General features: G+C 39.5%; 1 pseudogene; it reads right to left on the bottom strand.

Moving 5' to 3' along the window:
* Positions 1-19,653: 19,653 nt before the first annotated feature.
* Positions 19,654-67,294, bottom strand: LOC149251311 (cyclin-U4-1 pseudogene; annotated as a pseudogene).
* Between the last annotated feature and the right edge of the window lie 76,885 nt (positions 67,295-144,179).

The following is a 144,179-nucleotide window of genomic DNA, read 5'->3' on the forward strand; positions in this document are numbered from 1 at the left end:
CTATGGTTTCGCTGCTCCAAAACAGGTCAGCGTGGAATTTTTGCTATAGCTTATTTTCTGTGAGGTTTCAGAATCTAAAAACAAAACCCATTTGAGAAGAAATTGTGTTGAATCTCACTTCCAAATTTCAGATCTTGCCTCGCTATATTTTCAGATATATGATCTGTGGAAGTTAGGGTTTTATCAAGCTCCAAAATTTCATCTAAAACAGGTTATCATGGACGTTTCACCATACCTTGTTCTCTACGAAGTTTCAGAAGCTAAATAAAAAACCCATTTGAGGCGAATGCGATCTAAAACTCGGATCTGAATTTCAGAGCTTGGCTCGCTATATTTTGGATATATGATCTGAGGAAGTTAGGGTTTTTGTAGACTCCCTAATTACATATTAAACATGTGACCTTGGGAAAATCGTCATAACTTTCTCTCTGAGCATTAGATTGAAATTTCATAAGAAGTTTCAGAAAGAGGACAAACTATGGTTTTCTTTGCATTAGTTTCAGGTCCTGAGGTTGAAACTGTGACATGTGGCACTTTGTACAAGTTCAATCTACTGAACCAGTCTATAATCAGGTCATGGTGGGAGATTTGACATAACTCTTCCTTGCAGAATCCAATATTGATAAGACTTGTGGGGTTAGAAATATCATTCAAAGGGCTATTGCAGCACACAATTCCAGAACTTGAAGATATGAAATTATAGATTTACAGTCGTTTCAAGATCGAGCTCCAAAAATCAAGAAAAAGCAAGACGAGGAAGTTTGATGGCAGGGATCTGGTAAATTGGATACTACATATGGAGAAATATTTTGATCTACATGGTGTACCACTATTACAAAAGGTACGTATTGCATCTAATTATTTAGAACTAAATCAATTTTTATGGTATAAAGGGCTTTGTTCTCATAAACCACTTGTCACATGGTCAATTTTCATAGAGGAAATGATAGCGCATTATGAGGATACAAAGAGAAACACCTTCTTTAGCCAATTGATAAATCTCTAACAAAAGGGTTCAATGGCAGAGCACATTGAGGACCTCCAAAAATTGAATATAAGGGAAAATGATATTCCAGAGAAGTAGAGGATTGATGTCTCCATAGGGAATTTAAAGTATAACATTCAACATGAGGTTCGTCTTTGGGAACCTGATTCATTGGCGAAGGCATTCAGGCTGGAAAGAAACGTGGAGAGAAAAATTATGGCAACAAGGAAGTCTACCCCTCAAAACTATAAATATGGAAGTGTTGTTTCTCCTAGCCTTCCACAACCTACAAGGTTTACATGACAACAATTGGAAGAAAAAAGAGAAAAAGGGCTTTGTTACATCTGTGATAGCAAATACACTAAAGGTCATAAGTGTGCTGAGAAGAAATTATTTTACATAGATTGTGAAGAGGAGGTGGAAAAGGATCAAGAAACATCAAAATAAGAGGATATACACTAGGAACCCGCCCTAGAGAAAGAAGAAATGAATCTGACCATATATTGTAAAGCAATGGAAATAATTACCACTCCTCAAACCCTCAAGATAGGACATATCAAGAAGAAAAATGTTCAAGAAGTGGAAGATCACATCGAGCATCAAGAAATGAATCCGACCATATCTTGTAATGAATTGGAAGAAATTACCACTCCTCAAACTATCAAGATAGAAGGACATATCAAGAAGAAAAAGGTTCAAGAAGTGAAAGATCACATCGAGAAAGAAGAAATGAATCCAACCATATCTTGTAATGCATTGGCCAGAATTACCACTCCTCAAACTATCAAGATAGAAGGACATATCAAGAAGAAAAATGTTCAAGAAGTGAAAGATCACATCGAGCATCAAGAAATGAATCCGACCATATCTTGTAAAGCATTGGAAGAAATTACCATTCCTCAAACTCTCAAGATAGAAGGACATATCAAGAAGAAAAAGGTTCAAGCAGTGGTAGATCAGATCGAGCATCAACAACATGTTCTCCAACTTTTAAAGGATAACACCACTTTGGTGCAGAATCAAATGAAACAATAGGTAGATCAACATTGCAGTGAAAAATGTTTTGATGTAGGTGATTGGGTACTTTTATGGCTACATCTCAAGCAAGCTATTTATGAGAAGGAAATGTTTGCAATACTACATGCAATTAAGAAATGGCAACCTTACCCAATGGGAAGACAATTCAAGGTAAAAATGGATCATGATAGTCTTAAATAATTTTTAGAACAAATATTATCTTTAGAAGAACAAAGAAAATGGGTCACAAATATGTTTGGTTATGACTTTGACATCATCTACAGAAGAGGGAAGCAAAATTTTGTTGCAGATGCACTCTTAAGAGTGGATGAGGATGTGGAAGCATTGTTTTGTGCTATTTCTATTATCCAACTAGATTGGATAAATGAAGCAAGGTATGAATGGAAGAAGGACGAAGAATTTTGGCCACTCATTCAAAAGTTGCAGAAGATCCCAATTCAAACAATATTTCCAGCACTTGAAGATGAAGGAAAAATCATATTGGAACCTGGAGCAGTCATAGAAACAAGAACTCGACAGCTACGAAATCAATCAATTTCAGAGTATCTCATAAAGTGGAAGAACTTACCCGCTGAAGATTCCACATGGGAGGGGAAGAATTTTATATAGAAGCATCCAGAACTACTCAAGTGTTGAGGACAACACTTTTTGAAGGAGAGGGGCATGTTAGGCCCCTATACTACTAGTGTAACCCCTTATTGTTATTAGTACAACCCCCTTATTATATTGTTGTACCCATGTAGTCCCCATATTGTTATTATTGTGCCCCATATAAGCCCACTATTGTTATTATTGTGCCCTTACATTATTATTGTTATGTCGGCTCTGATTATATTATGAACCCTTAGACTTCTATATATAGAAAGGAGGTCTTGTCATTTGTATCATCAAATAATTGTTCATTTCTGTAATGTAAAGGAGGTTGCCCCCTCGAAGAGCCTTATTTCTATGGTGATGATCTATCTTTTCTATCTTTTTGTGAGCTAGTTTCATAACACTGGGACCGCGCCAGGAATACTGTGCGTAGTCTGGAAGATTGGAAGGCATGCGACAAGGACGAGAAGAGAAATGAGGTTGACCACGCAGATTGGAGAATATGAGATGGACCAAGTAATTCTGGATTTAGGATCAGATGTGAACGTTCTACCGAAGTAGACATGGGAGCGCATGGGAAGGCCTACACTACAATGGTCTCCTATCCAGCTGCGAATGGCGAACCAGTAAAAGATAATACCTATGGGGAGATTGCAGAGAATCCCCATGGATATTGAAAGGGCAAGCGTGCTAGAAGACTTTGAGGTGACAGAGATTGTTGATGACAACAATCCTTACCCCGTGCTCTTAGGAATCGATTGGGCCACTGACATGAATGGGATGATTAATTTGAAGAAGCGCAGGATGATTTTTGAGAAAATATATTTGCGCGTAGTCATACCTTTGGACCCTTTAGAAGGATCGTGCTACACAGAGCTAGTGCGCGACTATGAAAGCGACGACGATTTGGACTGCATCTACAAGATAACTGCGTGAGATCAAGAATGGGTAAATCCCACCATGGATTAACGGATCTCATGGGAGCGCGAAAGCTCCTGTACGTTAGATTCAGATGAAGAAATAGAGCTATGGCAGAACCGGTTACACGGGGTAACCATGTTGAACTGTAACATGATGACAAGATCACTGTGTTGCTTATCGATAGAAGTGAGGGATTTGCCTACTTATGATGGATTAGGTGAGATAGATCCTTTCTTGGACAAATTTGAAAGGGAGGTTCCAGAAAAACAATGTTTCGAAGCTTTGAAGTGGGTACTACGCGCTACACCCACGAGGTGGTGCGGTACGCACCAAGGAAGCATTGAGGACTAGTGCAAATGCAGGAGAATGATGCGCATGCATTTTGGGAAAACTAAGATGTGACTAACAGATAAATACAATCTATGGGATTATCCATACATGCATCTATCCAAGTGGGTACAAGCATATGGTAAATAACCTGTGCGGATGCACATGGACTTCGTGTTGGGGTACATGATCAATAAGCATGTGTTGGGGAGGCCATGCATGAACGACCCCTCCAGTTGGAATGATAGATTGTGGAAATAATGCGTGTGCAAAAGGTTACCCATGCAGAAGACTTTAACGAAGTGTGTGAAACACTGAACAAGGTATATAATGCGTAGCGATGTGATTGGGACCTGCCGTACTAGCAATTTTGTGAGCTTATAGGACAACGTGCAAGAAACTGATGGGACAAATGCCTTCTAGGCTAGCTTATGAAGAAAAAACTGTAATACTGATGGAGAATATTATGCCTAGTTTGTACATAGCAGCACCCATGGATATGACGGTTCGCAGAGCCTTTGAAGAATGGATTGCGCAGCTGAACGAAGAAGAAAGGTTGGGACCTGATGAAGAGATCCAACAGGGTAATCTTAGGCTCCAAGAACTCATGAATGAAAGAGCTAGGTTAAGGGAGAAAAGCTCTCTAGTGGAAGCGGAAGTCAAGAAGCTTAAGGAAGAAATAAAGAAGGATTTTATCACTAAGAAAACTATGGTGATAAAACTGGGTGCACACGATTATGTTGAAAAATTGAGGATTATCGCCAAGAGTTGATCAACTTGATGCCTTGGATTGGACTGCATATTGTTAGAGGAATCATTGATGATGGCGCGATGCAGATGGTGAAGTGCATGATGCACTTGGTAAATCTAAATGGAGAACCTTTCCCAGGCAATTAAGTGAATGGCAGTCATTTGAAGCCATACACGGGTGGCCCGGCTATCTGCCTAGCTGATAGAAGCATAATATTAGCGCTCTAGGTAGCTGAAAGGAGGCACGAGACTATAAACAGATGCAGGCAATGCAGGAGAAGATACAGGGAAGCAGTTCAGATATCGTGGTTTTCGAACAGTGCATCCAAGAGATACAACATGTCGTCGCTCAGTGCAATGCCGACCTTGCAGTAGTTCGAGCAGAGTTGGGAGGTCTCCACGTGAAGATCTCTGCACCAACAGAGTGACTTGAGGGCGAGTCACGATGTCTGAGTTGGGGGCCTATTGGGTGTGGGATCCCCCCAAGGCACATTTTTGGGCTTAAAGCCCAAGTTTTGACTAATTCCAATGTAAAGACACTGCATATTGTGGGCGCAGAGCGTGAAGTTGTAATTAAGTCATAGGGTTGTCTACCCTTACTTTTGTAATGTAGTGTCAGCTTGAGAGTTCTACCCATGGTCTGCGGACCATGGATTGTATAAATAGAGTGAGGCTCTATGTTGTAAGAAAAGGAGAAGAAACCAGAAGATATAACGATGAAGCATTGAGTCTAAGTGTAAAATCGAGTCTTTGGGTAGTAGAGTAGGATAAGGCTATGTAGCTGAGTGCACAGAGGCCTAGTAGTCCGTAACTGAGTGCGCGGACCCCTGCAGCTGAGTGCGCAAGGAAGGCTGAGTCTGTAGCCCATTGAAGCATTAATAAAGAGAAGTTTTACATTATTTCTATCTATCTTTTTCTGTTTTATGCATTGAAGTATATTGTGTATGAATTGCAAGTTACTGTTTATTTGCTACGTGAACTCATATGAATGTGTTGAATAATTGAATATAAGATAAAATATCTGTTTACATGAAGATAACTAACTGTTATAAGAAGATAAGTAAGATCTGCGGTGTAACTTGAGGAGATAGCATATCACTGCTTTAGCAGTGCGAAAGTTCCTCAGCCCCAGGTTAGGAGCATGAAGGTCAGTATAACAGAGCACGAAGGCCTCACAAGTAAGGAAAGTGTGCGAAGTGACCTGTGTGAAGGTATTCACAGTTGGACCAAATCGACCCATTAGACATCTCAAGGGTGTGGAAACTTGGTTCCAACAGCCCCCCATACTGCTTTGGGTGAGACCTCAGTTCGCACTTCACGGGATGTTGCTGAAAGGGCTAGTAGTATAGGGATTTGTTTGGCTAAATAACTCTGAACCTAGGTCAGGCCCCCTCAAGCCAACAACTAGTTAATTGCACAATTTTTTGGTTCTGTATAGAATCACCAACTATTAATACTGCAAGTGAAAAATTATCTCTTACTATTGAAAATGTGAAATTTGTTATATAGGACATTTCTCAATAAATAACAATTGAAGATACAAAATCCAATGTTTACAGAAACTAGGGAAACAAATCTTGAAATTCCAAAATAATCTCGTCAACATATTACATATATTTCTTCTACATTAGTATGAATTATTTATGATAATGAAAATTATCTTATAGGATATTGATAATAACTCTCACTGCAAAATACATGCTCAGTTATCCCTATTACGAAGTGATTTTATTGCATGGTTGGCACCCACTACTCTGTCATTGTCAAATTTGATGTAAAAATAACCCGGCACACAGATTTGAAAAAGTTTAGAGACATATGGAAGTTTGGCCAATCATTGAAAATTGATTTTCTTTCTTGTCTGTTAACCATATCTCATTTTTTCTCACAAACATGTAATATGTTCCCTAAATTAATTTTAGTTCAAAAATTAATCACATTTAAAAGGAGTTCATGAACATACAGAAAAAGTGTCACTTGAGATGGAAATATGTGAATAAAATGTGTGAAGCGGCAAGTATGTATGTGGAAAGGAACATGCAAAAAAGACAACCCTTCCGCACATTGACACATTCAACACAACACTTGTGCAACCAAAAATTAGCTTAAGTTATGATAGTACAATTAACAAATCTGAGTTATCAAACATTGAAAAAAGTAAAGGGAAAAAAAGACAAATACTTGAAGATTTAAGGATACTCATACCTCGAAAGTATATATGGCTCTTGCAATCTACAATTCTTATCGCCTTGTAATAGTTAAATTAATTTCTTATCCATTTTGAACTCTGCATGAGAACGAAGAAAAACTTGTACTTTTTCAACTTATACAAAATAACTAACATTTGCAAAAATATATTGTATTGTGTTTATAATTGCTAGTGAACTTTACTTCTTCAAAACAAAATGCATATCTTATGCAAGCTTAGAATCACACAAAGTGTATCGAAGCATGAACTACATCATGATTACTCTAGTATGAATGTGAAATATGAACACATTGTTGAAGAGGAAAATTTTTCCAAATGTGATAAATAATTGTCTTATTCTTGGAAATAAAATTTCTCAATACTTCTTGTAATTATTTGCAGCACATGCACTCTAATAATTGTTTACTTTAGTTTCTATTTTAATTGATTTCAATATTGAAATCTCCAATAAGTATAAAAATGTAATCACCAAGCATGAATTGTTACCTTTCTATTGTTATTGCTTTAATGATTGTTGAACTAGATACAAGTGGTGCAACATATACATTTAATATGCATATTCAACATTGGAAATATACTTCTAACAAAACAAGTTTGATTATGTTATTATAAGTGTTTTTTGTTGATACAATTTCTATGTTTTTTTGTATGCAAGTACTCCATGAAGACAATTTGATATGTAGAATTGAATTTGCAAAATTCAGTATTTGATGGCAGAAATTTTATGTGTTTTTGGATACGAAGAATCATACAGTTCATCAGGCCTTCATCATGCACAATGTCATTCACATGAGCATGTAGACTTTGTGTATTCAAATTTGCAATCATTAAAATACTTGCACTTGCTATTGAATTCTCTATGTATCCTAATTTCCATGATGCTTCAATCCTTAAGAATTTTGTTTCTTCTAATATTTTGTAATTCACACAAAATTTCTTTTATGTTATTTTCTAAATAAGATGCAATGATTCCGTGGTACTAACACATGAAAATTTTGTGTAAACTATTCCATGTGTTGATATACTACTCAGACAAAATGTAAGTCCATTTAACATTAAACCTTGTGATCAATGAATCGTTCTAGCATAAGCTAGTTGTTTCAGTCATTGTTTCTGCGCTATAGTTCTAAAGATCTTGCTATGACATGTTAATGGTTTTGGAACATGTAATATTAGAGTCCAATTCTGTGAAATGTTTTCATCATATAGTTCATGATGCTTGTTTACTTGTAGTTTATCAATTTCTAGATTTACAAAATCTATCCATAACACATCAACATTTTTTCTATTTTTCATATATTTTTTGCATATTCCATTTGTGCCATTAACAATGCCATCCTATGTATTATAGTTCCCTACATATTGTTAAACGATAACATTGCATTTAGTAAGGATTCTTGATGGTAATATCATTGTTTTCTCATATGATACATAGCCTATTTTCTTACTGTGAGATTCGTCAATAACATCAAGATCTTTTAGCTCTTTATTTACATATGATAGCATTTTCTCTTTATGCTTATGTACATCATAGTTCCTATAAAATAGATATGGAAACAATGGATCTAGTGGAGCAATTCTATAACATTTATCATTTATATATTTTATTTCTTCATCAGATTGTTGATTCACTCATATTCTGTTAAGGATTTCAATGAATTTTCTATCTTTTTTACGCATTGTGGTACACAATTCATAACATTTCACTTTTTCCTTCTAGAAATCATATATTGTTTTCCCCCTACTAAAATTGGTTTCTTAAAAATTAGAGGAGCTTTGGTCGATTGTGCTTGGAACAAGTCACCTCAAAATATTAGACCAATATTTCCAAAATAATCCAACAGAGTATGCTTTATTTCCCATAAACATTTTTCAACTTGGTATAATAATGTTGAAACTATCAAAGAAACCTCATCAATGAGAATAACATGAAGTTGTTCACAATGTTTTGTCAATGTCTCTAATTTTTCACCTTCAAGTGAAAGATATTTTGATTTGTTAAATGGTAAATGGAATGTCGAATGCAATATTATATCACCCACGTTGAATGTTTCCTTCCCTATATATGTTGTTAGGATTCCTTCTAGTTAAGTTGGGTCATATTTGAATACATTGTTGTACAAGTGAATTATATATTGGAATATGTTTATAACAGTAAATGTTTTCCCAACGCTTGCACCACCTGTTACAAGTACCTACAATGGTTGTTCTGGATTTTTTTTTCTTTGTCACTATTTTTTTCCTGTTTTGGTTTGAGAATCCTCATGATTTTATAGAATTATGTTTATTCTAATATTTGTGGTTATTTTACAAGTTGGTAAGGTATCTCCACTATTGATTTTTCATTTCTACCCTTTTGAAAATATTGAAAATCAGATTCGATATCGTATTCTTGATAATGTTTCTCGTTATCCATTTCTTCATATGCAGGTACATATCTTTGAAACATTTCACTCTCTTTGTTTTCAGGCCCAACCACTATGTTATCAATATCAATCCACATTATCATTGTTCATTCATGATATTTTATTCATTGAATTTTATGATTTCTTGAAATATTAAATATGCCTTTTCCCAAGTCAAATATTGTTCCTTAAAATTGTTCTCATCAATATGATATGGGACATACAACATTAATCATTCAATGTGACATTTATATGGATCAATATGTTTATTATACTTTATGTATATTATAATGTATGGTCTCTGAGTGTCTCCTCTTTGTTATAGCAAATGACAAATAAAGGTTGTCTTGTGCTAATCCTCTGGACGGATAGTAATTTGATTGTAACCAGAGAATCTGTCCATGAAAGAAAAAATTAATTACCTGCACATTCATCAACAATTTGATTCATAAAAGGTGCGGGGTAATTGTCTTTTGGACAAGATTTATTTAAATCCATAAAGTTGATACATACTCGGATCATTCCTTGCTTCTTATCTATCGCGACTGGATTGGAAACCCACTCAGTTAGAGGAACGAGGTATATGAAACCTGCCTTAAGAAGCTTTTCAACTTCAGCTTTAATAGTTGCCGCTTTCCGAGGATTGACCGGTAGAAGTTTCTGATGAATAGGTTTGGCATTTTTGTACATCTTGATCTCATGTTGGACTATATATGGATCAATTCTAGGCATTTCCTCATAAGACCAAGCGAACACATCTCAAAATTCTTTAAAGAAGTCGGTGTAGATTTTAATTTCTTCAGGGGAACAATCAGCTCCGATGAAGACATTTTCTATTATGTTAGGATTCATAGAGATGTTTAAAGGTACAAGTCATGAGATAACTGACATGTTACCTTCGGCAGAAAGTTGTGCTGGAGCCAAAGGGTTTGAAACTGTACAAACATCACCAGTAAATAGATTGGAGAACCTAGATTCAACTTCATGCAATGGAGGAAGAAAATATGAACAATGATGTAAATCTTCCCATGGTTGATCCACACCCATCATTGCCTCTAAAATTGCTTCTTCAGATGGTAAGACTGTATCCAAGCAATCTAGAGCTGAAGTAGAATCGAGGGTCCATGCCGGATCGACATCGCCATCTAACTCCTCTTGTGAAAAAGGAATGGGATGGTTGTCTGTAGAGTTAACGATATATTGATAGCTAAGTTCCACTCCAGACATGGGAAATGCCATTCCACCAACTTTGCCTCCATCTAATGTGGTGGTAGATGAAGGTAAGGTCCAAGGGTCTGAAAAATAATGAGTTCGAAAGAACTCTTTCCGTGAAGGTCCCCTAGAGGATGAAATTGCATTAATTCTAGTTGTAGGAGCAGGAAGGTCAAATATACCCATTAACGAAGAGTACATACCAACTCCTAAATTCTCAATAGGTTGATGAGGATTATCCACCAATGGAACGGTAGAATCTGAAGTTGCGTGGGAGTCACCTGGAGAATAATCCAAGTGATCAATTTTAACAATCCTCCTGTCATGAGGAAAACAGAGGATGTGGAATAAATATGAAACTATGGCATCCATCTCATAAATCCAATTCCTATCTAAGAGGAGGTTATAATCCAGGTCGGCATTGATGATTTCTACCTCAATATTTACGACCTTTCCCCCAACACATATAGGAAAGATCAGGATAATCCCGTGTGGCCTATGAGAATTTCCATCAAATGTCATCAAGAGAGTCGGTGAAGGAATAGTTGAAGGTGATCCAATGGACTTCCAACATGACATAGACATTACGCATCTGGAAGCTCCCTCATCTATAACTGTTGGAAAAATATTGGTATTTTGGTAAGTGGACTTTATCTGGAAAGCCATATGGTGAGGAAGTAACTTTTCGACATTCAACATATCAAAATTGAGCACTAAATAATTACTTGTATCTACCGCACTGAGGGCACGACTGGAGTACCTCCAATGTAGACATAACACAAAGGACTTTGAGCCAGATCTTCTACAATTGAGTAGTTCTAGGCTGCCCTAGTGTAAGAGCCCAATCCTAGGGTTTTCTAACAGATCTATTTCTCTAGAATTTAAATGCAAGAGGCAATAATTTACTTTCTTAAAAGACTTTTAAACAATGAAAATTTTACCATTTACATCCTAATACTTATAACTTATAGTGAACATTCCATTTTAATAAATTTACATGAACAATCTATAGAGGAATACCTGTATCGGTGGCTGGTGGAGATGCCTGTGAGCTACTACTCCTACTGAACGCTCCTCTTGACTAACCCAACTAGGAAATAATTCCTAGCCTAGGAAACCTCCACAGGTTCCCTAGCGCTTCGAGCCCAAGTCCAACCAGATGTAGTGTGTGTGTCCAAGATGAATGATCCAGACCAAGATGAACAATATTTCCCTCCTCTCAACAACCCAAGAAACCTCCGCAGGTTCCTAAGGTCTCCAAAATCACAACAAATCCTAAAATCACAACCAACCCCCAAAATCATAAGCAAGGCCTAACCTCCCCTTTTCTCCCTTCCCCCTTTCCTTTTTATACCCTCTCTTTCTTATCCATCTCAACCACCTCTCATTAATGTCATTAACTTCTCATCCATCCTTATAGTTGACTTCTCTTCTCCAAGTAAAGCTGGGAGTACATTTGGAAATGTGACATGAATATAAAATTGGAAAATTAATGGGGGAGGACCATGTCTTCTCCCAAGTAAATCTGAAAGTACATTTGGGAATGTGAGATGAATATATATATATATATTGATAATTAAATGGAGAGGACTAGTCTTCTCCCAAGTAAGTGTGAGGGTACATTGGGGAATGTGAGATGTAATTAAATGGAGAGGACGATGTCTTCTCCCTAGTAAATGTGAGGGTACATAGGGGAATGTGAGATGAATATATATATATAATAGTTGGATATACCATTTCTTCTCCCTAGTAAATGTGAGGGCACATTGGGAATGTGAGATGGATATATATATATATATATATATATATATATATATATATATATTATTTTAAATAATGGGAGGAGACTATATTCTTCCTAAAATTAAATTTGAGAAGGTAAGTTGGGAATTTGAATAATAGAAATCATGAATTTTATATTAGAACAATATTTCTCAATATTTTCAGATAATGTAAACATTAATCAAATTTGCAGGTTAAGATTTAAGTGGGGCATTAGATACACCCCTCCTTCAGAAAAATTCGTCCCAAAGTTAGAATGAAAAGATACAAGGAGTTTGAAAGCATAGCAAATCAGAGAGAGTTATAGCAATAAAATTTGATAAGTCAGACAATGACATTACTTCCCATTAAGAGTCTCCAACTGATCTATATCCTCCTATCCATCCTGACCTACTTCCATTCCCACCCTATCCATCCTCTGCTGCTTTATCAGTGGCAATGGTCGTACTAACCACTGATAAAACCGACATGGTGGAAGCATTGAGTACATCGACCTAACTTCCCCAGCAGGCAACTGGTAATCGTCATCACACGTCTAGGGGAGCGTGTCCACCACTACCCTTCCATGATTCCAAGTTTCGGAGGATGCACGGTGGGAAATGCCTCCACCCCTCCTTTAGAACTAGGGTCAACGCCCTAACACAAACCACACTATAGAGCTGGTTGGACTTGTCATCGAATAATCTAGTGAGGTCATCTTACCACCTGTCATTTGCATTTTACTTGTGTCATAAGAGTGCATACCAAATAGATACCAAATGTAATAGAATAATGTACATCATACCTTTCCTCATTGGTCATATCGACCTTCCCCAATGGAATAGTAGATCTTGGTTATCATACGGTTCTTTCCAATCTGTAGTTTAGTTCTCATCCATGCATATATATAACCACAAAATAGATATAGATACATGATCTTAAACATCATGTTTATTAAGCCCAATGTCCACGTGTCAATTTTTGTTGTTCATACTAGAAATAAATTTTACATTAGATAAATCATAATTTCACTAAGTCATTGATTAGATAAATCATATCTATATAAGCCTATACGATGCAACAATAACTTTGACAAGTCATGCACTAGATAAATTCTAACCAAGTAAGTCATACATTTGGTCATACATCCAACATTTCCATCATCAATACCAAATCCATCAATTGATTTTCACGTGTCCAACCAAATGTATATAATGTTCATAAATAACAACATGGAACTGCAGAATAGAACCTTAACATAGGTGGCCATATATGTTAAAATGGGCATCATAAATGCTTATGTGACATCCTTATGGAACTCCTTGAATCAATTAGAGTTGATACAGATTCAACTGTCTGTCATGGAAAATAGCATTTGAACCTAGATATGCTATAAGGTGGTACCAAAACCAAAATAATGGCAAGCAATGGATTAGTGCACTATCAATTCCACTGGAAGGTGCTAGTATAAGTTTCATGCATATAGTTTCTTTGAAACCTTAGTGAATATAAAAGTCCCACCCTTCCAATTTGATGGTTTTTCATCTTCCAAACCAGTTAGTTAATCTTGAAAATGAAAGACTCAAAACTTCAAAACTATTTCCAGCATGATTTTCAAAATTTCTTTTTTCGTAATTTGAGAGAAATGTCCTATAAATGTCAAAGGTTCAAATTTATACTAGTACTAAAATAATTTCATGATATATAATGTAGCTCACAATATGACCAGACAAATGAGAAATAATTAAACAAATGGAAAAATTGCCTTCACCCTGCTGCTATTGGTATTTCCCTTCTAAATGGAACCACATTTTTAAAGATGCCTACTCCTTTCACAAGTGGCTAGTGACCACAAAAGTTGTGAAGAAAGCTGAGGGTCCTTTTATCCAAAACTAGAGACACATTACTTTTCACGGCATTTGATTCAACGCTAGAATAAGGGTAAAAGTATATTCTAATATTTTCATTGGTATTTCATTAAGTAAATAATCTTCCATTTTAAAATCCCAAATTCTCTACGAATTGATCTTCTCATTTAATTTAAGATCATTAAAAACAACTATCACGAGAAGCCTTACACAATTCCATGGTATTCAATCTATGTTTTTACTAGAAAATTCCACCACCCGTAGAATAATCATTAATGTGACATATAGGATATTCCAACACATCCTAATATGAATTCCCATGCTTCATAGTCATTTAATTCTCAGACTCAAGATTTTTTATTATGACTTCCTCCATGAAGAAAGACAAATATAATATCTGAAAGATAATCCTATTGTTCGAATGGAAAATCTACTATATCTTAAATAAGAATAATGATAATCTACTATCAATAGAATTGAAAGCCACCCTCATATGTAAAATAGAACTGACTACATTTATTTTATTTTTTTTAGATTGGGACACATTTGCAACGAGGAGGAATGGTATGGGACTAGTATATCTAAGCTTCATATAAACTTCTATGCTAAAATTTTTGTCTTATCCTACGCCCATAGATGAAGGGAACTTGGAAGAACAATTCAAGTAGGTATACCAGAACACAGAGAAGGCACACTTATTTTTCAAGGAGGATCTGATTTGTGAAGATTGATGCAAACTAGCACAAGGATGCTGCCACATGTGCTCTCTAGAATGGTCTTCATCATCATGGCAACAGGAAGAGGGTGCGCTTTTCATCAGTGCCTTCAATCCGAATGTAAAAATCCTTGTTTATTGAAGGAACTTACTTTAGGCACTCTCTAGTAGCTTACACCCAGCAGAAAGGCACATTTTAGGGGCTACTCCTGTAGATATTTTCAAGATATATATTTAACAGCATATGAGGATAGATATTCTGAGAATGTTTCAAATCAGACTTAATTTCAATCTGTCTATTTCAGCAGTTTCAAACCCATGCAGCTCATGGTCAATGGTAGTGTTATTCAAGGCAAATGTGGTTGCTCCATCTGGAATGATGCTAAGTTGCTTATCCATATGCATGATGAGTATCTGGAGGAGGATTAGAAAGCAGCTAGTAAGGAGAAATGTTACTATTTCTGGACAGCATGTCAAGTATTTCATGGAGTCATAACTGAGCCTTATCTCTTCCTATTTCCAGTTGACTAGCATATATACGGGGCACATGAGTTTGAAGTAAAGGCAGGCTTCCTAAATTGGATTTGTCTTTATCCATCATTATCTAGATAACTTACTTACACAGGGAAAATAGACTACATTGGTGTCAGATTTGCAAGGAGTTGATCTTTGTCTTTGATATTCAATTTCTGTTTTACTTGTAATCATCAAAGGGCATCGACAATGAATGAATTTTGGGCACCTGGTCTATAGATTTCCTCTCTGTTTTGTGTATCGATCTCTATTATTGATGTTTGCAGCCTTCTCATTCAAATCTGATTAAGTCAATTTTATAAGATTGTGTGGGTCCCTCTCCCTGGTTTTAATGGAATTGTTATGAATCTGAGCAGTTTTCCTTCACCACAAGGGTTTGTAGCTTAGGAAATTTGCCCCTGATATGAGTTTGAGTGACCAGGATAGGACATGTTTTCCAAAATCCAATGACATTACAGTGGTATGATGCTCATAATCGAGACCCAACAATGGGGCATTAGATTACCTACAGATAAGGGATGAATATGACAGAAGAAAGGATTGAAAAGGGGCCTAACGAGAGTATGACACCAAAGGATATTTCATCTAAAAGATACACTGCTGCTCTTGAATCATTGAAGGAAAATGATGGCCTGGTCCTGTGTTTACAATTGCATAACTGCCAAATTGATGATGAGAGAGCTTCCAAGTTGTTCTTGGCTATGGAGCATAGTGACACAATCACGTCAGTGGACTTGTCATATAATTTGATCACAGATGATGGATTCTGTTCTCTGACACAACTTTTGAGAGGAGGGTCAATCCCAAGTTTGATTTTTTTTAGATGTGCGTGGGAATCCAATCAGTAGCAAAACACATGACCTACTAGATGGGATTCAACATGTTCGAAAGATATTGAAGATTTATCATGATTCAGATTCCTCCAAAGATGGAGAACACCTTTCCAAATTAGATGAGGAGGTTGGTACGAAGAGAGCAGTAAAACTTTATCGTAGTAAATGGTCATCTGCATGCACTGATAATGGTGACAACTGGTTCTTATTGAAAGCCAATACCTGTGGTCAGAGTGCTTTTACACTCAAAGATAGGGTACAGTCTGCTATTGAAGTTGTGAAAGTTGAAGGAACACTCAATACATCAAGATTGGCTGTACTGTTAAAGGAAATTTCACACTTAGCATCCCAAGAGCTTTCTTTGCAATTGCCAAATGAAATTTCAAGGCAAAATCATATTGAGTATCCCGAGGGTGTGAAATATTTGGTCAACAATTTCCCAACACTCATTTCTATTCTAGACATGGAGCCTTCTCAAGGGGTTGCTGTTGATTGTGGAGCTGGATTGCATCGAGTTTCCATAGTTGAAGTTATATGTATCATTCTTTTGCCTTGCTTATCCTTCGTGGAGGAACATATTATTTCAAGTGGTGTCTTGGCAAAACTGTTGAAGCTTTTCAGCGACTTCCCACAAAACAGTATATTGCATTGTGTTGTTGTTCGTTGTTTGCAGGTATATCAAACTTTCTTATTAGACTTATGGTCTGTTTCTTTGAGTTGTATGGCTCAATTAATGCTTTAAAAATAGGTTGTATTCTTTCTTGCAGTGGTTTACTTCTCTTTATAGCTGTAGCTTTTGTTGTTTCTATACACTACTCTGTACAAAACAAGATAAAAAAAAATCCTGGATCAAAAAACATTTTTACTGGGAATTTCAATATCTACTACATGTTGTATTGATAACGTGTAACAAATGTCAATATGTGTTTCCACAGTTGAATTTTTCCTTACTCTATATCATCTATATATGTAACATTTTCAAGGTTAAATTCGAGAATAATCTCACTTTGAATTGCTTTTCATTCTATATGTGATGGATGAATGTGACAAGCTACAAACCATAGGATGGAGGAGAAAGGACTTATGCCTAAAAATGAGTTAGTGAGGCTTTATCTATGGCTATTTTATCGCAGTCCAGCACAATAATTTTCTGGTCTCTGGTAAAAGATTCATGTTTGCCTTCTTTTCTAGCAAGGGAAGGAACCAAATTCGTTGGTCTTCATCAGAGTAGACGACCTAGGTAATCTGTGTTATTGCACAATATCTTGCAATATTTTTAACAAATGAGAAGTTTCCATTTCTTTTCTTGGAAGAGAGTAAACTTTAAATGAAACTTATAACTATTTCTATAAGAGAACAGATAGATATGTAAGACTGGGTATGTCATGTTGAGACAAAGGCCCAAAAGCCACTTTGCAATATCAGATAAATAGAGATAAACATATGTATAATTTTTCTTAGCTTGATAAACAAATCAATTAGCTATTTTAATTGCTATAAGGAAGAGGATATGAACCTTATTGTATATGCTCACTTTCTTTTTTGGCCGATAGAAATATTTATTTTTTTTGCATACATCAGAATTATTTCTACAATGCTAACAATTCTTTGAAGAACAACATCTATTAATATTTGCCTAGATTCTGTGGGTATTCTGGAAGCTATAGAGTACATCACCATGTTCCCATGCTTCAGGGACTTACGTTCCTCAGCCCTAATGGTTTGTTGTTAGTATGATATGTTTGGCCAAGCCAGATTGCTCATAGTTTGGCTAAATTTGAACTAAGCTGGAGGCTGGCTTGATATCTGCACCTTGCATTGAATGCTGATATATTGTTATAATTGTCTACAATGAACAAAATCTTTTTGGATAATGAAAAGCCCTTGGTCAATGTTAAGAGTTCAACTCATCATATGCCAAGATGAAATATTTATAAAATATGTTGTATCAAACCATGTTCAATATCAACTATCCAAAATATTGGTAGTGATCCACATACCCAATGATATGTGCAGCCTCATGCCTAACATATGGGTGAAGGAGGTGCAAACAAAAGAATACTTTCATCCTTAGGCTGAGTGGTAGGAACAATAGCAAATTCTCTAGGTAATCAATTACTATAACATCATCTTTTTTTTTCTCCTCAGCCATAATCAATCAACAATTGTGACCCATGGAGAGAACATGATTATAGGGAATAAAGTCACCACTGCCAATCTGAACAGATATAAGAATGCATGTAAATATGAATATGAAAGGGAGAGGAAGATTGTGAGGAGATGGTTTATAACATTTGCAAACAAAACTGACTACCATAAAAAGGATACAAATGCATCAAATCCTGAGCAAATTAGTTATTTAACAGTGTTTTTGTATTGTGCATCAAAAAATTAAGCTCAATAAGTATGACATGGTCTTTGCATCTCAACCACACAATTCAAACAGAGTCAAAATCTCCAAAAGTAGTCTCCAATGCATGAACATATCCTGAAATTAACAAGTCACTTGAATCATTAAAGGTCTTACTTTGAATAAGATATAGACAATGTTGTTGCATGTGGAAGTCATGCACAACATGCCTTCCTTGAAACAAACGAGATGGTGAAATGGATTTCTTCCATATATGGTTTTATTTTCAAATAGTGAGGAAATGAAGTTATATGATAACCTGTATCATTTTAGTGCCCAAAATCCTATGTTACCAGAAACAAAACAGACATTGGCATTCTTGCAGTTATAAGGTGTAGAAACAGAATAGGACAAACAACTTTGTTTTCTAAGGTGGTTTCCATTTCAAAGGCCATGAAACCATTTCTCGAGGAATGGACCTTTTTAGTATGACACATGACTTCAATTTTGGTAAATGGTGACATCATACAACAATTAAGAATATGTATAAATTAGAAGCATGAACGAAGCCAAATCAAGTTGTTTGATAATGAATTAGATGTTGGGTAAATGAACAATGTTTGACTAGGATTATCTGGGATTTTGGATATTTTTGCTGCATAAAAGCAATGTTGGTTGGTTGAGATGGGCTTATATAGCTGAGGAGCTGCGCCGATGTCTAGACCTCCTTGTAGCCTGTATGCTTCTTCCATCCAAACTCTGACCAGAAACAACTGTCTTTCCTTGAGAGTCACACACTCCTAGAAGAAGAGCCTATAACAACAAGCAAACAAGATTACAAGGAAAACTAGGAGGAAAGTCAACAAGGTGTTGACCCTTGAACACATGCTATTTGCTACCTATAGCAACAGGAAAATCAGATTACAAGGAAAACTAGGGGATAAGTCACCAAGGTGTTGACCCTTGGACACACACAGGCTATTTGCAACCTCTAGCCAAAGCAGATTACAAAGGAAATATAGTTGTCAACTCAACAAGTCATTGAGTTCCTTGGAGCACAAAGGCAATCTAGGGGTAAATTAACCAACGATCCTTATTCTCTGATAATAAGCATCCATCTATTGGATTTCTCCTATAACTCTAGCCTTTCACACATAATATCTCCATAGATTGAACTTGTGACTGATCTTGGTAAATTCCAAGTGCCTTGACATTCACGTTATATGCCAGCTTACAAGACATTCTCTAGTCATGTTTTATGATATCCAAAGCCCTGGTGCAGATTACTATCAAATTTCTTGAAAACACATAATTTTTTGGGCACCAACATTTGCTATGATGGCAAGAAGAGTTCACATTGAGCCCATTTGCTGATACTTGAATTCATACTTCTGCATAACTACACCAAACTGCCATCTGCTGTTGTGTTTTCTGACTCTTATCCTGCACGGAATTCTCTCCCAGACCACACCAATATTGCAATATTGGCTTCTATATCTATAACCCACCACAGAGCATCATCTCCCTTTGGAGGAGAGAGCAGTGGTCCTTAAATGTGCCTACTGTGATGTGTAGGTGAAACTTCAAGGCAAACAAAAACTCCAGTTCTAGCCTGTTCATTTCCAGAGGCGTAACACCACCCACTTTGGCATAGTAGGCATTATTGTAGTATGAATCGTCCATAAATTTGGTAGCAACCATGGCACTGGTGATGAGCAAACGATGTACAATGAGCGATGTGATAGGAAGACTGAGGCACTGTTGATGAATAAATCTATCGATATAAGCATACGCAACGACAAAGAAGGAAGGGATACAATTGGCGCACTTGAAGAACCTTTCTAGGTACTTCTCTACTCCTATTGAGGGAGCGCTGAGTCCATGAAAAACTGTGAATTTCTTAGGAATTACAATGCTCTGTAATGAAGTTGATGCCTGTTCATTCCTTGCTATCACTCTTTCTAGAAGAGATGATTGATCTGAATTTGAGACTACTTGAAATGCTTAGCAAGGTATTTAATTCAGTAAATATACATGTTAACATGATGTACTTGTCTTGCAGATAAAAACAAATGAAAATTTCAGTTGTTCATGACCCATTTAAGTATAGTAGAATTATTTCATTTTTCTGTTTAACACACTAAAACAGATTTGTTCTACAAAATAAATCAACTGCAAATGCAAAAGAAGTTTATGAAGCATTTCACCCCTCCTGGGCTACATCTTTTGGTTCCAAGACTCCCAAATGGGCATGTCCTTGATTTGATTAAAAGCTCAAAATGATTGTACAGATGAATACAAGCCTTAATAGGTGAAATGTACTATAAAAATGGATTCAGAATGCTCAAATCAGTCAATAATTACTACTGGTTCTCATCCAATGGGTACCTGCAACCCTATACAACTCCCACAATACTGGGCCCTAGTGGCTCCTAGAACTTCCACAGAGAAACAACACCTGCAAACGACCTCTGATTTCTCTCTAACCTATGCCAATGGCTTCAGAATAATCTGATTAGTCAAAATCAAGAAAAAAATCATCCAAAAAGGACTTCCCTAGCTGAAGTTATGGCTCATTGAAGTTTTTCCCTAGTTAGGCCTAGAATCACTCCAGCTAACTCTAGTGGAAGTTTAGTTAGCATCGCCAATTATGGCGGGACCGCCCAAATTTAGAAGTACACCAAAGCCTCCGCCAATCTGACCTGCAACAGTTTGGTTGAACTGCATTTATAATAAATAACATGTGAACGCAATTCATGAACTAGCAGTCCTTTTCGGAGTTTCAGCCCGAACCTTTGGTAAATGGTTAGCGTAACAGTTTATTGGCCTGTGGTATATGGTAATGTGACCACATAATATGGGATAGCAGTGACCATTAAGCACTAGTGGATAAGGGTAGGGCCAAGGTTTTGGGCGGTGGTCGCATGATATGGCGGCTGGCCCCCTTTGGGCCTCGCACCATTAAATTTTAAACCTTAAATAAAGTTACCTCCACACCGTATACAAGAACTGCTACACACCATTGGTTAAGGTGTACAATTGGCTCCGTGCAGGTCGCGGGTTCAAATCGCCGGATTTCCAACCAAAATTTTAACATAAGCCCATACCATCTGCTGATGTCATCCAGGCCACGTGGCGACCTCCAAGCCTACCACGTGGCAGCGTCTAATTGGCCTGCCTAAGAGGAATATTCCAGGGAATATTTTGTGGAATATTTTTTTTTTATTTTTTTGAAAAAAATTCAAAATTCAATGTTATTGGTCATTTCTTCTTTTTGGCATAACTTCCTCATAAAGAGATAGTTTTTCAAACTGTTCACAGTGCCAGAATCAGGAGGACGAAATCTATCCAGTCATTCAGGTTTGAACTAGTTCTGATCACTTTAAAAATTGAGCATTTTCAACACTTTGTCTTGAGCTCCTGATCAATGATAGAATTGAAATGATGGGAGGGGCTTGGCCCGATCCACTAGGCTCAATAATCCAATAATTATTTTGCAGAGACAGATCTAAGAAAGAAAAATAGAACTGAGAAAAGATGAAGCCTTGTCTCCTAGAAACTAGCCATCAATGAATCCTGGGCACCAATGTGGAGGTGCCCATCTGAAAATTGAGCTGCAACTTGGGAAGTTTCAATTGGATTTGAGCTTGCTAAATCCAAATTTCTTTGAGATCCAAAGATCTTTGGACCCAAATAGTACGCGAGTGAACTACAATGCCCAAAAATTCCCATCACAGTCACATTTTCACCCTAAACTTCAACTCAAAATCAAAATCTTTGAGATCCAGACCAACAGATCCAAATTCACAAAAGCTAAAACACCAAAATGTTGAAAGGAACACAGAAGCCCAAATATGGCAACTTGGGCAGAAGGGATCCTCAATGCAGATGAGAGGCAAAGAATGGGTGATTTGCAGGTGGGGAGGCATGGATTGGCTGGAGGTTGGCGAGCTGAAACAAGAGCAGGAGAAGAACGTGAGAAAAAAAACAAGTGTGGCCTCTATGGTAGTTAATCCACCAAATTCACCCAGAACTTACACCTGGCCTGGGCTAGTCCATTAAGATATGCCACCGAATTAAAACAGACTTGAAATCTGTTGGTAGAGTAGACTCAACACACATCATAAGGAACCTGATGATCTAGATTGATGTCTCAAGGCCGCTGCTATTCAAATGAAATCTCAGGCTCCGGGCAGCTACAAAATTGGTTTCTATTGCTTTTCATGGCAATAAGGAGGGTATTATTTTTTTTTCAATTTAAAAAAACAATTTGTTATATGAATATATTTTAGGATTATAAGTCCTTACAAGCTACCTATAATGGAATTTGGGGTTTATTGGGCTTTGGGTCCAAATTTTGAACCAAAGCATTGATACCATGTGTAAGAGCCCAATCCTAGGGTCTTCTAACAAATCTATTTCTCTCGAATTTTAATGCAACCAGAGGCAATAATTTACTTTCTTACAAGACTTTTAAACAATGAAATTTTACCATTTACATCCTAATCCTTATAACTTATAGTGAACATTCCATTTTAATAAATTTACATGAACAATCTATAGAGGAATACCTGTACCGGTGGTTGGTGAAGATGCCCGTGAGCTGTTGTTCCTACTGAATGCTCCTCTTGACTTACCCAACTGGATTTACCTCCTAGCCAACTCAGAAATAATCTATAGCCCAGAAAACCTCCGCAGGTTCCCTGGCCCTCCAAGCCCAAGTCCAACCAGATGTAGTGTGTGTGTCCAAGATGAACAATATTTCCCTCCTCTCAACAACCCAAGAAACCTCCATAGGTTCCTAAGGTTTCCAAAATCACAACAAATCCTAAAATCACAACCAACCCCCAAAATCATAAGCAAGGCCCAACCTCCCCTTTTCTCCCTTCCCCCTTTCCTTTTTATACCCTCCCTTTCTTCTCCATGTCAACCACCTCTCATTGATGTCATTAACTTCTCATCCATCCTTACAATTGACTTCTCTTCTCCCAAGTAAAGCTAGGAGTACATTTGGAAATGTGACATGAATATAATATTTGGAAATTAATGGGAGAGGACCATGTCTTCTCCCAAGTAAATCTGAAAGTACATTTGGGAATGTGAGATGAATATATATATATATATATATATATATATATATATATATATATATATAATATGGAGAGGGATATGTCTTCTCCCAAGTAAGTGTGAGGGTACATTGGAGAATGTGAGATGAATATATATATTAATAATGAGTTGGAGAGGACCATGTCTTCTCCCTAGTAAATGTGAGGGTACATTGGGGAATGTGAGATAAATATATATATTATTTTAAATAATGGAAGGAGACCATATCCTTCCTAAGATTCAATTTGATAAGGTAAGTTGGGAATTTGAATAATAGAAATCATGAATTTGATATTAGACCAATATTTCCCAATATTTTCAGATAATGTAAACATTAATAAAATTTGCAGGTTAAGATTTAAGTGGGGCATTACACCTAGCATTAGGGTTAATAGTCAAGCGCTTTCCGGAACCTTTCAATATCTAAGGTATAGACTCAACAGAAGGTCACTCAATATGAAGTGGGTTTGTGGCTTCGGGAATAGATTTAGCCTTAGATGTTTCCGTTTCACCATAATCATGTGCTCGGGTAGCAACGTCAATATGAGAGCTCATCATATAAACATTTGAGAATTTCCCCCTTCTTGGTTGCTCCCTACAAAGGTACCAACGTTTTAATTCACGCCAACAAGTAATTGTTGCCCTTCGAGAAAAGGATTAGTCAGAACAACTTGGGAGCTAGAGGACCCTTACTGCACTAATAAGCACTGAGCATCTTTTATCTTAGGGCAGAGGTGAGTCAGATGATCTCCATTGCATAACTTGCATGGAAACTTTACCTTTTTGTTGGACTCTTTTCTACCCTCACCGGCACTATTGTCGGGTTTGTTTTCATTGCCTTTCCCTTCTTGGTTCTTCTTCTTACCTTGTCCCTTCATCTTCCTATCATATTGTTGATTTCGTTTGGGGTTAGAGGCCTGGACGACATTTATAGAGGTAGGTTGGGAAGGTGTAGGTGTAGGTGGTGCTGCCTGGTTAGAAGAAGCAGTTTGTAGAGACAAGTGTTGCAATTGATTCAAAAGGTTCACTGTGTTAACATCAATTGATCTGACTATACCATCGGCGTTGGGGCCTGGCTTCAGTTTGGCTAAATCTACCTTATATCTAGGAGCATCAGGTAGAATTTTGTGAAGAGTCCTAGACTAATAATATATCAATTCTAATTGCTGGGCTTGAAAAATAGTCTGCTCTTCCGAATAAACACTGGAAAGAGACATGTCTCTTGAGATCACAGGTTTTAATGATTTGAGAAACCATTAGAGAAGGAATTCTGGTGGGATTTCAGCTTTGATAAGCCTTTTCTCCTTCTCCATTCCTGGATGTGATCCGAAATGTGAGTTGCAGTGTCTTGTTGAAAGTTAGCCAGAAGTTCAGTTCCAGCTTCATATCGGATAGACAACTAAAAATGTTTCAAAAAGATATTAGAAAAATCACAGAAAGAAGTATAGGTGCCCCCTGGAAACTTTATATACCATTTGGCCGCATTTCCGGTTAGGGTGCGTTGAAATAACCTCAACCTGATCGAATCATCTATCAGGGAGTTGGATGAGCACCATAAGTGAAATGTGGTCGCATGGTCTCCCGGATCTTCACCACTTTTCCCCTCGAATTTTGGGATATTTGAGGGAAGCTTAGTTGGGACCGGAGGCCAAGCCGGATTGTACCGAATCGAATCGTTCATCAATTTATTTAAGTCTAGCAAGTTAAGTGTGGCCAGAAAAGGAAGTCGTGGGGGACCTTGGGAATTCCATCCAGAGTGGGTGGGGTTCCCAAAGGTCTGAAAAGAATGACCTGGATTTTGAAAAACACCATGTTGCCAAAATAATTCGTAGAGCCTACTAAACCGAAAGGCAGTCCTTGTGGTCCAGCAAAATTCATAGTTTGACCGACTCCTACCGAAAATCCTTCGTAACTAGTGAAGTTACCCCCTAACGAAGTATTGAAAGGAGCTGACAGGCCCTGATAAGGATTCCATGTGTTAGAAAACGGTGGAAAATTCTGAAACAAATTAACCGAAGAATACAACACATTCCCTTGTTGGATGAAAAATTGATTCCCAACTCCTATCCCACTAACTGCAAGGTTTTCCCAACTCTGGAAGGGGTTACTACCTTGACTTTTAAAAGGAAAAGGCATTGACCCTACTATTTGATTGGAATGTGGTATATGACCACTTCCAAATGGGAACCCTGAAAAGAAGTTGATTCACTCATCATGGATGTAGAGGCGGTCGATGGTATGTTCAAAGGAATTGAAGGAATCCCGTGAGATGGCATTCCATAAGGGAAAAATCCAAAATTGGATGCAGTAGCCTGAGAGCTTCCACTCATTGACGGAATGGAAGCAGACCCAAATATAGCCATGCTGGGAGTAACAGAAGGGATGGAAATAGTTTCTCCCCCTTGTACAAATATGGGAGTCTGCATGCTCGCAACACTCGTCATAGATGCCATGCTTCCAGCAGTGGTCATCGAAGAAATAGATGTCTGTAAACTTGGACTCGAAGGGCTATGAGTCGGAGTTCCAACGTACAATAGAACCTCTGGATGGTCAGTAGGAAGAGGAGAATTCAGAGCGCAACTGACTCTGAAAGCTCTTCAACTTCGATATTATCTTCCGACTGAAAGAGTACTCAAGAAAGAACTGGTGTGTTCCTCTCTAACTCTCTAATAATGCCAGGTCTATCTGAATCAATTACCCCAAGCGGAGGATCAATCTCCGATTCGCCTGCTACCGCTGGTTGAAAACCACTAGCAGAATCGCTCCTACACCTTCTAGGAGAAGGCTCAAGACTCGTAGGTGATAGCCCATGAAGTCTCCTAGACCATCGAGATGGTCGGTCAGCCACTTTGAATTATTTAAAATATTTACTTAAAGACTCAAAAAATTATAGAGCTAGGCCGACTAGGATCAAAGAACACTCACTACAAGTCCCTAAAGATATTAGCAATCAAACAACTCTAGAGTATTTCTGGTCCGAGTGATTAGGACCAAACACCAAAATACAAGAAAGTTAATAACAAGGGCCTTCCGAAGATAGACTGGGGTAATTACGCCCCATGCCTACTATCGAAGGTATCAGAGGTAGTTATGCTGACCTCCAGACAACAACCTTTGCCGGTGCAAGTCCCGAAACTTCGAAAGGGTTCCCTCTAGGAGTACTACTGAACATGATACAACATCAACCTCACGTGCCACAGTATTCCCGTCCATAGCCACCTGCGTGGTCCCTAGGATAGGAAGCTATGGTCACCAACTCATATTAGAAGCCAGGTGGAACAGTTTTCAGGTAGGATCTCACAAGTAAGAGAGGGGGTATCTCTCATCCTTATCTTCACTCACCCTCGTGCTTTACTCCCAGTTATGGAGCTTTCACGGTCTCCCTAACATTATTGGATTTCTCTCATTAATCAAACTTCTATGTTTTGTAATTTGGAGCGACCTTGGAGAGTTAACTCTCCTCTCGCCTAATCCAAGGCCATAATAAACCTAAACTTGTTGGTGTATTCTGATGAAAATGCAAAAGTTCTAGTTTATTTTAATTAAGCGCTTGATTTTAATGGTTGTTATTTAAGTTAAGGGTATAGATGGAAGTGAAACCAATGGTGTTTGTATGACACAAAAGAAATCAATGAGAAACTAAATACATGAATGCAATCATTTTTTCTTCTATGAAAAGAGTTCTCTACGTGGGTTCTACAAAACTTCTATAAAGAAAAATACTTTTTTTTCTTGAAACACACTTCACACACCCAAAAACTAAAAGGTTACGAATGCTTTAACAATGCAAACTACCCTAATGCAAGATATAATGGAGATGCAAGATCCTAAATCACTCTAACAAGCGAAAGCAATTGTTTATAACTATCAATGAGCCAACTTAAGTATTGAAGAGGATACAAATTTTGAACACAAAATTCTCTCCAAACAAGAAGGACAACTTGTAAAAGATCGAAATTCTCTTTCAAAAACCAAAAGAAACCAAAATAAAACTTAGCAAAAGAAAACAAAAACAATGTTTTTTGAGATCTTTTTCTTTTTCAAGAAACAACCAAAACAACTTTTTGAAATCACCCAAAATGCTACTAAAACTCAAAGATCAAAAAGAGAGCACAAGGAGTCTTTGCAAGTTACAAACTCGGAAATGAATGAAAACTTGAGCAAAAAGGCTTCAACTTGTATTAAACGACCCAAACAACAGCAAAGAACTTGACAAACTGACCAAGAAGCTAGGAAATAATTACTTTCAAATTCGTCAAAAAGACTTTCAAAAAGCAAGAAAAAGCTATAAGGCCACAAAACGAAGGAAAGCAAAGCATGTAGATCCAAAAACCGAGCTTGACATTGAAACTAAAAACAATCTCATATTCTGGAGGACCAAAACAATCAAGCACTTATGAACAAAGTCTTGTGTACCAAAACACCAATTACAAACTCGCTCAAAAATCAAACCTAGGCCAAATCTTTTCAATGAGGAAGAGACTTCAAAATAGTAAGCTTGCAAAATAATTAAATTCTTCAGATAGAAATTAACCACACAAAGACTAAAAAGATTAGTTAACAAATCTATCTGGGAAGAAAGATTTGAAAGAACAATGAAAAAATTGGTATATGCGACTATGTTTAAACACAAAGGCTTGTACACACGCTTCTGATATAGGAAACTCGCATATACGCGAGTTCACTTCACAGAAACAAGCATGTGTATGCTACTGTAAACATAATAAAAGGAATATACAAAGCTTTGCAAGAAAAATAAAAAACAAAGCCAGATAAAAATGATCAGACTTAAGGTCTGGGACTCTAGTAGACCAAATAAGACTGTAATAGTAGGTAAACCAAAGACTGTGCCCTGATTGACACTGAATAATCCAAACTACGAAAAATGAGATTGTTATCCCCAGTGGAGTCACCAATTCTGTTTCAGGAATAAGTACCCTAGGGCTTTGGTTTAGAACCCCAATAGAGCAGAAGAAAACTACAACAAGAAACACTCATACAACTCAGGGAAAATGCATATATAATCAAACTACGTAAGAGCAACCTTACCCGGATTTCCTTCGTTTGAGTATGTCCCGTAGGGTTCAGACCCTTTGCAACTCCCAATGTTCTTCAAACCTGAAAATCATTCAATTTGAATATACATAGCAGTATGGAATAAAAGCATATTCATGAAATTTGACTTTATATCATATAAACAAATGATTGATCATACATCAAAACAACATTCGTATATGAATTACAACACAATATGATGCATACACAAAGTTAATTTCGGAAATAAGACAGCATTTCTTTTATTGCAGTAAGCTATAAATAACATGGAGATAATTTATTCGAGTCTTCTTCTTCCAGCTCCAAGTGGAACTGTCCTCTGGATTCATCCTATCCCAGCCTTCAACAATCTTCTTCCATAACCAACACCATGATATCTCAAGCAAGAGGGAGAATATCTATAATCAAGGAAACAAGGGTTTCCTAAAGCTTGGGGAAGTGCATGAGGCACAGGCATTCATTAGAATCAGTCAGGAATAATCTCAGTATAATAACTCTATCCCCTCTCTTCCCTTAGGCCTTCCCATAGAAGTCTATTTATACTTCTCCCAATTAGTTTTTTAGTTGGGAAACAATTGGGAAATAGTTTGGCCACAGGAAATAGGAGGTAATGAACAGGTAAAACCCGTGAACTCTGCCCATAATTAAGGAAATTTAATTTTTTAAGTGGTTTAACACATATACACAGGTTGGGTATTGACTGACCCGCATGTACATGATTTTATCTCAGGGAAAAGTAGTGTACAGGGAATAAAACATTGTTTTTTATATATTTGGACCAAGTCTAGAAGGAGGGGTTGCCCTTGGCCATAAACCAAGCATCACAAATACCAAGGGTGGTAAATGGTGCTATAACACTCTTTTCCCTCCTTGTAGTGTATATCACGATGCAAATTCTGCTAAGAATACATGTTCAATGTTTTCTAGTCATTGCACATAGCGATCGATAATTGATAAACATGCCATGTTTTATGAATCATCAGATTCACGCTCCAAATATTTTGGTTTCTTTAGTAAAAACATTCAATCATCTATTGATTAAGTATTAATAAATATACATTTTCTTGAACTAATATTCAATGATAGTGACAACACTATATATATAACTTGTTGTGCAGACATTTGTTGTAAGTTTAATAAATCTTTTCCAATTCTTGCAATCGTTTCTCTTATATCACCATCATTGTTTTGACATTCCCTTCGTACACGTTTAAACATTCATGTCATGTTTTTATCTATCTTTTTCATATATGAACTACAATAAAATGTTGTAGCATATGAGTAAACTACAAATTGAGCATCATTGTTTTCACCCTAGATTAATGGAATATGTCTAGCAAAGATATTAGTCCATATATTGGTTGGTTCTCTCTTCAATAGAATTGTTCTTCATTTTAGAGTACATTGAATTGCATGGACATAATCCAATTCATGCATACCTAAATTTTCAAGAAAACTATCAGATGTATATGTCTCATCATGTTCCATATTCTCTAGTGCATCAAATATTGTTATTGCATTCACTTTTGTTTTTGCATTATCAAATTCCATATGCTCAAGTATTTTCATCTTTTGCATTAGTGGAATTGGAAAATTGAACATGTAATGCATATGTTTTCCTTTCCTGCAAGTGTTTGTATGATGATGACATTGAATAGTTTTCATATTTTCCAACAGTTTAGTTGAATCACAACACAAGTAATTCTTAACGAAACTTCAAATTTTCAATCTTTGTACTTGTTCCATAGATAGGATCATTTTTTATCCATAGAAATCCATTTTCATGTTTTATTCCTTGATTTTGGAATTTTCTTACGAAGAAGTAGTCAACAATGTCACCAAAGTACTTGGACTCATGTAAAATTAACTAGCATAGAGAATTTATTCTAATTCTTTAATATCATACACAAGTAACGGGGTCATTTTTAATCATGGTATCAATATCATCTTCCTCTAGTTTGTTTTCAGTTGACGATTTTTTTCTCAGTGTATTTGTTGCAAAGCCTTTACTAAATTCTCCCAAATATGTTCAACACTACTAAATGAAACAAAGAAAGTTGGCAGACCCAAATTTCGAATCATTCAATATAATTTCTTGTGTAAATGTGAAAAATAATCTAGCGGAGTTCGTATTCATCTAAGTTCCATATGGAAAATGTTTGATGCCAGAATGTGTTTCAAATTTTCCTTTGTTTTAACATCTCTAGCTATTAGTTTTTTTCCTTTTAACTATCCTTCTCTTATACAAATCCAAATACAAATAAATACTTGATTGAGGATAATTCACATCATCTTGTAAAAAAAATCATTATATGATACATAAAATCATGATCTTGATGCAAAACTTCCCGTCGAGAAATATCGTGATATGTCAAGTTTCTCGAAACACTATCTGATCATTTCTTTCTTCGTAAATCAGTGTGGGAAAGCTAATCTCTTATGAATACCTATCTCTAAATATTCCCAAAGGGCTATATCCTTCACATGGATGATGGGTTGAAAGAACAACATGAAAAAGAAGCCCAAAATGCATGCACTGTTGATTTTCCTAGTATGGATATTGATCTAACAACCTCAGATTCCACACCATTCATAGGATTACATTTTCTGATTGCATAGATCAAATCATTGTAGGTGATGATAATCAGGTTATGAACTTGGCTAGTTTCTGCTTTGAATTATAGTGTCCAATACTTTAGATAATTTATTTTCCATAGCCCTAGCTGTGATATCCTTTTCCTCAACAATAGAAATACATATTGAGCATTTAATGGAAAGGGTAAAAGAACAAGATAAGATCTCGTAGAAAGAAACTCAAGAAATCAAAAGGTCCTGGAAGGAAAATTTAGGCATTATTTCCTTCAAGCTCTTTCGATCAAGATAATCAAAGTGCACCATTGGTGGTTAAAAACAAGAACCCCTATTTTGTACTTAGTCCATAATAAAATGGGGACACTTTAATTTTCCTAATATTTGGATTTTTATTCTCAAAAGATATAGGATTAAAATTTAATCCTTATCCTGATTTTATATAGTGTAACCCCCTTTAAAATACCTTTTAAAGATTTTAAAAAATAAATAGTTTTAAAATTTCCAAAAAATATGCTAAGTAATTACCGCACTGTCAATTGTCGACCTTCTTTTTCATGTCTTGGGACATTGAATTCTTGGGGGTTATATTATAGCGTTAATACCTCCAGAAACCTAGAGTTGAGATGGAGATCTTTTATGGTAGTTGACATTTGAAAATTTTCATCAAAGATTTCCCATTTCGGGACATATATCTTAGTGAATTCATGAGTGCATCCATTTTAAAATGCCAAGATGGAGATATTTTATGGTAGTTGATGTCTAAAATCTTTCACTAAAATTTGTCCATCTCAAGATATAAACCTCAGTAATTTATTAACAAGTCCATTCAGTTTTTCCCGATATTTTTTTCCCAAGATGACATACACCACTTTGTCAGATGGTCAAGACATGATTGCACACATGTATACCTACCTAATCTATACATTTGGCATTAGTGCCACATCATCACACCCACTCAAAAGAGTTTTATTATCTCATCAATAGGATTAAATGCTTGTCATTTCATTATATCTACCTTCAATGCCAAATCACCCTGCATGCATATTATTTCTTTTCAAAAGTTAAATTCCTATGAATTATTTATTATGGTACTCTATAACTCTTAATGCACCTTGAATTGTTGATACCATTTTTTCAGTATTGCAGTCACCTAATTCCACTAGCTCTACAAGAATTCCAATGATGGGGAGATAGCAGCAAAAGAAGAAATAGCCAATGCAAAAGACTCTGAAACCAATTCTCGAGGAATTTGACAGCAAGAACTCAAATATATTTCTATTCTAAGATGAATTGACTAGCATTGGTGCTAGTATATCTTCATGGAATAGAATGTGTAGACATTTTGAATAATAATTGCAGGGTAATGTGAATGCAATTCCATCGGATGAAATAGGAGCTAAAGGAAATACTGATAGATCACTCCAAGATGCTAAAAAATATTTCCTGCATAAAATAGCTGCTCGTCTCATGATAATTTCTTACGCTGATATGATACATTGGGTCATTGAAATCATCAATATCGCTAGGCGTTTAAGGTGTACTCCTAGAGGAATAGTTGTTAGTTCTTTTTGGCTTGATGATCTACAAACTTTATGTATAAATTTCCTCCAAATTAAAATACATACAAGAAAAAATTTGTAGAATATTTTTTCAAAGAGGAAAGTACTTAGTATATTTCCTAGCTTAATTAAGGATTGGAGAAGAGACCCAAGTAAACATAAGGAAGAGTCTTCTAAAAAATATACCATTGCTTCTTTAAATTTTTTTTTCCTATCTCTCTTATGTGCTTTATAGAATCTTTGGTAAAAAGGATGTCTTAATTTTCCATTATATTGGGTTCCTTTTGTTCAAAGGGATTTAAAGTGATATGGATTAAATTTGGCCAATATAATGTCAAATAACCTTGTTATTCATATTACCACTTTTAGATGTGATAGATTTTCACAGATAACCCCCCTTTTTACATGTTGACTTGTATCATGGATTCCATTTGTTTCTCCACTTTCATTCCATAAATGGTTGGAAATGGACATCTGTCGAACCATTACCATTCATGTATATCATAGAAAGATTTAGGAATAAAACTATTCTAATCATTTTTATAAGAAAATTCATTACATTAGTATACCTATCTTTGAAGCCTTATTTAATACAAAACCTCCTAAAATGCAAGAACAAACCATGGATTGGCTTTCAATAACTGGTGACTGGTTTTCAGAGGAAAATTTCGCTTACATAAGGATGTATAGTTTTTAATTTCCTTCACATTCTTTACCCCTGTATATTCCTAATAGATTTCTATGTAGGGAAGTATCTTATCAAACAATAGAAACAGGAATAATGAAAAAATTGAATAATTGTACAAAGAACCTTTGCCCTGAATTCCTAGTTGAAATTGGCATTTCCACCCCTCAAAACTTCCAACGTGCCAGAAATGAACTAAGAGGAACAACAAAGATAATTGGAAGATGAGGAAAGTAGAAAAAAGTGGGATGAAGAATTTATACAAGAAATTGAGGAGTAGATACAGGCCCAAGGCATGGACGTTGAGCAGGAAGAGGAGAATCAAGAGCTCGACATTGTTCCCATTGTAGAACAAGTTAGCAGTCATCCTTCACCACCTCTTATAGGTGGCAACATTCCATTCATAAAAATTGGAATATCTCCTCCCGATGATGATATGGTCATGGATATTTCCAACCTGACCTTTGATAAGATAAAGATCAAAATAATATAGGAAAGGTGGAAGTATTTTCCTAATGACCTGGTTCATCCTGCTTCCATTCATACAGAAAGGGTGATTGTGACCGATGCCAAGAGGAATCCAAGGATAAATACAACAACAAACTTAGCCTTTGGAGGCACTATAAAAGTAAATACATATTTCTTGATGGAGGAGAATAATCAATTGGAAATGGATTGAGCTATTGGAAGACAACAAATTGGTCATCTCCAAGACGAGAGCCAAACATTGTCTTCCATTGATTCTCACTTGGAGGAGCTACGAGCAGTGATACATGATGAAAACCAATTATTTGGAGACACCATGAGACAAGATGATCACTCAGCATAAGACGATGGTCCCCTTACATGACATGTAAAATAGATAGCGGGAGAATGTGAAAATTGTGAAGGTGATTCATCAAACCATTAGCAGGATCTAGGAATGGGACACTAAGTACAATAATGAACCACCAATGTTGACCAGAAAGACAAGACAAGAAGCAGAATTGGAAATGGATGAGGTTAGAATGCTTTTACAGAGTAACATCTAGCTTGGTACATATGTGGCCAGCGTTATGACTACCTATGTAAAGATGTATCATAGTTTAGACTCCTTGGTTATAACATACAAGATTCCTTCTATCAGATCATTTGAAGAGACAAAGGGTAGAAATGTTATCAAGAAAGGAAACTAGGAATACTTGAGTAATTTTAGGTAGGTTATGTAAAAATTCCTTGTAGATTCAATTTGAAAATTGTATTATGCTAATACAATGACTTGAATCTACTCTACTCATTAGCAGAAACAATAATTGATCAATGAAAACACGAATTAGAAAAAGTAAGAATTTAATCACACATAACACAATAATTTTTTGGGGAAATCCATGGCTAAAAGCCCCCGCTATCTGTAAATTGCATTAATCAGGAAATTTGAGATGATTACAATTCTTTTCTCAAGCCCGAGCAAACTCTGCACTATCACAATATATCTCACTACTTCACAAACCAGCGCCTGCCAATACTTATCCAGTTATGTTGCATGCCAAGCTCCTATTTCCTTGCGCAGTTTCCTATGGAATTATCCCATATTTTATTGGGAAATTCCTCATCCATAACTGTGCAATCCATCAATATGCATTCCTCTGATTGCATACACCATTGGTTTAATTTAGATGATTTTAAAACTGATAGTAAATTTTCCCTAAACTCTAATCTCAACTGGTTATTTGTCTAATTTGACATGCATGAGTTAATTGAACGAGTGAATATTCAGTTTACTGGTTTAGCAGTGTTTGTTACACCCCACTACTGGATCTCCCAATAATTCCTCCATTAGTTGAAACTAGTTTAACTCAATTTAACTTAGTTAAATTGAATTAAATAATTACAACTCAAAAGAGCTCAACCTGGGCCGCTAAAATTTAGGAACTACTCTACATGAATATAGATAGACTCCCAACTCGAATTAACTGAGTTAACTAAGTCAAATTAACATAGTTAACTACTACAAGTTTCTATGAGAATTAGAATTACAATTTAATTCCTAATTTAATTCAAGGAAAAAATTAAATTAGGATTTTCTTGTTTCTATTTTCAACGGGTTATGACTAAAGAGGATTTGGAGATCATAAGGTTGAATATGCAGCTTTATGTATATGGACCTACCAAGGTAAACATGAAGTTTCTCTTATTATGGAATGAAGCTCAATCTAGTTCCAAAACTATATATCTGGATGTCAAGAAAGGAAGAGTCCGATATGAGCCAAATCTTCCATCCAATTTTGAGGACATAGGAGACAATATAAATCTTCGTAGAAATATGTTACAATAGAGCTGCAAGTGGAAGTTTCCAAGCTAGATTTTCCACAAACTCAAGAATAATGTATAAATTTTTGTCTTACTAGGCTTTGGCCACATTTTTGTCGCATGTAGAGAGTTTTGTCTTATTGTATTAAGAAAATAATAAAATTTTAATGTAAGTGGAAGTCCAAGAGTCAAATGTGAAATATGAAGAGTCATTAGTTAGAATAAAGACAAAATAAGTCTAATATCCATGATAGAAAATCAACGGTCATAAGGGAAGATGAAAGTTCATCGCATTTGTTATAAATAAGCCCTCATAACTCAAACGAAGGGCTTGGAACTTGAGATTGACATCCTTGGCTCCTCTAGTCTAGCATAGGATTGAGTATCATTCTTTGGAGAAAAAATTAGTAACTTTGTTGGGTAGCAGATCCCCCACGTAATTGTTTTAGGGCTTAAAGCCAAGTTTTGGGTTAATGTAATGTAAATACCCCAAAAAATGCGGGCGTACAACACAAGAGTTTAGGGTAGTTTGCCCTAAAATATTGTAATTTAATATAGAAGGTGTCAACCTACCCAAGGTCCGTAGTGTTGGCATTATGACACAGGTGTTGTCCTTGATGGCAATTCACTCAGATGATAGATCATAGTTCAGTAGGTTAATAGCACAAAGTTCAGATCAGAATGAAGAAAGAGAGGTATATGGAGGTTCACCGTTGGCCAAGCCACGTATACACGCAGGTTCACTATATACAAGTTGCGTATACATACACATGCACTTTCACAGAATTCAAGGCACGTATATCTTGGCAACTAAGTTTTGGTCCAAGGTATTCGGTCCATGGTATTTTGATCCATGGTATTGGTCCAAGGTATCTGGTCCGAGGTATTGACCCTAGGTATTGGGTCCAAGGTATTGGTCCTAAGTGGTTTTGGTCCATGGTATTGAGTAAGGTCTAAGACTATAAAAGGAGGGGAAGATCATTAGGCCAAGGCACTGAAGTATTGAATATCTGATGAAGAGCAAGATCTAGTGTACAAGTTATTAGGTTATTGTGCACAGCTGGATCTGAACCAAGGATGAACCTTAGCGCTTTATGAAGGATAAGATCTAATGATGGGTCAAGATCTTAAGGCTTGAAGTGAAGTATCTTTACGTGGTTTGATCATTTATCTAAATAACTAGCGCATGTTGTAGTCTGTAAATATGATGATCTGGGAATAATTGAAGTCTAGAATTGTTGTAATGTTTAAATCATCATTTACAGATCTATATACAGGTTCACTTTAGAAAAGGTGCGTATACACACTTGTTCTGCATATCAAAATAGCATATACATATTAAATTTTATTTTCAGATCTGTACGCAGGTTTTCCTTGAGAAAAGGGCATATGCATGCAGGTTAGACACATGGAAGTAGCGTATACCTTATAAAATATGTTTTAGCTTCTTCTGTTTGTTGTTGCAGTGTTCTAGGTTCTGGCTTGGGTTCTGGTTACTATATCCTGGTTACAACATTCTGAAAGATCAGATTGAAGGGTTGTCAAAGTGATTGATTGATTCAGTTGTGGTTGGTGCAAAGGAGATTGGTTGAAGCAGATATATTTGATGATTGAATGATGTTATTGATGGATCTAGTCTAAAAATTTATGAAATGTGATCCCTGGAAGAAAAGAGAAGGTTGTAGCAATCTGTAGGCTGGCACCTACGTACTAGTAAACATACCAGCTAGTACAAGAGCTATGGGGTAGTAGCTCCCTTCCAGAAGAAGCTAGAGAACGAGAGAAGGTTGTAGCCTTCTACAGGTAAAAGCCTACGTACTGGTATAAGTCTGCACCAGTACAAAAATTGTAAAATGAAGTTTCTTATTATTAAAAGAAGATAGAGACGATTGCAGCAGGTGGTTTTAACCCACATTGGGTTTCCACCTCATATCTTATGTTCATGTGTGTGATTGTCTATTTTGTTTTTAATGCACCTGGTTATTGTTTATGTGGTTCTGATGAACTGATTAAAGGTCAACATATGATGAATTAACTGAATCATAAGTTTGAAGGATATACTCTAGTTGCCTTAAACACAGTTGCGTATACACGTGAGTGCCATTACTTGAAGTAGCATATATGGATATGATTATGGAAATGAAAAATTGTTTGACTTGCTAATATTGATTCACCGCCCCCCTCTCAGTATTATTTCCAACACGCGGACCATAAGAATGTATAAATAGAGCGAGGCTCTAAGGATAGAAGCAAGTTTTTTATCTGATCTGAAGTGATATGGGTTTTTGAATGCGGTATTCACTCTGAGTCTGTAAGTCCGAGTCTTGGGTCATAGTAGTAAATAGAGGCTCCGCAGCTGTGTGCGTGGAGGCCTGGTAGAGTCCACAACTGTGTGCGCAGACCCCTGCAGTTGTGTTCGCAGGGTAGGAAGTGTATTGTAACTGGAAAAAGCATTAATAAGGATAAGTTGGTTTTGGAATATCGTGTATCTAGTTCTACGTTTCTAGTTATGCATCTGTTTACGGTTTATGATTGCATGCCTGTCCGTTTATGTTGAGTGATAAATGAAAGTGTTGGGCCCACTTAATTTAATTCAAGATATATAATAATGATAAGCACAGTAAATGGTAAAGAACATTCATTCTCAGGTAATTGCACTAAGTAGAAAGTAGTGCAGACGTAGCACAGTGCGTAGACTGGTTTGTGAACTAATCCCGATCTCATCAAGACATCCCTAGGGTGCGGAAACCTAGTTATAGCACCCTCCCATACTACCTCGTGTAGGACCTCATTTTGTGCTCCGCGGACTATTGCCGAAAGGGCTGGTAGTTTTAGGATTTGTTTGGCTAAAACACTTCTGAACCTGGCTCAAGCCCCCATAACCCAACAAATGGTTCCATTGCCGGGACTGGGATCTACTTAAGGGATGTCTGCTATTGGAACACTGGAACCCTACGAAGAAGAAATTTAAGATTGGTTGGATCAAAAGCTTCACGAGTTTGTGATACAAGAAAACAAAACTCTGTAAAGTTCTGAGATGAGGTGGTTGGATCAATACGTATATGAGATCTTCTTCACGTCCTTCTCTTCAGAGCTATATGATTGGATCGCAATGTTAGCTGACAGCCAAGGAAGGTATAAGCTCGATAAACTAATAGTGTGGACTCCAGAGTTTGTGCGCAGGCTAGAGGCATCAGAAGATAAGATCACGTAGGCCATAGACCATTAACTCGACCGGATAATAGAAGGGTTTATCACTGAATTTGCGATAGACACAACTGTAAGCTACAACGAGGTAGAAAGATGTTTTCTCAAGGGACAGCGAGGTAAGTACATAAAATCTTTAAATATCTGGATTAAGATGCTATTGTGTGAAAAACGGGTGATGCGAATACATTAATGACTAGAATGACACTGAACGGAAGGGTCTACAAAGGTATTGAAGGGTTAGTAAACAGTCCTTTAATTTCACCTCTGTGAGCGAGCGAGGAAGAGTGTGCTCGGGTGTCTCCGAGGAGTGTGGTTAGTTTGATCAGGCAGCACATTCTACAGTTACCATCTCCACTTATGCCACCGCTCACTTCACCACCTTCACCTCCATCTTCGCCCACACCACCTCCACCGAACCATCAGTTCAGTATGGCAAGCGCGATCAAGCTACCCATATTCAGAGGAGTAGGAAGTGAGGACCTGGACTAGTTTTGGTTCGTGGTAAGAGCAGTGTGGGAAGCACAAGGGGTTATGGATGATAACATTAAAAAGGCTAAATTGGTAAGTGCACTACAAGATCGCGTGTTGATGTGGCATATCAAGCACTCGAATGATCACCCAAATGCAGGAATAGTAGAGATCCATATTGCGTTGAACAAAGAATTAAGCCAGCTGAAATCAGGGATGCAGTTAATCATTGGATTTAAGGAGACTGTGATGCTTCCAAGTGAAATCCCCTGGGATCTAGATCAGAGGCTAAATAGTATGATCCGCGAGGCTAATAGGACGCTAACAGATGCACATCACCATGTGTGGTTTGTGGCCTCTTTGACACCACACCTGAGGACGTCACTGTCACAACAAAAGCTTTCAACCCAGGCAAAAGCATTGGAAATGGCGATGAGGTTGCATGAAACGTCGATACAGGATCTAGGATTGGGAGTCCAACAGAACCATGCGCAACTGCAGAACCTATGCTTGGAAATGCAGAGTTTGAATAAGGATAGGACTCCATGGCGAGAGGTGCATGAAGAAGTGTGGTGTATAAAATGCAAGGGCTAGGGCCATGATAAGGATCATGGTTTTGTATTCGCAAACTACTTGGCAGGAGGGGGGCCAATGCTGCTGAGACCAAAGGTGCATGCCAGGCCAAGTGCGACACCCCCGCTTTGGTGCGTGATCTGTCAAGTGGGAGGAAAACACACCATGGGCAATTGTCATTTGTTGCAGAAATATACACAGTCTCCACAGCAGTTGTTTTGTAATTTCTATAGATTAGTGGGCCACGATGAATGAAATTGTCAAAGTTATGAATTGTTGATGGATCGAACACCTGCCTACATGATGTAGACCAAGGCGCGAGGTTAGGATCCAGATGCAGCAATAGTGCATGGTGGATTTCAAGGGCGAGGTCGAGGATGAGGAGGAATGGGGCCTAGAAGGGGCCGCGAATAGCTAATCTGTTACAATTGCGGAGGACCAGGGCACTACGCTCACGATTGTACCAACCCAATGAGAATATCTTGTTTGTACTGTGAGTAGATTGATCATGAAATGGTAGATGTTCTGACACTGATCGTGCAAATGTGCGAGAAAAGGATACTATAGCCTACTCCGACTCAAAATATCCAAATGATGAGGTCTGAACCACGTGAAGAAGACCCCAATGTGAACATGATGCTCAGAAGTGGTGCAACCACAGGGGAAGATAAGGGGAAACAGCTCGAGGAAGATACATGGGTTTGCAAGGCTCCTACAAAGGAACCTGAGTTTGACTTGGAACGCACAAAGGAGACATTTATGGAAGCTAAGAAGAGCTGCGCAGAGGCCTCTAGTTCAGGTAGTAAGGATCAAACAGAGACAGGAATGGATCCTTATATGCTAACTACCTTTTTAGAGACATGCATAAAACTGTTGCATGACAATAAGGCAGTTAAAGGACTACAAGAGCTGATCGCTAGGTGCGCAGGGTTGAGTGAACCGCATGTAGTCGAAAAGCTAGGAAAGCATACATTGCGCACCGGGAAGGAGATGAGATTAACGACACATATTAGCGAATATGAAATGGATCAAGTAATTCTAGACCTAAGTTCAGACACAAATGTGTTACCAAAGCAGACATGGGAGCACATGGGTAGGGCCGCATTATAGTGGTCCCCTATTCAATTACAGATGGCAAACCAACAAAATATCTTACCCATGGGGAGGTTGCAAGGGGTAACAATTGATATGGAAGGCGCGAGCATGCAGATGGAGTTTGAGGCAATAGAGATTGTTGATGACAACAACCCTTACCCCACATTGCTAGGAATAGACTGGGCCATTGACATGAATGGAGTCATCAACTTGAAAAAATGAAAGATGATATTCGAGAAAAAGTCCCTTCGCATAGTAGTTCTGCTAGATCCAGCCGAAGGTGTACGCTACACCGAACCTATGCATGACAATGATAGTTACGATGAGATGGATTGTATCTACAAGATAACTACACAGGATTAGGATTGGGTAAATCCAACTGCAGATGGAAGAATATCATGGGAGCACACAGGTTCCTGCACCTCAGATTCAGATGAAGAAGACGAATGCTAGCACAATCGATTGAACGAAGTGACAACGTTAAATTGCAACATGATGGCTAGATCACTACATTGCGTAACAGCCCAGGCTCAAGATCCATCGACATATGATGGATTGATAGTGGTGGATGAATTCTTGAGCAAGTTTGAGAGCGTAGTACCGGAGCAATAGTGGTTCGATGCATTGAAGTGGGTGCTACGTGTGACACCTGCGCATTGGTGGGGAACACATCAAGGAAGTTTTGGAAGTTGAAATGACTGCAGGAGGATGATGCGGCTAAGATTTGGGAAACCAAAGCTATGGCTAACAGATAAATACGATGGGCGTGATGACCCATGCATGCACCTCGCAAAATGGACGAAGGCCTATGGAGGAGAGCCTCATCCTGAATGGGTACACCTATTCTATCATACCCTAGATATCATACCCATGAATTGGTATACTGAGACAGAACTTCGACATGGTATGGCCGAATGGGATGTTTTCCACGAGGGATTTTTGTTAACATTCACATTTGAAGACCAATGGGTGGATGCTATTGACAACGTGCTACAAGCTGTGAAGGCCACCATCTTCAAAATACCATAGGAACCACAGGAAGAAGTTCAAGCAGCATGGGAAACCTAGTTAAGCCATGCTCTAGAATGTTATAACGTACAACCAAAAGAGGATGATGACGAACCCCGAAACATTAATATTCCAAAAACTAAAGGGTGTCGTGAAGTACGAGGACCATCAATTGAGGACCCCGACATCACTGCGCCACTAAAAACAAAGCAGGTAAACATAGGTACAAACATGGAGCCGAAGTATGCGATGCTTGGGGACTACTGGGACAATGCTACGGTAGATAAGGTCATTGAGTTACTCCTTGAATACCAAGATTTGATACCAACCAAAATCATGGACTTAAAGGGGATCATTGGCGAGTTAGAGATGATGAATTTCACTCTGAAACCAGATGCAAAGCCACTTAAACAACGACCTTACTGGTTGAACACGAAGTATAAAGAAAAGGTCCACGAGGAATTAGACAAAATGGTAGCAGCCGGAATTATTGAACTAGTGGAAGAATTAGACTGGGTAAGTCCTATGGTAGTACAAGAGAAAAAACAGAAGGGAAAAATTAGAATCTACGTGGACCTCAGGAAGCTTAACGATGCCTGTGTTCACGATCCATTCCCAACATCGTTTACAGATGACGTATTGGAGAATGTTAGTGGACAAGAAGCATACTCATTTACGGATGGTTTCTTAGGGTACCATCAGATTAAGATCCCGCTGGAAGATAGGAGAAAGACAACCTTTGCAACCAAATGGGGCTGTTTTCAATACACTATTATGCCCTTTGGACTGGAGAACGTGCCAGCTATATTTTCGCACGTAGTGGTGGCCACATTCAAGGAATACATCCACAAGTTCTTGGAGGTTTACTTGGAGGACTGCACTGTGTTCGGGTTAGTTAAACACCATATAGCAAGCTTATGTTTGATGTTGGATACTTGCCGATGACACCAGATTGCGCTGAATCGAAAAAAGTGCACCTTCCTCGTACCCTTTGGAAAGCTGCTCGGCCATGTGTTCTGCAGACAAGGTATGATGGTGGATCCTGCAAAGATCGTTGATATTCTCAATTTGGAAGCACCGCGAAGTGTCAAACAACTACGTGCTACGTTGGGGCACACTAGTTACTATAGGAAGTTTACAAGAGCTATGCACAAATAACAATGCCAATGGAGAAGCTATTGAGAAAGGATGCTACATATTGTTGGAATGATGAGTGTGATAAAATATTGGATGTTCCCAAGGAGAAAATGGCATTCACTCCCATTTTGGTCTTCCCAAAATGGGACATTGAATTTCATGTACATGTTGATGCATCGTGTATCGCGCTAGGCACTATACTTACACAGGAAGGCATGGAAGGTGTGGATCACCTGATCGTGTTCGCGAGTCGGTGGTTGTCCAAAGCAGAAAAGAACTATTCTACCACTGAGCGCAACGGCTTGGCCATGGTATACGCACTCTATAAATACTGCCACTATCTACTTGGGGGCACTTCAAGATATATACCAATCATTCCGCGTTGAAGTACCTAGTGAATACACCTATGTTGGGGGGGCGCATATGCATATGGCTGCTACTATTTCATGAATATGACTTTGAGGTCATCGTCAAGTCAGGACGCCTAAATGCAGGACTAGATCATTTATCACGAATTGAGACGGGAGAGGAGCCAACAAATTTGGAAGAAGGACTACCTGATGCACAACTCTATGCAGTGCGCACCGCGAATGGCCACTTCAAAGATATAATCCTTTTCTTAACCACAGGGACCGCACTACAGGGATATTCAGTCGAGAAAAAGAAAGAATTAGTGGTACATGTGGTGGATTTTTCTGTTATCGCGGGGCACCTCTACAAGATGGGAAATGACGAGATATTACGAAGAGATGTACCTGAATTTGAACGAGGACAGATCCTCGCAGAAGCACATGGGGTGCTGCAGGAGGACACTATGTGGGATGGGTGACAACATAGAAGATTCTTCGCGGCGGACTATGGTGGCCAACTATACATCAAGATTCGAAAGCATACTATTGGGCCTGCATCGTATGTCAATGGACTGGGAAACCATTGCAAAGGGATGAGATGCTACTCAATCCACAGATGACATTGTAGCCATTTGAAAAATGGGCAATCGACTTTGTGGGACCGATCAAACCTCAGGGGAAGATGGGTGTGCGCTACATCATCACCACGATAGATTACCTATCTCGATGGGTGGAAGCATGGCCGGTTAAGGACTGCACAATTTCCATGGCTGCAAAATTTTTGTTCGACAACGTATTGACACGGATTGGATGCCCGAAATTTTTGATGAGTGATCGCGGAACACACTTCCTAAATGAAACTATCAGTGCACTCACTAAGGCGTTCCAGGTGTATCATCAACAAAGTGCATCGTACCACCCGCAAGCTAATGGGATAGTAGAAGCATTCAACAAGATTCTAGAGACTACATTGACCAAAGTATCTAATGCATAGAGAAATGATTGGGACTTGTGCATACCTACCATATTATGGGCATACAGAACCACATGTAAGAAATTGACGGGTCAGACACCTTTTAGGTTAGTGTACGGCACAAAAGTCGTCATGCCAATGGAGTACATCGTACCCAGTTTGCGAATAGTAGCGATGAAAAGCATGTCAGACCGTGAAGCATTGGAAGAGAGGCTCGCGCAATTGGAAGAACTTCAGGAAGAATGATTTCTGGCAGGATTCCATCAGTAGGTACAGAAACAACACGAGAAAGCCTAGCATGATTGCCATATCGAGATGTGCATATTCAAGGTAAACGATTTAGTGTTGTTGTATGACAACAAGTTTGAAAAATTTCCAGGGAAACTCAGAATGCATTGGTTAGGACCATATGTGGTCAAAGAAGTTATAGACAAGGATGCAGTCTAGCTAGTCAAACTTAATGGAGAACCCTTCCTTGGCAGAGTAAATTGCAGTCACCTAAAGCTCTACATGGGTGGGCCGACTGTCTGACTATCGATAGGAAGCATAGTCTCAGTGCTCCAAGTAGTTCAAAGAAGGTGCAGGACTATAAATGAGTCTGCAGGAGAGCTGTGCGGAAAGAGGGTTCCACGTAGGGTGAGTCTATCGCAGGAATTGTGGTCGCGCATAAGGGGCTGCGCTGCTACGCGGACAAGTTGGAAAGTGACCATTGAGGTCACTGTTCATGACAAGATGGTCAATTTAAGACAATGAGGAGTGGACGACGGGAAATTAAGACATGGAGTCAGAACTAGATTTGAAACGATCTACCACCCATATCACATTAATGAGCCATAAAAGGGGGGAAGAGTCGAATTTGAATTTCAACAGGCCTATAAATCACAGCTGGACATCCACCGAACAAACCATGGCATCTTGAGAATTAATTTATTGTGTTATCCAATAGGTATGGACTCGTCGAACTTTGAAACTTTGAGAGTAAGCCCAGTGGTTGCGACAATGCCAAAAGAGACGCAGGACCTTCAGGACAACATAATTTCAACAGCTAAGGCTGCCACGCCGAGCCCAACGTCAATGGTGGGAGATGTACCGAAAATTCCCTGACAGATAGTAGGACCAGTCGGAATGTTGCCACAAAACCCATAGTCTGGTAAGCGATATATGAAAGATAAGGGCAAGACAATGAATCTTGGGATAAAAGACAGAATTCTGTAGAAAAGTATGTCCCTGGGCCACGTGCCCACGACGAAACTTGAAGATTGGGACCTCGTAGATAGTAACAACTCTCTTGCAAAAATGTAACACAAGCTACAACAGACATTGAGTATACTGGACCAGAGATCGCAAGCTTGTTGCTCTTGCACAAAAAGTTCATGCAGTTGACATCTTAGCTAGAGCTAAAATCCTATGAGGGGTCGCTTTTTGTTAACCTAGTAGAGCAGAATGAGCATCATCAATTAAGCGAATTAGTAGAGGCAATGGAGCAAGAGCTTGAGGATGTGTTGCAGGAGGCAAGGATGAAGCAACAGATTGTAGAATGTCACTCACAGGGATGGTGGACCACAAAGCCTCGACAACGTGCCTCACCACACCGATGAGTGACTCAGGACGAGTCACGATGATTGTGTCGAGGGCCTGTTGGGTAGCGTATCCCCCACGTAACAGTTTTGGGGCTTAAAGCTGAGTTTTGGGTAAATGTAATGTAAAGATCCCGCAAAATGCGGGCGCGCAGCGCGAGAGTCTAGGGTAGTCCACCCTAAAATATTGTAATTTAATACAGAAGGTGTCATCTTACCCATGGTCCATGGACCATAGGAATGTATAAATAGAGCGAGGCTCTAAGGATAAAAGCAAGTTTTTTATCTGATCTGAAGTGATATGGGTTTTTGAATGCGATATTCACTTTGACTTTGTAAGTCCGAGTCTTGGGTCATAGTAGTAGATAGAGGCTCCACAGCTGTGTGCGCGGAGGCCTGGTAGATTCTGCAGCTGTGTGTGCGGACCCCTGTAGCTATGTGTGCACGGTAGGAAGTGGATTGTAACTAGAAAAATCATTAGTAAGGATAAGTTGGTTTTGGAATATCGCATATCTGGTTCTATAATTATGGTTATACATCTGTTTACGGTTTATGATTGTGCACCTGTCTATTTATGTTGAGTGATAAATGAAAGTATTGGGCCCACTTAATTTAATTCAAGATCTATAATAATAATAAGCACAGTAAAGGGTAAAGAACATTCGCTCTCAGTTAGTTGCACTGAGCAAACAGGAACGCGGACGTAGCACAACGCATAGACCAGTTCGTGAACTAATCTCGATCTCATCAAGACATCCCTAAGGTGAGGAAACCTGGTTCCAGCACCCTCCCATACTACCTCGGGTGAGACCTCAGTCCATGCTCCACAGACTGTTCCTAAAATGGCCGGTAGTTTCGGGATTTTTTTGGCTAAAACACTTCTGAACCTAGGTCAGGCCCCCATAAGCCAACAAAATTTATGTTCCACTATTGGGTCTACTGCCATACCATTGTATTTTATACTTGGAACTTTCACTTAACGATCAAAAGCTCTCAGAGCCAACACACCTTCATGCATGTATCATGGATTTTGTAACACTATTCTTTAAATGTTTATGGTATATGTTATTTCATCCAACCTATGTCAATTAACTATTTTGTTAACTTAGTATGTTTCTTGTTGGACATGTGCTTTATTTTCTTTCATGATCATTGTTATCTTGTGAACTATTTTATAGTCTAACTAGTGATTGTTTATATGTTTGTGTGTCTCTTTTAGGTTATTTCTCTTACTTTTCTTCTAGAGGCTCACTCTTTCCTCTTTGTGTGAAATAACCTCTTATGCATTACAACTGATATTACACAAATTTTTCTTACTTGTTGTCACCAAAGATATGTGTATTTATTCTTATGTGTTAATTGTAGCCAAGGCACATCTTTAATATTACATTTATGGTGATTGGTCGTATTTCCAATTGGGGCTCCTATCCAAAATAGTGCGAGGTCTAATTAGCACTTCATATTAGGATATCCCCTTGTTTGATCGATTTCAAATACCGTCAACAATTGGCGCTAGAAGGAGGGTCAGATGACAAGTTGAGCCTGTGAAGAATAGTTTCAATTTTTTCATCTTGAATGGATTCCTCCCAAATCATAACCTAGGGATGTTTTTCTAGAGTTGAAAAATTGAAAATTCTGATGTGGATAATTCACAACTTGTCAAATCTCAAGTTTAATGGCGAGGGTGAAACAACCATTATTGAGAAGACCCTCCACTTTCTTGAATTTTGTGATTCTTTTGAGATTAATTGTGAGGATGTTCCTTGCAAGTTGTTCATTCTCACTCTTGAAGGTTGTGTTAAAAAATGGTTTGATACTTTTCCGACTGCTTCTATTCACTCTTTCAAACAACTTGTAATGGAGCTTCACCAAGCCTTTGAAGACTTTCTTGATCTCTTTCTTCACTTTTGTTATGAATGTTTTTGAGGAAGACATAGATTATGATTTTATGAAAGAGAAGTTTCAATATCTCTTACAAATTTCTTTGAATCCTCTTAAATCTGAATCTCTTACAAGTCTCCCAACTTTTATTGATCATGGAGCACTTAAAGTTTCAAAGGAAGAATATGATATTTCTTGTGACTCTTCATCTTCTCTCATGTCTTTATCAAATGAGGAAACCCCATGTACCAATGTTGAGGTTGGAAAACGTGAAGAAAATATTATTGATATAATCCCATGTCCACCTTGCCCCCATAATCCAAGTTTGAATCTATGTTTGCATCTTAAAACTAATTTGATTAATAATATTGTTTCTTCAATATATATCTCTTACTCTTCATCACTTACTCCTTCTGACCCTCTTTACCTTGATTCACCCGATCAACTTGTTTTATCGGCCCCTTTTGAATCCCATGAAGATCAAGTTCAAAATCATGTTGTTATGAGAACAAGAGATTCAAGATACCTTTTATGATGATTATGTGTGGCCCTCAGATTGTGAACATGAATCATTCATAGTAGATGATTTCCCACACGATCATCCATTTTCTTCTTCATCATTGACTCCCTTTCCTAACATGTTTAATGAATTTGTTACATCAGTTCTTTCCCCTAATAATTCCAATATGATTATTTCTAGTATTTATTATAGTTAGGAATGGTGGTATGTTGATTTTCAATTGAAAGAATAAATGATTGAATCCACTACTCAATATTTGTCTTATTCCTCACCTTTAGTGTGTGAAGAAGCGAAGCTTGCAACTCCTTGTACTTATGCAAATCCTTTATTTGATCCATCCTATCATGAAGAGTACCTCAAATTGAATGTTAAATCTCATCTAGTTAGTGGATTTTTTAATGTGTTCATTGATTCATCTAGTGATGATTTTGTATCTATATTTCTTGATCTTTCCAAGCCACCGATTTTTGATGATTCACCATTTTATAGTTTGGAAACTTGTCAAGAAGTCAAGGAACTTCAACCTTTGCTGATGGTTTTTTCAAGATCTCACAATATTTGTAAGCATTTCGAACATGATCATATCAATTCTTTACCATAGGAAAATCTTCACGAACTAACTGAACATTTTGAAAATGAATTCTTCTTTTCATATTAATATTTTCTTCACCTTATTACCATGATCTGATGGTTGAATGGTTAGAATAATCTTATCTGGCAAGCCCATCCATTAGTAACAAGCTTTGATATTTCATGATGTTTTCGAGGATTGAAAACTTGAATGAATGTTCTTCTATAATAAGTTGGCAAAGTGTGTGTAACCATCAAGATATGCCTGTAGATTGTTTAGCAAAGGCTTTCTTATTATACTTTTCTATCAATGTTTCTAGCCTTCGAGGCTTTGAGCATGATATATCAATTTATCTTTCTCTTTTTTTGTTTCTTTCTCATTTTTTCACCTGTATAGGTCAAGAATTGCTTTGTTGGTTGCCTTGGAAATTTCATTTCACGTAAGCTTGACCTCTTTGTTATTTTAGGAATAATTTGCGTTGAGTTTTTTTCTTGTTTGTTTTGATTGTCATTCTTTTGATTGTATTTTCGTTTTGCACTTGTCTTTTGCAAAGCTATCCGATCTGGTTCTGAACAAGTATAGCAAAGTTCAAGAGAACAGTGGGTAACTATTAACGCTTGGTTAATTATCATGCCCCTTATTTGCATGGGCCTTGCATCTTTTAGTCCATGATGCTTAGATGGAAAATACATTTCGTTCTTAGATAAAACCTCAATAGATCTACAATGCTTGTATTTTTACAAGGATATTCTCCCTTAAGTCGAACTTTTATATATTCAGTTGGTTTTAACATGTCAATGCAGTCGAGTAGAGAAGGGAAAGGAGGAAATTTAATAGAGATAACTTACTTCAGAGGTATATGTTTAAGAGTCTCTATAAAACAAGGAACAACCTATCTTTCTCTAAATAAGTCGGGATCCATCTTCCACCCTTGGTGATATAAAATTCGATAAAATGAAAACAAGCATAAAGTTATAAATAAATAGTGGGTGAAAGAAGAGAAAGGCTTCCTACATAGAGAGGTTAAGAAAGCAACTTTGTTAGGGTACTGAATAGGCTCACTGGCAATGAAGCAATGCATGTGATTCCTTAAGGTTAATCTACCAAGTTATTGAACAAGCCTTCTAGTAGACAAGAAACACCAGAGATGATATTAATACTCTAACATATTACAATCGAATTCTTATATACTCCTAACACCTAATCGAAACAACTGAGGTTTGACTTAATTATGAAAGTGTTCAACTGGGAAAAGGAATAGAAGAAACTTTATCTTTAATTAATGAAAGTAAGGAAACTATGGGGATTGATGGGATGAAACAATACCTCATGAAAGGATAGACTCGGTATGTAAATATTACATGCATACAGAGAAGTTGGAGTCCTTCCAGTGTGTCGTCGAGTGTTGTAGTTTCTACAACCCCCCTCCAAATGTTTTCCCGCGCTTTGATTTTTGTGCCTACCTTTGATCGTAAGAACTGACATTTTAACTAGTGTCAATTTTTCTTCTTGTTTATTAATTTTCGCAATGAATTTTCCTTTCATGTTAAGCTTGTGATGTGTTAATTATGTTTTCATGACGAAAATTAGGCCTTGTCGACAATAGCTACTCTAATTTTTTAGACAAGCAAGACACTTCTTGAGCACAAGCCAACCCTTGCCTGATCAACATTGATTACATGCCTTGCCTTGAGAAATTGTGTAATTATCTATCACAAGAAACTGCGCAACTCCCTTTGAGACTAAACTACACATCCTGTTGAAGCATGCAATTGTTGTGAAAGCAAACTGGCAATCATCTTGTGAGAGAAAATTGTGCAATCCACTGAGAAAATAAATTGCGCAGTCCCTTGTCAATGTGAAGTGCATATTTACTTCAGCCAGTGAACTGCACAATCCCTGGAATTATTAAAATGAAAACTCCTAGAAAATAGGAGGTGTTCATTCCTCTCTAGCAATGTGGAACAAGTTTTTATTTTTGATCTTCCGACATGTGTCACTTAACTAAAGGCGGCTTCTTGATTTTAGGCATGCGAACCCAAAACCCTAACCCTAACCTTGTGAGTGATAATATATATAAGAAAGGCTTATAGATCTCATTATCACACTTTCAATTGGAGCTCTAGCAATTCCCATGAGCACAAGGAGCTTTGGATTCCATTTTCACTTTTTTTTCGAGTAAGTTTCTGAAGTCTCACTTTTTTTCACTTTTTCTTTCGCCTTTGTCACTTTTGTTTTGAAGTGTCATTTTGCCTCGTTATTTTTGTAACAAGTGGAATTTTTATTATTATTAAATTATTAATTTTTTTTTAGTCTTTTGAGATTCTTTTCAAGTTTCGCAACGCATTCCGTGTATTTTCGCCTACCAATAGTTATTTTTGTTGGGTGTATTTATGCATGCATGTCCTTATCTTTTCACTATATCATTTTCTCTATGTCATTTTCTAATTTGAATAATCCTCACATTGATCCACACCCTTCCCATATTTAGTCACAAATATGGATTCTAACCTTCCACTAGCAAAACCTGCGTACTCCTTGATCCTTTCTGCCCTCCTGAACTGTGCATTGTGAAATCTCTTCCAGCAAAGGCCCCTTCCTACCAATTGAAACTACAGAGTGCATAGTCATTCGCCTCTCCAACTACACATTTCTCAATCACAAGCAATAGTGAGGCCTCCCTACGAGCTACAAGTGTGAACTACATAGCCTAACCTCCCTCTCTCCCTATAGAAACTGCACATTCTGCAGATCCAATCCACAGTCAACTCCCCTTAAAACCAGAACTACATAATACTCCCTCATAAACTATGCAATGTGCATTTCTACTGCTCAATATCCCACTTTGGTGCATAGCATTGCACATTCTCTTTCCCTAATGACTATTTTCTACTTGAAAGTTGATTTTTTAGCTAATCTTTTGCAAAGCTAACTTGATATCGACATGAGTGCATCTTTTTCACCAAGTGCTGTAGGTTAAAGGCACATTAGTCTTCCATCATCCAACAACGACATGGCTCCAATGAATGGATCATGCAAGGAGGTTGGAGAGAGTAGTACTGAAGATGCCAGTGAAAACACTTTGACAAGAGTTCCTATCTGATTGGATACCCACTGCTTCATTGAAAAGGATTCTAATATCACATGGATCACTATCAAAGATGTATTCACATCAACAAAGTTCGAAAAATACATGGAGGATAGGGAAATCTATGATAACATCAAGCGATCATGGTTCTACAAATTCGCCTCTAGGTATCGTGTGCTACCATGTGCCAATTTTATCAAGTGGATATTGCAGGGCATAGACACCAAGAACAAGGTGTTGAATAGCGTCGGCGGGAAACATATTATCTCTTATAAGCCACATGACATTAACTTATATTTTAACTTTCCTAACCTTGAGAGGCACTTAGATTCTGAATTCTATGCATCTTGGAGTTATCTCAATATGAAAGAAGTAATCAAGTCATGGTGGTGAGAACAACCAAAGTTTCACGAGACACCTAATAGTACTTACAAGACCGATTTTCTCAGAATAGCTTACTGGTACTTTATGGCTATGTGCTTCCAGGTATATGGACTAAGGAATATTAATCCTTCCTTGAAGGATGTATCTATATGTTGTATTTGATCGCCACAGAATGGAATATTTCCAATTGGTCACATATGTTATCCCAACATACACATCTTAATTTGAAAAAGGAGAAAAATCCACCTAAATGTAAGCAACCAAAGTTTTACATGTTTGCCTACTTACTGGATATAATATGTGCTCATCATGAATTCCCAGGTCAAGGTTAGAGGTTGACTCAAAGAGATCTCCTTGTGTGTGTGTATTTTAAAATTATTGTCAACGCATAGTTACAAGGTAATGTATGAGAAAATTGTTGAGTAGTTCTACAAGCTTTTTTATCAAATGATATTTGGGGAAAAATATTCTTGCATGTCCCATAAGTAAATGAAGATAGTGGTAGAAGTAGAAGATTGGTTTGACACACTTGATGACACATGCCTCAGAGTATTCGATTCACAGAAACCTCAACATCTTTTGCTGAGGTATGCAATAGGTAAGCTGGTCATGCAAGAGGTTCCCTATCACCTTAGCACAATTATTTCTTAGTCACTATAAAAAATAAGGCACCTTAGCCTTCCTCCCCTCTCTAAGTGGGATCCTATGAGCTCAAGAGATTAAAGGTCACAGAAGCAGAAGTTGAAGAACTTATAAACCTTAAGTTTGGTGACATGAGCTTTCACATGTATGATCCCAGAGGAGCATGAAAAATATATTGTTTTAAGTTGAATTTTTTATGGGCTTATGGGTCTCATTCCAGGACAAAGAAAGATAATATGAAGAATTGTTATAATGTGTCCCAACCACATGCACCATGTAAACAGGCAGACCCTTCCAATACAATATATGTGTAGGATGTTGTTTAGGGTGGTAAGTAGCAGGAAGTGCCCACTCAAGTTAGCATTAAGTATAGGAGGAAAATTTTTCATAATCCAAGAGTAGAGAAACATTGAAAGTTTAGAGAAGATTCCATTATTTTGGGAGTTTCCATTGTAGCATAGAAGAAGAGAAAACAATCAGAAGAATTAAATAGGAAGCACTAGGAAGAGGAGAATAGGTTTGAGGAAGAATGAAAGCAAGAAGAGGAATGAATATAGATAAAGGAGAAATAAATGAAAGAAAGATAAGATATGCAGGCACAAGAATAATTGAGAAAGAAGGAAGAAGAAGAAGAAGAGAGATAGAAATAGCTTAAGGAGGAAAAAAAAAGACAATTGGAAGATGAAGAAAGTAGGAAAAAGAAGAATAAATAGTTTGCACGAGAAATTAAGGAGTGCATACAGGCCCAAGGCATGGAGGTTGAACGGGAGGAGGAGAATCAAGAGGCTGACATTGTGCTCGTTACAGGATAAGACAATATCTAGCCTTCACCTCCTCTTACAAGTGGTCATATCCCATTCATCAAAATGGGAATATCTCCTCTTGATGATGATATGTTCATGGATATTTCCAACTTGGCCTTTGATCAACTAAAGACCAAAATAATATAGGAAACTTGGAAGAATTTTCCTAATTACCTAGTTCATCCTGCATTCATTTATATAGAAAGGGTGATTATGACCAATACTAGGGGGAATCTAAGGACAGTTGCAACAACAAACTTAGCCTTTGCAGGACCTACAAAAGTGCATACAAATTTCTTGATGGATGAGAATAAGCAATTGGAACGAGATCTAGTTTATGCAAGGCAATAGATTAATCTTCTCCAAGTTGAGAACCAGAAATTGTCTTCCATTGATTCTCACTTGGAGGAGCTACGAGTAGAGATACATGATGAAATCCAATCATTGGGAGGCAACATGAGACAAATTTATGAATATATGATCACTCTGCATAAGGTGGTGGTACCCTTGCATGACATACCAAAGAGATCATGGGAGAATGTGAAAATTCTAAAGGTGATTCATGTAGCCATGAATGTGATCTGGGAATGGGGCACTGAGTACAAGAATTCACTACCAATGCTGGCTAGAAAAATAAGACATGAAGTGAAATTGGAAAAGGTTGATATTAGAATGATTTTACAGAGTAACGACCAACTTGGTACATATGTGGCCATCATTATAACCTCCTATGCAAGGTTGTATCATAGTTTGGACTTCTTGGTCAAAATGCAAAATATTCCTTATGTTGGGGAACTTGCAGAGATAAAGGGTAGAAATTTTATCAGGAAAGAAATCCAAGAATACTTGAACAATTTGAGGAAAGTTATTACCATGGGGGATTCACTGGGGGAGAAATACCATACCACGTGCATTCATACTGGGGTATATATATTGAGGAAAAAATGACATAATATATTGAGAATATAATGGGGGTATAAGGTTTTTATATTGGCACGTATAAAAAATGGAGCTCAAAGTTAATGAAAAAATATAAAGGGGTATCCTTGGATTCTCTAGTCTAGCATAGGAGTGAGTATCATTCTTTGGGGAAGAAAGTAGTAACTTCATGTTCCACTATTGGGGCTAGTGTCATATCATTGTATTGTATACTTGGAACTTTCACTTAATGATCAAAAGCTCTCAGAGCCAAAAAACCTTCATGCATTTATCATGAATGTTGTAAGACTATTCTTTAAATATTTATGGTATATTTTATTTCATTCATGCTATGTCAATGAAATATTTTGTTTACCTAGTATGTTTCTTGTTGGATATGTGCTGTATTTTCTTTCATGATCTTTGTTATCTCGTGACTCTATTTTTCAAGCTAACTAACGATTCTTTATATGTTCATGTGTCTTTGTCAAGATAGTACTATTGCTTTTCTTCTAGAGGCTCACTCTTTCCTCTTTGTGTGAAAGAACCTTGTATGCATTACAATTGATATTACACAATTTTTTCTTACTTTTTGTCACTAAATATATGTGTATGTCTTCTTATGTGTTAATTGCAACATTGGAACATCTTTAAGATCATAGTTATGGAAATCGATCATATTTCTAGTTATAGCTACTATTCCAAATGATGTGAGGTATAATTGGGACTTCATGTTGAGGAGACCCCCTTGGTTGAATAATTTCTAGCACTATCAAAATAATAATAAAGAATCTTATTAGAAGGTCAAACAACAGGTTTTCTTCGTTTATTGAGATTTGACCAAGGACACAATCAACAAATGAAAGAATTAAAAACTTGACGTAGAATATTTTCTATTGTGGAATAAGAATGAACATATTTAATTATCCCATTTATATTTATGATTTTTACTTTTTTTACTCTTACAAATCCTTTATAAAAAATCTTTATATTTTCCAGGAGTTTTTGGATGAGTTCGATACTCAGTGTATTCCTACGGAGGCCAGTATTGGTCAGAGCACCCTATATGCATGCATCTATAGCCGATATTTCCTTGTTCCAGCCCTGTGACTACAGATCAATATCCATTCTTCACATGTGTGAGCTCAGACACTGCAATTTCTAACCTATACAAACCAATTTCATGAATCAACCTCAGATTTGTGTGAGCCAAATTAAAGAAGAGAGAAAAGAAGATGCTTATTGATGATTTCCAAACTAGATTCACTTTACCTGTATTTATATACTTCTGAGGGTGTCCAATTTCTCTTTAAATCCGACATTTGGGTTTCCTCCTTAAAAATTCATTTTTCCTTAATCAAAAAAATTTGTTGCAAGAGCTAGGAGGGGTCTTTCTTGATGAGGAATATTGTCCAAAGGAGGGAATTTTTCCTAAGCTTCCAAATTAATAGGTACCAATATCATTGATGCATTGACGCAGCATCATATTGGTACTCATTTTCAATTTTTTTCTATGAGTGACATGTCAATCACATAGACCAGTACACCCCCAGGGTCGATGTCAATACTACAACCCCTAAGTAACACAAGCCAGAATGTGCACAGGATGCTTGTTAGTGTCCAATAGTCACAATGATCAAATTTACTCTTTTCATATTGTGGATAGGGTCTTAGGGTCAAATTATTATATTTTCAAATAAAATTTAACATCTCTCCTAGTTGTCAAAAGGTCCCAAAGTCATTTGTCTAGGTATCATTGCTACTCCCTCCACTTGTTCAAGGTCACCATCACCCATCATGGTCATGTCATCATTCCCTATCCTAGGTCATCAAAAGAGTTAGTGGGTCACCATATAGGTCATGGTCTAGGATATACATTGGATTGTCATCATTATATCAGTCATCAATATCAAACAAGGGAGTCATGTCATCCATTTTGGTCATCATCATGGGATTTAGCAATTAGGGAATAAAGTAAATCAAAGAAACATTTCTTGTTGAAGAAATAATGTTGGAGTCAAATCAATCATGATGTCATTCAAAAAGTAAACATGATGTCATTCAATCATCAAGCCAAAAATTGAGTTCTTGAGTTATAGAGGAACATCATAACATTTTAAAACTTCATTCTATCCTTCAAAAGGCTCCAAGATCTCCTCTTTTCCATTGTGAGACTTTCCACAACCGTCAGAACTCTAAAATTCATCATCAATTGCTTGTTTCATGAATCTGTTGAGTTTTTGTTGTGTTTCTAGCAGAGTTGCTATGCTTTTGATTTGGAAGAAAAAAGGAGGAAAAAATAGGTTCAATATTCATCTCATGTTTTCAAATAATATCTAAAAAATTAAGTGGAGCCTTCAAAAACCCTTGATGCAATCAATTTCCTCATAAATCTTTTTAAAATCCTTGCCTAGGGTTTAGTTGCGCTTCTGCTGCGCTTTTCATTTTTATGGGATTTTTCTTCACTTGACAGAGAAATCCTTTTATTTCTAATCATTCACATCCCTAATTACCTTCATCAAGTACTTCCCACCATTCCCCACACTCAAACTCACTCATTTTATCATTTTCCCTCACAACCCTAGCTAGTTGCTGCGCTTCTGGCCTAGGACTGTGTTTTCCATTTTTCACCCCTCTTTCCTCACTCAATTTGAGAAATTCCACTTCCATTTCCTTCCTCACACATATCCCTACCCCCCATAATTTCCTCAGAAATTATCCTATCCCCCTTCCCCTTCATTCCCTCTCCTCAAGTTGCTACGATTTCAGCCCTGTTTTGCAGCTTAGTCCCCTTGCCCATTCTTGTTTGAAACTATTTTTTTTGTAAAAAGTGAAGTCAAATCATGGAAAAGACCAATGAGAAAATGAATTTTAAGGGAGGATAGATCTCAAGATATGATCCAACTCATATGAAAGTGGTCAATTCATCATATTTCATAAGAATATCATTTGAGCAGGTAGGTTGTCTAGGGTTTTGTCAGAAAGTGCGTAGGGTGAGATATCATCATGATATAACAAGCCTCTTTGCCATTAGTTTGAAGAGGAATAATGCAACTATAGTAGGGGTGAACTTTCCAGTCTCAGTAGAGGTCATATCTTCAACAACTACTATCCCTAATCAATGTGAGATTTGGTTCAAGGGAATGGATTTGGACCTAGAGCACTATAATATGTTTTTTAAACCACAATACAAGGAGTCCCCTTCTCATATTTTTCCTAGAAAATAGTTTTTGGACGAGTGTATCCCCCTGATGAAGACTATCATGAATTACTTCACTTGTGAGGGCAAGTTTAGCAGGCTATATCAATATCACATCAAGTTATGGATGCATTTCACTTTTCACAAGTCCCTTGACCTACCTTACTACATGTTTAGAATTTTAGTAAAGATGACATAGAAGGTGCAGTCAAAGGGAAGAAACCATCAAGCTAGTATTTTTCATCATGCCTTAGTAAAGCTAATATTCCTTCACCAGCTAGCACAAATCAACACGTCATGGGAAAGCTTCTTAGAGGCAGCTAACCTTTTACCTGCCTCAAGTCAGACAACGAGTCAAAGCACTCCCTTATCATCATCCAAACCATAAGCAGTTGGATCATCAAGCAATCCATCAGTGACAAAAACTCAGCCTAGATAAGAGATTTCAAAGACATTTAGAAGAGGTAAAAGGTTATTTTTTTCTCCTGAAATTGAAAAACAAATACCTAGGCCTAAGCCTAGAACTAGGTATCAAGCAAAAAGACTACCTATGGAGGATATTAGTGAAAATGAAATTCAAGTTGGAGAATCATCAAGAGGCAGACACAATGCACCATTGCATAATGAAGGCTAAGCACCTGTTTATTTTGAGATAGCAGACATAGCAGAAAGGCATGGAGATAAGGGGGAAGCAAATGACATAATAAGGAAGAAATATGCTCATATTAAATAGTTGCAGGATGACCTAGCTAAAGCTAACTACATGGTGGATTTCTTATAGCAAGAGAACAGAGAATTGAAGCAACCCCTAGTGCAGCAAAGAAAATAACAAGAAGGCTTTCCATAAACAAGAAAAGAAGCAAAGGATAAAGGTAAGCCCATCATTGATGCAGAGTATCTAGAGGATAAGAACATTCATGAACACCCTAGGAGGCCCACAACCAGAAAAATAGCCAAAAAGGGATAGCAAGCAAAAAATATCTCTTCTCCTCAGAATCCTTGGATGCTAAAAATGAAGAGGACAAGGAGTATTATTTTGAGAAAGTGATGTGCACCTAGAGAATCTTTTGAAGAAGGAAAATAGGGATACTTCCATGCAGAGGAATATGGCAAGACACTACTACACTAGAAACATGGTTTGCAAAGTTAGGGTTAAGAACATGAAGAAGAAGCTCAAGAGAACCCTAAGGAAGCTTAAGGATAGGGATAACCTTAAAATCTTAGTTGATGCATCACTAGTTTTCTGAAGGCATGAAAAAAATCAAGGAAAGGAAACATTTTTTGAAAGATTTGAAGTTTTTTGTGCACATAGGGAAATTAGTCTATAAAAACACAACGAGTAGTTGCTATGCTTTTTCTCAGGAGGTCAAAATGCATAATTTCAAGCATGTTCGGATATCTTAAGGCATAAGGATATCAGAAAAATACATGGGGACACTTGAGGAGTCACAAATTTTCAGAAATTGATCAAAGAGTGTCTATTTTTCACCTTTCTGCCACCTTTTCAAGGCACTCGCTGCGCTTGTGGAAATTCTGTATTCAAATCAATTTTTAAGGAGTTTGAAGGAGGTTTTTGTAGGGATTAGTGACTCCATTATGTATAGGACATATTCATCTTTCCATCCATATATTTTTCATCAAAAACCTCATCTAGGAAGGCCTCCAAATCATCCTCCAAAGTTTTGTTGCGCTTTTGCTAGTTTGTTGCACTTTTGTGAATTTGATTGTTTTACTACTTGTAATGGTGAAAGGTCAAGATAGACTGATGTAAATGGTTACCTTATGATTTCATCTTATGTAAATGAGTTTTTTAGGGGTTAAATAGTAAATAATCTTGTAATTAAAGGCTTTGAGAGACAAACTCAATCAGTTAGTTTAAAAGGGGAAGTGGTTTCTAACTCCCCTAGGTTTTGGCATTGGTTAGAGAGAATCATGTAATCAGTTCCTAGGAAGAAGGATTCGACCCCTTGGAGGGGAAAACTTGTTTTTCATCTATATGTAGATAGAATGAAGTCAAAGGAAGGGTTGGATATTGGAAGCTCATACTTTTGAACTAGTGTACTTGATATTGGCAGAAATAATATACAGTTGCAACTATTTTTATGGGATTCATGTGTTGTGGTTAGTGACACTGTTTTTCTCTAGTTTTTATTATTCATATAATTTTTAGATACTTTCACTAGCTACTCATATTTCTTCTTATGCTTTATCTCTAGAGTGTTAAACATAAATCATTATCTCAATGTTATGTCTTGTTTGAGATTAACATTTAAATGTTTTCCTTCCAGATAAGTGAATCTGCTCGCTAATTCTCTTTCATATTATTTCCTCATTACCATACTATAATGACAAACCATGTGTGTCACTGATTACACCTACCTTGCCTCATTCTATACCTACAACTGATCTTTTGACCTACTTGGCGTAGTTCCTAGACCCTGTGCTTCTTATCCAACAAACCCTAATTAAAACCCTACTAAGCTGATAACTAGCCTAAAACCCTAGTATTCTCTAGTCACTTCCATTGTCTATGAGGATTGATTTAGAGAGAGCCCTCTCTGATTTGGAAGGGCTATCTACCAATTCCAAAGTTGGTTTGAGGTTCACTCTTTGGTTTCCTTTCTTAGCCTTGGGAAAACTGAGTGCTAACAATGCTAACAGAGACATTTCACATCTTGAAGCATGCTTTCCTAGATATACCTATGTCACTAACACAGGATCACTATCGATTAATTTTTTGGTAGACGATGAGCACATACTTGTGAAAATAGAAAAGTTTCCATATATTTAAGAAGTGTTTTAATTATTATGTACAATATAATTGAAATTTACATATAATGTGTGGTTATTTTAAACTAATGATAACATCATTTTTCAATAACTGATACATTTTATGAACACTTGAATGACCTAAATCTAGATATCTTTGGTCCTGCCATATGCTTATGGTGGAATGCCCAAAATTCCAAGTTAAAAGATGAGCTCATTATCAAGTTGGTTGGCCTTTTCGGTGATGGTTCCTTTAGCAAATAAGAGGTCACCTCAAAAGAAATAAAATATTTAAAATATGTGTGCGACCAATATAGGGTTCATATTGAAAATAACCCTAAGTATGAGCATCCTCCAATGATACCATAGAGGGAGTGGAAGGCCCTCATGAATGCTACAAAGGAGAAGTAGCTCTAAAAACAACGAAAGACACCACCTGACTTAGGAAGGTATGTGACACTTCTAATAATGGAATTATGATTATTTATCATCATTAAAATGTCTAATTACGTACTTTAAACTTTTCAATATAGGCTCCTAGATACATCCAAAATCACATAACCCAAAATAGAATAACATGGGCAACACAAACTTGGACCAAGTCGTTACTCCAAAATGACCACACAAATTGTGAGTATAAGAAGTTCAATTACATCCAAATAATAAATTGTTAACAATTTTAATTTAATTTCATGGAAGAACAAAAATTCATATTTTTATAGTCCCATGGGGGAAACTCAATTGGTGATCGAAGTAATGTGAGTCTTGAGAAAAATGAAAGATCCAAGGTTCAAATCCCTTTGAATGTGACAGTTTATGGAGAGGAGGATGGGCCATAAATCCCCATATGTTTACTAGTAGCTATGTTTCAAGCGGATTGATAGGTTCCTATATCGATATATATATATATATATCCAACAAAGAAGACCTTGAGCTTGCAAGCACAACTATCAAGTACTGGTTGAACATAGAAGCGGCTTGAGGCAAACACAATCTTCTAACACTCTCATCGACACACAAGTAAAAAATCAATGAAGAATACTTATAATTTATGACTTGTGCAATCTATTGATTATTATTTTTTGGCACAAAGTAATGTGTTTATTTGTTTTAAGAAGGCAAGCAACAAAGAATACAATATAGTGTTAGTGGAGTGGCACCCAATGAAGGTGGTCCGGAGCTGGGTAATGAAGGTATTTCATGTGATATAAAAAATGTAGTATGTATTACTATTAAAAATATTTAATTTAAAATGGTGTATTAATTATAACCTTTCTTGTTTCAACTCCAGAGCATGTAGAGAATGAGGCTACACAAGAAGAGGAACATATGGCTACATCTAAAACTAATCCAATTGCCTATGCTACTGAAGTAGGTAAATAACACTCTAATAATCTCTTTATTAATGAAATACTTGTAATAATAATAACAATAAATATCAATTTAAAATTAATTTCTTGTTGTAGTTGATGATCTGCTCCTCTTGCGGCAACTTCAACAACGTTGTAAGTACACGACCAAATCATCAATGAGAGCTACAAAGTCCAGAAGAACCAAAGGGGAAGGACCAATTGATGGAGTCATTTTTGAATTCTTTTCAAAAATGAAGAAAAAGAAAAGAAAATTTTGTGCTAGTTATATCATTAAAAACATCACGTACCATATTACCAAAACATATTTTTTATCATAAAATTTATTGACATGGAGTATTTTTTGTTTATGATTAATGAATGTATCAATGAATGTTATATGCTAATGAATGATTGCTATATGTTTCTTTATGTACATAAACACATATGTTTCTTTATGAATTTTTTGTTTTTCTTATGAATCCTAATGTGCTGGTTTCAACTATTTTCTAGTAGATAGATTGGATACTGGGTAATTGAGAGTGATGTGGTGGGAGGAGGGTCCATAAGAGATTCCACCTTCATGTGGTTTTCCCTGTTCATTAGAGAATAAATTAGGAATTAGATAATCTTGGAGCAAACCTCCCTCGATCCAATAGAGAAACAACAAATTCAACGTTGACTTTGTTGTTTCTCTGTAAAATCGAGGGATACTTGCTCCAAGATTAAAATACTCTAATAAATTATTGTTGAAACCAAGAGGATCTCACTTAGGTATATATGCACTCGAATATTTTTTAATTAATATTTATTTATAAAAATTCTTGTTAATTTATTTTATTATTTTGATGATTCTTTATCCACCTTAAACTTAAATTATGTGAATTGTGGGTATTTTTATTCTTAGTTTGTTTGTTGTCATCCCATGTTTGACATCAAATCAATTGATATGGAGCTTTACTAGTGCATATCAAGTATGTCATAGAAATGAAGTTAGAAGATTATTGTTTTTCATCTAACTTGTCTAGAATTACTTTGCATATATCAATTATCATCTTCAAATCAACTTAATTAGTATATTGTTTTTGAATTGATACTTATTCTTTTTTTAGACAGGTAATATTGTCTCTGTTAAATCTTCATCTCTACTAACCACTATTATGATCATTAAACGTTCTTCGTCCACACAAAATAATTTTTTGTCAATAAAATCTCTTTTTCTGTTAAATATTTATTCAAGCTAGCAAATATAAATGTTTCTTTTGGAATTCATTTTCCCTAGTTTTGGTGACAATGATAGCGATGTAGTCCCTTCATATGTCATGGATTCGGACAAGTAGATTTCGTATTCTTGGAGAAAAGAGATGAAAATTGAGAATGTGGATTCCACTAATGGGTCAGGTATTCAAGCCTTCCTACAGCGCTTGGCCTCGTTTAGGATTGTGGAAGTCTATGAGAAGGATGAGATTTGGAGGCTAATTTTTATTATTTTGGGCCACAAGAAAGCTCTAAAGTTGTGTTGGTCTCTTGGATTGTATTTTGACGTTTCAGGTTAGTGCCTTTTATTTCTATCTTGTTTCCTTAAAGATTTATAAACATAAAGAGTGCAAGTGAGTTAATAATCCCACATTAATAAAAATTGTGAGACAAATTTGGTTTATGAATTATTAAATGTGCTAAAATAAGCTTCCCCTATTTTGAATTTGGAGGGGGTTGAAATTCCTCATAGTTTGTGATAGTTTCCTTCAATATTGACTCACTTGAGCTGGACTAACACTTCTTAGAAGAGCTTTCATGCATTATGGGTTCTTTTCATTTTATTTTCTATAATTTTTCCTTATTTGCAAGCATCCTAATAATCATATTGCATTTTTTTCCCGAACATTCCATGTTAATATACAATGTTTTGACTTCTAAGATGTTATGTAATAAGTGTGATTTTTAAACAAGCCCCTATATTTTCAAAGGGTATAGTTTATTAGTGATGCCAATCGAGTTTTAAGCCATCCACTAGAGTTCCATTCTCATTGATATGTCTCATTCAAATGGCATGTCTATACAAGGGATGGGACCAGGTGAAAATCCATTGCAATTTTTTTAGAATAGCCACCCTTATGTTTGGCACAATGGAAGGAATTCTTGTTATGCAATGCAACAATTTTTGACTTCAAAATATGCTTTTTTATTTTGTAATTTTGATAATACCTCCTATAAACTTCAGGAAAAGTATCACATTTTATTTGAAGAGGATGGAAACTATAATTGGCATGTTTACATGGGTGAAATGGTCCTTGGGAAGTAAACCAATAAATAGAAGAACATTTTTTGGGTAAGTTTTCATGGAAAGGGTTCTTTTCACTCATGTTTGTGCAAGGAAAGTCCCTTGCATCAACTTCTTATTCATGCCTTCTGAGGATTTAACTTTGGTGTGTCCCAACTTTCCACAATATTTATTGTTGAACCACGACTCCATCTGCAAAAAATCTTGTTTTTCAAAAGTTGTTGTCTTTTTACAAGATGCTTCCTATTATCATTCTATGACAAACATGTTATTCCCAGTTTCGTGAGTATTACAATTGAATTTATTCAAATTACAACACTCTAGCACTTTAAGAATATCATTTTCACTCAGAAGCCATTGTGTGGTTGATCTATTTGTCCAATTTCAACTAGGATATGTGCATGTCCCTAAACACATAAAATAAGTTGCTTACAAGGGTTAAATGACCGATTAGGCAAAAACATGTTCGAACCTAATCATTGTTGAACCCAAACCATGTGACTTAGAAGTCACCCTTATCCTAGACATGGACTTGTCCTGACTTGATTAGTTGTGTTTTTATATTAGGTAGTAGGTGATTGCTTAAGATTGATTTTGTTTAATGCAACTTTTAATTTGTGTATTACTGTGGACTTATGACAAGATGGTCACAATTTTATAATCAACATGAACAATGTGATGGGCATAGTACTCTTGATAGCCATGATGTTGGATATGTGTCATTTTAGTATATTAATTTGAATTCTCTATTTAAAGAGTTTGAGTGTTAGTCTTCTAGCATGCATTGAATGGATAGTTAATGAGAGAAATAAAAAATTTGTATGTTACAGAGTGGATTTTATTCCCCATATGGTTATCCAAATATACTCGGTGTCTTGATCTATTATTGTTTATGAGTTAATTTCTCCTTATATTTTGACCCTTTGATTATTACTCAACCAATTTTTAACATTCCATTCATCGAGGGGAATTGAACCTTGGTGGGTGCCACGAAATACCACCATCATCATTTTTGTGAACCATAGGCCCATAAATTCCCATTTAGCAGCTTGAATAATAAAAGTTAGATATTGGTGCAAATTCATTGTTGGTATTTTTTCCAACCCGATTTTGTCTTGCTTGTAGTTAATGAAATATGGAGTAGATTTGTTTTATTATTGCATGGATTGTTTTAAATTTTCTATTATAAGCCCTTCACATGTTCAATACAAGGTATGGTGTTTAATAAATATGTGGTTAGATTTACCTATTTGCATTTCTTAGTTACTTTGTACCTTCTTCATTAATATTCGAAAGTCATCTATGTTGGTTTTTTGAACTAGCCTCTTCTTATCACAATGAGGCTAATATATGTGCCGAGATTTAGTTGCATGGGAGAACCATTAGAATTATTTAATTTAGTTTGCTTTAGCTATGCAACTAGGAGTGGGGGTTTTTATATTACACCAAACTCACCCAAGACTGGAACCTGGCCCCATTGGTTGTTGCACATGATTTTGCACTTCTCCAAGTGGAAACACAAGTACTAGCAAGTCATTTGGAAGCATGAACATTGGTGGGGGTTATTTTTTCTACCTGATTTCATTGACTACGTAAGTCATTGTTAATAAATTTGTATTTTTGTTTTCCAAAATTCATATATAAGTGTTTACATTGACTTTGAAAGTATTTTCATACTCCTTATGCATAAGATGTTAGTATTTTCAATGCCCTGTGTCAACCTTTAGTAGAATATCATTTTCTCCATTACCGTAGGCATTCTCTACTTTTGATGAGGTTGTAGTGTTTTCATTTTTTTTGCAATTTTGATTATGTTGATAAGGATTTTTTCTATTGTGCAATAGATTTGAATTGAGCTCATTTGGAATTTTTGATTTGATGTTTTTTTTCAGTCTTATAAGATGATACTCCATTCATAATCCTATTATTTTTGGATAATTTTGAATTTGGCATTTCATAGACAGGTGTTTTTCTTTGTGGTCCATCTCTTGCAACTCATTCTTCTAATCAACTATGATAGCATAAGTTTTGGTTATGGCTTCGTTATTTTATTTTTCTTCTTATTCTATAAAACATTTTAGATGAGTATTTTTATGTTGGATGTGATAAAATCCCATGCATAAAATTTTTCATTTTGGATAATTTTGAATTTTGAATCTACCAAAACTATGTTTTTTTGTGTATCTGACTTATTATAAGTGATAGTTGTAAAAAAATGGCTTATATGAAATGACAATGACCTTAATATCTCATAACAAAAAGCATGGAGTGAATTTTTCTTATTTCCTTCCCTTTTTCTTCTAGAGGAGCCTTCATTGAAATGAGAAGATTGTGGTTGATGAGCATAGACTTGTTGTCCTCGGGCATAGGAATTAATGTTTAACCTTATTTGAATCCATGCATGGTGACCAATATCATGGAGTAAATATATCATATCAAAAATTTGAGGTTCAAAATTCCAAACAGATGACTCTCCATTTTGATTCAAAATAAGATCCACATAATGTCCAACAAAAGTTTCCAAGTGATCATCAATCTCACTTGCACGCACGTCCAAATCAATAGTGACATTGTTGGAAATATTTCCATCATCTTTCTTTATCACTACCTTTGAATCCTCAATAAGTGCAACTTTCCATAGAATCTCTCGATGTATCACCCTAATGTCAAGAAGCACATACTTGCTATCATTTCCAAACTCTACCATAAATGTTCCCAACCATCTATTCTCTCTAGCGACATCAGCTAGAAAGACAAAAAATTGTACCACAAACAAGCACCAAACTAATTTCTGGTTCAGTCCATTTACTACAACTAATAAATTAGTCCCCATAACATGATCCAACACATTTAATGTGGTATTTATATGCTCTCTCAGATAAGAACAAAATATTGATACAAGGTAAATGAATGTTGTTGTGTGAATGCCTTGAAAACTATAGCAATGTGCACAACTACAAATATACACTCTGAAGAAAGTGGAATATTTGGAAGGGTCAAGAACCTCATAAGGGCTTCTATGCCCTTTTTGTCAACAAATATTCTACAAGTTTTTGGATTTCTCATTGCTTGATGCACAAACACCATGGCATGTGAAATGTATAATTGTAGAAATCGTTCAATAATAATATTTTCAACAGCTAATCCACTCGCTACAACCCCTTCATTATGTTTATTTTCAGAATCCATATCCATAGGAACATGACTAGCCAACCTGTCTTTAGCTTATGACTGATCTAGGTGGATATTGGTGGCCACCCACCTATTCCAATTGGACCCCCACAATTGTTTCTTTTAGTCTTTCAGTTTCCTTATTTGTAGCACGATTTACTATTTTTGGTAGTTTTTTGGGTCCTGAACTTCCGAAGTAGTTTTGAGGCCCTAAATGATGTTTTTTGGCAAAAAGAAATTAGCATGGGTTCAAAAGTTTTATTCCTCAGATAGATCTTTCTAACGAGGTATTGTGCGCATCAAAAAAAGATCGTATGCCAAAGTTACAACCCTGGGAAGTTGATGTACTAATTTATCGAAATGGGGCCCATAGTTTGGCGCTTCATCTCCTAGCATTATGTTTTTTTATTTTTAGGGTTTTCCATTGTTTCTAAACATAAATAGGCCTTTGAGCCTCATTGTAACACAGTTCAGAGGCATTTAGCCACCACATCTCTTCTTAGAGATAAGTTACCATCACCCGAGCTAGTCTTATTTCCATTCTCTTTGTAAGCATATTTCAGTATTTGATATTTAATGAAATGAAGTGTTATTTCTACTGCATCTTTGTATTTATGGTTATATGTAAATTGTTGCATTCTTGTTTAAATCCAGACAAGTGGTATCAATGCGGTCTTCTCTTTCTTTATTTTTATTTGCATGTCCCCAACAAGGTCGGGATATAAGGAGTTAGGAATCGATTTGGTTTAACTTTTGCAAGATCAGCCTCACAAACCCCAACGGTCACCCATGGGGGAAGAATAGAAAGACTAGGGGGTAGGTGATCCTATCAAAATATTGCTCGAGGAGGCCCTCTAGAAACAAAGGTATGTGATGATGGGTAACTTTGCCCAAATCCTTCAACGGTTTCCCACCAGTGGTGCATCCACATCCAGCAGCCACTATGGAGGCTCCACCCCTTTTAAGGTACAAGTAAACTTTGACATTCCCATATTTGAGGGCCAAATAGATGCAGAAATCGTAGATAAATGGTTAAATTTGCTAGAAGGATTTTTTCTGTTCATGATTTTTCTAGCCGAGAAAAATTTACTTTTTCTCTTCTCAAAGCCACCCCACATGTCAAGGAGTGGTGGGAAACCTACTGTGAGAAGAAGGATGAAAGTACGACCTCACTATTTTAGCCATACCCACTTGGAACTCATTCTGGAATGCCATCAAGGAGTAGCACAACCCTATTGGGAGTTATGAGGATAAATACATAAAGTGGAAAACCCTGTGGCAGGGAAGGGACCAAGATGTGCCAGAGTTTACCTATTTTTTTCATACCCTTTGCACGAAGTTGAGTATTAAGGATTCTAAGAAACATTTGGTACTCAAGTACCATGGATTCCTACACAGTTACATCGAGGCCGAGATGGAGTTCCTGGACATCTCCTCATTCAGCACGACGTACCGATACGCCGTTAAAGATCGAGAAAAAGTTTAAACAGAATAAGGGAGACTTTGGATCTGTGAATCCGAAGCAAGGAAAATGTGCCCCAAAACCACATAACAAAGGACAAAGCCAAGGCGGGGTAGCCTAGGACGACCTTCCAAAGCTACAAGCAAAGAACAAAACTGCGATGCCAAAGAAGGACATAGGAAACTGGTGTGAGTTCCATAAGAGCTCCACTCATAACAAAAGTGAGTGTCAGACCAAGCAGTCACTGGTGGTTGAGCTGAAGGCTTCGAAATTAGATGCATTTTCTGAATCTGAGTGAGAACCCAACAAGGGGAATGAAAAATGGAAGAAAATTATCGATGCGAATCCCAATGCCACCATTGCTACCACAAAGATCCAGAAAGAGAAACCCATAGATCCAGAGAAGTAGGAGTGCGTCTTCCACTCCCAGATGTGGGGAAAGGGTTCCCCTTGATAGTTCATTATCGACAATAGGAGCCAAAAGAACCTCATTTTAGTAGAGTTCGTGAAGTGGCTAGGCTTACCAATCACAACACACCCACAATCGTGCACCATTGGGTGGCTTCACCAAGGACAAGATCTTCGCATGAGCCAGGAGTTTCACCTTCCATATAGAATCAAGCCCTTCACGGATGAGGTATTATGTGACATTTCTACCCTTGATGTTCGTGATGTATTATTATTCCAACTATACTTATGGAAGCAACATGTTGTGTATGAGTCAAGGCTTTGTGTTGTTATTGTTACTTTGGGGAATAAGTTGTACAGGATACCGTAGGTAGCACCACCTACCTCCATCTCTTTGGTTACTACAAAACAATGCAGGAAGCTCATTTCAAAAATCAGGAAATTTGTTTTTCTAATGACACACCCTTGGGGAAAGAAGAAGACGGTGGCCATGATCTCCAGATAGGGCACCTTCGCATCAAAAAATAGATGGACAAGGTCATGGAGGAGTATGAGGACATCTTCACCTCCCCCACAGGGGTGTCTCTACATTGTCAGGTCAAGAACTCCATTGATCTGACCCCAGGTTTGTCGTTGCCAAATGGACCAATCTATTGGCACTCTTTTCCAGAAAATGACAAAATCAAGAGGTATATTCAGGAGCTGCTACAGAAAGGTCACATCCGATCAAGTTCATTGCCCTATGGGAGCCCGATCGTGTTGCTACAAAAGAAGGATGGGACTTGGAGACTCTGTATTGACTATCAGGCACTCAACAATATCACTATTTGGAATAGGTACCTGATCCTACAGATTGATGACCTTCTGGACCAACTCAAGGGGACAAAATATTTTAGCAAGATCTACTTGAAGTCGGATATCACGAAGTATCAATTGAACCCTCTAATGTGTGGAAGGCTTCCTTCAAAACCAAGGAGGGCCTTTTCAAATGGTTGGTTATGCTTTGTGGGTTGATGAATGCTCCTACAACCTTCATGAGGATGATGGATGAAATATTACAGACATTCACCAACTCATTTGTAGTGGTATACTTGGATGACATCCTGATCTTCAGCCAGAGTTGGGAAGAACACCTCCACCACATCCGACGGGTTCTCCAAACACTGCGGCAACGCAAGCTATGTGCCAATTTAGAGAAATGCCCTTTTGGCATGACCTAGGTTCATTTTCTGAGATACATTATGGATGAATGGGGGGTGCATGTGGATCCATCCAAGATCCAAGTCATTCGGGATTGGCCAACCCCAACCACTCTGACAGAGCTCCGCAACTTTATGGGTCTTTCCAATTTCTACCGTAGATTCGTGTTGGGATTCTCTCATATCACTTGGCCCTTGAGTCAAGTCACCAAGGGAGGAGAGAAAGAAAAATTCTTTTGTTCTGAATCTCAAGAGAAGGCATTTGTAGAGTTGAAACATTTCCTCTGCTCTACACCAGTGCTCACATCACCAGACTTGTAACATCCATTTGAGATCAAGGCAGATGCCTCTGACTATGTTATTGGGGCAGTACTTTCTTAACAGGGGCATCCAGTGGCATATCACAGTGAGACACTTTCAGACACAGTCCTAAAGTATCCCACTTATGAAAAATAGATGTATTCCTTTCTGCATGCCTACCGAAAATGGAAGCATCACATTTTGGGGAAGGAAACAATCATCCACACAGACCACGAACCCTTGCAGTTCATATAGACACAAGGTAAGTTGCAAAATTATCTCCATCATAAGTGGTCCACATACTTGCAACAATTCCATTTGAATATCAAGTATAAGAAGGGTAGCACCAATAATGTTGTAGACTTCCTCAGCTAACCACTGATCATAGCATTAACCACCGTGCTCAACTCTTGTGGGCACAGGACTTATGATCGACATCTTCTCTATAAAAGCAACTCATAATTTGGCCACACATACCAGATGCTCTTGGTGGGTCAGCAAGTTCCAAATTTTCACCTTGAGGATGACCTGTTATGCCGCCTAGGACACCTTTGTGTTCCTTCAAGTGAGCGTGCCAAGATGATTTTGGAAGTGCACTATAGTCAGGTCACTGGAAATTTTGAGGTGGAGAAAATGGTGTAAGTACTGCAAAAGTATTTCTATTTGCTGAATCTTCGACAGGATGTCGAGAAGTACATCAAATCCTTCACTACCTATGCCATTGCCAAACCAGTGATCAAGAAGCAAGGCCTCTATGCTTCACTACCTACCCCTAGTCGACCTTTGGAATCCATCTCCATGGATTACATGTCAGGCCTTCCTTCTACTAAGCATGGCAACGACTATTTTTTTGTGGTCGTAGACAAATTCTTGAAGATGGCCATTATGGAGGCCTACAAGAAGAATATCACAATAGAAGCCACTGCTAAACTCTTCTTTTAATGAGTGTGGGTACACTTTGGGATCCCACAGTCTATCATCTCATATCGGGATAGTAGGTTCCTTAGTATATTTTAGTCCAGTCTATGGTCGATGATGGACACCAAGCTCACTAAGTCTATAACTTCACTTCCCCAAACTGATGGCCAGACAGAGGTCATCAATAAGATGATTATACAAATTATGCGCATGTAGAACTTGAAGCATCCATGTACATGGGATTAGAGCCTCCCCTATGTTCATCACAACTATAATCAGGCTCTCCATAGCTCGATTGGCCACAACCCTTTTCAGGTGGGCATGGGATTCCTACCACTATGTCCCATTGATGTGGCCATACCATTTGCATCTACTCAGGAAGATTTGGTTCATGTTCAGTCTGAATTCGATAACGAAAACAACTTCATTGAGTGCATCCAACATATCCTACAGCAAGTCCACCACATTCTAGAGAAATCAAATACCAAGTACAAGCAGCGACATGATCAACATCGAGTGCCACACAAGTTTCATGTGGGTAACAAAATCTAGTTGCATTTGTTGAAGGAACGCCTTACCTGAGCCTATCGAAAACTCATACCACTCAGATATGGTCCTTACGCAATTACCAATGCTATGGGAGATAATTCATTTGAGCTCAGCGTTCCCCCATTCCTTGGCCTACACCCAGTGTTCAATGTGGACTGCCTTCGACCATGCTTCCCAGCATTACTAAACACATCAGACATTGTAGAATAGCTCACACCTACATAGTTAAATCCAAATTGCCTCGAACAAGTCACAACTGATCAAAGCATGGACACGGAGATCAAGAACACCCGATAGCAAAGGATCCAAGTATATCAAGTTTTCAAAGCAAGCCAACTCCTTCACCAGGGAAAGTGGCTCACCAGGGACCAAGTTCAACAAAAGTTTCCTCATCTCATGGAGGAACTGAACGCAATGGGGACCATTGGTTCCTAAGAGGGGAGGAATGATCTAGGTGGATATTGGTGGCCACCCACCTATTCCACTTGGACCCCCACCATTGTTTCTTTCATTTTTTCAGTTTCTTTATTTGTAGCACAATTTACTATTTTTGGTAGTTTTTCGAGTCCTAAAATTCCCGAGCCGTTTGGAGGCTTTAAATGTCGTTTTTTGGGAAACATGAGACCAATATGGGTTATATACCCATCTTAGTCATTCAAAAGTTGTATTCCTCAGATAGATGTTTGTAATGAGGTATTGTGTGCATCAAACAGAGATCGTATGCCAAAGTTGTGACCCAGGGAAGTTGATGTACATATTTACCCAAATGGGGTCCATAGTTTGGAACTTCATCTCCTAGGGTTAAGTTTTTGTATGTTTAGGTTTTTCCATTGTTTCTCAATAATAAATAGACCTTTGAGCCTCATTATAACATAGTTCAGAGGCATGTAGCCACCACATCTCTTCTCAGAGATAAGCTACCATCGCTCGAGCTAGTCTTATTTCCATTCTATTTGTAAGCATATTTCAATATTTGATATTAATGAAATGAAGTATTATTTCTATTGCATATTTCTATTTATGATTATATCTGTAATTTGTTACATTCCTATTTAAATCTCGATCAATGACTCTATGTCACTTGCTAAAGTAACTTTCTCAAGAATTTCTATGATGACATCTACACCATGTCTCCTAAAAGAAGGGACATGATGCATTATCTCTTCCATTGAATTAGAAAAATGAGAAACCCCTTCATTCGATAGTAACAAATACTTTCATAACGTAAATACATGTACAAGAAACTCCAAAGGATTCCTTTTAGTCACTTCTTTCAACCCTGTATTATTAAGAGATAGTACATCAATAACGCTAGGGATGCAAAAAAATTATTTTGAATAAGGGAGAAGTAAATCTTCTGATATAGCATCTGAGAAGGAAATAATAAGACCTTTTGCATGTAGCGTTGAGAAACAATTCAGATATTCATGAATTATTTCACTCATAAGTGTCACGACCGAAGAGAAGATGTCACCACCAAATTTATGGGAATGGTTGAATATTAATAAAAGGATAGATGGAAATTTACTCTCCTATGAGCCTAAAGGCCTTATTGGGGCATACATTATTGATCCTAGTGCTCCAGTAAGTACAGAACACACATATGGCCCAAAGAATTTGCATGAAACTTAGCAAGGTCATATATATTCACAAAATTCTCGACAGTAAGGTCCTGTGCATATAAATCTCATCATCAATTCAAACATTGTCTAGGTTACGTTTGGAATTTCAACATCCTTTGCCTCCTTTTCTCAGTAGCCACCATCAAGCATGGCATGAAATGCATCTGAGGATGCCATAAGTGCAATCATGTGGGATAAACTTTCAAATCTTCCACTAAAAAGGTAACATCTAATAAAGTGTGATTTTTGACAAAATTCTCTCTCAAATTTACCCGGGTTATGGGAGTCGGAAGAGCAACATCTATTGGAAGATTAGCGGTGGCCATTTTGTTAGACTATGTAATGCTACACCACCAGCGTGTTGTTTTTTTTTAATTTGAACCAGGATCAAATTGCACAAGTAGTACTTCCAAGCATTGCTATCAATGAAGATCATTATCTATTCATATCATTCTTTGGTCATCATCACGACAAAGATTATCATGATCCAAAGCAACATTTGTTTGAACAATTTTACTTAATACACACATTAGATAAAATATGTGTTTCAATACTATTTTTTTATTTGTTCTTTGATCCTCTTTAAATTTTTGGGAACAAGGTCCTTGAACAATAAATTGTATATCTTGTAAGTTTTGAACACCTCTCATTTTGTTATGTTAGATATATTATCCTCATTATCTACAAGCCCATAAAGAGAAAATGTTGTGTTGTGTTGAAGAGAATGATTTTTAAACTCTTGAAGCTCAATAGGTGGTATTAGTCCCCCATCATGGATAATTTCAGCTTGGTTGTGGGAATTTGGTACTAATATACCAAGAGAAAAAGTTGCCATCTCCTTGAATTGGTGTTAGGTGGACTAATCCACCATGCGGACAAGATAGATCTCCCTAAATCTCAAACGAAATCTTATAACAAATAAGAACCAAATGACTACCTTTCCTTATCTTATGGTTGATTGAAACAATTAATATGTGAGGGATAACTTACTAGTTTATCAAAATGCATGTCGAACTCCCTTTAGTGCCTTCCACTGTTGGCTTCTCCTTGATTATTTAGAGATCATTCAAGAACTTTCCACAACTTCTCCATGATGTTTCGAAGGAGATCTGCATATACATGAACGCAGAAAGGATCAAAGCATCTAGTATATAGAATGAAAGGTATATGAAACAGTTAACTCAGAGTATATCATAAGCTGAATCAATAACCAATCATAGCCTATGTGAGTGATCAAGGAATCCCAAAAATGATATCAAAAAAGACATGATTAGGAAAGAACATTTTGTTTTATTAAATAAAATGGAGAAAAAACTTACAACCTTAAAGCCTTGATGTTACAAGCCTCTTGTCACAATATCCAACCTTCTCCTTGGATGAAAAACCTCCTAGCCTTATTTTTACAAATAAGCCTACCTTCAATGGTCTTCACCAATCCTCTGGCCTATGTTTGATTTGTAGGCCAGGAGGAGGAGGTTTGGGATCCTATTGCTAAGGGATGAGATCGACAAATGGTGGGATAGGGGATATACAAAGAGAGGAAAGTAGCTCCATGATGGGAGGGATCAGGCTTGAGTAGGAATCCATTCGAAGTTGTTAGTTGGGAAATATTCAACTAATAAAGTTTCTAGACTTTACTTTTTATTTTTTACTCGTGTTGAGTCATGTGTGCAAGCCATAGTGTTAGGCAGAGTGCACTTTTGTGTAGTTTCTAACGGTTAATTCAATGTATGTGCATAAATGGACTAGGGAGCTGTGCAGGAAGCCAAAAATAGGTTTTTAAACCTTGAGACCCAAGAATTTCATTCTCTTTTGGATGGTTTGGTTTCTAGCCTTGCAGGGGGATGCTTTGGAACACTTTGATGGATAACGAAAGATCTAAACTGACGGTCATTTTCCTAATGCAAAAAACTTATGTGTAATAGATTGCCCCCTAAAGTGAAAAGTCAGAAAATGTGTTTGATGATTGTAGCACTTTATCATGCCAAGTTTTAGGTTAGATACTATAGTGAGAGACTTGAAACAATCTATCAAATGTCATAATGAAATATATAATCATCGTTGAGGTCAGAATTCCCATACTTAGAGTATAAATGTCTCAAAGAACCTTTACATAAATACATCTGAAGATCCATGTACATAGAAAACATAGTATGGACGCATCCCTCAATGGATCTATGTATCGTGAATATTTAATAACTCCACGCTACCTGGATGGATGAAACTAGATCTAAGGTCTTGATCTCCATCTCTCGATCCATACTATGAATCTAGTCATGTGAGTGAATGTCTCATAGACAAATGTGGTAGAAACCCCTTCATTGCCGGCCAATGATGTGAATCATTAAAAATCGAGAGAGAAACCACCAATAATTGCAATGGCTCTCAAGGTACTTCCAGTACAATCTATGAAGTGTGAAAATATGTCCTGAAGTCGAACACTCATAGAACCATTCGATTAAAGGTCAATGATGAGAACTTGTAATTGAAGGCCAGAAACCTGGAATTAAGGCATGCAAGGTCCAAGGTACTAAAGGCTTCTAGATCAAATTCCTAGATAATGATTTGAAGTCGATAGGAATCTACTTGTTGCAGGAGGGCCTATGACACAAAACTCATGTCAATTTTTTAAGAACAACAACTTGGAGTAATCTAGGACTAACTCAGCGATGGTTGACATGACTGAATACTATGAATATAAAAGTAATTTTGATTGACATTGGACTTCTCTTGAACATATCAGTAACATGACATTCTGACCTACTATTGGGAGCGGGATCCCCCAAGGGCAGTTTTGGGGCTAAAAGCCCATGTTTAAGTCAATTTTTGTAATATTATCATAAAGACTCTGTAATTTGTGTTCATGGAGTGCGAAGGTGTTATGTGTCATAAAGGGTAGTTTTCCCTTACTTTTATAAAGTAAAGTCAGCTGTAAGAGATCTACCCATGGTCCATAGACCATGGGATTGTATAAAAAGAGCTAAGCTCTAAATAGCTTGAGACAATGAGGGATGATGTAGGAGAGTCATAGCTTTGGAGCAAGAAGTCTAAGTCTTGGGTTGTAGCATAGTTAAAATCTTTACAATTGAGTGCGCAGAGGCCTAGGGTAGAGGTCTGCAGTTGAGTGCGCAGACCCCTGCAGTTGTGTGCACGGGGCGAACAAAGTCTGTAACCACTTGGAAGATATTAATAAAGAGAGATATTCTACAATTTCTGTGTCTTTGTTCTATTGATGCATCTTGATATGTTATGTATGAATTTTATTTATTATGCTTATATGGTATGCGAATGAATGCAATTACATTAAATAACTAAACGCATATATGAATATATTTTACGTGGGGATAACTATAATTGTTTGATAAGATAAGCAAGGCACTTAGATTAATTGGGGACTTTGTATAGCATGTTGCCATTGTAACGTGAAAGTACTTGAGCAACAGGCTCGGGCTGCACGAAGGACAATCGTATCCTTTTGTAGAGGTATTGAAGAACAGAATGGTTTGTCTTGCAAGCCCTAGAGCAAAGCAACTTGTGGGAAGGTAGGGATAGAGGGAATTAAATGACATCACAACCATCTTAGGGTGTGGAAACTTGGTTCCAGCATCCCCCCATACTGCTTCGGGTGAGACTTCGGTCCACGCTCTGTCGGTTGATGCCAAAAAGGCTAGTAGTGTAGGAATTTGTTTGGCTAATTAACGATGAACCTAGGTTAGGCCCCCTCAATCCAACAAATGGATTCATTGTTGGGACCAAAATCTGCATAAGAGATGTGTGATGTTGTATCATTGGAATCCAACTAAGAAGGAGATTAGAGATTGTTTGGATAGAAAAATCCATGAATTTGCGGTGCTCCTTCCCTATTAAGCTATACGAGTGGATTACGAAGCTAGCAGATAGCCATGGAAGGTGGAAACTTGACAGTACAATTGTGTTGACCCTCGAGCTACTACGAAGGTTGGAAGCATTGGAGGATAAGATCGCCCGTGCTGTTGATCATTGGCTCGATCGCGTCATAGGAGGATTTGTGATTGAATTCGTGGTTGACACCTTCATCAGCTATAGCGAGGTGGAGCAATGCTTTTTCAAAAGACCACAAGGTAAGTAAATAAAATATTTGAATACTTGGATTAAAATGTTCTTGTGCGAAAAATGGGTTATGCAGCTACCTTGATGTTCAGAACTACGTAAAGTGGAAAAACTTACAGGAACGAAGGGAAAAAGGGTCAAGGGTATAGCCATTTGATTTCACATCCGCGAAGTAATGAAGAAGGAATAGCAAAGGTTTCTCCACGAAGTGCTATTCAGTTAATAAGACAAGGATTCCCACGAATACTGCCTCCACCCACACCACCTCTAAATTCACCACCCTCACCTCCAACTGCGCCCATACCACCTCCACCTCCACCATGGTTTAGTATGGCAAATACAGTGAACTTGCTTTTGTTCAAAGGCTTGGGAAATGAGGACCCAGACAAGTTCTAGTTCGTTGTGAGTGCTGTATGGGAAGCTTAAGGTGTTATAAATGATCATATAAAGAAGGTGACACTGGTTAGTGCTCTGCAAGATCTCGTGCTAACTTGGTGTATTAAGTACTCTAATGATAACCTAAATGTTGGAGTAGTAGACATCCAGGAAACACTAAATAGGGAATTTAGTACGCCTAACTCTGAGGCACAGTGGATTGTGGGATTAAAAGAGATCATGATGCAACTAGGCAAGATGTCTTGGGAACTATATCAGACTCTGAAATGCACAATCTGTGAAGCCAACATGAATTTGACCGATGGACATCATCGCGAGTGGTTTGTGGCTTTGCTACTACGACACTTAAGGAGTGCATTGTGGCAACAGAAGATAACAACTCAGGAAGAGGCCTTGGAGATTGCCATGAGACTACATGAGACTCTGACGCAAGATCCTAATCTAGGATTTCAGCATATCCATGCACAACTGAAGAATCTGTGCCTTTAGATGCAAAGTATGAAGTAGGACAGGACAGTCTGACCAGAGGTATGCAAGGAGGTATGGTGCTTGAAATGCAAGAGTCAGGGTCATGATAAAGACCATTTCCCGGTCTTTGCAAACTACATTATAGGAGGGGGACTGATGCCTTTAAGGCCACAAGCTTAAGCAGGACCTAGTGCAGGGCTTGCATTATGGTGTGCTATCTATCAGGTAGCTAGAAAACATGTCACATATAACTGTCACTTACTACAAAACTATGTACAAGCACTGCAACAGTTGTTCTACAAATTTTGTAGGTCAGTAGGACATGATGAGCGTACTTGCAGGAGCTATGAATTGACAATGGATAGAGCTCCCGCCTATTGGGTTCAGGCTGAAAAGCTACCCCTTGACTAGAATGCAAGGATGGTGCAGACAAGATTTTAGGGGTGCGGACAAGGCCGAGGTGTAGGAGGACCTAGTAGAGGTTGAGGACAATTGATTTGCTACAATTGCAGAGGACCAGGACACTTTGCTTGCGATTTCACTAATCCAACATGTCCATCGTGCAAGTATTGCATGTTGTTTGATCATGAAATGGAAGATTGTCCTACGCTGATAGCTAGGATACATGACAAAGGGGCACTACCACCTCCGCCGACTCAGAACCTGTAGATGATGAGGTCTGAGCCATCGGAGGAATATCCAAACGTAAATATAGTGCTCGGAAGTGGAATCGCGATAGGAGATGACAAGGGGAAACAACCAGAAGATAGCACATGGGTTTGCAAAGCCCCAAAAAAAGAGTTTGAGTTTGATTTGGAGCACACCGGTGAAGCCTTCATGGAAGCTAAGAAGAGCTTTGTTGAGGCCTCCACCTCAGGAAGCAAGGATAAGCCTGAGCCTGAGATGGACCCCTCTATGCTCAAAACTTTCCTGGAAGCCTATATGAATTTATTGCGTGATAGTAAGGCCATGAAAGGGTTACAAGAGCTCATCAATAGATGCATTGGAATTGTTCCAACTTAGCCACACATAGTACGAAATATTGGCAAGCATAAAGTAAGGACGGGACAGGAGATGAGACTAACTACACAAATAAGAGAGTATGAAATGGATCAGGTCATTTTGGACCTGGGGTCAGATGCAAATGTCCTACCAAAATGGACTTGGGAGTGAATGGGGAGACCTGTGCTACAATGGTCTCCGAATTAGCTAAGGATGGAAAATCAGTAGAAAATCATACCCATGGGGCGGCTGCAGGGGGTGGCCGTGGATATTGAGGGAGTAAGCAGACTAGCTGAATTTGAAGTAATAGAGATAGTAGATGACAACAATCCCTATCCTGCAATCCTGGGAATTGACTAGGCTACTTGTTAGGATATTCCGACACATAGGATATAGTTAAGTTCAACTTGGTCTAGTGTAGAGTTAGGTATAGAGTTAGGCAAAGTGTGTTTCTTTATCGTTGTACATTTTGTAACTTACAATCCGACGGTCACGATATGTAGTGATCCAACGGTTCATTCTCTCCTCGGTATTACCGACACTTGATCCGTGGCTTGACACCCGATTGGTCCATGAGTTCTATTTAAAGCGCATGGAGGGTCATTGTTCGGGTAATCCGTGCATGAGAGAAGAATATGTAAATTTTCATTCTTTGATTAATAAATTGCCTGTAGTAGCCACGTTGGCGCAGGCCGTGGACTGTTTCCCTCTTTGAGGGTTTTAACCACGTCAAAAATACTGGTGTATTCATCTGTGATCTGGTTGTGAGCGGTGTCCTTTTGGTGTTCTTTCTGAGGAACTTACCCTGTAAATTCCTACATGGTATCAAAGCTATTTAAGGGCCGCGTCCGTTGATGATCCAAATCTGAAGCCGGTAGAACTGCATGCGGCTGTTGTTTCCTAGATCTGCTGTTTCTGACTGCTTTCGGGCTGAGAGGACTGCTCTGTTGCGTTCGGAGCATCTGTTCCAGTGAGGAACCCCTTTCGTTTCACGCGAAAAGGTTTCCGGTAGCCCTAGCTGCGTCATTTTTCAGATCGGGAGGTATACAGTGTTTTTGCAGTTTATTGTTATTTTCTCTCTGCTTATTTTGGTTTCGGTTTATTTAGCCCTTTTTCTTAACCGGATCTATACCTTTCATTTCTGCATATGCTCTTTTCCCTGCGACTCTGTGCGATCTGGGCAAATCAGAAACAGAAAGGAAGGATTTTTCTCATGCGTATGCTCTTTTCCCTGCACCTTAGTGTGATCTCGGAAAATCAGAAACATTGAGAAAAATATTTAGTTTTTCGGCTAAAGCTAACTTTGAGATTTTTTTTTTAAAAATATCTAGTTTTTTGGCTAAAGCTAACTTCGATCCGCAAGGTTCGTTTTTCTTTTCATATTCGTGTTGGGTTTTGTGTTTTGTGTTTTGTAGGGAAAAAGAGCTTTCTCAAGGCAAGCACGCAAACCAAGGCCCCCCCCCCCTCTCTCTCTCTCTCTCTCTCTAAAATTTTTTGTATAGATCAATTGGTTCAAAGCTATTTTAAGAGAGTAGAGGTCTTGGGTTCAAGTCCCCATTTTGTGAGGGCGGATTTTTTCATTCCCGCACATTCGCGCACTTTGCCGGCAACTTCAACAAATTTTTTGCAAAAAGCCATAACTTCTTCATCCGGAAGCCTTTTTCAGAGCCGTTTTTTTTAAAACAGCCTAATTTTTCGAGATCTATCCATTGGAACACTTACTTTCAGCATCTTCAGCTTCAGTTTTTAAAAAAAATGGAAAGTCCATGCCAAGTCATTCTTGACAGCACTAACTACTTCCAATGGATAGCCTACATGGAAGATTTACTTAGAAGTAAAGGTCTCTACAGAATAGCCATAGACCAAGAGAAGAAACCAAAAGATGAAGACAAGGATGCAAAATGGGAAAATAGACAAGATCAAGCACGTGGTTTGATAGGGATTTCTATTTCTCCTGATCTTAGATTCCATATTGCAGAACTTGAGACTCCTCATGAAGCATTGGAAAAAATCGCTAAAGTTTTTGGGATTAAAAATGAAATTAGAGCCCATCAACTTGAAAATGAGTTGCTTACTTTGGATCCTAATAATTTTTCTTGCATTGAAGATTTCTTGTCCAAATTCAAGACCCTTAGATATCTCTTGGAAGGTGTTAAGGTTAAGAAAGAAGATGGTAACCTTATTTATTCCATCCTTACTAAGTTGGGACCAACCTACTCTGTATTTGTTTCCACTTTCCATTCTACAAGGGAAGCTTTCATTTGTCAAGGAAAAGACTACAAGGCCCCTTCCTTTGACTCTTTTTGTGATTCTTTAATAAGAGAACAAGAAAAACTCTTACACCTTGGTCTTCTTAATCTTGGAAACTCTTCCACGAAAGCGTTAGCCACCCAGCAGCAACCAAATTCAAAGAATCCTAAGAAGTCATATCCTCAAAAGAATGGTCCTAAACCAACTCATCCTCAAAATGAAAGATCATTTCAGCAAAATGATAAGACCAATAAAAACAAATGGAAGAAGACTGATAGACATTGTAACTTTTGTAATCGAGATGGCCACTTAGAATCTAAATGCTTTAAGAAGATGGAAGCCTTGGAAGCCGCAATGAAGAAACATAACATCCATGTGGAGAATACTTCAACTTCAACTTCCGGAATGGCACTTTCTACATGTCGTTGTCAATCATCCCAGTCTGGTTATGCATTAAATGTATCTTCTTCTTCTCCTTCTCATGAGTGGCTCATTGATTATGGAGCCTCTTATCACATGGCCAAAAACCAAGCCATGTTTTCTTCTTTAAATGATTGTAACACCAAAAATATATATGTTGGTGATGATAGATCTCTTAATGTTGTAGGGACTGGAACTGTTCATCTGGACAATGGTCAGTTCAATGATGTATTATGTGTTCCAACCTTATCCTGCAACCTTCTATCTGTATATTAGATAACTCATTCAGGTGAAGGTAAAATTGTTGAATTTTCACCTCATGATGTTGTAATCAAGGATCTAAGAGATCCTAAACAGATTCTAGCTACTGGTATTGCTGATGATTCCACAAGGTTGTATAAGTTTCACAACTTTGGGTCATCAAATCTTCCCTCAGTATTTGTTGCTCATAATGATGAAGTGAGCAAACTTTGGCATGAGCGATTTGGTCACTTAAACTATCGCTCCCTTCAACATCTATGTAAAGAAAATATGGTGACAGGTCTTCCTATGGTATCTTGCAGAGATGGTGTTTGTTCCGGATGTGTACTCGGAAAACATCATCGGGACAGTTTTGACAAACGTGCCTCTTGGCACGCCTCAGCCCCTTTACAGCTTGTGCACAGTGATTTATGTGGTCCTCTTCCTGTTGCTTCATTCTCTGGCTGTAAGTATTTCTTAACTTTCATTGATGATTTCTCCAGACGCACTTGGGTATACTTCTTAAAACTCAAGAGCGAAGTATTTAACACATTTTTGGCCTTCAAAGCCTTTGTTGAAAAACAATTTGGACATCAAATTCTTAAGCTAAGAACTGATAATGGTGGAGAATATGTTAAAAACACATTCATCAACTTTTGCACCGAAAATGGAATTCAAATGCAACATACTGTTCCATACACTCCGCAACAAAATGGTGTAGCTGAAAGAAAAAATCGCACCTTAAAGGAAATGGCTAATTGTATGCTGCAATCCAAAGGACTCAGTCTTAGTTTTTGGGCCGAAGCAATTAACTGTGCAAATTATATAATCAATCGCACTCCTACTAAGGTTCTAGAGAATATCACTCCAGAAGAAGCTTGGAGTTCCATTAAACCAGATGTAAGTCACTTTCGTGTTTTTGGAAGTGAAGCATGGGCCCATATTCCAGATGAAAAGCATAAAGCTTTAGAACCTAAGAGTGAGAAATGTACTTTTGTTGGATATTCTGAAGATGTAAAAGGTTATAGACTTATTCCATTTAAGTCCAAAAATGTTATCATTAGAAGAGATGTAAAATTTGATGAAAATAAATCGGCCTGTGAGCCTAGTCCGGCGGATGTGCCACCTCTTCCTATCTCTTCTACTTTTGAAAACATTTCTTCTTCAGATGATGAAAGTGAGGATGATAATCCTCCCCCACCTTCTCAGGATCCTCAACTTCCAACATGGGTCCGTGCTACTCGGGATGCAGCAGGTGATCTTGCTGGTGATCCTACAGATCAGCGGCGTACACGTTCTCAGTTTGAAAGAGCCTCTTCTTTACTGGCTCAAGCTCCAGTAAATCATGATCCTGACACTTTTGCAGAAGCTTCAGGCCATCCACATTGGGAAGCAGCTATGAATGAAGAATATCATTCATTGATGACAAATGATACATGGGATCTTGTTCCTCTACCAAAGGGACGCAAAATTGTTAGATGTAAATGGGTTTACAGAACCAAGTATGGACCAGATGGGAAAGTTGATAAACATAAAGCTCGTCTTGTTGCTAAGGGTTTTTCACAGGTTGAAGGCATTGACTACACTGAAACCTTCTCCCCTGTTGCCAAAATGAACTCTATCCGCCTTGTTCTTTCCCTTGCTGCCTATTTAAAATGGGAAGTCCATCAGATGGATGTTAAATCTGCCTTCTTGCATGGGGACTTGCATGAAGAAATCTATATGGAACAACCCATTGGCTTCATCCAAATAGACTCCAGCCTTGTATGTCGACTTAAGAAATCTCTTTATGGTCTCAAGCAAGCTCCTCGGGCTTGGTATGCCAAAATGGATAGCTTTCTTTTAGAATCTGGCTTTTCTAGGTGTCATTCTGACAATACTGTCTACACCAAGAAAGTGGGCAACTCCCTTATCATCCTTGTTCTTTATGTTGATGATCTTATTCTTACTGGTAGTGATCCCAACCTTATAAACCATGTGAAGTCCAGCCTTAAAAAGAAATTTGAAATGACAGACTTAGGACACTTACACTATTTTCTCGGTCTTCAAGTCTTGCAATCCAAGGAGGGTATTTTCCTTTCCCAGTCCAAGTATGCTTGTGATATTCTTCGTCATTTTCACATGGAAGACTGTAATCTAGCCCCTTCTCCCTTTCAATCTGGAGTCAAACTTTCAGTCTCTTGTATTTCTCCTGAAGTTGATGCTACCTTATACCGTCAACTTGTAGGAAAACTCTTGTATTTAACCCATACGCGTCCTGACCTTTCCTTTGTTGTTGGCCTTGTTGCTCGTTTTATGCAAAACCCCCGTGAAAGTCATTGGAAAGCAGCTAAAAGAATACTTCGTTATGTTCGAGGTACAATACAGTTTTGGATTCATTACAGTGCCAAAGCAGCTCCTCTATTAGTTGGTTTCACTGATTCTGATTGGGCTGGTGACCCTGATGATAGGAAGTCTACTGCCGGTTATGCCTTCACTCTTGGTTCAGGACCTATTACATGGGCTTGTAAGAAATAGGCTGCCATTTCTCTTTCGTCAGCAGAAGTAGAGTATCGTGGTGCCGTGGAAGCTAGTAAGGAAGCTTTGTGGCTTCGTCAGATCCTATCAGAGTTTGGCTTTGAGCAGCAGCATCCAACCACACTTTGGTGTGATAATCAAAGTGCCATTCAGCTATGCAAAGATCCAGTCCAGCATCAGCGCAGCAAACATATTGAACTACACATGCACTTCATCAGAAAGCTCATTCATGACCATGTTCTTGAAGTGCAATATTGTTCAACAGATGATCAGGTTGCAGACATCTTCATAAAGGCTCTCACAGAGGCGAAGTTCACTAAACTTCGATATATGGTTGGAGTTCAGGAAGTTGTCACTAAGCGGGGATAGGCTCTAGTGCCTCCTTCCTTCTCCTATTGTGTCATATTTGTAAATCCTTCAATCCTATTCCAAGTTGTTCTTAAGGGGGGATGTTAGGATATTCCGACACATAGGATATAGTTAAGTTCAACTTGGTCTAGTGTAGAGTTAGGTATAGAGTTAGGTAAAGTGTGTTTCTTTACCGTTGTACATTTTGTAACTTACAATCCGACGGTCACGATATGTAGTGATCCAACAGTTCATTCTCTCCTCGGTATTACCGACACTAGATCCGTGGCTTGACACCTGATTGGTCCATGAGTTCTATTTAAAGCGCATGGAGGGTCATTGTTCGGGTAATCCATGCATGAGAGAAGCATATGTAAATTTTCATTCTTTGATTAATAAATTGCCTGTAGTAGCCACGTTGGCGCAGGCCGTGGACTGTTTCCCTCTTTGAGGGTTTTAACCACGTCAAAAATATTGGTGTATTGATCTGTGATCTGGTTGTGAGCGGTGTCCTTTTGGTGTTCTTTCTGAGGAACTTACCCTGTAAATTCCTACACTACTGATATGAATGGGATAATCAATCTGAAGAAGCAAAATATGATCTTTGAGAAGAAACCATTGTGTGTAATAGTACCCCTCGATCTTGCTGAAGGATCGCGCTATACTGAACCTGTCCACAATTATGAGAGTGATGATGACCTAGACTATATCTGTGAGATAAAAATGTGAGACCAATATTGGGTGAATCCCACCACAGATGGACGGATTACATGGGATCGTGAGAGTTCCTACACTTCAGACTTTGACGAAGTAATAGAACGTTGGCATAATCAGTTACATGAAGTAACTATGCTGAATTGCAACATGATGACTCAGTCGCTACGCTTTCTGTCATCATAGGTAAGAAATTTGCCTAATTATGATGGTCTAAATGAGCTATATATCTTTTTGGATGAATTTGAAAGGGAGGTACCAGAAAGGCAGCGTTTCCAAGCCTTGGACTGGGCACTGCACGCTACGCCCACAAGATGGTGGGGTACGCACAAGGGAGGCTTTGATGATTGGCCCAAATGTAGGAGGATGATAAGAACATGATTTAGGAAGCCTAGGATGTGACTGACAGAAAAGTATGATGGGAAAAATGATCTGCACACACATCCAGCCAAACGGATGCAGGCTTATGGAGAAAATCCCCAACCTGAGTGGGTGCACCTATTCTGTCATACCCTGGATGTTATCCCAATGAATTGGTATATAGAAACAGAGCTCCACCATGGGATAGGCGAATGGTATATCCTACGCGAAGGGTTCATGATGACATTCAGTTTTGAGGATGGGTTTGACAATATTGATGAAGTGCTACAAGAGGTGAAAGAAACTATCTTTAGGATACCGCAGGATCCTTTAGACCTGATTAAGCCTAAATGGGCTACTCAGTTGAGTCGCACACTTGAATGTTTAATGTAATTGCTGAAGAAGAGGATGGGGATCTACGAAAGATTAACATTCCAGAGACAGAAGGCCGTTGCGAGGTTCAAGGATCGCAAATTGAGAACCCTAATATAATCATGCCGTTGAGAACGAAACAAGTGAACATTGGTACAGAGGTAGAACCCAAATTCGTGAAGATTGGAGACTACTGGGATGACATGATAGTTGATAAGGTCGCTGAATTGCTCTGCGAATACTAGGACTTATTCCCTACCAAGTTTACGGATCTAAAAGGAATAATCGGGGACCTAAGAATGATGAAGATCACGTTAAAGCCCGACATGAAGCCAGTTAAGCAAAGGCCTTACGATCCCAATCTGAAATATAAGGAGAAGGTCCGCTTAGAGCTAGATAAGATGCTTGCGGCAGGCATCATTGAGCCTGTGGAGGAATCTGATTGGGTAAGCCCAATGGTGGTGCAAGAGAAGACGCAGAAGGATGAGATAACGATATGCGTGGATCTCAGAAAACTGAATGATGCTTGTGTGCATGATCCTTTCCCGACTCCATTCACAGATGAAGTGTTGGATAATGTAGGCAGTCAAGAAGCATATTCCTTCACTAATGGGTTCTCTGGGTACCACCAAATCAAAATGGCACTGGAGGATAGGAGCAAGACCACCTTCGCGACTGAGCAGGGTTGTTTTCAATACATTGTAATTCTGTTTGTATTGAAGAATGTACTTGCAATATTTTCGTGTGTGGTGGTTGCAGCATTCAAGGAATTTATTCATAAGTTCCTAGAGGTATATTTTGATGACTAGACTATATTTGGCTGGTTAAGTGCCATGTAGCAAGATTGTGCCTGATGTTGGATACCTGTCAAAGATACCATACCACGCTCAATCTTAAGAAGTGTCTGTTTTGCATTCCTTTTAGGAACCTATTGGGACATGTGGTTTGCAGACAAGGACTGTTGGTAGACCCTATGAAGATCGCGGTGATACTGAACTTGGAAGTGTCGAGGAGTGTGAAACAGTTGTGCGTTACTCTGGGACATACAGGATATTACAAAAATTTTATCAAAAGCTATGCCCAAATCACCGTGCCTATGGAGAAATTGTTGAAGAAGGATGTCACGTTCTATTGGAACGATGACTGCAAGAAGAGCTTGGACATATTGAAAGAAAAGATGGTTACTGCACCGATTCTAGTCTTCCCGAACTGGAAGAAAGAGTTTCATGTACATTTCGACACATCATGTATAGCGCTAGGAGTAGTACTAACATAGGCTGGTGGAGAAGGCTTGGACCATCCTATCGCATTCGTAATCTGCAGGTTATCCAAAGCAGAGAAGAATTATTCCACCACTGAGCGTGAAGAGCTAGCTATGGTGTATCAACTCCAGAAGTATCGGCACTGCTTGCTAGGAGGACATTTTAAGATGTATATGAATCACTCTACGCTGAAATACCTGGTCAATAATCCTGTGTTGGGGGGGAAATATGCAAATGGTTCTTATTATTCCAAGAGTACAATTTTAAAGTTGTTGTGAAGCCCAGATGATTGAATGCGGGACCAGACCATTTGTCACGCATCTAAACAGGGGAGGAACCTACTAACTCGGAAGAAGGATTGTCTAACACGCAGTTCTGGTCATTTTGGGGATATAATACACTTCCTAACAATAGGAACTGCACCAGAAGGATATGCTATCCAACAAAAGAAGGAATTAGTGGTGCGTGCGAAAGATTTTTCTGTCATTACTGGGCATCTGTACAAAATGGGTGCTGATGAGATATTACAATGATATGTACCTAAGTTCGAGAGAAGCAGTATCCTCACATATGCTCATGGGGGAACCATGGGAGGACATTATGCAGGGAGAGAAACCACGCAGAAGATTCTACAAGCAGGGTTGTGGTGGCCAATGCTTCATCAGGATTCAAAAGAATATTGCAAGGCATGTGATGTATGTCAAAGAATGGGCAAGCCATCACAGAGGGATGAAATGCCTTTGAATCCATGAATGACATTTCAACCCTTTGAGAAGTGGGCGATAGATTTTGTAGGACCCATTCAGCCACAAGGGAAGACTGGAGCAAGGTACATTATCACTGCGACGGAGTATTTAACTCGTTTGACAGAAGCGCAGCTGGTGAAAGATTTCATGGTCACAAAGGCTACGAAGTTCCTATTTGAGCATGTCCTAACGTGATTTGGATGTCCAAGGATTTTGATTAGTGATTGTGGTACATGATGAGCCCCAATTTTTGGTACAATTTGGGCTCATTTGGCCTACTTGCTTTTCTCAAACCATTCACTTTTTACTGCTTATGCATGCATTTCTTAGTTTATTCGTGTTGTTTGTAGGAAGAAGGGTAGAAAATTTATCTACGTGACTAATGCATGATGCTTTCAGGTTTTTGGCATTAAAAGGGAGAAACAGACAACGAAAAAGGAGACAAGGAGACAATGCGGTGGCACTGCTGGTTTTTAGGAGAGGATGTCCACGGTCTTGGGGACCTTCCTCGTGATTCCCACCAAGAACTCCGAGCTCCAATCCATCTCCCCACCGAGCTTAGAAGCAGCCAGCTGTTCTACAGGAACAACAGTTATAATTGTTCTACAGGAACAGTAGTTATGACTGTCCTACAGGATCAGCAGTTAAACTTTAGTTGGACAGCCGAGCTCCTAAAATCAAGGACATTTGTTGGATGATCGTTTTTGCATAAATACTGAGGCCGTAGCCTTGCAGAGAAGCTTTTTGAACCTTGCCATTACTCTTGTAATTGGAAAGTACGAGCTAGAGCTCAGTCTTTGTTCCTTTTTGTAAGCCAATTTGGCATGACATCAGATTATGAATAAAGAAGGCAGATTTTGATCTAGTTCTGAGTTTTCTCAAGGAGCTATAGCTCTTAGGTTAGGGCCCAACCTGAGAGCAATAGATCTCCTCAGTGTTGTAATGTGTTCGCATTTCGTTCCAGCACTTTGAGTTTGTTTATTTTCACATGCAATTCGAATTCACAGTTTGGTAATTTAGTCGTTTTCATGAGCATAGGTAGGACTAGTTTATGGTGATTTGCTTTCAGTTGCTTAAGTTTGATAGGAGGATAGATATAATCTCTTGGAGCTCCAGCAAAAAGGTTGAGGAAGTCTCCACTGCCATCTCTGTTTGGAGATTGGAGTGCAGCCTATACCAGCCACAAAAATACGCAGTTCTTCACTTTATACATGCTGCAACATAGTCTCGTTTATGATAGATCTTTCCATGCACTTCACTCTTGCACCATACACCTTCATCACCGCTTCATGCACATTCCTCTACACGCTTTATATTGCTGTTCATTGAGTTCAGGTAGCTTAGGTTAATGAATTTTCATCTTGGTGACAGTCATAAGCCATTTGTTTTATTTACACTGCTTTTTATCGTTCTATTACCTCCTTCTTCGTCTTGATCACGCATACAACCATATCCTTGACCTCTGCTCCGCTCTGTTATCTCCCAAACTCCTCCACTCCTCACGTAACTTCATTCTTTAGACATTTCGTTGTTATAACCTTCCATCCATCAACCCACTTCATACACTCGTTCTCCATCCTACTTCTCCACTCCTGAGCCATCACCAGCTTTATTCCTACCTTGCACATCTCCCCCTACCATTCCATCACTCCACCATCACTTCAAACACCCACGGTAGGTCATCCTGTAGCAATTTGTAGAATTCCTGTAGAAACCCCTGCGTTTCCTGTAGAATCCCCTGCAGACATCCTGTAGGAGGCCACTCACTCGGTTGCTGAGCCTCTGAACGTGAGGAACCTCTGTGGACTGATGCTAAGGATCTCTGGGGACCTCTCCTAGCCTCCCCAACCTTTCCCAAGCTTTCCTTCCTTCTGCATCACATCTGCACAACCAAACCCTAATAAGCACAAAATCACAATCACTCCATCCACTTAAAGAAAAAATACAAAAACATGTCTTTTAAGATGCAAGTAGATTAGATTCATGCATTTTCACTTGTTAGAAGTAATGGCATCATTGGTAGAAGTTTCCTTCACATTCTTTGCATCATAGAGGTTAGACTAGTTAAATTAGGGTTTCCTAGGGTTTCCATGTTTTGATTTGCTTTTAGTTCATTTTTGCCAAGTAGATTAGTCTTCTTTGAGCTAGCTTTCGTCCATCATTTAACAAGATTCTTTTGAGAGCCTATAGAAGTTGGCTTGAGCCCTAGCGGACTTGTGCCAGCTGACCAAGTGACAGCTGCGACAAGAGCTAGTACTTGTGCATACAGCACCGTCACTTCCAAGTTTGTACGAACTACCGGGTTGATAAAATTAAGAGACAAGAAGCCCCAGGAGTTCTAGCATTATTGCTACAATACTGGAGCTCACCATCTTTTTGGCGCCGTTGCCGGGGAAGCGTCAGAGTATTAGCAATTGTTGCTTTTCTTCTACTTTCTTACTCTTACCTTCTGCTAAGTAGTTTACTTCATTTCCATTCTGCAAAAGTAGCATAGCATTTCCTTCTTTCATAGATTAGCATTTCCTGCTTTCATAGATTAGCATTTCCTGCTTTCATAGATTATCATTTCCTTTCTGCAAGCGTAGACTAGCATTTCCATTCCTGCAATTTCATTTGAGCAAAGTAGATTAGTCCTTTCCTGCTTTCAGTTAATTTTGCATCTTTCATAGATAGTTGTAGATCAATCTGTCTTAGTTTTGCAGGTACCAAAAGAAAAGCAAAGCAAAAGCAATCAAAGAGAAAAAAGAAAGTCTTTTCCATTTCATGCCTCGTAGGAACCGAGATAGATCAGGCAAATTCCTACCAAACACCCCCACCACATCACTGAGTCACCCTTCTCTCCTCTTTGGTGATAGTGACCCAGAAGAACCTATAGGTGAACATCCTGAGATATCCAAAGATCCTATAGTAGAAGAAGAGTTAGAGACTACTCCATTTGAAACTATGGCTGATAATAGAAGAGAATATGAGAGAATAGAAGGTGCCTTCCCCATCCGAGAGACCAATGGAGAGATTAAAATGAAAAACATTAGCCCCTCTGCCTTACCTCACTTCCGTGGGTTGACCACTGAAGATCTAGATACCTTCCTGTTTGAGTTTGCTGTCCTTTGTAGAACCTATGACTATACTGAAGATGAGCAAAAGTTGAAACTTTTCCCTTCCACTCTCAAGGATGCAACACTACGCTGGTTCATGGGTTTACCTGGGAATAGTATCACTACTTGGGCTCAGATGCAGCAAGCTTTCAACACCAAGTACCGGGATTACTGTAGGTCCAAGGAAACAAAGGGGGAAATCTTTCGGATGTCCATGGGAAATGATGAGTCCTTAGAGGATTATGAGGAGAGGTTCCAACTAAGCTATAAGCGGGCCAGGTGCACACTTGACCCTGAATCCCTCAAGTTGGTCCTACTCCGAGGAGTCCCTGAAGACCTCTTAGATACCCTTCACATGTTAGCTAGGGGGGACATTTACCAACTACCTTATGAGGACATCAAGACTATGTTTAGAAACCACTCCAGGGCAGCTCGGAAACGAGGTAGAGGAAACCACCTCTCAACCAGTGTCCCTTTCTCCAAACATGAGCTTGCAAACCAATTAGAAGATCTTAAGAGTGAGGTGAGACAAACCATTGCCATGCAGCTTGATACATTCAGGATTCAGCAAAAGAAAGAAGAGGCTGAGAGAGCCTTGGCTGTCTTTTGTCCTAAGTGCACAAGGAGGCACCCTAAGAACGAATGCCCATTGCATTCGGTTGAAGTGTGTTTCGTTTGTGAGGAGGACCATCCCACAAATCAGTGTCCAACCTTACCTGGGTTTAAAGCCATGTACCAAGGGACCGAAGCTTCCACAGAGCCTCTCTATTACCTCAACCAAAGGAGGCCACAAGGATCTAGACCTTATCAGCATGGGATGCAAGGGGCATCTCAAGCTTATTACAACCCCAACCAGTCAACTCCTATGCCTTCCTGGGGTCCCCCTGCTCATCCTTCATGGTCCATGCCTCCTCCATGGTCTTATCCACCTCAGTACCCCACTCAACCTACTTCTCATCCATATCACTCACATACCCAGCCACAGCCTCAATGGAATGCACCTCAGTCGGGGTGGAGGCCCCAATACAATACTCCTCCTGCCATTTTGCCTCCACCACCAGTTCAACCTCAACCATTACCTCCTGCTCCTCCAAGGCAACCTCAAATGCCTGCTCAACCGAACTCGAACCCCAACAATAGACAGGCCCAGCAGGTATACACTGGGGAAACCTCATGCCCTACCTATGCTGTGGAGATCCAGGAGATCAACCTTCGATCTGGAAAGACTCTACCAGATCGCCAACCTCCTCCCCCAGAGGATGAGGAAGATAAATAGGAAAGTGAACCAAAGGCTATTCCACCCTTTCCTGAGAGACTAACAGCCACCACACAACCTAACCCAGAAGAAGATGAGCTTTTGGGTGAGCTCAAGCAGTTGTGTGTAAAAATCCCACTTCTCCAAGCCATCAAGGATGTGCCAATATATAACAAGCTGGTTAAGGAGAAGTGTTTCAAACACCCAGGTAGACGGAAGAAAGATGCCTCAACTATCAATGTCATAGGACAACTGTCTGACCTTATGCTAGGACAAGTCATCTGCCCAAAGTACCTAGATCCTGGAAGTCCTGTAGTAGATGTTCACATCAATGGCACCATTATCCCCCACACCTTGATTGATCTGGGGGCGGCCATCAATGTGATGACCAGGGATACCATGCTTAAACTCAATCTTCAGGGTTCCTTGAGGAAGACCTCGACAGTACTGCAATTAGCAGATCGCTCCACCGTGACTCCCGAAGGGATTGTGGAGGATGTCATGGTCTCCATTGATTCTTGGGAATACCCTGCAGACTTCCTGGTTCTGCAACCAAAGGCCAAGCTTACTGGATATCCTCTCATTTTGGGAAGGCCTTGGTTAGCTACTGCAGATGCTTACATAAGTTGTCGGGCAGGAAACATGACCGTCAAAAATGGTCCCATGTCCAAGCAGCTAGTCCTATACCCTCCTGCCCAACCTTCTTTAGAGCATGATTTACCACTCTGGTTGGAAGAAGGAGAAGAAGACGAGGTGTACTCAGCACCTATGTGCACCTTAGATACCACTAGAAAAGACCCCCCAACCGAGGATGAATTGATCGAGACCTTGATCCAGAATCCACCTTCCAGTGCACTACCCTTAGAGGAATTGGTGGAGGATGCCCAAGCTAGCACCTTAGTGGATCTCTGTACAACCAACCCTGTTACTCCCAGAGTCAAGAATGTGGAGTTCGGCCCTGAGAAAGCATTGAAGATCAGCTCCTCCCTATCTCCTTCCCAGGAAAAGGAGCTGTGTAGTCTGTTGGCCAACCACCTAGATGCTTTTGCTTGGAGCTATAAGGAAATGAAAGGAGTCCATCCTTCGGTCTGTACCCATCATATATACATCAAAGAGGATTGTAAACCGGTTAGGCAACCTCAGAGGAGAATGAATCCAGCCCTTAAAGATATTGTCAAGGAAGAATTGCAGAAACTGTTGGATGCCGGATTCATCTACCCCATCTCAAATAGTGAATGGGTGTCCCCTCTAGTGTTGGTTCCCAAGAAAAATGGGAAATGGAGAATTTTTGTGGACTACCGAGAACTGAACAAAGCTACCAAGAAGGACCATTTCCCTCTACCTTTCATAGATCAAGTGTTGGATGGACTGGCAGGAAAGAAGTTATTGTCTTTCCTGGATGGGTTTAGCGGGTACAATCAAATCCAAATCAGCCCAGAAGACCAAGATAAGACCACCTTCACTTGTCCTTGGGGTACCTTTTCCTATCGAGTCCTTCCCTTTGGGCTATGCAATGCTCCTGCTACCTTTCAGAGAGCTGTCTTGAGCATCTTCTCAGAGCTGGTCCATGATGCAGTGGAAATATACATGGATGACTTTACTCCTTATGGGGCCAACTTCCAGGAAGCATTGTCCAACCTGGGGAAAGTCCTAACCAAATGCACCGAGATGAACTTGTCCCTTAGTCCTGAAAAATGTGAATTCCTAATGACTGAGGGGACCATGCTAGGCCATACCATTTCTTCCCAAGGATTGAAGGTGGATCCTAACAAAATTGCTCTCATCAAGAGGGTTCCATCTCCTCAAAAGGTAAGGGATGTCCGGAGTTTCTTGGGATTAGCAGGATACTACCGGAGATTCATTAAAGATTTCAGCAAGCTAGCCTCGCCATTGTTTGGTCTGTTGGCAAAAGATGTGGAGTTTAAATGGACTGACGATTGTCAGAGGGCTTTAAATGAATTGAAGGACAAGTTGGTGTCAGCCCCAATCCTGAGAGGTCCAAACTGGGCCCTACCTTTCCACATCCACACTGATGCCTCGAACAAAGCCATAGGTGCAGCTTTAGGACAAGTTGAGCAGAAACTTCCATACGCCATTTACTTTGTTAGCAAAAACTTGTCCAAAGCTGAGCTGAATTACACTGTAACCGAGAAAGAATTCTTGGCTGTGGTCCATGCATTGAACAAGTTCCGACATTATATTACTGGTTACCAGACCTTTGTACATACTGACCATGCTGCTATTAGATATTTGATGAATAAACCAGATGTGAATGCTCGTATTATTAGATGGTTACTTTTATTGCAGCAGTTTGATCTAACCATTGTTGATGAACCAGGTAGAGAAAATGTTGTTGCTGACTTTTTATCTAGATTGGATTTGTCTGCAGATGAGGATGGAACAGTGGACGATCAGATGCCTGATGAACATCTGTTTGCTATTTCAGTACTCTCTCCATGGTTTGCTGATATAGCAAACTATCTTGTTTCAGCACAGTTCCCTCCACACCTATCTTCCAGAGAGAAGAGCAGAATCATCAGAAAAAGTGCCTCATTCACTTGGATCGAGGGCAATCTGTTCAAGCTTGGCCCCGATCAGATCTTAAGGCGTTGTGTAAGGGAGGAGGAAGTCTTTGATATCCTCCTCACTTGTCATGATGGGCCTTGTGGAGGGCATTTTGCAGCAAAGAGAACTGCCTTCAAGATCCTGCAGGCAGGCTACTATTGGCCCACACTTCATCAAGATGTCAGAAGATATGTCAGTCAGTGTGACCAATGCCAAAGAATGGGGAAACCGACCCAAAGGGATGAGATGCCTCTCCAACCTCAAGTGACTCTTGAGCCATTTGAGAAGTGGGGCATGGACTTTGTGGGCCCAATCAACCCCTTTTCGAGGCAAAGGACTTACATCATTGTGTGTACTGACTATTTGACAAAGTGGGCAGAGACCAAAGCAATCAAAGCAGCAACAGAAGAAAAGGTGGCCGAGTTCCTAAGAGAGAACATCTTCTATAAGTTTGGCTATCTAAGAGAGCTGGTCACCGATCAAGGGAGCCAGTTCACCTCCAACCTGGTTGAAGATCTCCTAGCTCATCACAAGATCAAGCACAGGACTTCCACCCCTTATCACCCTCAAGAAAATGGGCAGGTGGAAGTCATCAATACAGCATTAGAAGGGATCTTGACTAAAGTGGTGAGCAGCAGCAGAAAGGACTGGGCAGATTGCCTGGTAGAAGCCACATGGGCCTACAACACCACTTGGAAGACCACCACCGGTTTCACACCATATGAGCTGGTCTATGGGAAGAAAGCTTTGCTGTCCATTGAGTTTGAATACAACACCTTGAGGATGGCAGCTCGGCTGGACCTAGATCTCAGCCATGCAAAACAAGAGAGGCTGTTGCAGCTGAATGGCCTGGACGAGCACCGCATGCAGGCCATCCTTCACTCAGAAGTGGTTCAACTTCAGAGGAAGGTGTGGCATGACCAACATCTCCATGACAAGCAATTTCAGCCAGGAGATTGGGCTTTGTTGTATGATTCCAGATACAAAGATTTCAAGGGGAAGCTGAGAACCAGATGGCTAGGACCATATACAGTGGAGAAATGCCATGACAATGGATCTGTCCTCATTCGAACCATTGATGAGGAAGCCATTCCCATGCTTGTCAATGGGCATCAGTTGAAGATCTACAAGAGACCTCTCTCAAGACAAGAGTTTATCAAAACTATGGAGAAATCTGTATTGGTCATAGAGAAGGGTTCTGCCTCTGCCTCTGCCACACCCTGAAAAAATGTCTGAAAAAAAAAAAAAAATAAATAAATAAAAGAAATAAAGATCCTTGGGTGAAAACCTCTCTGAGGTGCCCAAGGCAGGTAGTAGGGGTGAAAACCTCATTGAGGCGCTCCTATTGCTTTTCAAAAAAAAAAAAAAAAAAGAGAAAAAAGAAAAGGTTGAAAAAGATCCTTGAGTGAAAACCTCTCTGAGGCGCTCAGGGCAGATGGCACGGGTGAAAACCTCCTTCAGGCGCCCCTGTTATCTTTCAAAAGAAAAAAATGAAGAAAAAAGAGAAAAGAAAAAAACACAATAAGCAAAATATGGTAAAAATTGCAGGTTGCAGATGCTCTATGGAGAAGAGGAAGCCCTTCAACTCACAGCCAAGGGTCCTTATCATGCTGTCAAGGAACCTCATCAGTACCTCCTCCAAGAGCACCCATGTTTTTTCAAGGTATGTGCAATTTTATCATGGTTTGAATCTTCTACTAGAAGCTGTTGTCTTTCTACAGGAAGGTGCAGTCTTTCTACAGGAAAGTGCAGACTTTCTACAGGAAGGCCGAACTTTCTACAGGAAGCTCTGTGTTCTACAGGAAACTTCTTGTAGGAGTTTTGGACGGCCAGAATTCATCTTAAAAAGAGATTTCGCGACCATGGATTGGTTTGGATGCATGCAAGCCTCTGTTGGCATCCTTGCACGTTGCTGTCACCATGCTCCACCACCCGTGTCGACATGCGGCCAAGTCCCTGCACAAACAAAGAAAATCGATGAGTTCTCGCGGGAAAGCCATTTCCAAAGATTAACAAATGATGGAATCTCATACCACATGCATCAAGAGCTCCGGGATTGTGATCGAGAAGCCAGAACCGCCATCGTGCAGCATGCACCCAAGGAGAAAGGACTGTTACGAGACCCCTCGCGGGGATCCTGTAACAGTTCAACCTGCTCGAGTGGATACCGTTCACAGCACCGCCATCCGAAGTGAAACGCGGGCGCATGCAAGCAAAACCACCCACTCCAGCATTGGAAGCCTATACCCACGAGCTTCCGGGTCTGTATAAGTCGCACGCAGCAGGTAGATCCGCTCACCATCGTCCGAGAACTGGAAAAATCGTGTGCAGCCGCACAGGTAAGTGTCTCCACCCTTCCTTCCATCAAATCGCATGAATATAACTTTGAACTTGTTTGCAAAGCGTAAAATTGAATGCTTGAGCGGCCGTATGGCCAGTCGACTGGCCACGTCGGCTAGTTAAAGTGTAATTGGATGTTTGGGTGGCGGCCACGACAAAGAGAATGAACGGCATGCATGTGGGAACACTCTCGTCAGAAGCATAAGTTTAACAGGAAAGGCGGCGGCAAATCTGTGGGAATGAATGCAACAGCAAGTGAATACGCAGGCGGAGGATGGATGACGTCGCCCAACGGTCCGGCGGGGACAGCTCATCCCCCGCGCCACGGATTGCGCCGATTCAAAATCCAATCGGCTAAATCATGCGCATGCATTTATCATCCAACACTTCAACTCGGATAGCTATTCTGATCTCCTCTACACTTTGATACGCCGAGTTGTTGGCTACCAGAACGCTGGTCAAGCACACCGTGAGCGCGGCCAACTACAGTCCTCCCCGAGAATTGCGCGCGGCTTCTACAGGAACGCAGTTCTACAGGAACGCAGTTCTACAGGAGCGCAGTTCTACAGGAACGCAGTCATCTACAGGAAAGCGGGTGCCTCGCGAAAAAGGTGGCCAATTAAGGAGGTAACCCTAAACTCTTAATGTAACTGGTTATTAGAAGTGGCAAGACCATCGTCCACGGTCGGGTTATAAAGATATTGGTGGAATTGTTGTTTGCTGTGCCGTTGCTACCATTCTACAGGATGTTGGTATGAGTAGTCTGTGTTGAAATTTTGTATGTGCATGCTCTGTCTTCATAGACCAAATCCCTTTTGCATCTGCCACCTTTTGTTAAAACGACCGTGTTCATCATGTCGGGTGGGTTTATAAGACGAGAGCCCACGGATTCAACTAAACTAAGGAGAAACCCGGCAGTGGTAGAGCTCTTCACCAGAGCACAATGGATGCCTTTTTGTGATAAGCTGCAGGGCTATGATGATGAAGTAGCCGAGGAATTCTTGCAGGCTTTGAAGCCTAAATCCCAGACACTGGCCACAGTAAACTTCAGAGGTCTAAGCCTCAAACTCACCCCAGAACATATCAGTCGGATCACAGAACTTCCTATGGGTCTGCCGTGGGATGAAGAGGAGAGAAAGCTGAGTCAGCAGGCAAAGAAGGAATTCTTTCCACCTGAGGAAGAATTCTCGGAGGATAAAAACGGGGTGAGAAGAACGAGCCTATCACCACCTTGGAATGAAGTCAGTTTGCAAATCATGAAATATATTACTTGTGAAGGCCGGTTCAGCATCGTGTATGCATATCACTTTCGGCTACTCACTGAGTTGAGGCACCGAATTGACCTTCCTGTAGAGCAAAAACTGAGCATCCCTTATTATCTCCTACAATCCCTAATGGAGTGTGCTACAAAGCTAAGAGAGGGCATACCTGATCAGATAGCCCACCATGGGTTAATAAAGCTGCTTGTGGAAGATGCATTGCACTCATATAAGGTCCCCCTCTCATGGGAATCCTTCTGCAATTTGACCAATTAAAATGTTGATCGAAGAAACGGGTTCCTCTAGCAGTGAGGAACACGAAGCAGTGGCCGAAGAACAAAGGAAGAAGCATGAGGAAGAGAAAAACCAAGAAAAAGGTGGTACACCTATCCTGTCAGCAAGGGAAAAGAGGATGAAGAGCAGAATGGAAAAAGCAGAGATGGCCCACGTCAGCCCAAGTACCTCAACGGCACCTGCACCCAAAGCAAAAAGCAAAACTCAAGCAGGCAAGTAAGCGGAAGTGGAGACACCTGTGTCTACAGGAAAGCAAAAACAGGCTTCTACAGGATGCCCGAAAACACAAACTCAGGCTTCTACAGGAAGCCCAAAAATCATTGAAAAACAGGCTTCTACAGGAAGCCCGAAAACAAAGACAAAGGCTTCTACAGGAAGCTCGAAGATCAGTGAGAAACAGACTTCTACAGGAAGCCCAAAAGCAAAGACCAAGGCTTCTGCAGGAAGCCCGAAAATATTTGGAGAACAGGCTTCTACAGGAAGCCCAAAAACGGAGACAAAGGCTTCTACAGGAAGCCTGAAAGTGCAAACACAGGCTTCTACAGGAAGCCTGAAGACGGAGACAAGGGCTTCTGCAGGAAGCCCGAAATTGGAAAAAGGGGCTTCTACAAGAGGCCCGAAAGTCATTGAGAAACAGCCTCCTACAGAGAGTCTGAAGGCAGAAAGAGGGCCTTCTTCAAAAAGCCCAACAACGGGAAAGAAAGAATCTTCTACAGGAGGCCCGGAAGTGGGCAAAGCAGGGTCTTCCACCGGAAGCCCGAAATCTGAAAAGGAGGGGCCCTCTACAAGGAGCTCTAAGAGGGCAAAACACAAGAAAGAGAAGGCTGGCATTCTCGAAAAGGAGGCAGCAGCGGCACTGGCTGCCCTCAGTACACCTCCAAAACCGAAGGAGAAAAGGGAGAGGGAGACCCCTCTACCATCTGAAGCCAGGAGAAGCAAGAGGATGACCACGGGCAAGCCACAGCCTCCACCCAGCAGCCAAACCATTTCAGGGGATGTCCCTACTTCACCCAGTGCAAGAACCCCCTCTAAAACATCAGCCACCCCCAAAAAGGGGAGCCCAAAAATAACTTCCTGGACACGAAAAATAGGCCAGTCGCCTTCCGAAGCCCGGCTCAAGGAAATAGGAAAGGGGGAGGAAGCATCACCTTCGTCACCACTAGGGGCAGCAAAGGCAGGGCCGCCAAAAACGGGAAAGGAAGAAGCGCCACCCTCAGCAGAAAAGGCAGAACCACCAAAAACAGGGGAGGAAAAGCGTGCTCCGGGCTCTAGTTCTCGGCCAAAGACGAGGAGCCAGGGCAAAGTTGCTCAAGGATGAGTAAATAGTTTAGCTAGGGGGTGATGATGAGCCCCAATTTTTGGTACAATTTGGGCTCATTTGGCCTACTTGCTTTGCTCAAACCATTCACTTTTTACTGCTTATGCATGCATTTCTTAGTTTATTCGTGTTGTTTGTAGGAAGAAGGGTAGACACTTTATCTACGTGACTAATGCATGATGCTTTCAGGTTTTTGGCATTAAAAGGGAGAAAAAGACAACGAAAAAGGAGACAAGGAGACAATGAGGTGGCACTGCTGGTTTTTAGGAGAGGATGTCCACGGTCTTGGGGACCTTCCTCGTGATTCCCACCAAGAACTCCGAGCTCCAATCCATCTCCCCACCGAGCTTAGAAGCAGCCAGCTATTCTACAGGAACAACAGTTATAACTGTTCTACAGGAACAGTAGTTATGACTGTCCTACAGGATTAGCAGTTAAACTTTAGTTGGACAGCCGAGCTCCTAAAATCAAGGACATTTGTTGGATGATCGTTTTTGCATAAATACTGAGGCTGTAGCCTTGCAGAGAAGCTTTTTGAACCTTGGCATTACTCTTGTAATTGGAAAGTATGAGCTAGAGCTCAGTCTTTGTTCCTTTTTGTAAGCCAATTTGGCATGACATCAGATTATGAATAAAGAAGGCAGATTTTGATCTAGTTCTGAGTTTTCTCAAGGAGCTATAGCTCTCAGGTTAGGGCCCAACCTGAGAGCAATAGATCTCCTCAGTGTTGTAATGTGTTTGTATTTCGTTCCAGCACTTTGAGTTTGTTTATTTTCACATGCAATTCGAATTCACAGTTTGGTAATTTAGTCGTTTTCATGAGCATAGGTAGGACTAGTTTATGGTGATTTGCTTTCAGTTGCTTAAGTTTGATAGGAGGATAGATATAATCTCTTGGAGCTCCAGCAAAAAGGTTGAGGAACTCTCCACTGCCATCTCTATTTGGAGATTGGAGTGCAGCCTATACCAGCCACAAAAATACGCAGTTCTTCACTTTATACATGCTGCAACATAGTCTCGTTTATGATAGATATTTCCATGCACTTCACTCTTGCACCATACACCTTCATCACCGCTTCATGCACATTCCTCTACACGCTTTATATTGCTGTTCATTGAGTTTAGGTAGCTTAGGTTAATGAATTTTCATCTTGGTGACAGTCATAAGCCATTTGTTTTATTTACACTACTTTTTATCGTTCTATTACCTCCTTCTTCGTCTTGATCACGCATACAACCATATCCTTGACCTCTGCTCCGCTCTGTTATCTCCCAAACTCCTCCACTCCTCACGTAACTTCATTCTTTAGACAATTCGTTGTTATAACCTTCCATCCATCAACCCACTTCATACACTCGTTCTCCATCCTACTTCTCCACACCTGAGCCATCACCATCTTTGTTCCTACCTTGCACATCTCCCCCTACCATTCCATCACTCCACCATCACTTCAAACACCCACGGTAGGTCATCCTGTAGCAATTTGTAGACTTCCTGTAGAAACCCCTGTGTTTCCTGTAGAATCCCCTGCAGACATCCTGTAGGAGGCCACTCACTCGGTTGCTGAGCCTCTGAACGTGAGGAACCTCTGTGGACTGATGCTAAGGATCTCTGGGGACCTCTCCTAGCCTCCCCAACCTTTCCCAAGCTTTCCTTCTTTCCGCATCACATCTGCACAACCAAACCCTAATAAGCACAAAATCACAATCACTCCATCCACTTAAAGAAAAAATACAAAAACATGACTTTTAAGATGCAAGTAGATTAGATTCATGCATTTTCACTTGTTAGAAGTAATGGCATCATTGGTAGAAGTTTCCTTCACATTCTTTGCATCATAGAGGTTAGACTAGTTAAATTAGGGTTTCCTAGGGTTTCCATGTTTTAATTTGCTTTCAGTTCATTTTTTCCAAGTAGATTAGTCTTCTTTGAGCTAGCTTTCGTCCATCATTTAACAAGCTTCTTCTGAGAGCCTATAGAAGTTGGCTTGAGCCCTAGCGGACTTGTGCCAGCTGACCAAGTGACAGCTGCGACAAGAGCTAGTACTTGTGCATACAACACCGTTGCTTCCAAGTTTGTACGAACTATCGGGTTGATAAAATTAAGAGACAGGAAGCCCCAAGAGTTGTAGCATTATTGCTACAATACTGGAGCTCACTAGTATACACTTCCTAAATGAGACGATCAGCTACTAACGGAGGAATTTCAGGTATATCACCAGAATGGCACACCTTATCACCCACAAGCTAATGGGACAGTGGAGGAGTTCAACAAAGTGCTTGAAAATGCATTGACCAAGGTTTGTAATGCTTAGCGAAGTGATTGGGACCTACCTGCAATATTGTGGGCTTATCGAACAACATGCAAAAAATTGACAGGACAAACCCGTTTTAGGCTTGTCTATGGCGCGGAAGCCGTAATGCCTATGGAATACATCATGCCTAGTCTGTGCATAGTAGCGCTCACAGGTATGACAGATCACGGAGCCCTGGAAGAGAGACTCGCGAAGCTGGATGAGTTCGAAGAAGAAATATTTTTGGTTGGATTTCACCAGCAGGTCCAAAAGCAGCGTGAAAAGGCATGACATGATCAACACATCAAGCTGCAAACATTTAAGGTAAATGACCTAGTTTTGTTATATGATAGTAAGTTTGACAAATTTCGAGGGAAATTCAAGATGCATTGGTGAGGGCCTTATGTTATTAAGAAGATTACCGATAGAGGAGTGGTACAGCTGGTCAAGTTAAATGGAGAACCCTTCCCAAGAAAGGTGAATGGCAATCACTTGAAGCCATAGACCGACAATCTAGCCATGTGACTAAATGAAAGAAGCACAATCTTAGCACTCCAGGGAGATGAAAGGAGGCATGGGACTATAAACTACATTGCCCAGGTTGGAGAGCTGCATAATTTGAAGATGGTGCAGAGTGAGGATGTGTCACTGGGTCCGTGATAACACAAAGGGAACTGTGCTACCCATGGATAAATTGCATAGGTTGGTTGGAAAGTGACCGTTAAAGTCACTATTCATGAAAGTACAATAGAATTGAGGCCAAATGGAGCGGGTGGCTGACATTTAAGACAAAATTTATGGCTTAGATCCTTGAAAATCTGCCACCAATCCGACATTAATGAACCAATTTTTGGGGGAACGATCGGATTTGAATTCAAAATGCCCTATAAATTACAAGTAGCTACCCAATGAAGAACACTTGGCATTTTGAGAATTGAGTTGTTGCACTCTCAGGTGCACATGAAGTGTGAATTCTTTCAAGATCTGGTAGCGAGTCTGGTGTTTGAACAATTGTCAAAGGAGGCATAAGAACTAGTGAATAGCATCATGTCGACACGCGAACAAGCTATGAACACTGAAGAAGTGGCAGCTGAGGAGAATGTGCAGGAAATTAATATGGAGGCCAAAGTAGATGCTCCAGAAGTAGCTGCCCTGGAAGTAGCCGAACTATTGGCGGAGGTCCCTAAATCCCGGAGAACGTCGAGACTGAAGCCAATCCCAACCAAGGAGACCATGAAAGACAATAAGGGCAAGCAAGTAGCCATACCAGTGCATGCATCGTCAAGAAAAAACCCACCAAAAAGACAAAGCTATAAACCTAGAAGCAGAGGAGGAGGATATCGAAGACATCTCCAGGGACAACGAGGATGTGGGAGTGGAAATAGAGGAGGTTGAAGCCTAGGGTGTGGACCCTATTACACAGCTACCGGAGTATGTCCCTCTGTGCAACCCTAAGTCCAAGGTCCCAAAGGACATTGATGAAAGTAAGACTCCCCTACAAACCCCTTTACTACTCGATGAAATCACTTTCGATGGTCCATGTTTGGAACGGGTGCCGATTTTGAAGCTCGAAGACTGGGACTTGGTGAACCATGAGAAGTTCCTACACTTGGCGATCGAATAGTTGATGCATGACATGATAGACACAAATACGGGGATGACTGCACTGGAACCACGGAAGTGGATCAGAGGAGTAGAGAAGGCAGGATTACTTAACTTGCTCTGGGTGCCGCACTATAACCGCACCCCCGTGATAGTTTTAGTCATCAAGCAGTTGCTGTGTTTGGTGCATGATGGGTGTCTATGGCTGGAGGAGCCAATACCCATCACTGATATGTTGATTCATAGTATAACGCACCTGCCATATACAGGCAAAAATCCCGTTATGATCTTTGGCGGCAAGGGTGGTGAGCTGGCGCTCGCAAAATCAATGGAAGTAAAGTTCAAACTGGTAAAGAAGTCGCGTGAGTATGCTATCTCCAACATCTACGACCCCGCTGTGAAGGTGGCAACACAGATCCTTGCAGGGAAGGTGATGCGAAAGTGCTGCGCTGATGAGGTACTGGTTCCTATCATCATGCTCACACAATAGTGCATGGAAGGAGTCCAGTTTAATTGGTCAGACTATCTTTGCGGAGAGTTCCTGACGAGCTGCCGCGGAGCGCAAGAGCAGAGGAAGACCTTCCACTATGCGTGGCTCTTTTTATCGGTCATGCTCGTAGCATGGGAGTTACCAGAAGATATTCAATTCCCCTCAGTCACGCCAAACCTTCCTGAAGTAGTGAAGCACTCTTCGCTATGGGTGACCAAGGACGCGGAACACGTTCGATACAGCAAGACCTTTTGGATCTTGATGGAAATGAATATCAATATGGCTATCAATCAAAAACTGCTATTTTATCCCATGGTATATGTTAACCTGTAGAGCTATGCTAGGTTTAAGGCTGATTTCCATAAAATTTCGATTAGGGCGTGGAAGGACTCTGTACAGAAGTGGTATGATTTGTTGTACCTAGCCACAGATGATGCCATTGATGCGGTGTTGGATAAATGGCCGACGAAGTGTCGTACCTCGACGAACTTTGCAGTGGGTGGAAGCAAGTCCACCGCGCAAAAGAATATGGAAGAGACCAAGCTGAAGATGGTGCAGGTGGTTGAAAAAAGGAAAAAGGAGGCCACTGAGAAGGCCTAGGCGGAACAGGCAGGAAAGGAGGTAGGATAACAGACAGGTGGTGCAGAGCAGGGCTCTGACAAAGGCACATGATCGCCTTCACCTAAAACTAAAGAGGAGGACACATAGCATCACAAAGCGGACCCTCAAGAGATGTTTGGCCACATTAAGTGTCCAAGAGAGCTAGAGAAGGGAGGGTCCAGAAAGAAATCCAAGGCAACCAAGACCGCGCTAGACTCTATCACACTAACAGAGGGTGACTTATATGAGATCCGTGACACAGTCCGAGATGTCACCATGGAGGCCCTGTAGCAATTTGAAAAGCAACAAAAAATCATCCTAGGGGCCATCCAGACAGGACTTCAAGAGTTGTAGACCCGTGCATCGCAAGTTGGTACGATGTCTACCAACTTGGCTATTGACACATCAGAAGCTACCGATATGTTGCAGATGAAGACTTCTAGTGCACTAGTGCTGTCAGATGGAGCACTGACAATATAAAATGAGGCTGACAAGCCCACTATCAGTGCCTTGAAGGGAGTGGGATTGAACCTGGTAGCACTCCCATGCGAAGCACTCCACCTTTTGTAGGATGGAGTCATTGTAGAGTTGAGGGCCCGTGAGCACCACACCCTCCAGGTGATCAGTGACCAGATTATAAATAATGAGCAGATGGCCTTACAGAGGAATGTTGCCATCACCGCTGAGGTTGAGGTGACCAGCCAGAGCAAGAAGATCATACAGTTCATGGAGGAGGCCTGCAGAATGGTCCCAAAATTGGCCATTTTGAAGGAGGAGCCAGTTGAGATCTGGATCCATAAATTGGCCACAGGGATGCGCAACACTCGGGAAGATATGGCACGGGTTCAGTTGGAGCTAAACCTACAAATTATAGAGCTCTAGTTGAGGGCTCAGCCTTCAAAACCATCAGAGGTAAAGGAACAATGCGCGCCCACTTTAACAGAAGTAGTTGCAACAGTGGAGAGTGCAGTAGTAGACTGTACATAGTTGTTCGAACAATTTTTTGATGTCCTGACCGGCTTGCAGGAGGACCCAAACATCTAGAGGCTAGATACATAAGCAAGCGAACTCCAACAATGCTAGGATTAAGTTAAGGGCACAGTGTGAACAGTCGCGCTGACACAGAGGTGAGCCAAGCTGCAGGAAGCCAAGCAGCTGAAGGAATAAGTGGACGCAGCTCTGCACAAGGAAGAAGTGTTGAAGGCACGACTAAAGCCCTAGCTAGAGGAAGCTTATGCAGCCATAGGAAATGTTAAAGGCAAGCTTGCGAATCTGCAAGCAACACAACAACAGCTTCAGGTTGATAGTGCAGGGGCAGTAACTGAGAAGATAGTCGAAGATGCAAAGCAGGCAGCAGCTCAGTGCACAACTGAAGTTGTGGTCATCAGGGTCGAGCTATACGGGCTTCACACAAAGATCTCCACACCTACCAAGTGACTCGAGGGTGAGTCATGATGTTTGTGTTGGGGGCCTGTTGGGCGTGGGATCCCCCAAGGGAAGTTTTGGGGCTAAAAGCCCATGTTTAAGTCAATTTTTGTAATATTATTGTAAAGACTCTACAATTTATAGTCGTGGAGCGTGAAGGTGTTATGTGTCATAAAGGGTAGTCTGCCCTTAGTTTTGTAAAGTAAAGTTGGCTATAAGAGATCTACCCATGGTCTGCGGACCATGGGATTGTATAAAAAGAGTTAAGCTCTAAGTAGTTTGAGACAATGAGCGATGATGTAATAGAGTCATAGATTTAGAGCAAGAAGTCTAAGTCTTGGGTTGTAGCGTAGGTAAAGGCTCTGCAGCTGAGTCTGCAAAGGCCTACGATAGAAGTCCGCAGCAGAGTGCGTGAACCCCTATAGCTGTGTGCGCAGGGCGGACAGAGTTTGTAACCACTTGGAAGATATTACTAAAGAGAGATATTCTGTAATTTCTAGGTCTTTTTTCTGTTGATGCATCTTGATATGTTATGTATGAACTTTCTCTATTATGCTTATATGGTGCATGAATGAATGCAATTACATTGAATAACAGAACACATATATAAATATCTGTTTACGCGATGATAACTATAATTGTTTGATAAGATAAGTAAGGCATTTAGATTAATTGGGGAATTTGTACGACACACTGCCATAGTAACATGAAAGTACCTAAGCAACAGGCTTGGGCTGTGCGAAGCACAATCATGTCCTTTCATTGAGGTATTGAAGAATGGAACGCAGGGTTTGTCTTGCAAGCCCTAGAGCAAAGCAACCTGCACGAAGGCATGGATAGAGGGAATTAAACGACATCACGACCATCTCAAGGTGTGGAAACTTGGTTCCAGCATCCCCCCATACTGCTTCGGTGAGACTTTAGTCCACGCTCCATGGGCTGATGCTGAAAGGGCTAGTAGTGCAGGGATTTGTTTGGCTAATTAATGTTTAACCTAGGTCAGGACCCCTCAAGCCAACACCTTCCAGCATTTGACTAAAAAATAATACCAAATCAACTGAAGACTTTCAATGAGGTATGGTAAATTAGGAGGAAAATTGATTTCCCAACCCAAACACAAAAGTGATGGAGTGTCATGTTCAAGAGTGAAATACTGCCTTTTACAATACAAAAACAAAGGTTCTTTCCAAATTTCCCCCCACCATTACTGGCAAGTACCTCTTTAATTTTGACAAGCTTGAGGAGGATAACATATGCTTGTCCTTTAAGCTCATCCTTCGGATGAGTCCTTCAGAGTATTTTTAATGAACCCTAGGAAGGAGTGGCCTGGTCTTGTCATGATTGGTAAGTCCTACACTATTTAAGTTTTATGAGTCCTACACTATGTCGTTTTCATGTTTGAAGAGTTTGAAAATACACAAAAAGAAAACTTGTTTAGTTCTTTCAACGTAAAATTTTAAGTAGCCTGGAGAAAGTAAAGCTCGGCGTTTTTAATTTTTAGGGAGTGAGTTGAAAAACATAAGTAAACTCCACAATGTACTTTTTCATACATTTAGTCTCTCAAGCATGGAAAAGGGTAAAATAATGCAAAAGAGACCTCTATTGACGATGATTATTCAATATATACATTTTTCGAAAATTGTCTAGTTCAGTCTGTAAAGGGGTTAACCGTTAAACATATACTGAATATATGATTGTGCATTTAATTTTATGAGTTCGAAGATTCAAGTACTCGACGTTCTTTTCATGTTTAGGGAGTCTGAAAAGGGCATAAAGAGAACTCCTCATTTCAGTTTTTTGTAAGTTTTTAATGAGTTCAAAAAAGTGATAAAAATATACTTATCGCCAAAATGATTTGTTTTCATAAATAACATGTGTTATGCACATTTAAACTAAAATCTTATCGATGCCACTTGAAAATATAGTAAAAACATTAAAAAATTTAGATCTCATAGGCTAATAGGAAAAAAAAAATATTTTAATGGGCCTAAAAACTTATAAAAATACAAAAAATGTAAAAACATTTTACCATTTGAGTTTTTTACCATTTAAAAGCGATAGAGTGCATTTTTCACCAAAACTTCAAAGGTATATTATGTGTTGGATGTGTGTTATATTCTTTCCATGACTAGTCAACCACGCGGGGGGGTCACAAAAGGGGCGAAAAGCCCCCCTATTCTTTGCGCGGGGTGCAAAACGGGGGTCACAAGGCAGGAATATCACCCCTTGTTGGGGGGGTTCAACGAGTGCGATAGCCCCCCTATACAGGGTCCGAGGCAATGCCCCAGGAAAACTTTTTTGGACCCTATATTAGGTTGAAAGACCTACCTATGATTTTGGGCATGGGATTCACAGATGGTTTTCTTCCCATGGTATTTTGTAGATCCGGTCAAGGGAAATATGGTTATGTTCTAATCCAGGGTTAATGGATTGGTGTTCATGAATGCTTAGGGATGTATATATATGTATTGTAACATTGAAAGGAACATAATGAAAAATCAATCTGGTAGTCCCAGTTTCGGGATCCGAAGGAAAATATTTGTGTATTTGTATTTTGTTTCTTGTCATTGTATATTTTCTATATTTTTTTAAGAATTTTTTTACAGGTAATTTTTGTACAGGGTTAAAACCTACATTTGGTATCAAAGTTATTTCGACTTCAAGGGGATGCCTTTGCTACTAAGGGGTTTTTCTTAGTCATGTGGTAGACAATGTTCAGTGGGAGATATGCAGGATCGATTCTTGTGGTGAAAGATGGCGAGAAGTGGAAAGATATAGATCGATAAATTTAATGGTCAAAGTGTTAAGTTGTGGAATCTCAAGATGGAGGATCTTCTCATGGGTAAAGTTCTGTGGATTCGTAGTAGATTTGGGTACTAAACCAATTGCAATGTCAACAGAAGACTAGGTGAAGTTGTATTGGAAGAAAAGGAGCACAATATGGTTGTGTAACTCAAATTCATTATTTTTGAATGTATCAATGGAAGCTACATCAAAGGATCTATGCGTGAAGTTAGGGACTTTGTACAAATCTAAGTCTCTGATGAACAAATTGTTACTGTGGAAAATTTGTATAACCTGAGGATGAAGGATGGAGACTCAGTGAAAATGCATCTAAATGCCTTTAATATTGCGGTAAGCTAGTTGTTATCTATTGATATAAAAATTTCAGATGAAGATAAGTGCATCAAATTGTTGTGTTCTCTACCAGATTCGTGGGATAGTTTGGTTGTTGCAATAGGTAGCAATACAACTACTTTGAAGTTTGATGAAATATTCTCATCCTTGTTGTCCGAGGAGATGAGATTGAAAAATGTGGAGAGATACAATGTAGATGCCTTGTATATATGTGGACGGTCCCATAATAGAAATAAAAATAAATTTTTGAGTGGGAGATCTAAATCTAGAGGGAGATATAAATCTCCAAGAAAACCTCTAAAGGTATGTTGGAAATTCAGAAAGGAAGGAAACTTAAAAAATGACTGTAGATCTAAAGCTTTTAAGAAAGGAAACTGATTTGATGATGCTCCTTCTGTAGAGGCAAAAACCACCTCAGATGAAGGTGGGGATGTGTACTTGGATTCTTCTTCAATTAGACATGTAGGTCATGAGGCAAGGTTGATTGACTCAAGTGTATCCTTTCACTTCACTCTCCATAGGGAGTGGTTCTGTGAGTATGAAAAATATGATGGTGTTGATGTCTACTTAGGGGATGATAGGAAGGCTAGAATCGTCAGACACAGAAAAGTCAATCTGAAGTTGTAAGGTGGGAGGATTAGAACACTTTCAGGTGTCCTACATATTCCCACATTGGCCATATATCTAATTTATGTAAGAAATATGGATTATGCAAGTTAAACATAGTGTTTAAGAAAGATACATGCAATATGGTTCAAGGAGCACTAGTATTGATGTGGGGAGTTTGGATTGGAAACCTGTACAAGATTCTGGGTAGTATTGTTATTGATGGGTGCAACATTTCTGTGGTTCCTGAAAGTGGAGCAAAAAATCTAGTGGTCTCTGGAGAAAAGACCATGCTATGGCATTTTAAGGCTTGGACATACTACAGAGAAGGGCCTTCAAATACTTCATGGTAATGGTATTGCAGAAGTCTGTCTAATTTCCCTTTGGATTTCAATTTTTGTGAGCATTGTGTATATGGGAAGAAAAATCAGGTGAGTTTCCCCTCTGGTGCTAAGAGGAAGAAAGGGCTATTAGAGCTTGTGCACAGTGATGTGTTTGGATGTGTATTGGTTCCATAACTAGGTAAGCTTGTGTACTATGCGTTCTTTATAGATTACTTCTCAAGGAATACATGGATATATTTCCTGAGAATACATCTGAAGTCTTTGATAGGTTTAAATAATTTAAGGCTCTAGTGGAAAACTAGACAGAGAAGAACATAAAGGTGTTGAGGATAGATAATGGTGGAGAGTTTTGCAAGAAGGAATTTGAAGATTTCTGTAAGAAGTGTGGTATAGCATGGAAAAAGAATACTTCATACACGCCTCATGAAAATAGAGTTGCAGAAGCATGCTCAATGGTGTCGGGTTAGGATAAGAATTATAGGCAGAGGCGGTGGAGACCGCATGTTACCTGGTTAATAGATCACCTTCATCAACATTGGAGGATAAGGCTCCACATGAGGTATGGACTGGTAAGAAACCCTCTCTTTCACATCCGAGGGTATTTGGTTGTGATGCATATGTACATGTTCCAAAGGAGAAAAGAACCAAGTTGGATAGTAAGTATGAAAGGTGCATATTTATTATATATAAGGATGCTTTAAAAGGTTATAAGCTTTGGAACCCAGAAATAAGGAAGGTTGTGTACAACCGAGAAGTGGTGTTTAAGGAGGTGAAATATGTTATTAAACATGAATTCCTACCAATAGGAACTCGAGAAGATAGAGTTTGAGCTAAAGGAAAGAACCAAACTCTACAACAGAACAGGAATAAAAAGATGAAGAGCCACAAACTCCAGCTATGAGAAGATTAGTTCAAGAAAGAAGGCAGCCAAAAAGGTATAATCCATCTGCTTTCTATTAAAATTTTACTTTATCTATTACTGATTATGATACTAGAACTGTTAGGGAGGTAGTAGATTTAGAGGATGGAAAGCTATGGAAAGAGGCCATGGTTGATGAAATGGCATCTTTTGAAAAAAATAAGGCTTGGGATTTGGTGGCATTTTCACTTGGAAGGAAACCCATTGGAAGGAAATGGGTTTTTAAGAAGAATATGAATGTAGAAGGCAAGGTGGAGAAATAAAAATCTCATTTGGTAACTAAAGGTTGTTCCCAAGTGTCAGGAATTGATTGTTGCTAAGGTAACTTATATTAGATTAATTTTATCTTTTGGTGTTGCTTTTAATTTTGAGGTAGAATAGCTGGATGTGAAGACAACATTTCTTCATGGGGATCTAGAAGAAGAGATCTACATGAAGCAACATGAAGGCTTTGTAGTGAAGGGAAAGAAAGAACTGGTATGCAGGTTAAAAAAGTCTTTATATGGGTTAAAACAATCACCAAGCATGTGGTAACAGAAATTTGATACATTTATACGGGGACTTGGCTTCATCAGAAGCAAAGCAGATCACTTTGTGTATTTTAAATTAATTTGTGACTGTGTTATTTATCTAGTATTGTATGTGGATGATTAGAAATGACAAAGAAATTATCCATCATTTGAAGACCCAATTGTCCTTCGAATTAGAAATGAAGGATCTTGGTGCTGCAAAGTATACTTTGGACATGGAATTAAATGAGATCAGGCAAAGAGGAAGCTCTGGTTAAACTAGAGGAATTTTTTTGATACAATACTATAGATGTTTAATATGCAGGATAGTAAACCCATGAAGGTTCATATTCCTGTAGGTGTAAAGTTATCTGTTTAACAATGTTACAAGACACAAGAAGAATAAGAGGACATGTCCTGCGTTGCATACACAAGTGAAGTCAGTAGCCTAATATATGAAATGTTCTATACTAGACCAGACATTGCACATGCAATGGGAGTATTGAGCAGCTTTATGTCAAAACTAGGTTGATTATTGAGCGGGTTTTCAAATATTTGCGTGGAACTACTGATTATGGTTGGTGCTACCAAGGAAGACCAAGATTGGTTAGAGGTTTGGACATCCATGGCTTTGTTGATGTAGATTGGGCTGGGGATCTGGCTTAGAGAAGATCTATGAGTGGGTATGTATTTAACCTATTTGGAGGTGCGTCAGTTGGATGAGCAAGAGACAATTTGTAGTGGCACTTTCAAATATAGAGGCAGAATACATGGCATCCACTCATGCAAGAAAGGAAGTAGTTTGGTTGTAAATATTGTGTTCAAGTATGGGGTTAGTACATCGACCTATAAGGATATATTGTGACAACCAAAGTGCAATTTTCTAGGAAAATAACTCTTCTCATCTTTGAAAGGCAAAGCACATTGATGTTCAATATCACTTTGTGAGGGATATGGTTGAGGAAAAAAAGGTGTTGTTGGTAAAGGTGGACACTTTGAATAATGTTGTAGATGCATTGATGAGAGTCTGTGAGCATTAAGAAGTTTTCTTGGTGTAGAGAATCAATGGATGTTGCAGGGTTGGACTAATGACTAAACTCCCTTGTGACCCGCTATGTGGAAAAGAAAACAAGAAGTGGGAGAATTTTGGGTGTGTGTTATATTCTTTCCAGGACTAGTTGCACGTGGGGGGGTGATAGAGGGGGCGATAGCGCCCCCTATGAGTTGCACCAGGCACAATAGGGGGTCATAGGGGGGCCACAACCCCCCCTGTCGAAGGGTTTTAGGGGGGCAGTAGCCCCCCTATACAAGGTCTAAGGCAACACCCTGGGAATTTTTTTTTGGAACCTATATTAGGTGGACAGACCTACCTATGGTTTTGTGCATGGGTTTCGCACATGGTTTTGGGCATGATGTTTCTTGCCCATGGTATTTTGTAGATTCGGTCAAGGGAACTATGGTTATGTTCTAATCCAGGGTTAATGTATTAGAGTTTATGAATGCTTCAGCATGCATATATATGCATTGTAACATTGAAAGGAACACAACAAAAAATAAATCTAGTAGTCCCTCTTTTGGGATCCACGGGAAAATCTTTGTGTATTTGTTTTGTGTTTCTCGCCATATTATGTTTTCTGTATTTTTAAGAATTCGTTTGTAGGTAATTTTTGTATAGGGTTAAAACATACATTCTAGCAAACCATTGGACCAAATCATGAGTCATTTTTTCCAGGTAAATGATCTCTCTGATATCTTCGTTTTCATTAATTTTATTTTTCTTTTCACCATGTATTTAGGTTTTTTGGGGGGGATTTATTAATTTAAAAATCGCCCTCGGTGTGCACAATTCATCTTCATTGGGCATGCACACAAAGACCAATTTTCTGACATAGAAAAATGATATTTTCGCAAGTGCTAGGGCTAGAACTACGCAGATACACACTGCTCTTCAAAAGAGCCCGCACATACCACCGAGGGCTTTGAAAAAGTAATTAAAAACGCCCAATTTTTTTGTAAAAAGTTACCACAATGCTTTCTAATGATCCTCCATGTTTATTTGCATGGTTTTGAGCTACAAAAATGGACTGCAGAGAACGTGAACAAGATATAGCTGCTTTGAACCATCTAGAAACATTATATGTCTAAGAAGCTGTGGCTTGTATAAATTTTTTACAACCCCATGCATGCAGGCCTAGCTAGATTACTAGAATAGATGGTGAGAAAGTGGAATGTATAGGAATAATTATTCCTTCTTGGAGACCATAGACTCACTATAGATGTCGATGACATGTATTTCTTGTTTGGGCTCCCATGTCGTGTAGTGGACCTATTTCTATATGGACATAAACGAGGTCGTGAAACAACTGCCACCTATCCAGTGCAACATTTCTTTCAAGGAGTTGAACTCAAAGACATGCATATTGATATCAAAACCATTAAGAGGCTCCCTTTGAGAGCTATTGGCTTCAATATTGCATGATTATGTGTTATAGACATTTTTGTGCCTTGCATCACTGAGCATGAAATGTCAATAATCAAGGGATCCAAAGTCCCTAAACATGTTGTTCCTACCCCTAGAGGAACAAGGCCAGCAAACCACAGCACTTAACAAAAGTTCTCCACCTAAAAACACTCAAAAACAAGGCAATTCTAGATCATGTCAACTGCTCCACTGAGCATCTGCGCTGAATGTCAACTACTCCACTGCCTACCTGCGTTGAATGTCAACTGCAACAAAGGCCACCTACGCTGGGCGAGTTTGGACATGTGGCAGAGTCATTCCTCAAGGTGTCAATGCCCAGGAAGCTTCCAAAATGACACTTGGATCAAGGAATTCGACTGGTGATGAGTAAGAGGTTCCAAATCTCCAAGTGGAAGCAAGAACCTCCAAGTGGACTCAAGAACTGAAAGAGGGAGAGGACACTAGTCACTTCTCAAGCTGACTCATCCTCTCTCCAATATCCCTATATATAGATCTCTCCTCTATGAGATCAAGCAGGCTGGAATTTAGTATTTGCAAAGAATTGTTGTTGGTTTGTGGCTAGAAACATTGGGTGTGTTATGCTTTGAAGGGAGCTGAAGAAGGAATTCCATTCTGCTGGGAAGGAGATGCTGGATTGGAGCCCTATGGGTTGTATCTCTTCCTGAACCCTGTTACTTTCAATAAAGCTATCTTGATTCTTTCCTATATGTTGGTGTATTTGGTATGATTGCATTAGTATATTTGATTTACTTCTAATCCTGAATCATTTATGAATATGTATATTTGCCTTTGTATTGTGTTCTTCTCTTGTGATCTCGTGGGATTCAAGTAGCTGTTCTCTTGATCAAGCGAGGAGGCAAGTAGCTGTGGACACACAAAGGGAAGAGGATCTAGATCGAGGGACAACCGGAAGACAAAGGTAAGTTTTTCGATCTCCCCTCTTTCACATTTCATAAAGGAAGAAATCATAATAGCTGTATTCGTTTGTTGCTAAGGTGTTGTCACACCTTAGGTGGATAGGATCGTCCTGCATAGGCATCTTTCCCCACAGCAAATTGGCGACTCCGCTGGGGAAGAACTTGTTTATTCATTTCATTTGTGTTTCCGTCATTTGTTTATTTCATAGACTTGACAGCAACTCTTGAACTGCATCTTTCCCGGATGCAAAGTAAAAGTTGCTGCTTTGATCCAGTGTGTTGGACTTGTCTATGATCTAAACTAGATCCACAAATGATTTGATGATCCTTGTGATAGTCTTTAGTACCCTATCAAAGCATTCCTCTGTTTATACCTTGCTTGTGTTTCTGATTTGGCCTGAAACAGTTGATTTTTGAGCATTTTGTGACCCAGAAACCAAGGGAAACGAGAGCTTCTCTCTTCAGCGCAGGCACTGTGAAGGCAGTCTACATTTCAACGCAGGTCCCGAAGGGGCTACCTGCGCTGAATGTCAAACTGACAGTGCTGGACCTGCGCTGAACCAGTGTGGCCTTGTGCAGCTGGGGTTCTTTGTCCCTTTTTGCCCTGTTTTGATCTCTGTTTTTGCAGCCTTTAACCAGCTTAGGTACTAGTCTGATAAACCTTTTCTTTGCTTGAATTCCACCCCATTTTTGTACAAAAATATTGTGAATGGTTTTATGTGTTTGTGGCGTCATTTACAGTCTTCCTTTGCATGAGTGAAGTAGTCTTTCTGTAGCCTTTGATTCAGATCTGATTGAGAGTGATCTTAGAAGAGAGTTCATTGGCTGTTTGTTCAGATTGATTATAGTTTTACTTTTGCTTATTGGTTTGAATTTGTTCTTTTCAAAGTATCAAAACGAGTCTTTATTTCGAAAATCACAAAGTGATTGTAATCTCTTCTACCCTTGTTGATTTCGGAGAAAGTGAACTTGTTTATTTTGATCATTGTAAAAGCAAATTCAAAGTTGTGCAAAAAGCTTTCTTTGTAGGCATTTATACTAAGAAAGTTGAAAACAAACACCTGCATTGTGCATTTTGCATTTGATAGTTTTCATGTTGGATTTAGGTAAAGTTCATTAGAGTGTGCTGATTGCTCTTTGAGAAAAGATAGTCGCTCTCTTTTCCCTTAGTAGCTAGGATTTTCAAAGTTGAAAGATTGTAAAGCTTGCTTATCATCTTAGACTGCATTTAGGAATTTGTATCATACATCTCGTGGTGAACCTTGAAAGGCAAACTTTAAAAAAGATCAACCTATAATAAACTGAATGAATCTAACAACGCTTTGTAACATAACGCACAACATAGAGGTCTAGGCTAGAGACGTGTTCCGGTGTCGTTAAACATAGTGACTGTCGATCTCGAAGAAGGTGGGTGATTCCTCCTGAGAGTCGGTGGCGCTAATACGGATTGTGCTCCCACGTACCGTCGCGTATATATTGGGAGACCCCTATAGGCATATATCCTTTATCCTTAGGAAGCCGTGTCAGCCGCCCTACTGATCGCAATGCAGTGAACACAACATTCACGAAGATCGACCACCCGTACCGTAAAAAGTATTCTGTGATTTTGCGAAAAGTTTGGCACACCCTCTGCCTAGATCTCCAGAGCAGTTTCTTTTGGCCTTTTTCAGACTCTATAATAGAAAAAGTCCATCCGAGCATTTGTCACTTCGGGCTCATTAAAACATCGAAGGAGACTAGAGTCATCTTTAGCTTTTTCTCGACTCTTTAAAACTGAAAAAGCAAGTTGTGTCTAAAAGCGTCGTTAACAATTTATTTTAAATGGAACAATCACCCTTTAATCCTGCATTGATCTTTAGGTTGAAAAGATGGAGCACACCAACCAAGGAGTTCCCTTGGGTGGAAATCCTAGTCCCTTCTCCTCTTGGGGAGATGTTGGTGCGCCCCACATGGCCACATTGTCGCTTCCAGGACTGACAATTGGCCTACCAGTTTGGCTCTTTTCGACCAATGTCGTTCAGAATACCACCACTCCTGAACAGTCGAGTCAATAGTTAGATCAAACAAGAGTTGCCTCCCAGCCTTCCACTTCATCTTCCTCCCCTCCTTCCTCTTCGCTTGACGGAACTGGTCGATTAAAAAATCGGGTTCCTAAGGAGAAGAAGGAGAAGAAGAAGAAAGAAAAGAAGAAGAAGGAGCCTAAGGCAACTGGGGGAAAACAAGTGTCATCTAACGAAAATCCACACACTGCACTCGTAAGGCCTAAATCGCCATGCGTCATATGCAGGGGAGACCACTTCCATAGAGATTGTCCTTGTATCCCACGGATACTAAGAGACTGGTCCCCCCGTTTGCACAATTCGGGAGCATCGACCTCTGATAGCCATGTCGATTGCTCACCGTCAACTAGTGGGAGTGAAGCTCTAGGACAGAATGGGAGAGTTAAATTTCCCTGCAGACTGTGTGAAGGTGATCACGTCATCCACCGTTGTCCCTTCTTATACGAGGCAAAAAAAGTTATGGAAGATCGCCCAATTTTACGAGCGAATCTTCCTCCTGGATATCAAAGACTCCTGCCAAGTCCCTCACTAGTTGAGAATCCGGCTGAGCCACTTAGATGGTCAGCTGAAGCACCTGTCATTGAAGAAGAACCATCTGGATCCATGCCTGATGAAAGTCAAAAGGTTGATACGGCAGTTGACCTGGTTTTGCCTTCAGAGGCTCCATCTTCAAATGACACCATCACAGAGGAGAATACAGACGACACCGTCCAGGTTCTCTTCATCAGCACTGACTCTGATGATCAAGGGGGCAATGACACCATTCCTTTGTCGCAGGAAGGAAGTTCATCAGAGCGCTATCCGGCCGTATATTCGGTCCCACCACCAAGCAACCTGGTTGTATCCTTTGATTGGAACCAACTAGGCAGACCCCGGTTGCCAGCCAGTGTACCATTCAGAATTATTTGTCAAATATACAGAATGGTAATCGCTGGCACTATCATTGATGAGGGGGCATCTGTGAGTATCCTTTCCTCTATTGCTTGGAGAGCGCTTGGTTCGCCAGCACTCTTACCTGAGATGAGAAATCTATCAGGTTTTGATAAAGGAACCAGTCGACCTTTAGGGATCCTCCCCAATGTGCCTGTAACATTGAAAGGGAAGACCGTTCAAATGAACGTGATGGTCGTTCAAGGACCCTTGGATTATAACCTACTCCTTGGACGAGACTATATATATTGCATGGGAGCTGTAGTCTCCTCACTCTTTAGAGTAATGTGTTTTCCGCATGAAGGAAGAATGGTCAAGCTCGTGGACCAACTTTCGTTTCTCGGATCACACATCGCAAATAGTCACGTGCCACCCCTAAATGTTCTATTCATGCAAGAAGTGTCTCAACCCATGGTCCGTCCTCCTGATGAGCGCGAGTAATCCGGGAGGATATGACTGGAACCCAGGGGGCATGCATCCTGGCCTGCTTCGGCAGGGAAACTTTGGGTATAGGGTAGGTTTCCGCGGGAGAATATGACTAGTCCGTACACCGTCCGTGGTTGGAAGAGGGGTTGTTCTAGAATAGGATTCTTTTGTCAAAGTTACATGTTTGGCACCAGTCATTCACCCTTGTCTATTTTGATAGGCATTGCCGAGGAAGTGTTTTGTTTGAAAGATTAACGAGACAATCTTTGGGTAACCTGAAAGAGGTAAGCCCCTCTCGATTAAAACAAATGTTTTGGCGGAGGGTAAGTAGAGGTAACCTTGAAACTCTGTTTTATACCTGGGGGCATGCAAACCTTTTGGAGTGCAAGCAAAGAGCGGTTATTTATCTGTTTTTTGGGTTAGTCGTTTCCTAACTTACATAAAGAAAGGAGAGTGAGCATATCTTTGGTAAGGCGCAAGCTCGATAAAAAATGGGATCTTTCATGAGACACTCTTATCTTATGACTGGGTAATCGAGCAGTTTTAGCATAAAGTTCATGCTCGTTAAAAAATAAACGCAAGATCCGAGCAGTTTTAACGCGGTCTTCATGCTCGTTAAAAAATAAATATAAGCAGTGAGCAATGTTTCCTCCAGAGTTTAAGCTCATTTTTAACTAAAAAATGAACCTATCCCGGTAAATAACCACTGTGATCGTAAATTTATCAGCCATAAAAAGCCTCGGTCGTGTTTGCACTTGCCACCTCCACTTTTCATTTGGCCGATCGTTCACCTCCATATGATTGTTTACCCATTTTGAGGAACAGCTGCGAAGAGTGATTTCACCTAGCCATCCTTGTGACACTGCCGTGATTGGAAAATTCCAACCTGTACCTGGAATCAGTTGCTATCCCTGTTTATCACTCGTTCCTCAAAAGACGAGTCTTCTTTAAGCTCTTTTCAACTGACTCGTAAAATATGAAAAGATTGTCGAGTTTTGGCCTTCCAGCTCGTTAAAGGACAGGAAGAGCTATCCCTCCTCTAGATTTTAATCTTTTTGGACCTGAGGGATTATTGCACAAAAAGGTCGAGCGCTTGTTTTATTCGGCTCATTAAAGTTATCGAAAACTCATCCCTTCTGTATTGTTTTATACTTTTTCGGACTTAAGGGATTAGATGACGAAAAAGGAATTTTGGAGTTAACTTTATGTACCTTTTTAGACTCTCTAAAAATGAAAAGGACCGAGTTATCCTTGTCGTTAGACTCGTTAAAATTATTAAATAGCTACAAACTTGTCTTTAGATGAGAACGAGTTTCACTATTGCTAGGCTCGTTAAAACATAGCGATGGGCTTGCCCGAAGGGCAGGTTATAGAACAAGCATATGTTATCCTCCTCAAGCTTGACAAAAATAAAGAGGTACTGGTCAGCAATGACTGGGGAAAAATTGGGAAAAATCAAGAAAACTTTGATGGTAGCAGGTCGCTCTTGAACATGACACTTTTCCTCCGTATCACATTCGGGTTGGGTTGTTTCATTCACCGGTCACATCACCATGGTCTTGCCATACCATCCATATTTGGGGTAATGCTACCGATCCATCGCATCAGTGTCACCATATGTTCAAGAGAAGCCGTTCAGAAAGAGTCAACCGGGTCCCATCCAATGCCATACATTATCCTTCATCCATTCATGTCCGCCAACCTGAATCATATGTCACAGATTGTTTTCACCTCCATTAAAATCATTAGCTCCGTTCCGTGTCACTGATGTGGGATTCATTAAGGCCCTCCTTTGATGGATCGCTCCTTTTCGACATCAGCTCATTATCCAAGGAGTCGATCTAGGAACAACCCCTTCAGTACTTTGAAACTTGCATGCCTCAATGGCAAGTTTCTCACTTCCGGTGACAGGTATACATCAATGACCTTCGACCAGAAGATTTTGTGTGGTGTTCGATGCCAAGTCCTTTGTTCACACCACGTGAATTGTACTGCAGTACCTTGAGGGTCATTATCATTATCGGTGATTCCTCTTGCGCTTGTTAACGGTTTACATCATTGACTGGTAATCAAGCGATGTCTTTCCATGTTCGACTTCAGCGCAATTCTCACATGGATCGACTTGTACTTAGAGTGAATATCGAACAAGTTTGAAGACCCCGGATCTAGTTTCATCCATCCGGGCTGCGATATATATTCAGGAAAGATAAAGACATTTGACATGTACATCATTGCAGCAGATGATCATCCTACTCAAAGGATGATAATTTTCACCAAAATTATCATTCTACCATCAGACGATCGTCTGTTCTATGTACAAAAATGAATTTATAAAGTTGAGCATGGGAATGTCCGCCTCAGCTAGATCATGAAAGCAGTATGAATCATAATGTATTATATTGTATTTTACTACAGGTCTCCTCCCAGTAGATGGATGAACTTCGGACCCTCCTGGATAAAGCATATCACCCGATAAACGGCCTCATACTTTAGGGGGCAACTGTTATAGACATTTTTGTGCCTTGCATCACTGAGCATGAAATGTCAATAATCAAGGGATCCAAAGTCCCTAAACATGTTGTTCCTACGCCTAGAGGAACAAGGCCAGCAAACCACAACACTTAAAAAAAGTTATCCACCTGAAAACACTCAAAAACAAGGCAATTCTGGATCATGTCAACTGCTCCACTGAGCATCTGCGCTGAATGTCAACTGCTCCACTGTCTACCTGCATTGAATGTCAACTGAAACAAAGGCCACCTGCGCTGGGTGAGTTTGGACATGTGGCAGAGTCATTCCTCAAGGTTTCAATGCCCAGGAAGCTTCCAAAATGACACTTGGATCAAGGAATTCGACTGGTGATGAGTAAGAGGTTCCAAATCTCCAAGTGGAAGCAAGAACCTCCAAGTGGACTCAAGAACTGAAAGAGGGAGAGGACACTAGTCACTTCTCAAGCTGACTCATCCTCTCTCCAATATCCCTATATATAGATCTCTCCTCTATGAGATCAAGCAGGCTGGAATTTAGTATTTGCAAAGAATTGTTGTTGGTTTGTGGCTAGAAACATTGGGTGTGTTATGCTTTGAAGGGAGCTGAAGAAGGAATTCCATTCTGCTAGGAAGGAGATGTTGGATTGGAGACCTATGGGTTGTATCTCTTCCTGAACCCTGTTACTTTCAATAAAGCTATCTTGATTCTTTCCTATATGCTGGTGTATTTGGTATGATTGCATTAGTATATTTGATTTACTTCTAATCCTGAATCATTTATGAATATGTATATTTGCCTTTGTATTGTGTTCTTCTCTTGTGATCTCGTGGGATTCAAGTAGCTGTTCTCTTGATCAAGCGAGGAGGCAAGTAGCTGTGGACACACAAAGGGAAGAGGATCTAGATCGAGGGACAAACGGAAGACAAAGGTAAGTCTGTCGATCTCCCCTCTTTCACATTTCATAAAGGAAGAAATCATAATAGCTGTATTCGTTTGTTGCTAAGGTGCTGTCACACCTTAGGTGGATATGATCGTCCTGCATAGGCATTTTTCCCCACAACAAATTGGCGACTCCACTGGGGAAGAACTTGTTTATTCATTTCATTTGTGTTTCCGTCATTTGTTTATTTCATAGACTTGACAGCAACTCTTGAACTGCATCTTTCCCGGATGCAAAGTAAAAGTTGTTGCTTTGATCCAGTGTGTTGGACTTGTCTATGATCTAAACTAGATCCACAAATGATTTGATGATCCTTGTGATAGTCTTTAGTACCCTATCAAAGCATCCCTCTGTTTATACCTTGCTTTTGTTTCTGATTTGGCCTGAAACAGTTGATTTTTGAGCATTTTGTGACCCAGAAACCAAGGGAAACGAGAGTTTCTCTCTTCAGCGCAGCCACTGTGAAGGCAGTCTGCATTTCAACGTAGGTCCCGAAGGGGCTACCTGCGCTGAATGTCAAACTAACAGTGCTGGACCTGCGCTGAACCAGTATGGCCTTGTGCAGCTGGGGTTCTTTGTCCCTTTTTGCCCTGTTTTGACTCTGTTTTTGCAGCCTTTAACCAGCTTAGGTACTAGTCTGATAAACCTTTTCTTTGCTTGAATTCCGCCCCATTTTTGTACAAAAAGATTGTGAATGTTTTTATGTGTTTGTGGCGTCATTTACAGTCTTCCTTTGCATGAGTGAAGTAGTCTTTCTGTAGCCTTTGATTCAGATCTGATTGAGAGTGATCTTAGAAGAGAGTTCATTGGCTGTTTGTTCAGATTGATTATAGTTTTACTTTTGCTTATTGGTTTGAATTTGTTCTTTTCAAAGTATCAAAACGAGTCTTTATTTCGAAAATTGCAAAGTGATTGTAATCTCTTCTACCCTTGTTGATTTCGGAGAAAGTGAACTTGTTTATTTTGATCATTGTAAAAGCAAATTCAAAGTTGTGCAAAAAGCTTTCTTTGTAGGCATTTATACTAAGAAAGTTGAAAACAAACACCTGCATTGTGCATTTTGCATTTGATAGTTTGCATGTTGGATTTAGGGAAAGTTCATTAGAGTGTGCTGATTGCTCTTTGAGAAAAGATAGTCGCTCTCTTTTCCCTTAGTAGCTAGGATTTTCAAAGTTGAAAGATTGTAAAGATTGCTTATCATCTTAGACTGCATTTAGGAATTTGTATCATACATCTCGTGGTGAACCTTGAAAGGCAAACTTTAAAAAAGATCAACCTAAAATAAATTGAATGAATCTAACAACGCTTTGTAACATAACACACAACATAGAGGTCTAGGCTAGAGACGTGTTCCGGCATCGTTAAACATAGTGACTGTCGATTCTCGAAGAAGGTGGGTGATTACTCCTGAGAGTCGGTGGCGCTAATACGGATTGTGCTCCCACGTACCGTCGCGTATATATTGGGAGACCCCTATAGCCATATATCCTTTATCCTTAGGAAGCCGTGTCGGCCGCCCTACTGATCGCAATGCAGTGAACACAGCATTCACGAAGATCGACCACCTTTACCGTAAAAAGTATTCTGTGGTTTTGCGAAAAGTTTGGCACACCCTCTGCCTAGATCTCCAGAGCAGTTTCTTTTGGCCTTTTTCAGACTCTATAACAGAAAAAGTCCATCCAAGCATTTGTCACTTCGGGCTCGTTAAAACATCGAAGGAGACTAGAGTCATCTTTAGCTTTTTCTCGACTCTTTAAAACTGAAAAAGCAAGTTGTGTCTAAAATTGTCGTTAACAATTTATTTTAAACGGAACAATCACCCTTTAATCCTGCGTTGATCTTTAGGTTGAAAAGATGGAGCACACCAACCAAGGAGTTCCCTTGGGTGGAAATCCTAGTCCCTTCTCCTCTTGGGGAGATGTTGGTGCGCCCCACATGGCCACATTGTTGCTTCCAGGACTGACAATTGGCCTACCAGTTTGGCTCTTTTCGACCAATGTCGTTCAGAATACCACCACTCCTGAACATTCAAGTCAATGGTTAGATCAGACAAGAGTTGCCTCCCAGCCTTCCACTTCATCTTCCTCCCCTCCTTCCTCTTCGCTTGACGGAACTGGTCGATCAAAAAATCAGGTTCCTAAGGAGAAGAAGGAGAAGAAGAAGGAGCCTAAAGCGACTGGGGGCAAACAAGTGTCATCTAACGAAAATCCACAGACCGCACTCGTAAGGCCTAAATCGCCATGCGTCATATGCAGGGGAGACAACTTCCATAGAGATTGTCCCTGTATCCCACGGATACTAAGAGACTGGTCCCCCCGTTTGCACAATTCGGGAGCATCGACCTCTGATAGCCATGTCGACTGCTCACCGTCAACTAGTGGGAGTGAAGCTCTAGGACAGAATGGGAGAGTTAAATTTCCCTGCAGACTGTGTGAAGGCGATCACACCATCAACCGTTGTCCCTTCTTAGACAAGGCAAAAAAAGTTCTGGAGGATCGCCCGATTTTACGAGCGAATCTTCCTCCTGGATATCAAAGACTCCTGCTAAGTCCCTCACTAGTTGAGAATCCGGCTAAGCCACTTAGATGGTCATCCGAAGCACCTGTCATTGAAGAAGAACCGTCTGGATCCATGCCTGACGAAAGTCAAAAGGTTGATACGACAGTTGACCCGGTTTTGCCTTCAGAGGCTCCATCTTCAAATGACACCATCACAGAGGAGAATACAGATGACACCGTCCAGGTTCTCTTCATCAGCACTGACTCTGATGATCAAGGGGGCAATGCCACCATTCCTTTGTCGCAGGAAGGAAGTTCATCAGAGCGCTATCCGGCCGTATATTCGGTCCCACCACCAAGCAACCTGGTTGTATCCTTTGATTGGAACCAACTAGGCAGACCCCGGTTGCCAGCCAGTGTACCATTCAGAATTATTTGTCAAATATACAGAATGGTAATGGCTGGCACTATCATTGATGAGGGGGCATTTGTGAGTATCCTTTCCTCTATTGCTTGGAGAGCACTTGGTTCGCCAGCACTCTTACCTGAGATGAGAAATCTATCAGGTTTTGATAAAGGAACCAGTCGACCTTTAGGGATCCTCCCCAATGTGCCTGTAACATTGAAAGGGAAGACCGTTCAAATGAACGTGATGGTCGTTCAAGGACCCTTGGATTATAACCTACTCCTTGGACGGGACTATATATATTGCATGGGAGCTGTAGTCTCCTCACTCTTTAGAGTAATGTGTTTTCCGCATGAAGGAAGAATGGTCAAGCTCGTGGACCAACTTTCGTTTCTCGGATCACACATCGCAAATAGTCACGTGCCACCCCTAAATGGTCTATTCATGCAAGAAGTGTCTCAACCCACGGTCCATCCTCCTGATGAGCGCGAGTAATCTGGGAGGATATGACTGGAACCCAGGGGGCATGCATCCTGGCCTACTTCGGCAGGGAAACTTTGGGTATAGGGTAGGTTTCCGCGGGAGAATATGACTAGTCCGTACCCTGTCCGTGGTTGGAAGAGGGGTTGTTCTAGAATAGGATTCTTTTGTCAAAGTTACGTGTTTGGCACCAGTCATTCACCCTTGTCTATTTCGATAGGCATTGCCGAGGAAGTGTTTTGTTTGAAAGATTAACGAGACAATCTTTGGGTAACCTGAAAGAGGTAAGCCTCTCTCGATTAAAACAAATGCTTTGGCGGAGGGTAAGTAGAGGTAACCTTGAAACTCTATTTTATACCTGGGGGCATGCAAACCTTTTGGAGTGCAAGCAAAGAGCGGTTATTTATCTGTTTTTTGGGTTAGTCGTTTCCTAACTTACATAAAGAAAGGAGAGTGAGCATAGCTTTGGTAAGGCGCAAGCTCGATAAAAATGGGATCTTTCATGAGACACTCTTATCTTATGACTGGGTAATTGAGCAGTTTTAGCATAAAGTTCATGCTCGTTAAAAAATAAACGCAAGATCCGAGCAGTTTTAACACGGTCTTCATGCTCGTTAAAAAATAAATATAAGCAGTGAGCAATGTTTCCTCCAGAGTTTAAGCTCATTTTTAACTAAAAAATGAACCTATCCAAGTAAATAACCACTGTGATCGTAAATTTATCAGCCATAAAAAGCCTCGGTCGTGTTTGCACCTGCCACCTCCACTTTTCATTTTGCCGATCGTTCACCTCCATATGATTGTTTACCCATTTTGAGGAACAGCTGCGAAGAGTGATTTCACCTAGCCATCCTTGTGACACTACCGTGATTGGAAAATTCCAACCTGTACTTGGAATCAGTTGCTATCCCTGTTTATCACTCGTTCCTCAAAAGATGAGTCTTCTTTAAGCTCTTTTCAACTGACTCGTAAAATATGAAAAGATTGCCGAGTTTTGGCCTTCCAGCTCGTTAAAGGACAGGATGAGCTATCCCTCCTCTAGATTTTAATCTTTTTGGACCTGAGGGATTATTGCACAAAAAGGTCAAGCGCTTGTTTTATTCGGCTCGTTAAAGTTATCGAAAACTCATCCCTTCTGTATTGTTTTATACTTTTTCGGACTTAAGGGATTAGATGACGAAAAAGGAATTTTGGAGTTAACTTTATGTACCTTTTCAGACTCTCTAAAAATGAAAAGGACCGAGTTATCCTTGTCGTTAGACTCGTTAAAATTATTAAATAGCGACAAACTTGTCTTTAGACGAGAACGAGTTTCACTATCGCTAGGCTCGTTAAAACATAGCGATGGGCTTGCCCGAAGGGCAGGTTATAGAACAAGCATATGTTATCCTCCTCAAGCTTGACAAAAATAAAGAGGTACTGGTCAGCAATGACTGGGGAAAAATTGGGAAAAATCAAGAAAACTTTGATGGTAGCAGGTTGCTCTTGAACATGACACTTTTCCTCCGTATCACATTCGGGTTGGGTTTTTTCATTCACCGGTCACATCACCATGGTCTTGCCATACCATCCATATTTGGGGTAATGCTACCGATCCATCGCATCAGTGTCGCCATATGTTCAAGAAAAGCCGTTCAGAAAGAGTCAACCGGGTCCCATCCACTGCCATACATTATCCTTCATCCATTCATGTCCGCCACCCTGAATCATATGTCACAGATTGTTTTCACCTCCATTAAAATCATTAGCTCCGTTCCGTGTCACTGATGTGGGATTCATTAAGGCCCTCCTTTGATGGATCGCTCCTTGTCGACATCAGCTCATTATCCAAGGAGTTGATCTAGGAACAACCCCTTCAGTACTTTGAAGCTTGCATGCCTCAATGGCAAGTTTCTCACTTCCGGCAACAGGTATACATCAATGACCTTCGACCAGAAGATTTTGTGTGGTGTTTGACGCCAAGTCCTTTATTCACACCACGTGAATTGTACTGCAGTACCTTGAGGGTCATTATCATTATCGGTGATTCCTCTCGCGCTTGTTAACGGTTTACATCATTGACCGGTAATCAAGCGATGTCTTTCCATGTTCGACTTCAGCGCAATTCTCACATGGATCGACTTGTACTTAGAGTGAAGATTGAACAAGTTTGAAGACCCCGGATCTAGTTTCATCCATCCGGGCTGCGATATATATTCAGGAAAGATAAAGACATTTGACATGTACATCATTGCAGCAGATGATCATCCTACTCAAAGGATGATAATTTTCACCAAAATTATCAGTCTACCATCAGACGATCGTCTGTTCTATGTACAAAAATGAATTTATAAAGCTGAGCATGGGAATGCCCGCCTCAGCTAGATCATGAAAGCAGTATGAATCATAATGTATTGTATTGTATTTTACTACAGGTCTCCTCCCAGCAGATGGATGAACTTCGGACCCTCCTGGATAAAGCATTTCACCCGATAAACGGCCTCATACTTTAGGGGGCAACTGTTATAGACATTTTTGTGCCTTGCATCACTGAGCATGAAATATCAATAATCAAGGGATCCAAAGTTCCTAAACATGTTGTTCCTACCCCTAGAGGAACAAGGCCAGCAAACCACAGCACTTAACAAAAGTTATCCACCTGAAAACACTCAAAAACAAGGCAATTCTGGATCATGTCAACTGCTCCACTGAGCATCTGCGCTGAATGTCAACTGCTCCACTATCTACCTGCGTTGAATGTCAACTGCAACAAAGGCCACCTACGCTGGGCGAGTTTGGACATGTGGCAGAGTCATTCCTCAAGGTGTCAATGCCCAGGAAGCTTCCAAAATGACACTTGGATCAAGGAATTCGACTGGTGATGAGTAAGAGGTTCCAAATCCCCAAGTGTAAGCAAGAACCTCCAAGTGGACTCAAGAATTGAAAGAGGGAGAGGACACTAGTCACTTCTCAAGCTGACTCATCCTCTCTCCAATATCCCTATATACAGATCTCTCCTCTATGAGATCAAGCTGGCTGGAATTTAGTATTTGCAAAGAATTGTTGTTGGTTTGTGGCTAGAAACATTGGGTGTGTTATGCTTTGAAGGGAGCTGAAGAAGGAATTCCATTCTGCTGGGAAGGAGATGCTGGATTGGAGCCCTATGGGTTGTATCTCTTCCTGAACCCTGTTACTTTCAATAAAGCTATCTTGATTCTTTCCTATATGCTGGTGTATTTGGTATGATTGCATTAGTATATTTGATTTACTTCTAATCCTGAATCATTTATGAATATGTATATTTGCCTTTGTATTGTGTTCTTCTCTTGTGATCTCGTGGGATTCAAGTAGCTGTTCTCTTGATCAAGCGAGGAGGCAAGTAGCTGTGGACACACAAAGGGAAGAGGATCTAGATCGAGGGACAACCGGAAGACAAAGGTAAGTCTGTCGATCTCCCCTCTTTCACATTTCATAAAGGAAGAAATCATAATAGCTGTATTCGTTTGTTGCTAAGGCGCTGTCACACCTTAGGTGGATAGGATCATCCTGCATAGGCATTTTTCCCCACAACATTATGTCAGAGAGTAGCACTTCACTTTCTCACCAAGGATTAGATTCATATTTCGGAAGAGTGCGTGCAGCCTATGATGTTAAACTCATGTGAAGGGGTAGTTACCAACTTGAAAGGGAATCTAACTAGAGTGAAAATCAGAAAACTCAAGAATTTTGGGTATGGTGCCTTTGTTATCTCGTTCACTATAGAAAGGATCCCCCTACTTTCCCCACAGGTAGCCATAGATGGAGGAAGGCCGTGAGATCCTCACATGTTGAAGTGGGTCACATTGATGGCATGACACAGAGATGGTTAAGACCAACTGTTCGATATACTCCTGATTCCATTAGATGTTTAGAACGTCAAACCATTATGATTGAAGACATTCCATATGCATACATGGATTACACAACTTATCTGGATATGTCTCTACTAGCTAGTGATGAGTGCCAGTATTGCAGCAAGGATGCTGCAACTCTTGGGCTACCAGCTTTACTTATCAACCCAGCATTCATACAAACTTGGAGGTGACAATGCTATATGCACAAGTAGAGGTGAAGGTCCTGCCTATTGTCACTTGTTCATCTAGCGAGAGAAACTAGGGGTTCCAAGCTAGACTTATATAGAGTTATAAGAAGCTTGATTATTTGATGGAAGAAGAGAAAATCTATTCTAAGAGAGATACTCTACTACACTAATGAAGAAAACAACATGTAATGCTAAATCATACCATATCCTAGTTAACCATTTAAACAGCTATGCTAAGCAAAATTGCTAAATCGACACTAACCTAATGCTACGATCTAAGTTACAGAAGTGAAGAGCGTCAAACTAAACTAATGTGTAAGCAAGGAAACTAGACTAAATATTTTTTTACTTTTCTATTTTTTTTATGATCGGATAGTGTTAGAGTCTAATTGAATAACCAAATTGAAACTCAGGAGTGGCAGTGTTGAAATGATATGCAAAACAACGTTCAAGAAGGAATCAAGTGGAAGAGAAAGTAAAGATTGAAATCAGTGAAAGGAAGACGTAATGAAGTGCACAAGAAGATGAGCGACGGAGATCTTATCATAGGAGATTACGTGAATAGATGGATGAACAGGATTAATGAAAGATGAGAGGCGGAGATCTTATCATGGAGTTTAAGTGAATGAATGAAAAGGATTAACAAAAAATGAGTGGAGGAAATATTATCATAGATATTAAGTGAATAGATGGATGAATCACATTAAGTCACGTGGTGATAGATGGAAAAAATGTGTGGAATGATGGAGTGGTCTTTGTAGGTGGTAAGCAGTTTCTCGCACACCCTCAAAGATGTAAGTGGAATTCCTAATTTTTACACGATTAGCCTAGGTGAGTGACACGTAGCATGAGAAAACCACATTTCTCGCATGCTCTCAGGTGGATATTGGTCGTGCAAGAATTCATCGGAGATTGCGCAATATCCATTGGATCATGTGGGATTGATCAACGATGGAGATCAGCCAAGTTAGTTGGCGATCATGTGATGCGATATCCATCGAATCAAGAAACACAGATCAACAGAGGAGATGTGGAGTGCCTAAAGTCAAACGTTGAAATGAATAAAGGTGGTAAGCAGTATCTCGCATGCCCTAAGAGCTGTAAGCTGTATTTCTAGATTTCACGTGATTAGCCTAAGTGAGTGACACGTAGCACAAGAAAGCCACTTTTCTCGCATGCTCTTGGTCAGGTATTGGTCATGAAATAATTCGCGTGAGACTGCATGATATTCGTTGGATCATGTGGGATTGATCAACGATGGAGATCGGCCAAGCTAGTTGGCGAGCGGGTGACGCGATGGTCATTGGATCAAGCAAAAAAGATCGACGGTGGAGATTTGGAGCACCTAAAGTCAAACTTTGAAATGAATATGCGACACATGGTGAACGGCGATTGGTCAAGTTTTTTATGGATCGGACGGTAAGGATATCTATGGGTATAACATGATTAAGATGTGATTTATTAGCTTCTGCCTATATTATGTATGAAAAAAGTGCTGAAGGAAATGATAATACGAGTGAGATCTTATTACAGAAAGATAACGATGAAATGAACCAAGTATTGAATCAAGATGACAAACTCCAAAGCTCATGCGAGAACTAGAAATTTATGTTTTTGGGGTTGCGGAAGTGTCTCATCCTCAAGTCATGGTCCCAGAGGGAGGAGGTGAGGCCGAGACACCTGCTGACGACCTTATGGGGATCTTTTTCTCCTTGCTAACCTACTAATTGAAAGAAATCACAAATGGAAGTGAAATAAAACACAACTAATCTATGCTACATTGTTGTAATGGGAATGCAACTACTTAAGTAAATGAACGATTGAACCATGAATCTATGCACTACATTGTTGTAATGGAAATGCAGCTACTTAAGCAAATGAACGATTAAGCCATGAATGTATGCTAGCATACATGTACAATAAAGAGGAGCCTTATCTTCTAGGGTTGGGCCCTAAACCAAGAGCTTCAGCCCTATGAGTTAACTCAGTGCTGGCTCAAAACAAAACTCATTCTTATTATCAAAAGAATGGATTACATCAAAAACTATCGCAAGTCTTGCAGCTTGAAACTAGAGTAAAGTTTTACAATCAAAAGTCTAAATACTACTGAGGTCCTAGGCCTCTCTACTTATATGACTGAAGTCTCCAACAAATTCCTTAAAATTAGGTAGGCTCAGCTCCCAATCTCGAGATAAACTGGTGCTTTGACTTTCACTTGCTCAGCTGCCTTCTAGTCCTCATGATTTGGTTGTTTGCACTCCAAGCTGATGGAGGAATATTTGAATGGAGGGGTAGTAAATGAGGAGGATTTACCTCCTATAATTCCTCTCCCTTGCCCCATTCAAGATTTTACCAAGGTCTTTGCCAAAATTTCTTGATTTTATTCTTCAATCCTGCGTTAAATGCACATTAGACCACAAAGAAAAATATCCAACTCTAACTCATCTCATAAACAAAATATAATCAAAATTATGCAATAAGTTGTGATAATAGTTGGTTTTACTAAACTAGGAGGTGAATTAAGGCCCATATAATTACCCAATGATGAGGCTCATCATCACCCCCCTACTGAAAGTGTTGCTCATCCTTTGAGAAACTTAGTCAATGTCCATGTCCTTCATGGCTTTGGTAGCCTCTATGACATCCCATGCTTCTGTTGTGGTCTCTTCTTCTTGTTCATAGAAGCCTACCTTCCTTTCTACTTCTTCCCACTTCCTCGTTTCCTCTTCTTCTTGTCTCCCTTCTAGCATCCCTAGGAGTAGTGGTGGACTGGGTTTTAGGCCTATCCAATTGACCTTCAACCTTTGCATTGATTTCTTATACATAGGTGTCCTGTTGAGTGCTTCTCTCAACCTTTGAGGGGAGTGATATTCTCTGATTTTCAAGATGTGTGGCAGTGTGTTCCATCTCCTAAAGCAGGAATGTATACTATCATCTCCTATCAGCCTGAACATATCCTCAAAATGTGAAATTTCTTGCTTGGGAAGCAATATATCTAGGTGCTAGTTGAGGATCATTTGAAATTAGATTATGGGTGATGATTATGGTCTTGGGATTTGATCATTCAACTTTGATGGAAAGAGGTTCATTCTACTCTCTGGCCAATATTCTTTTCATTTTTGCAGTGCTTGACTCCTCATGGCTCATCCATGATGCCAAAGCCATTAATTGCATATCTCCTAGCTCGGCATTAGGATCCCAAACATTTATGTTTGTGAGGGCCATGTTGTGCAAGTAAAACTCAGCCATTTTGGCCCTATCCTCTAGTGTACTTTTATCACAAAGATCAATAAACTACCTGTAGTCTTGAAATGGCATGGTGCCCCTTTGTGCTAGTGTTTTAATATGAAATCGCAGCCATTGTTCTCTTAGGTAAAGGGCATAGGATCTAGTTGGCATCCTATATTGGATGGCCTCCAAGGAGAGGCTGACCATACATGCTAGTTGGTTTTCCCTTTCCTATAGTTATCCTATCAACCATGCATTTTCCCTCTCAAGTTGATCTCTCATTATTACTTCTTTGTCCCTTAAGCCACTTAGCTCTTTATTTTTCTTATCTTCTTCCTCTTGTTGTTCTTTCTCATCTTCATTAGTTTCTTTATTTGTTTCCTACTCTATTTTAGCATCATCCTCCTTCTCTTCTCCTTCACCATGTTCCTCTACATTAGTTCCTTCTTCATCCATCTCATCCCCATCTAGCTCTATATCTTCTTCTTTTTGTTTTGCCTCCTCCTCACTGACACAAGGACTAACATCATAGGTGAGGGTTTTGATGTCACCCTCAACTGGTAAGTCTGTAAAGACTAACCATGTTATAGGGATCCTGAGGTTTTGGAGGGAATCCTCAATGAGGATCTTGATCAACCCATGGTGAGCCAATTTTTGGGAATTCCCTTCCTTTACTTTGTTGTTGGAGTCTATGAGTTATTGCATCAAGAAATAGGGTATGATGAGTCTTTGGTGAACTAGTGTTTCTACCCCAAATCTTAATTCTTCAAGCATTCTAAAATGGTAGCCATAAAAAACATTGTATCTACCCTCAAATGAGATATATTTGATGAGTTGGTAACCTACCTCACTCCATGGGTATGGAATACTGTCCCCTCTTACTCCATTTTTATCCTTTGTGGGTTCTTCACCTTCTAAAAACAATTTCCTTTTTGCCACCTGACTGTCTTCTTTTTCTTCTTTTCTCCATGGAATTCCTGGGGGAAGTGTGGTGACCCTACTGATAAGCTCTGGGGTGAGATCTATAGTGAGCCCTCTACCTATGATAGTGGCATGGATTCTGTTCTGTGGAGTGAGGGAATGAGGAAATTCTTGAGCCACCTTATCATCGTACCTTGTGAATTTTCCATAAAACCCCATCCATTGGTGTCTTATAAAGATTTCAAGCACTTGGGGGTGTTTTTGTATCACAGTATTTGTGGGTTCTCTCCTATTAAACTCTCCTATCATGTTTATTATGAGGCTTGATGAGGAAATGAGAGGTTTGACACAAGAATTTTAAATTCAGGAGGAAACAAAGTTTCCTGTGTATGTAATTCACCTCCCACAGTTGTTATATCCACTAGATTTTAGAGCATTTCTAGTTCATTTGCTTGTAAATGGGGATGGATTTTCAGATCCTACCTCTTTAGAATGGAGGCAGTGGATAATTCTCATGATATTCCCTCTTGAACCCCTCTCTCCCTATCTTGTAGACTACCTCTATGTATCCTATATATTGTTCCTGTAGATTGTGCCTGTAGGAATTCTTTTGCATGCTCCTGTAGAAATTCTCTTGCAAAACAATGGATCCTTGCTTTTGGTGGGTGGCGAGAGTTATGAGAGTGAATTGTGTGAGGGAGTTTCGAGGAGGTGGAATGCATGAATGCATGCAAACGATGTTTTGTTTCCCTTTATGGCATTTCGGGGTGAGGTTCCTCGTAATCAACTCCCACACCCCGTAATCAGCTCCCACCTCATAGATCCGTAGTTAACCAATTCTTTTCCTACTCCTCTTTCTTTGAGTTGACTGCAACCACGTATGAGAGGACATCTGGTTTTGTATGTGATGACTGAACAAAGGTGGCCAAGTTAACTAGTCACCTTTTCACTTATTGTTGGCATTATGTTTTCTGGTATGGCTATATGTTACAGATGTTGTACTTGATGGCAACTTCCATGGCAAGGCTCTCAATTTATTGAAAAATTAAGAAGGACGTAGGCAATCAGTTCAGAAGGTGCGTACCTGCAGGTACACCTTGCAGGGACCGTGTCTAGAGACGCAGGCCAGCCGTTCAGGAGGTGCGTCCACCTAGTGCACACATTTCAAGGCAGAGAAAAGCTCACGTGGGGGTTTCTTGTGTTTTAATCTTGGTATCTAGCCGACGGTATTGTGTTATTATGGTGTCGGCTCATGGTATTGTTCCATGATTTGAGGAGGAGCTTGCCTATATAAAGCAAAGAAGATCATTTGGTTTAAGCAGGTTTTTGGTTGAATATCTTATGAGGGCTAGATCTGGTCTAGATAAAAGGAAGGTGAATCTGTGAAGGACTGAGATCTCTTTGGCGCATGATCAGATCTGTAGATCTGACTGTTTGGGTTACGCTTAAAGTCTTGAAATCATTCATACCCGAAGGTACGTAGGTACAGTGAAAGGCAGGTGCGCCGGGACGCAGTGCAGAAGGAAGAGACCTGCGTGGGGACGCAGGGAAGAGCAAGATTCAGGTGCGTCTGGAACGCAGTACAGTAACAGGCACACTGCGTGGGGACGCAGAGCATAATAAGGATCAGGTGCGTCTCTGAGCAAAAAGACGCGGCGCGATAGCATTTCTGGGTGTCTCCCTATAACAAAAAGACGCGGCGCGATAGTGTTTTGGGGTGCGTCCCTGCTGCAATAGGACGCAGAGCAGTTGAAGGAACAGTGCGTGGGCACGCAGCGCAGCAGAAGGATCTCTGCGTGTGGACGCAGGAAAGCAGAAGGTGAACTGCGTCTCGACGCAGGCCACAGAAGGAAAAATTGCGTCTCTATCTTAAGATGTTCTGTTGATTGAATTTCTCTGTTGATAAGGTGTTCTGGGTTAGTTCTGTTATTGCTGATCTGATAACTATAGTGGACTGTAACTGTTATGTACTTGATGATCAGAAGTAGGGGGTTGTAGCTCCCTTCCAGGAGTAGACTGGAAAACGAGAGAGAGAGAGAGTTGTAGCTCTCTGCAGGTTGCAGCCTGCGTACTGGTAAAGGACTGCACCAGTACAAAATCATTGTAAAAGGAGTTTCTAATTTGAAAGAAGATAGAGACATATTGCAGCAGGTGGTTTTCACCCACATTGGGTTTCCACCTTACATCTTGGGTTCTTTGGTGTGACTATCTGTTTTTTTTTCTTTGTTCATGCTCATTATTTTATGGTACTGACATGCAAAAATAATTCAAAGATCAAATAAGGAAGATTTAGATAATACTGATTCACCCCCCCCTCTCAGTATTATTTCCAACAATTGGTATCAGAGCTGGTCCTTCAGAGAAGCTTGATCGCTTGAAGGTAGATCGTTTCATCATGAGCAACTACGAGAGAGAAGCATCAATCAGGCCACCGGTTTTTGATGGGACAAACTTCAATTATTGGAAGGTAAGAGTTACTGCATATCTTCAATCTCTTGGTACTGAAGTTTGGGACATTGTAGAAACAGGCTACGCTTTTCCTTCAGCTACTCCTACAGATGCAGCTGAGAAGAAGAAGTATGAAACAAATGCGAAAGCTATCAGTACTCTATTAGGATGTATATCCCAAACAGAATTCATGAATGTAATGCACTACAAATCCGCAAAAGAGATATGGGACAAAATTGTCACGAGCTATGAAGGAGATGAACAGGTAAAGCGTGCTAAACTTCAAACTCTCAAGATTCAGTATGAAACTCTCAAGATGTATAATGATGAAAGTGTGGCTAATTATTTTCTTCGGGTAGATGAGATTGTTAATTGTATGAAAAATTTGGGTGAAGAAATAAAAGAGGCTATAGTGGTTGAAAAGGTTCTAAGGTCATTGTCCCCCAAGTTTGAATCTAAAGTATCTGCAATAGAAGAAAAGGAAAATCTACGAATTCTCACTATGTCTCAGCTACATGGAATTCTAACGGCTTATGAAATGAGAAAGGGAGGTCCATCAGACAGAAGAGAAGCTGCTTTCAAGGCATCAGGTAAAGAAGATTATTATGAAGCAAGCCACGTCCCAGAAGAAGAAGAATCAAATTTTGTCAGAAATCTTCAAAGGGGTTCTGGAAGATTCAGAGGTAAGTTACCTTTTAAATGCTTTGCTTGTGGAAGAGTAGGTCATTATGCTGCAAAATGTCCTTATAAGGATAAAGGAAAGGAACCTGCTAGATGGAACAAGAAACAAAGTGCAAATAAGAAAAGCTACTACACCCATGAAGATAGTGATGGTCTATCAAACAGTGATGAAGATGAACGAGGTAATGAATATAAGTTGTTAATGGCATTTGAAGATGATGATTATATGGATGCTGTAGATGTGGATAACCTTTATGAGGAAATTACTAGACTCAAGAGATGTATAGAAGAAAAGAATGTGATCATTGATACTCTACAATTTCAAATTGATGAAAAAGAAAAACATCTTGAAAAACTAGAAGGTGAAATTGTTGGTCTTAGAAAAGAGATTGAGAAAACAAAAGCTATTAATCTTAAGTTTGTCAAAGGATCTGAAACTTTGGATGAGATTATCAATGTGCAGCGGTCTCCTCTAAACAAGACAGGTCTGGGCTATAATGGAGAAACCTCTCAAGCATCCACCTCAAAGAGTTATCTTGATGCGGCAAGAAGAAATGGGCAAAAGAACAATGAAGATCATCAGGTAAAGCAGGGACGAATTACAAACAGAAACTATCAGGGGCAATCCATCTTAAGAGTGAACAAAAGCTACAACCAGCCACAGGTAAAATCTTCTCAATTTGGTTCAAGAATAGATGAAAATAGAAATTACAATAAGTTGGCTGGTAGATTCAATAACCGCAGAAGTTTCTTCAATGGACAATGCTTTTCTTGCCATAACTTTGGTCACAAAGCAGCTCAATGTGTTGCATATAAAACGATCATGACTAGAGAAGCTCAAAATCAAAGAAGTATGACAGGGATTATAAAAAGGACCTATAACAACTTTTCGGTTCTTGAAAATGAAGTTGAATGTTCTATTTGCAATAATTTTGGTCATGAAGACTCTGAATGCAGGAGCAGTTTTCAGCAGAAAAAGGAACAAGCCTCAAGCACCAAAACATGGAGAATAAAGGAACCTCAAACAGAAAGATGCGGGATAGCTTTTTATGCAGAGGGACAGGAAAATCTATGGTACATTGACAGTGGATGTTCGAAGCATATGACAGGTGATAAAGAAAAACTTGAATCTTATTCTGCTCTAGAAAAGGGAAAGAAAGTCTCTTTTGGAAATGATACTCCTGCAACTATAAAAGGAAAGGGCATTGCTCAGTTAAAAGAAAAGGTCAAGGTTGGAATTGTTTTGTATGTTGATGGATTGAAGCATAATCTTCTAAGTGTCAGCCAGATGTGTGATCAAAGAACCGAGGTTATATTCAGATCAAATGGATGTCTTGTTCGTGATCTTGATACAGGTAAAACAGTGATCAAAGGCAAAAGAACTCCAAATAATCTGTACATATTTGAAGAAGGACAACAACAATGCTATCTGAGCAAGGATGATGAGCACTGGTTATGGCATCGGAGGTTGGGGCATCTAAGCTTTTCACAAATAAGGAAAGCATGCAAATATCAGGCAGTTCACGATCTTCCAGATATCAAAATTCCTGACAACACCATATGCAAATCATGTCAGTTTGGAAAACAAACCAGAACTAACTTTCCAGAGAAGGAAGGATCAGCTAGAATGCCTCTCGAGCTAGTACATACAGATACATGCGGTCCATTCAGGAAAAGGACACCTAGAGGAGAAGAATACTTGATATTATTTATTGACGATTTCTCCAGGTTTGTCTGGCTAGGACTTATGAAGCACAAAGATGAAGCATTTGAAAAATTCAAATCCTTCAAAGCCTTGGTTGAAAATGAATCAGGTCACAAAATTAAGTGCCTCAGATCCGACAGAGGTGGGGAATTTTCTTCAAATGAATTTTTCGATTTCTGTGATGAACATGGGATAAGGAGAGAATTCTCTACAGCTAGAACTCCTCAGCAAAATGGAGTTGTGGAAAGAATGAACAGAACAATCCAACAAATGGCTCGTGCTATGCTTGATGAATCAGGAACTCCCGCAACTTTCTGGGGTGAAGCTGCACATGCTGCGGTTGTTATTCTCAACAAAACAAATGTCCAGGTGAACAACACTCAAACTCCTCATGAGCTTTGGAGTGGTAGGACTCCTTCGGTAAAGCACTTCAAAATCTTTGGGAGCAAATGCTATATCAAGAATACTGATGAGCAGCTTGGAAAACTTGAACCTAGAGTAGATGAAGGCATTCTTCTTGGTTACTCTCCATATAGCAAAGCATACAAATGCTACAATAAAAGACTTGGCAGAATTGTTGACAGCATTGATGTAGTGGTCGATGAGAAGGGATACATTCCTAGGCAAGTACATCGTGAAGACATCGAAGAAGATGAAGGATACCCTCAAAGACAAAATGATGAAGAAGAAGAATCTCAAGAAGAACCAGAGGAGCAAACAAGAATAGAAGAAAAGACTCCATCCAGATATGTTCAGAAGAACCATCCAGAATCTCAGATTATGGGACAGAAAGAAGCAGGTGTACAAACTAGAAGAACAGTTGCAGAAGCTTCAAGCTATTTGGAATTACTCTCCTCAACGGAACCACAAAATGTGAAAGAAGCATGCAAAGATGAATGTTGGGTGAAAGCAATGGATGAAGAACTTGAGCAGATCGAAAAGAACAACACTTGGGAGCTGGTTCCTAGACCAAAAGATAAGAATGTTATCGGGACAAAATGGGTCTTCAAAAACAAATTGAATGAAAATGGAGAAGTAATTAGAAACAAAGCCAGACTTGTTTGTAAAGGGTATGCGCAGCAAGAAGGAATAGACTTTGAAGAAACCTTTGCTCCGGTTGCAAGACTTGAGGCCATCTGAATGTTCCTTGCTCTCTCAAGTTTTCAAAACTTCAAAGTATTTCAAATGGACGTGAAATCAGCCTTTCTGAATGGAGACTTGGAAGAAGAAGTGTACATTGAACAGCCAGATGGGTTCATTCTTGGAAATGATCCAAATCTTGTATGCAGATTGAAAAAGGCTCTCTATGGTCTCAAACAAGCTCTAAGGGCTTGGTACTACCGTTTGGACAAATATCTTCATCAACAAGGTTTTTCAAAAGGATCAGCAGATAGCAATCCTTATATAAAAGTTGAAAATGACAAATTGCTAATACTTGTTGTGTATGTAGATGACATTATTTTTGGGAGCAATGAAGAAGCGATGAGTCAAAGCTTTGCCTCGGTCATGCAGAGAGAATTTGAAATGTCTTTGCTAGGAGAACTGACATATTTTCTTGGTTTGCAAATCCAACAAAAAGAAGGAGGAATCTTTTTATCTCAAACCAAGTATCTCAAACAGATTTTGAACAAATATGGTATGGAAGATGCAAAACCAGTATGTACACCCATGGTCACAGGATGTAGCCTCAGTGCAAATGATGAATCTGCAGCAGTACATCAACCAACCTACAGATCTATGATTGGAAGTTTACTTTATTTGACAGGTACCCGACCGGACATCATGCATGCAGTTGGAATAGTTGGAAGATTTCAGGCAAATCCGAAGGAGACTCATCTTCAGGCAGTGAAGAGAATTTTCAAATATCTTCAAGGGACTCAAAATTATGGCTTATGGTATCCTAGAGATACAGATCTTACACTTCATGCTTATACAGATGCAGATTGGGCTGGAAGCGTGGATGACAGGAAAAGCACAAGTGGTGGTGCGTTCTTTATGGGTTCCAGACTGGTATCTTGGTTCAGCAAGAAACAGAGTTCGATTGCCTTGTCTACAGCTGAAGCAGAATATGTTGCTGCTGCATCTTGTTGCACTCAACTCCTTTGGATGATGCAGACTTTGCAGGATTTTCAAATCACTTGTACACCACCTATCCCCATCTTATGTGATAACACAAGTGCAATCAGCATCTCAAAGAATCCGGTTATGCACTCAAAAACCAAGCACATACCAATCAAGTACCATTTTCTCCGGGAACAAGTACTTGAACAGAAGGTCAAGTTGGAGTATGTTCCTTCTAAGGAACAAGTTGCTGATATTCTCACCAAACCATTGCCCAGGGACACTTTTGAATACCTCAGGCAAAAGCTGGGGGTTGTTGATGCATCATCTTATTGTTGAACCTTTCTGATTGATGGTATAGGTTCAGGGGGAGCATATAATGCATTGTTGGCATTATGGAGGATGGTCAGAAGGAGATCTTGGAAATAGCTGCAATATGTCTCTATCTCTTTCATGGTGGATTATGGTTCTTTGTTGCATATCTGGGGAGCATGAGCTTAGGGGGAGCATACCCCTTTGCCCTTGATGTCAAAGGGGGAGAATGAAGCTGAAGTTTGTAAGGTTGCCATCAAGTCCAAAGGGAGAGATTGTTGGCATTATGTTTTTTGGTATGGCTATATGTTACAGATGTTGTACTTGATGGCAACTTCCATGGCAAGGCTCTCAATTTATTGAAAAATTAAGAAGGACGCAGGCAATCAGTTTAGAAGGTGTGTACCCGCAGGTACACCTTGCAGGGACCGCGTCTAGAGACACAGGCCAGCCGTTCAGGACGTGCGTCCACCTAGTGCACACATTTCAAGACAGAGAAAAGCTCACGTGGGGATTTCTTGTGTTTTACTCTTGGTATCTAGCCGACGGTATTGTGTTATTATGGTGTCGGCTCGTGGTATTGTTCCATGATTTGAGGAGGAGCTTGCCTATATAAAGTAAAGAAGATCATTTGGTTTAAGCAGGTTTTTGGTTGAATATCTTATGAGGGCTAGATCTGGTCTAGATAAAAGGAAGGCGAATCTGTGAAGGACTGAGATCACTTTGGCGCATGATCAGATCTGTAGATCTGACTGTTTGGGTTACGCTTAAAGTCTTGAAATCATTCATACCCGAAGGTACGCAAGTACAGTGAAAGGCAGGTGCGCCGGGACGCAGTGCAGAAGGAAGAGACCTGCGTGGGGACGCAGGGAAGAGCAAGATTCAGGTGCGTCCGGAACGCAGTACAGTAACAGGCGCACTGCGTGGGGACGTAGAGCATAATAAGGATCAAGTGCGTCTCTGAGCAAAAAGACGCGGCGCGATAGTATTTATGGCTGTGTCCCTGTAGCAAAAAGACGTGGCGCGATAGTGTTTTGGGGTGCGTCCCTGCTGCAACGGGACGCAGAGCAGTTGAAGGAACAGTGCGTGGGCACGCAGCGCAGCAGAAGGATCTCTGCGTATGGACGCAGGAAAGCAGAAGGTGAACTACGTCTCGACGCAGGCCACAGAAGGAAAAATTGCGTCTCTATCTTAAGATGTTCTGTTGATTGAATTTATCTGTTGATAAGGTGTTCTGGGTTAGTTCTGTTATTGCTGATCTGATAACTGTAGTGGACTGTAAGTATTATGTACTTGATGATCAGAAGTAGGGGGTTGTAGCTCCCTTCCAGGAGTAGACTGGAAAACGAGAGAGAGAGAGAGTTGTAGCTCTCTGCAGGTTGCAGCCTGCGTACTGGTAAAGGACTGCACCAGTACAAAATCATTGTAAAAGGAGTTTCTAATTTGAAAGAAGATAGAGACATATTGCAGCAGGTGGTTTTCACCCACATTGGGTTTCCACCTTACATCTTGTGTTCTTTGGTGTGACTATCTGTTTTTTTTTCTTTGTTCATGCTCATTATTTTATGGTACTGACATGCAAAAATAATTCAAAGATCAAATAAGGAAGATTTAGATAATACTGATTCACCCCCCCCCCCCTCTCAGTATTATTTCCAACACTTATAAACCAACTACCTCG

This window comes from Pinus tabuliformis, chromosome 7 (genome assembly GCF_031772625.1).
Source record: "Pinus tabuliformis cultivar Carrire ecotype Pingquan chromosome 7, CPIR1, whole genome shotgun sequence".
Lineage (NCBI taxonomy): Eukaryota > Viridiplantae > Streptophyta > Pinopsida > Pinales > Pinaceae > Pinus > Pinus tabuliformis.